Here is a 144,179-nt window from a genome sequence, read left to right as displayed (position 1 = left end):
AGACATTTTTAGCATGAAATATCACCTTTGAGCTAGGGAAATGACTCAGTCTCTAAAGTGCCTACTGTATTAAGTGCGAAGACCTGACTGTCGATTCCTAGCACTCGTGTAAAAATGTGGCATGGTTGCATGTGTATTTATAGCCCTAGCAAGGGAATCTGCCGACTACAGGTGGATTCACAATGTCCACTGGCCAGCCAATCTAGTCAGTTGTCAGTCCTGGATTCAAGGAGAGATCTTGCCTCGAGATAAGATGAAGGGGACTTAAGGAAGACAGCCGATATCAACTTCAGGTCTCCATACAAGTGTACACATGTACATATGACTCTGAATACATACGCACACACATGAACACACAGAGAGAAAACACTAGTAATGTTTTAGTGAAAAAAAAACATGTCAACTTAATCAAGAGCTGGAAGCACATACCACGTGTCTGAAAACACGTTGATTGGCAGATTCGGGAGCAGTGCTCTGTAAAGGGTCCAGCTTCATTTCCATAGCATTCTGGATGCAAATGAACAACCTTCACCTAACTGTGAGGAATCAACTCACAAACCCAAACCGAGGGGATTTCCACAAAAGATGTGATGGGCAATATGACAAAGAAAGAATTAGGAGCCTTCCCAAACTTAGCAACCATGTCCCTGCACGCAATGAGTAGAATCTTGAGTTAAAAAGGTGAGAAATTCTAACATTAGTTAGTGGCATTATTACAACAATATTGATTTTTTTTTTAAATTTTGATATTATATGGAGGTTATGACAATGTCAAAGTTAAGGAAAGCTAAGTAAACACTGTAGGGAATAGTATAGTATTTTTGCACCTTGTCTGTAATTCTAAAATGATATGAAAATAAGAGTTGAGTAAGTCCCATTTCAGTTTTCAACAGCACTAGGGAATCTTGATAGCTATCGTTTTCCAACACAAGCAGGTGTGCTCAACTTCCATGATCCGTAGTGGTTATGACCTGCATGCTTGCTGCAGAGACTGAACTGGTAAATGCTGGAGAATTATTGCTCTTCAAAAACACGGAGCCTTAGTTTTCTTAAAGCCTCTGATCAGACAGTTTTCAGTCAACCACCACATATCTGTTTTACAAAGATTTTTTGAAGACATGCTACTTGACATATTCCTTAACGTGAAGCCCACAGCCAATAGTACCACAATTCATACATGAGGACGGTTTACCTGACATTCTTATTTTCCCCACTAGACACATCACAGCCTTCCTGAACACAGACACACCAGAGGGTATTTTAGTATTGCACTTGGAAGCTACGTTAAGCAGCAAAACCACCAATAAAAAGCTTGTATACAATAAAAAAATAGCCAAGAAATGCAGCATCAGGTGACAATTTGTTTTCCTTTTTCTGTTCTTCATGAAATGTCCACAAAAGCTTTTGCAGTTTGTCAGTGGCAAATAAATTTTAACAAGTGAGCCCATTGACTAACGTGGAATCTACGGGAAAGAACCATTGTATATTTAAACACATCCAGGGACTGTGAATTTATAGACCTCTGCCCTTGGCGAATAAGGAAATAAGAATAATACTTCACTTACAACGATAAACGAAATTCTTGAAAATTGAGTTCAGAGCCAAGAATTCTTCAACTATTAGAACACAGTCGAGAGTGAGGGTTAGTCACTGACATCAAGACATATCAAGAAAAACTCCAGATTTTTCAGCTTGGGAGCATGTTCCTTTTGAAGCTTAGGACTGGGGTATATCTTAGTGTAAAGCACCTGCCTAAGCATGCACAAGGCCCTAGGTTCAATCATTTTTACCACTAAAGAATAAAAACTGTAGCTTCTATTCTAGTTCTCAGACTTGTTCCCCACACTGGCTACCCCAAGGCCATTTGAAATCCCCTTGTTTCATCAACTTTAACTCTACCTATCTCTTTCCTATTTCAGTACCAGCACACACGGCCACAATTTGAGCTCTCTCAGTGACAGGAAATGCCTTCCTAATGACCACACATCCCACTCTCTATTTCTCTTACATATATTTATTTTCAGCTTCTGATATAGGAATTCTAACATTCCAATCTCCTCTTGTCCCTGGCCCTCTACCAATCTCTGTCTCCCAGTGACACCTAAGAATCCCATCTAGTTGGTCAGTAGCCCTTGGGAAGTCATGCTGGTGATATTTTCACGGTGCCTCTGGGATCTAGCTATCTTTTGGCTCCCCCCACACATATTTTAATCGTTCTCAAGTGATGGTCTTGACTCATTGCTGCTTCTATTGCTAGTTTGTCGGTTACTTTCGCAAATATTCACAGAAGGATCCCGTTTAAAGATACACAAATTAACTTCCCTAATCACCCTTGATCGCAGCTTGCCCATTCTCCTTCCTACCCATGGCTGTCAAGATCCACTCGCCCAGACAGGAGCTGTCAGGCGCTCCCTCTGCTCTGCACAGTGCCAGAGCTGTAGTTTAGACTGGCATATAGATCACCTGAGTCTATGGTAATAAGTTCTTAGCTCGTCTTCCCACATCTTGTCCTGTCCACTTTATAAGGTAATTAATCATATAAAACAGACAGTTAATCAGCCTAGATGCTCCCCATTGCTGCCTGGCAAAACTCCAAACACCTTCACACGGTATGCAAAGTCCCTCTATGGATATTATTTATAAAGACTTTCTCTTTTAAACCTATTTACAAACTGTGACTAAGCCCGACAGATGACTCGCGTTCTTGAATACGTCCTATTCCTCTCTAATTAAGTCCTTTGTTCACATTTTCCCTTTCTTCAGGAATATTTTGCCCCCTAAATTAGTCCATCAAAAACTTATCCCTTCTCCACGCCGAGAACTCATCTCTTGCATTGAGACGTCTCTGACCCTGTAACTGGGAATGGCCTGCATCAGACGCATCCCAGCGCTTCAGAACCATAGCCCACAGATGTGTACTGATATGAAATTATTTTATGCTTTCCCTAGATTTAGAGACCTTTATGGGAAGGAAATATCACCTCTACTTTGCATTCACTACAACACCTCACATAAATGCTCAGTAAAGTACTATTTGACAAACTGAATAATGACAAGTCTCACATACCTAATATGTACATACATAGGATATAATTTGCATATAATTGATGTAGAACAGAAGAATAACCAAGTACAATACACTGTTAATGAGTCATATTATCAGCTTAAAATTATAAATATGCACCAAAGAATAGCATAATTGTATACTAATAATATATATTAATACAATTATCAGCAATTAATAAATAAATTATTATCAGCAAGTAAATTTTATTATTAGCAATACTGTTAGTGGTATTATACTGATTGGTAAAATTAATTAGTAAAAATAAGCAATTAATAAATAAATTAATAACTACATTATAAAAATCAATTTAAGGGGTAATGCCTGAGTAGCTAACTATGGTAACATTAACTCTTTGAACACAGTGGTCATGAATTATTCCTAGAGACGGATATATATATATATATATATATATATATATATTTCCAGAGATCTCAAAATAGCACATTAGAAAAAGGTATCCAATCTGGACAGTGGTGGCATACACCTTTAAACCCATTACTCATGAGGCAGAGGCAAAGGGATCTCTGTGAGTTCGAGGCCGGCCTGGTCTACAGAGTGAGTTCCAGGACAGGCTTCAAAGCAACACAGAGAAACCCTGTCTTGAAAAACAAAAGCAAAAGCAAAAAGAGAAGAAAAGAAAAATGTATTCAATAAATGTATAAGTTGTATGGGTATTGCTATCCACAACACTATAATGCCACTTTACCTAATTTGAAAGACTGTTGACTAGGTAAAAAATAAATAAAAAGTAACTCAGTGTTTGTTCTCTGTTCCATTGACACAATGAATAAGGAAATAAATCACCTTCATTACCATCGCTAGCACCATTGTCATAAAAACATATTCCTTAGTTAAAAAAAGAAGTTCAAAAAAATGACACCGAGAAACATGGCTCAGTGGGAAGCCGCAACAACTGTGGAAGCTCACTGACATCAAAGGAAAGCCATTCATCACCATGGCCATGATGGGTTTTCTTTACAAGCTACAAACAATACAGAAAAGGGTCCTGGGCACTTAGCTAGGGTATTTCTCCTCAAATGTGTTCTATCTTGTTTTAGAGTAAGTACTATACTGATAAGCACTAAACACCATTTTCCTCCTCCTTCTTTCTACAAGTCATATTTTAACTGATCTCTAATTTTTTTTTGCAATATTCAAAAAGCTCTGACCCTCAGCTGCACCTGCTCTTCTTCACTTGACTGCTGAACTTGAGATGTGATCCTGTACACGGCACTACAGGACAAAAGGAAAGACATCAGTCATGGCTATGCAGACTGAACAACTCACACACGTGCAAAGGCTGCCTGAGTTTCCGTCCTCTAGATTAGAGGCCTTTTGAAAGGTGCTCACTGAAAAGAGTGTAAGGGTCAAAGGACCCGGATGACGGCTACAAGAGAATATCTTCTTGACTTGACAGGGAAGCTGCACACAGGAAATCTCAGCAGTGTGGATGCCTAAAAAAACAAGGCCTGCATGTTGGCAACACCAGGCTCCATGCCAGCCAGGACAGACGGAATTTCCCAAGGCCTCGAGCCTAGATGAAGAGCTACATGAAATCAATGGCTGCTGAGGAAGGGAATATTGCTGTTTTCCAGGGTCAAGTTCACTCATAGGTTAGCCAAACACCAATAGTCAGCCCTAATCACATGTATATATGAGCAATACTAAATGGCTCAGTAGAATAAATGTGTGTATATGTGTACACACTATAGATTAGATAGATAGATAGATAGATAGATAGATAGATAGATAGATAGATAGATAGATAGAGAAAATAGACAGATGATAAAGATATATTGACATATTCACATCAATCATAATTTAAGAATAGGTCATGAATTTGAGATGGAGTTAGGGAGGCATGAGAAAAGTAAGGGAGACAGAGGGAAGGACAGGCCGGACTGATGTAAATACAGTATTATTGTATAACATTCTCAAAAAAAATTAAGTTAAAAATAAATTTCAGATGCTCTCATTTCAAAAGAAGAAAATTACTTACTGAGCAAATATTTGGTATAATAGAGCACCTACTACATGTCATCCTGAGATCCGACAAATGATTGTGATGGTGTCCATATTGTAGAAGCCACAAAACCCAGCAGGGGCCAGTCACACTGAGCATCATGTACTATAATATGCTATTGTGTGAAGAACACTGAGAGTGACAGAGAGGGCGGCCTAAGAGGTTATAAGTAATAATGGCTTGAAAGCTAGTATTGGGAAGACAAAAATATTAAAAACAAACACATTTTCAATCACAAAAATACCTCTCAGCTGATGTAGTTTTAGGATAATTTCAAAGCCTGATCTATAGGAGTGATTGACAGTCACAGGCAGACTATGCACTGACTCTAAACTGAGATGTGCCCAGCTCATGAGAGTGGTATGTTCCTTAATAAACCATACCAGTACAGGAACATATACTACATTCCGCATTGAATGCATTATTGGAAGGGATCTTGAAAGATCTCTGCCCTTGACAAAGAGCAGGGTAGAAGAGACTTGAGGATACTTTTTAACATAAAATACACAGAGCCTGGGAGAACAAATTATTCCTCTAAAGATTTGCTCTTGTTATTTTTATTTGTGTGTAGCTGTGTCTGAATGTGGGTATGTTTATGTAAGTCCAGATATCCTAAGAGACCATGGGCACTGGGTGTCCAGGAACTGGAGTTATAGACGGTTATGAACCACTAACCACTGAGTCACCTCTCCAGTCCCAAATTACATTTTAAGAGGTACACTTTGAATTAATGATAAACAACAAAATCAATTGGGTGTATATATATGTACACACACACACACACACACATATATATATATATACACATATATATATTCAGGTCTCCGAATAAGAGCACATATGGTGGAGATCAATCACAAAGCTCTTCAACAGAATCCCTCGCAATCATTATTTTCACCTGAAATAACCAGCTTGCAATCCCGCAACCCCCACTGCTAGTCTTCTACTTAACATCATTATTTTCACCCGAGACAATTAGCATTCAATACAGCAAGACTCATTGTTAGTCTTCTGCTTACCCATTTGTTTATCCTGACTCATAATTGTTAACCTATTCCCCCTCATATTATGTGACATTTATGAATTAACAAAAAAATCACTTAACCACAAACTGGTGAGCAGTTCTAAAAGATCAACATTAAGCCTCCACCTCTAAATCAAAGACTGATCCATAACCAAGAGATACTATACACATGTATGAAAATATCATAATGAAGCCCCTTATTTTGTACAATTGATATATATATATATATATGAAAAATAGATCTAAACAATTTTAAACATTATATTTATCAATTGAGATTATATGTTTGTTAGATATAATAAACATAAATTTATATGATTATATAACACACAGTCTCTCTCTCTCTCTCTCTCTCTCTCACACACACACACACCTATCAAAATGCATGACGAAACAAAGAATGGCTTACGGTTTTATCCAATAGTCTTAGTAGCAGGACCTAGAGGTGATGCTAGGACTTGTTTTCATTTATCTTCTTGAGGATCTATCTGACTCCATTTTCCTCACCACTCCATCCCAGAGTGAAGCCATCAAAGCAATCCTACGCCTTCCTGAAGCAAGATGTCTTGATTTTGCCTATCCTCATTTGTAAGGGGCCTAATGTCAGCTTTGAGTATATTTGATTTTAAAAACACAGCATATCAACAGTATAAATAGCTGTGATTTTTTTTAAGTACCAGAGAGATCATTCAAAATATTAGCTGAGAGACAAATCATATAATGTTTCTAGAACACGGAGGAAAGAGAGTTCTGAGAAATGTTTATGCCAACCTAGTTGAAGGGAATCAATCTTTTACTAAAAATGTTGTTAATTTTCCTGAAGTTACATTTGTCTAGATAAATGTGGCCCACAGCACAAAAACAAATTTTTAATGAGGTTGAAATGTATGGTGGTTATGTTTTATTTATAGTAGGCCCCAGTTTCTCTAGCAATTTTTATTTTTTTCTCTCATTCCCAACATTTTACATATCCAAGTGGCTGGGATACAACTTGAAAGTAAAACAACCAAACCAAATCACCATCAAAGAGGGGTCGTAACAAGGGACAGCACATGTTTAGTTGTTTTACAGGACAAATATTTACCATTTGCTTGTGGTAGAAAGCAAATTCACTACTAAAGCATTCTAGTCCCCTAGATCTTCAACTCGAGATGCTGGCGAGAAGCTACAGGGAATGGCCATGCTTTTAATTTACTTATCCTATTTAGAAAGAAGGCCACTTGAGTCACCCTGGCTCTCTTTCCTTAGGATTCGTCATATTGCATTTCCTTCAGCCTCTCAGTGTGTTTCTATGTAAACAAACTACGAAGTTCACTTGGGGATAGAAAGTCACAGTCTTTGAGATTACAAAGACCTATTAGATCATCCAGTCTGGCCCACAGGAGATAGTCTCAAGATAGAGAACACGATCGCTGGTCTCTGCCAAGAGGTCAAGAAGAAAGAGTTGGCAAGAAACAATTTCCATGCTGTTTTGGTTTTTAACTTATCTAATGGTGCTTTGGTCACTGCCCAAGTGGGCTAGTAAAGTGACCATCAGCAGCTGTGCTTATCTGGGTTGATAACCTTCCACACACTCCCGTTTGTTGAAGAAATGATCTTGTTTGCAAAATATGAAGCGTGAGGATTCTGCCCTATGAACTTCCATAGCACTTTGCTTTCAGTGAAGAAAGTTGAAGGGTAAGTTCTTGTCTGTTGCTTCCCCTCAGCTCTTTTCACTAATGTCAGAGAAACTTGACATCTCACCATTAACTTTAACGAAGTGGGAGTGGAGATAACAGAACACAGTGTGGTTGTGGCTTAGAGCTTTACGAATCCAAGTAGTACCCATTCCCATTTTCCATTCTTCGTGGAATCAAGAAGAAAGGAATCTGGCATTGTGGTAAATGGCAAGGCGAAACAGTAAAGGAACCCTAAGTAACTAAAGGCAGCACTCCTCCAGATAACTATCTTCTTTGTTCTGAGTTCTTCTGCCTTATTTTATGTATGATTGACATGTTCCACTTATCTAGATTATATCCAGAACATTATGAATATTACTGAAAAAGGAAGAGCTGCATATGAGCTAAACATATATACAGTCACATGTACACACAGGCATACATGTACACACAGGCGTACATGTGCACACAGGCATACATGTGCACACAGGCACACAGGCATACATGTACACACAGGCATACATGTACACACGGGCATACATGAACACACAGTCATACATGTACACACGGGCATACATGCACACACAGGCATACATGCACACACAGGCATACATGTACAGAGGAACTGCTAACATGGAGTAGGGAATGATCTGGCATAAAAGATAAATTAGAAAAAAAAGCAGAACCAAGCATTTTACACATAATTATTCTCCGTTTGCTGCACACAAACCAACCTAGCCCTGGAAGGAAATGTGTTTTTATTGAGTTAGAACTTCCAGTGTCAGCAGGGAGTGAGATTATTTTGTTAGATTTGCTATGGGAAAAAAATTACGGTCCTTGACTTCCATGAGTTTACATCCCACAACTGAAGCTTACATTCCATTTTAGCATGTAACCAGTCTGAGGATTTGGTGGGGGCACAGTAAGACTGTCCACTGGTACCGAGTTTGTGCTGTGAACTAAGCCCTTGCCAGGTTTTCTGTAGAATGAGAAAGAAGGCAACAGGCATGGTCTCCACCCTTTCTAGACCCATAGTTTTATGGAAAAGACGATTGTCTACTCCCACACTCTTCATCTACAGGATGGAAAGTTGTGACCTTTCCACAATGACACTCTTCTGTTAACTTGCCTATGTTGACTTGAGAAAGTGAACTGAAGTTTGAAGGAAAACTAACTTCCCCCAGTTTGCCCTATCTGAATGATTGACATAAAAATTACTTCATGAAAATTGGGTAGAAATAAGAGAAACCTAGAAGTATGGTGAAGGATCCTCAGACTAGGACAAGCAGGAAATCCTCATACCCTAGGGCCTGAGAGAGTAAGGAGAGGAACCCATAGCTTGAAGTTGAAGAAGCCAAAGTTGGAGCTATCAGGAATAACTATCGTGAGTGAGGTCCTGATCCATCCCATGGCCTTCCAGAAGACAGCCAGGGGGATTTGGAGCCCTAACTTTATTCTACAGTTCCTTTCCAGTTTCTTTCTTGAGATGTCTGTGGTTAAATACATTGAGGAGCCATAGGCAAAGGTACTGTCGAGGCTCTACATGAAGGAACCTCTGAGGCACAGGACTGCAAAGGAGAGAACTGGCAAAGAAATACAGAGCCCACAGAGCCAGCTAAACTTAGAACCAGGCAAAGTCACAGGACAATGTGTGTGCTGTATTCAGAGCTAAACATGTTGGTAGATGGGTTAAGAGTAATGCTCCATTTGTAGCATAACGTTCTGGCACTTTGCCATTAAAAGACATCAAAGCCATATCCCTGTGCGTTTCCAACTCAAGCCATAGAACATAAATGGTAAAGTTGAGCTGAGCCAGTATTCTGCCAAGCTGAGGTCTGTAATTGGCACTTTTACATGTCAAACAATTCCACAGGATAAATTTAGCTTTATAATGCTGACCTCAGAACACACAAGGTTCAGAATAGCTTGCAAACCTTAAGAAATGTTAAGCTGGGTTCAGCATGGCTTTATCTTTAGTCAGAATATATTCTTTATTTTAATAAGTATTGTCTTAGCTAGGGATATTGCTGTTGTGATGAAGCATTGGGACCAAAAGCAAGAAGAGGAGGAATGAGTTTAATTGGCTTACACGTCTACATCATCTTCTATCACTGAAGGTTGTCAGGACAGGAATTGAAACAGGGCAGAAACCTGGAGGCAGCAACTGATGCAGAGGCCACAGAAGAATGCTGCTTATTGTCTTGCTCTTTAGCGCTTGCTCAACCTGCTTTCTTATAGGATGCAGGAGACCACCAGCCCAGGGATGGCACCACCCACAATAGACTAGTCCCTCCCCATCAGTCACTAATTAAGAAAATGCCATACAGGCTTGCCCATAGCCTGATCTTACAGAGGCATTTTTTTCAGTTGAGGCTCTCTCCTCACAGATGACGCTAGCTTTTGTCAAGTTGACATGAAACTAGCCATCTAGCTCATATAGGGACATTCTAGTAAAACAATGAGCTAAACTACTGTGGTTCTTAGGCATAGCAGGCGAGAAAAGTTTATTTCCCAGGAAGTCATGTTTTACCTTTCTGTACAGTGTTTAGGGATATGATTCCTATAAATTTGTGTTTGTGCATGTATGTGGTGTGTGTGTGTGTGAGAGAGAGAGAGAGAGACAGAGACAGGGAGACAGAGAATGGGACAGAGACACACAGAGTAAGACAGAGCATATGTCCCATGGTGGTCAGAAGAATGCTTTCGGGTCACAGCTCTGTCCTTCCATTGTGAGATCAGGGGATTAGACTCATTAGACTTAGGCTGTTTGATTTGTGCAAAACTAGCTTTGACCCACTGAGCCACCTCGCCGTCTCTGAGTTCTTTTAATTATGCTTGATTCAATGCATATAGACTTCACCATATCGGTGGCATCTAATTATATAGTAATAAAGAGCTACAGACAGGCTAATATTCCCCACCTCTTAGAGTCTGTAGAACATGCCTTTGAGAACACCACCATCATGGCTCCGCGGGGCTTGTTCTCACTGGACAGAAGCAGCACATGACCGTAGCTGTTTAGCCTCAACCACTGATCATGAGTCACCCCAGTGCGGAATTCCAGTTATGATCTGAATTCTATACATTTTATTCAAATTTACAGTGGCAACCACAGAACACTCGGGGCCTTATTCATCAAACAATGAGACATTCTAGAGGTTTTGGACCTGATGAACATGTGGTCTGACTGCCCTGGATGCAAAGGAATCAACGTTTAGTGTGGTGTTGCAGTGTATCGGTCTGCTGTGGAAACATCTCTCTAGGTTTCCAATACAAAGACAAAGCCTCATCTCCAGCCACTGTCTTCTGCTCCCGCTTTCGCCAAAGCCAGCGGTACAGTTAATTCGCGTGTACCACCAGCAGGAGCTAATCTCCAACGTTTCAATGACCAACGTGGCACAGAAATTTGAGAATTTTTTCATAAATCTAAACTGCGTAGATAAACCTAGAGACAGATTCTTGATCTAGAATTTACCACTGAACAAAACTTCTTTAGCTCCTAAGGAAAAGAATGTCTTAATTTTAATTTTTTCTATCACAACCCATAAACGATAAATCAGAATTTTTTTTAAAGTCCTCTGGGAACAAGACAAGATCTTGACTAAGATTTCTTCCCCCAGGGCCGACTGACAAGTGAACAAATAGTAAAAGCACAGAATATGTCATCATGTGATCTTTCTGCCATCGTGCAGATTTCAGAGCCACTTGCAAGTAATTCTAAGAGTGAAACATCTCAGCAGAACCATAATTTATTGGTTCTCTTTTTTCTGCCTTAGTTTCTTTCTGTAAGCATATCGATTTGTGATCCTTCTGCCTAAAGCAGACAGCGGAGAAAAACTAGATGCGCCTATGCGGGATAAGAAGGGAAGAACCAGCCACGCATCTGATACCTGTTCAGGTCACATTTAAGAAAAACAACACACAGAGCTTTTCACTGTGTTTGCTCATAATCCTCTTTCCCCGAGTTACAATTGTAAAGGTTGCATCTCCTCCCCCTGCTAGAATCACAGCGTTTATTAAAGCAATACGGAGAAAATAAAGAAGACTGAATCCTCCCCGTAGACAATCCCCAAGCCTTATCAGACACCATAGTAGGTGAACTTCTCCCCTTCTCTGCCCTGCCTTAATGCACCATATAGAGAGGGCTCTCTTGTTGTAAAGATGTCACATATATTTTCCCTTCACTCAGAGCTTCCTGAGTAAAGAGAGATCATTTGTCTCCATGGTGTTTTGCCATTAACAGTATCAGAGCTGTTGGAACACAATGGGAGATGTGTTTTCCCTTAACCTCTTGACTCAGACATGTCCCGATGCTAAACGTTATTGCATTTTGCATTAGCCCAGAACAGTGGGAGATCAGCAATGGATGGAAAAGGGCCGGCCGAGAAGAGCCAAGGCAGCTCTCATGTGCTTCACACTGCAGTTGGTGGCAGAGCACTAAATGCCTAATACGTTTTCAGAAGAGGTGCGAGTGGGAATGGAGAAAGGAGGTTGTGAGTTGCGCCTTTCTCGTCCTTTCCATCACTGAGATAATTTGCCCTGAAAGTGGTACGCAGTGCTTGATTATATGTGTTACCTTGGCAGAAGCCAATTTACTTTTCTCTGTTACCCTAGTGATTCACAAACCATGGAAGGAGCAACGGGATTCACACTTACTGCCTCTCTGCCACATCTCTTCTGTTGCTGTAATGTTACCCTTGGGGTCCGAAGCCTGATGTGATAGCCGTTACTGTAAACCCCTCCTTACCATCTTGCCCTTGTCTTTTGACAGTATGGGAATCAAGTTGGGAAAACATCTTCCCGTGTGATAGGACGGTTGTATGGCAGAGGCTCAGAAGTAAGGTTCTACTGTATGCAAGCAGTGATTGCTCAGTGAGCATCTCAGATTGCACATTTCTCAACACGGCAGGCATCTCTGAAATTATCTAGCTCTATTCACAGATGCTTGCTTTTAAGATGATGAAGTTCGAGAATTCCAGTGACTTGACTGTGGACAAGTGGATCAACGTGGGTGACAGCATTTATACTCCCCGATAGAGTCCCTTCCCATGGGCCGTGGAAGGGTGTTCTGTTGAACGAGTGATTAGTGTAGAATGATTAGGAGCATGCCTGAAGCCACGAACTCTATTTCTAAAACACAGCTCCTTCCATGATGTGCCGCGGAGTTCTCTATTAGTGAAGAGAACAAAGGTGTACTTTGTGGGGAAAACCTTGTTTTTCTTTTAACTTATATTAAATTGTATATTTAATAAGTCATATTATAAATATATAAATATATCTAATAAATTATATTAAATTATAATTTATATAAAATAACATTTCACATATAAAATATTTATGTAAAATAATTATGTTTTATATTACATATTTATATAAAACATAACATTAAATATGTTATGTATTACATAATATACAATATATTTAAATTATTATATATAAGTATATATATTTACATAAGTGCAAGTATCTAGGTGGACTGCAAAGGATGCTCCTCTGAGCTGGAGTTAGAGCTCAGAATGGAATGAGAGCTCAGTATGGGTGCTGGAATTGAACTTGAGTCCTCTACTTGAGTGGTGTGCACGCTACACTGCCGAGCCATCTCTCTACATTTTTTAGGATAAGATTTATATGCACATTAGAGGGGCAGTTGAACATATACATCTAAAGACAATAAAAAAAATCCCCACATTTCTTACCCCCGGTTTGTGTACTCAGAAAATTGAGATTAAGTTGCATAAAAATAAAATTCCATATGACCCTGGTCTACCACTCCTAGGCACATAACCAGAGGAATCTGAGTCAGCATAGCACAAAGGTAATTGTGCACTCTTATTTATCACAGCAAGTTCATGATCACCAAGGAATGCGGCAGCCTAGAACAGCATCAACACATAAAAGGATACAGAAAATTCACCACCTATAGACAACAGGGTTATTCAACCAAAGAGAATGAAATCATGGAGCTGGGTATTTACTCAGACAGAAGGGCACTTGCCTAGCTTGCATGAATCCCTCAGTTTAATGCCAAATAAGGCAAGGCAGTACATTCCCATAAGCCCCACTCTGGGATGCGAAGGCCAAGGGATCAAAAATTCTAGGTCATCTTTAGTTACATAGAGAGCTGAAGGCCAGCCTTGGGTGCATTGAATTCTGTCTCAGAAAGAAAAAAAAAATGAAGGGAGGGAGGGAAGGAGGGAGGGAGGGAGGGAAGGAGGGAGGGAGGGAAGGAGGGAGGAAAGGTAGAAAGAAAGAAAAAAGAAAGGAGGGGAAGGAAGGGAGAGGGAGAGGAGGGAGGGGAATGAAGGGAGAGGAAGGGGAGAAAGAGAGAGGAAGAAAGTCATACAATTTTCTGGGGAAATGAATGGAATGAGAGCGTATCATGCTAAGCAAAATAAGCCAGACTTGGGAAAACAAGTGTTATTTGTTTTCTTGAATATGTGGAATCTAGAAGAAGGGAAAAAAGGTAAAATTGGAAGGGGGAGTATTTGGGAAGAGGAAGGGAAATGTTAAGGGAGTATATAAGGGGTGAATATGTGGTAATAAAATATCTGAAAAAAATAAGTGTTTTCTTATGTAAAATCCTTGCTGCTCAAGAGTATGTGCCACGTACTGATGCCATCAAACCCACTTAAGAGTTGACTGGATATTGAGGATTTAGAAAACTCATAGTGGTTGAACTGAGTTTCTCACTTCTCCTTGAAACTCCAGAAAGTCAAGAGAGGGGGCTGAGCTAAGGCTGACTTTGAGAGGACAGTGCCGTGTCTTTAAGCGCATGCTCAGCACAAATGCTCAGTGAGACTAAGGGCATTAACATCTCTAGCAATGACCCAAGGAAAAGAGTAACCTCATGTCTAAAAATCAAACTTTGTGAACACACTATCACCAAGAAAACTTACAAACTTCTAAAGTCCAATTTCCTTAAACTGCTTTGGTGAACATCCCTTACATGACAAAGATCAAGACACCAGCCACACTGTGATGTTTGGAAGATTGCCAGTATATTAGAACATAGCTAGGTTGAATAAATGAATTATAAAATATAATGACATTTTTATTACCAATACATAGGTCTTTTTTTTTACATTCTTTTAATTTATTCTTTGTGTCTTTCACGGGGAGGGGGGGTATCACGGGTGAAGGAAAAATCTCATTGTGGAAGCTGTCACACAGTAAACCCCTTTATCCATACATATCTACACGCAGGCGTTCATCGCAAAGCATCACAGGTCTGGCTCAAGGCCCCTGGTCTCTGCTGTACCTTAGATGCTGGGCCCTCACTGTGACTTTTCTTGGGCATCTTGATACTGCCCTATGTCTTGGAGATTCTGCAACCCTGGGTCTGCAGGACAGACCCCCCATCCCCCTGCTCCAGTAGATCACAGATGGGGTGAATGTTGGGGTGAGACAACACATAAGCCTGGCTCAGGGCCTGAGTGGTTGCGGGGTTGGTCAGACCTCCAGCTCTCTCCTGTCTTTACCACCAGGGTGAGTTCTCCATCGTTTCCCTGGCTAGTTCACCCCTTGCAGTGATGAACAGGGAGCAAAACCTGTTCTCCCATTTCCATGTCCTCAGGGTTGGGTCTCCCACACCTTCAGGGCCTGCTCTACTGTGCTGCCAGGAGGTGTAGGGGCCACTCTCTGGAATGCTGCAGCGGGTGAGGGACAGGACAGCTCTCCTGCTCTTATATATGGCCTCAGGGCCAGCTCTCCTACCTGTCTCAGGGGTAAATGGGGGTGAGGAAGGGGTGGAAGCCAATATAGGTCTTATAATTTTTATCTTTCAAGTCTTTTTTTTTATTTTTTGTTTTGTTCAGACTAGGTCTTCCTCTCCAGCCCGAGGTGAGCTAGAATTCACTATATAACATGGACTGCTCTCAAACTCATGGCAATCCTCCTGTCTCACTCTGCCTTTCCAATTGTTAAAATTGCAAGTAAGACCACCAAATATATCCAACTTGATATTTAGATGTTATCCTGCTGAAGCACTCTTTTTCCTTTCCAAGTCCCCGGATCAATTCCCAGAAGATATTATGGACATTTGTATATTGGTATATTTGAGAGTTTTAAGAATAATTTTTAGCTCAACTGCAGTGAAGAGTCTTCCAGAAAGCAGGGAACATGTTTATCCAAAAGGAGAATAAGGCATCTTTGAAAACACACTTTAAAACCCCAATGAAATGGATACTAAGATGTGGTTTCAATATAATGAATGTGTTCACCATGCTCTTCCAACCTCTGTTCTACCATAGGCCGCTGGGCAAAAAATAAAAAAATAAAAATAAAATAAAAAAAAAAGCCACTTCACTGGAAGTTCCTGGACACTAATGCTGTAGAAAACAATGGGTATCACTAGAACTCGGGTGGATACACTTATTATCTAAGTCAGTCAATGACCAATCACGTCAGCATGACTTTATCTTTAGAGCGGGGATCGTCCCAACACTCGCCTGCTTGTGGGAACCACGGGTATGTGAATCCACCCAGGCTTATATTGTCGAAAGGAGGGGACTTTATTGTCTTACACAGGGGGATAATGACATATAAAGCTTTGTAGATGCATAAGCAGAACCATGTCAAATGCAAAAACCCTTATTCAACACATACAGGTAATCAACGTGTTTCAGGTCAAACTTGCAATAAATGTAGCAAAATCAAGTCAGTGTTTTCTCTAGTCAGGCTACAGTCTCTACTAAACATGAGGCCCTGAGATAATAGATGGGTGGTTACAATACAGGTGAATCTTCATCTGACCTCTGTTGTGGAGTTCCATTGTCACCTTTAAAAAGCCCACCAAAACATCAACTGGGCTTTATCCTTAAACTAGGCCATCCCCTGTGATTCTCCATGAGATATTTGAGCATGGAATCAAAATGCCAAAGGGACCTAACCTTTAAGGTGATTGAAAGAGAGAGAGAGAAGATCATAACTACTGAGTGTTTATGCTAGCTGCCAGAAAATAATAGTGAATTAAATTACTTTCGCAAGTACCCTCTGGCTAGCTACCTGGATTTTCTTCTGAGAAGTGTCTGGGCTTATCACAACTCTGTCCCAAGCAACAGATTTTGTGCTCAATGCAGATTGAGAGGTTAAAACGAGTGGCATGTCCATCATTCATGGAACTGACCACCACCATAAAACAACCCAGCCTCTATTTTGATATAATCAGTATCTGAATGAGCATCATCCCAGTCGCCTTGATTTGCTCTGTAAAAGGGTGGGGCATATCTCATCAATAAAGTTATAATACTGCAGTCAGAGACCAGCTTAGCTTAAAATCTAACCATGAACTCAAAACACTGCTATGTATCCTGAAAGGTTCCTCTCGCGGAGGGAGCATTATTATTTTCAATTTGATGATACTCAAGAAAATGTGAAGCAGTGGCAAAAAGAGAGCCCCAATCTGTACCCCCTTTCTGAATTCACATTTGTCATGACCTTGAAAGTATCACTCCCTGACCTCATCCCTGCCCCACGCTTCAAGATTGGCTCTGTGTTTTCCTTTGACCAACCAAATACTAGCAGACACACACAAGAGAAGCAGAAGCTTTAAAAAATCCTCAAGACTCTTGGCATTTCTCGCCATTATTTATCAAACTTTACCTTGACGATACATGGGTCTAGCATGTTGGGGAATGTGATTTGGCCAAGAAGGACTGAGTTACCCCAGTGGCTCCATCCCACACCCGATGGCTGCAATCCATCAGTCCATCCAAGGCCACAATGACTGCCCCATTAAAACAAACTCATAGGCTAAGGCGGTTGTTCATCATTGGTTATCTGGGCTGCTCATTATGAAGTATTGTTGTAATGATGGATAAATGTTAGACAGTTTGTGAAAATAAAATCCATCCCAAAGAAACTGAACATGAAAGGGATAGAAGCAAGGATGCAGGGATGAAACGAACGTGACGTCTAAATACCAGCAAAACAACTGCAACCCAGTCTTACCTTTCAAAGGCTTTCCTAGGAATAAAATGTCTGGAGAAATCAGGGTGCCTTCTCGCCATGTTGCTTTGTGCAAGTCCCAAGGAAAGCTAGGAGGCTGTACAGTTATCTCCCTTCATGTATCTCTAAACTATACAACCTACTACCTCAACCTGGGAACATGCCGTCACAATGGCTGGAAAGCTACCATGTCTTAGGCTCTGCAGTTTCAAGTTAGTCTTACAAAGGTCCTTCATGCTGTTGCCTACTTGGGCCACTCATAAGAAACAACACATTAGAGGGTCTGAGCAAGCAGAAAGGTAGAGAAAACACCACAGGAACCCTGGCTTGGGACTGCTCTATGGTAGGAAGGAGACAGATATTGGGACTGGTACCCTTGAAACTTTATATTGATAGAAATTACAGTAGTATTATCTACTGGCTGTTCTGATCCAATACAGCAGACTCTGATATCCATTGAAGCAATAGAAAAATTGATTGGTATCTAAACGTGGATAATTGGGAAAAGAAGTTTTCGGAAATCATAAGTTTCTTGTAAAGCTAAAAATCTGAAATTTCTTAAGGGTCAGTAAAAGAGGAGACATGGATGAAGTCAAAACAGTGAAACAATTGAACACTACTCTGAGCAAAGCAGAGAGAACATAGAAGCCATGTCAAATCTGTAAACATCTATAACACAACATTCTCCTATTGATAAAATGTCCAATTTCCCAGAGTTATTTCAGTATTTTATAATATCTCTTTCCCTCATGATTTATTTAGCAGCCTGTGAAAATGTACCTCTGTCCTTCTCTTTAAAAAGAGAATGAAATAAACTTCCCTGATGGAATTTTGAAATTTTAAAGCAAGCCTTTCCTTCCTCCTCAGTCAGAGTGCAATGCCAGTATGGGAGAAAGAGTCGCTCAGGATAGGTGATTCCCTAACTCCAAGTCTGCTTGCCTGTGGCCTGATGTTTGTTTGGCCTCTCGCCACCTTTCCTCACTGCCTAGCTGAACTCTCATTTCGACTTGTCATGAATGTGCTGATGTGTCCGAACACACTGGGAGCCTAACTCTGTCACACTGGGAGCCTAGCTCCGCCACATGGGGAGCCTAGCTCCGCCACACCGGAAGCCTAGCTCCACCACACCGGAAGCCTAGCTCCACCATACCGGGAACCTAGCTCCACCACACTGGTTCTGTTCAAAGAACTAATCTATCCCAAGGACCAAGTGGTGTTTGTAATGCTCCTCTCCTCCCCTTGACTGGGATGGGTCTTCCAATTTTTCTAACTCTATACTTTTGTAGAGTGTTCTAGTACAAAGCTTATTTTGGAGGGGCCACCTTAGTGGGATCAAAGCTTTCTAGTTTCCTGTCTGGTGGGGGAGACTGGGAGGTTATTATTTTTTAACCAAAGAAAATTTCATGCATCCTTTAGAACTCAATTCAAATAACTATTTGTCTGATTACCTCATGATTTTTTAATCTAATCTTCTTATCATTGCCTTGAAATTTCTCCTTTGTGTCATTCACTAGACCCTGAGCTATACTGGAAACATCTAATACTACAACATGGGTACTACCTGGTACATGGAAGAAGATCGACAGAAATATAGACAATAGATTATATATATATATATATATATATATATAAAATCTTTTCTATAGGACATATGTATCTTTTATCTATTTAAATCAAAGCAAGAATATACACATGAATGGATAAATGGGAATATAAAAAGTCAAAAGAGAAGGGCTGAGTGATTTTTATATCCAGCCCCTTGTTTTCCTAATGCTGAAACATCATTCCTGGTAAGATAGGTCTGCTATCAAGACTCCAAATGGGAGAAAAATCACAGTGAGTGAACTCATCCTGACCAGGACACTCGAATTCCTGGATCACATATGAAAATTCACAAAGGATGTCTGAGGTTTCTGCCTCTAGTCAATCACTTATATAAAAGATTGAAAAGTGGCTGTACCCAAAAAGAGAAAATATAATTTTCTTTTTACTTGCAGCTTTTTTTTTAATTTACTCTGCATGGACAATTAAGCTGATGGCATAAACACAAGAGAGATACAGGCAGGGAAAGGGAAGAATTATTGGAAGAGGATGCAACAGGAAAGGAAATGCTCTGAATGTTCTGATGGACCAGAATGTTGGCAGATCAATCATGCAACGCATCGGACAGCTAGACAGTTCTATAAATACCTGCAGATCCAAACACGGTTTCCTCCAGCTTTGTTCTGGAGTCAAAGGTTCCAAGCAGCTGGTCTGAAAACACTAATGGTTTCCAATATTCTGCTCTTTGGGTAGTGTGGATTTTTCATGTTTATTTGCACTGATTTTAGCCCATTATCATGTATTAGTGCAATTATAGTTCATTACGTAATTAGTGTAAATATTTACAGGCATGCAATAACAACATGCAATTAGGATAGGGGATGATGTCATAAAAATTCTTATTTAAAAGTGACAGCAAAACTCTTAAACATATTCACAGCAGTTAGGCCTCTTTAGCTTTAGCTTTTATAGCCTTGCAGCTTTAAAAAAGTATCTCCCATAGGTACTTTGAGACGTGGAACATTGATCCCAACAGACTAAATATTAAAGTTTTCATGACTGACAGCATCTCAAGCAATGCAGACACTCTCTATTAGTGAGTACACGCTTTATCTGATTAGATATTGGGAAGCTGAGCACAGGCTTTGATTAAAATGTGATTCATTAAGGGTTGCGTCTCTACAACACCCATACAATCCTGTGAGGGGTTAGGGAACTAGAGTCATGGAAAAGAAGGTCGAGGCATGTATTTGTCATTTAGCAAAGTGATAAACACAATGTATGAATCTATAATGTTTGTTGAATGAATGAATGAGTGGATTAATGAACCTGAGTTTTTTCTAACTTGTGGTTATACCAAAAATAAAATGTAGCCTTTTCTTCAATTACGTTTTATTAGCTCTCGTGCTAGATACAAAGATGTCCATGAAGAACCACTCCTGTTGACTCTGTGCAAGATCCCAGTGCCATCTACAGTTATTGTCAGGGGTGAGGGGCTTCTAAACAAGAGAAACCAGGTGCTAGCTGAAGAAATGAGGTATCGTCATAAGACAGGGATTCAGAAGACTCAACAATAGGAGGAATGACAGGGAAACAAATTGAAAAGAGAAATCACGTTAACTTAAGATGTAAAGTGAACCATGCGAGTTTCTCCCCCTGTTAAAACGCACAGGGCAATATTTTGAAATGGAAATGAGAAAAAAAAATAACGTTTCATTTGTTTTTCATCATAGCCTTGAAGGAAGTAAATTATTTACCATGCTTACTGAAGACTCAAGGTAGAGATCATTGCATTGTGGTTTCTATTTTGAAACATTTGAGATAGACACTAAAGTGTGCTACATGTGTGGCAAATCCATTTAGTGAAGTTTATGTTGTGGTCCTTGTATTTATTTTGTGACTTTTGTTCATCTTCTAGTGGGCTCTTATTTAGTGATAGGTATTTTTCTGCTGTGGTGCACAGGATGGTATCTCCATCATCTAAGTGGCTGCTGTTTATTCACTTCTCAGGCAGTGTGTGATCAGACTTTTCAAATAAGGGCACCTAGGAAATGGTGGTGGGTTGTTGTTCCTGGTCATATTTCCTCAAGTTCCCAAATTCCCTTGAGATTTTCTTGTTTGTATTTCAACTCGGCTTAGATGTCAGGAATGATTCAGGGATACATTCGAACTCATGATCCTCATGTGAGTCCCTCCTGAGTACAAGTCTAAGGGTAGATGATGCACCCCCAACATTTGCTGTTTTCTCAATACAGTTTAACAATGCTAATGTTAAAATGCTTAATAGAAGAGAATATAAGAAACATTAATAAAAAAAACAAATGCTTTCAAAGCCAGCTGACCTCCCACAAGCCTGATGGCACAGACCGAGCTGTTGGGTCAGATGTAATTTTTAGAATAACAATGTTTTTTTTCCTCCAAGTTTAAAAATGTTAGACTATACTCAAGTATGAAGTCTTCATGGATATATATTTAGCAGTGAAGAGTTGGGGATTTTTTGCTGAGTTTGTTTTCTGCTCAATTTCCTCATGCCAAAGTGGCTGCTGAATTTTTTTTCAGAGCCTTTTTGGGAGATGTTTGACATCTCTTTCTGCTTCTTCCTGTAGAATACTTGGTGCACTTGGGGGGAATCCCAGAGGAACAATTAGCATTGAGGAAAGACCATTCATTCACGAGCATGGAAGAAGGGAAAAATACTGAATTTCATCATCGTGTAAAATATTTAATATCTTGTTTCTTGTGGCCAGTAGCCAGAGGCTTTGGGCCTCCTCCTACAATATGTTCTAACCAGATGAATCAAATGTCTGAGACTTTTAGAGATTTTGAAAGAGTAATGTGCCCCCTACCCCATTGGGCTAGTTGATTTACAAAACCTCCTTCAAAGAAGAAAAAGAAATCTAGCGATCCACTTATAGTTGGGTATTGTTCCTATATAAGCATCTCTGAGAGCTCAGGGTCCCTGTGGTTCCAACTCCCCCATCCATGGCACACGTCACTGCAGCAGGCTAAGGGAATGAAGGACACCAAGTGATGCTGCTCCCTGTCTCAAACACACAGAGGTGCCAGTTTAACCCTGTGGCCAGTTCACTCATTCCAACCTCTTCAAAGAGGTCTCATAAGCCAGGTCAAGTAGATTGTTTGCAGAGTGGGCGCATAAATGCCTGGGGCAGACGGTCTACAGGACAGACATCAGTAAGGACAGCCCTTCTCTTTCGGGCTAATGTTCCACCATGCTGTAGGGAACCTTTCTTGACTTGAGTCCTACAGACCACAGACAACACTCCTCCATGCAAAGCAACAGCCAAAGCAGGCATGGAAAGCGCACCATCTGCGTCAGTACGTTTCTCTGTACGCAATCTAGTCATTCCTGGTTTAGAGACACAAAAAATATTCTCCTCATACATATTACAGAAGAAAGACTTCCAGCTGCCCTTGAACAGTGTGACTCTCAAGAGGTGAGAAAATGTATCCATAAGGGGTTCATAGTGACTCTTTCTGTTGGTATTGCTGAGAGCGCTGCACGGAGAAACAGAGTTCTTAAGGGAACTCTTGGTACCACGCTTGAGCAAAAGTGAATATGAAAGTTCCAGAGCCGTCAAGAATCCCATCAACTTTTCACCCTGGCTTCTGTTTAGACTCTTCAGCTCACATTGCTGGAAGGAGACAAATATAGCCAGTTTTGCTTTGATCTGTGGTCAGCTTGGCTTTCCAATCCTGGCACAATGGTGACATTTAAGAGGGGAAGGGATAAAATTATTTTCATTCCAGTCTTTTAAGCATGATAAAGACTTCAAAAACTGCTCTGGGCAAAATACGAATTTGGATGCAAACAGAATATCTTTTGTTATTGTTTTGTGTTTTGTGGTTTTTCTGTTTTGTTTTGTTATCCTTCCTTAAACTAAAAAGTCCTTCTTGCTTTCTTGTTGGGTATTTACACAAGTATAAATAGGCAGGTCAACATGTCCATCCTCCTCAATGATCTTGTTTATTAAATAAAAGCCCCAGGCCTGCACTTGCTGCATGATGGGGGCGGGGACTGCTGCAAGGTGCAACCCACACCACAGCCAGCAGCAGATCGGCACTGTCAGCCAATCTTTATCACTTTCTGAAAAAGATCATCATAACTTTGAGAACAATTGGGCTCCCAGAAAACAAAACAAACCCTTGTGTGTGTCTATTTACTCAGCACTCAGCAGTCAGCTGTCTGAATCCCTGGAATTCTTGTTGCCTCATTGCCAACCCCGTCTCTAATCTGACAGCCTAGAGCAGTTAGAGGCAACATGGGGATGGGGTGAGCCTCTTCATTAACCTCATCCCTCGTGGCGCAAGAGGTCTGCTTCCTCCTCTTCAGCCCCACTTTCCATTTCTACCACTCTGAAAGGCAAACCACGGGGAGACAAGGAGAGCAGGAGAGGGTGAGGGGTACTAGTGGCAAACAGGCAGAGCCCGTGGACTGTGAGATTGCCTACCAGACACATACCTATAGACACAAGCTTGTGTGGACAATCAGCACAAGTTCGGATCTACGGGTTTGTGGCAACAGGCTTCAGCTTCTTCTCTTGTGTGGGGGTTGGCTTGTCTTGAAGATAAAATGTTAAAACCATTAGTCCAACAAAAGAGTTTGTCATTGGGTCATTTAGTTCAACGACAGATTATGCTGTTGGGTCAATTCATGTCAAAGATAAAAAGGGTTTCTTTTAACCCACTCTCAAAGGGTGACCTTAGAAAGGTCTCCTGTTCCTTCTGGCGGACCTCCTGGCTTTTCATGCACTTGATGCAGTGGCTTTGGGTGAACCTCATTTTATTAGACTCCTCATCTGTTTAGTCTCAATGACTGTTAGTATAGCCAATAAGCAGAATGAGACAGATCCTAAAAGAGAGAACAAGTACCCGGTACAAGTAAGGTAACTCTTTTAACTTCCGCAATTCTGTGGTAAAGGATACTGAGGTCACCCCTTTTAATTTACATGTTAGAAAAAAAAAAGCAAGTGGAATTAACCAGCAAGCACTGCTAAAGAACGTGGAAGAGAGCTTTCCCAACACTCCCTAGCAGAGATTTCACTATACCAAACTGGAAGATTCGTCTTCAAGGAAAGTTGTGGCTTTGCGTCATCGCGTCTGCAACCCATTATTGGCCCAAATATGAACAACAAACAAGTTTGGGTGTATGTTGAAAATTAAACTGTAAGAGGACATGCAACACTGCTACCCCTAAAACTACGGAAGGGCATAAAGTTGGTTTCATTTCCTTATCATAGGAAGATTTCATTTGTCAACGTGCAATCAGTATTTCTGCAAAGCTGAAGCTCCATAGGATGGAAAGCCATTCAAGACGATGGACTTTGATGAATGGGCCCCTCTGTCAACCGTGCATCAGACATGGTCATGACAAAAACTGCTTCAGGGAAACTCAGTGGACATGTAGACAGTCCCTTCTTTAGATGTCAATCAGGAAGAACACATACCTTGTGCTTTTGAACAACCTGACCAGAGGCATTTTTAATTTCTGTTCATTGGAAACTATGGAGTTTGGCCCTCAAAAGGATTCCCTTTGCCTTGTCAGACAGACATTCATCACTGAGAGCCCAGAAGATAAACAGAGGCTTCACTAACAATAAAAGCTGAATTGGGAAGCAATTTGTAGAGCAGGTCAGGCCTCATGCATGCATCCTAACAGGTAAACTCGAAACCTTGGAAAACAAGAGGGCCTGAGATGCTACCATGGTGTTCTTCGTCAGCCCATTTCACTCCAGAGCCATGCCCACCAGTGTGCAGAAGTGGGTGATGATTCACAGAACCATGCCAAGCAATACCCCAAACCATGAAGTCCACCAAATAGTCTTTACATCACTTATTTTAAAACATTCATTCCCTTTATAAAAACAGGTGTTTTACATCATTCTTAAGCTTCTGACTGTCCTTTGATGCTTCTGACAAAGGAATGGGGACAGGGCCATTTAAAAATGGGCACTGAACATGTGGAGGATTGCTGAGATATGGGAATTGTAGCTCCTATTGAAAAACTTACAGGGATGATGGACTCCAACTCTCCAATTAGTGAGAACTACTTTTACAGGCTAGGTCATCCTCATCCAAATAATTAAAAAATCTAGCCTCCCACCCCCGTTAAGACAAAATTTCATTGTGTTGCCCAGACTGACCTGGAACTCCTGAAGAACAGGTTGGCTTCAACCTCACAGAGATCCACCTGCCTCTGCCTCCTAAATGCAGCCATCAAAGGGGTGTGCCACCAGGCCCAGTTAAAACTCAAAACATTTTGAGCACTGACCTGATGGTGCAAGAAAAAAAAAACCCACACCTGCTGCTAGGGCACATACCATAGTGATAGTGTAGATGCCCAGAGACCCTTGCATGAAATACCTCCAGGTCACGGGCACATGGTGTACCTGAACATTAATAACTTTGTGTTTAGACTTCGGTCCCAAGGCACCTCAAAATACTTGAAAACAGTCTAATTTTTTAAAGTCACAAATATGAAACACCTCCTACCTATTTCAGATAAAGAATATTCAGATTACACTGTGGCCAGTGTGACAATGTGTGCACTAATTGTCACCACTGCCCTAAGATCTATCAAATGGCACACAGGCTCCTTCACACAACGTCGCCTCCACATGCCCAAGACACCATGAGACCTCAGAAAGGAACTCAACCCTGCGTTTCCTTCAGGACCATCTCTCTTCTTTTCAAACACAGGATAGAAGGTTATGCATTCAAATATACTAAGATCAACTTCCGAAAACCTAACATGTTAAATTCAGTAATCAAAATAACGACCATAAGATTTAAAAAAAAAGATTTAATATTTACGTTGGGAGAGGATAAGTTTGTTTACCTTCCCTGAAGTAGCCACTGAAGGCCTTCTTTGAGAAATTTCTTTGTGCCAGAGAAGAACACGGGGTTCATTTTTTTTTTCCAAATTTGGGTCATTCCATGAGACAAGATTCCATCCTATGGAATCTCTATCAGCTAGCAAACAAATGGGAAGACATGAGGCTGGCATTTACAAACAAAGGGGAAGGTAATTTGTCAGATGCCAGATCATTGATGCCTGTAAACCTTTTTGGGTGGCACGAAGTGGTTCAAAGACACCAAAAGAAAGTTGCCCGAATGATGAGAGCTGGGCTCAGTACCTATCCACATGGTGGATATTGGAGAGTTCCAGAAAGTATTAATTTGTCACCAAATTGAATGGAACTTAAAAATATCAATACCAACCTTCTGAGATTTACATAAAGCCTGTATTCTGAAATCTAGAATATATATATACATTTGTATATGTATAGCCATATATATATATATATATATATATATATATATATATTTGTATATGTATATCCAAATAGTCAAAGAGTTCAAAGACAGGTACCTGCTGTCTTCAAATGAATTCTGCCTAATTGCTTTCAAAAGAAGCAAACACTATTATGAAATTAAAACTCCCAAACGCCATAGAATCAAGGACCAGTACAGATAGGCTGATTGGTTGTAAAATTAAAAAATTAGTGACACTTAAAAAAAATAAGTTTTCAAAGCCCTAAAAGTTGCAGTATTTGAGGAAATGGAAGGTTTGAAGGTAAGTAGAGAAAAATGCCGTTACCTGGGAAAGCCAACTTCTTATGAATATTTAAATGTGGCCTCCATGTTGCCAGGTTCTTCAAATCAGCCACTCACACCTGGAAAACAAGACATTTAAAATATTTTGATTTCTAAGAACCAACTTACAGAACTTAGTTTTTCAGTTGGTTTCGAATTGTCGCTCAATGTTTTTGTAAAGTTAATGCGTAAGTGGCATCAGAGCAAGGGCACAAAGAAATATTTTAAAAACTAAATTTATTCCTAGAAGAAAAGAAAGCAACACTGGGGCACTCTATGTTTATTTCTAGAGTGAGCCATAATAAAATGCTCTACAAATAAGGAACTTGCACATCCCCCACCCCCTGGAAATTCCCTGGCTATCAATGCGCTCTAAAAAGAATTTTTTTTTAAAACCAGGAATAATAATAAATAAAAAGTCATCAAATAGGAATGTGAAATCTCAGAATAGTCCCAAATTCCAGTGTTTTCTACCAGACTACTTGCTTAAGAAATGTGTCAGAGAGGCCACCGACAATCAAGAATGGGAAGGCGTAATGGGCACACAGGGGAATGATCCCTTGGCATGAGGTAGCACCCCCAAGAGAACACTCTAACTTTCTGATTGCTCATCAGTTTGGGAGACATCTAGTCTCCACCAACAGGACTGTGCCAAAGGAGCAGATATCTCACAGTGATTGGTTGCCAAGTCTGCACCTCTTCTCCCCAACAGGGCTCTTGACTTGAGTTCCACTGCCCTCTCACCTTCCCACTGAGCCACAGTTTAGACAGCAGTTTTGCCTTGTTTCATTGTTCCTACACTAAGGGAAGGTGGACTCCCTGCTGACAAGGACTCTTAACTTCTGCAGGCCTTTGGTTGTAAGCATCAAGTCTGTGGTGACGTCAGCAGCACTGCTACAGAAGGAGGTGCCGCCTTTCACTTCTGAAGATGCCTGTCCCACTGACATCCTTTATTCCAAAATGACAGGGCCAGCATACCAGGCGGGTTTCGATGAAGAAAAGAAGGAAGAGACAGCGAGAGTGAGAGAAAGGGAAAGTGAGACTTAAGAAAGAAAGAGGGAGGGAAGGAAGGAGGGAGGGGGAAAGCAAGATAAAGAAAAAGAAAATAGTCAAAGAGAGAAAGGAAAGGAGGGGAGGAGCTTGTTCACATACGCGCTTCAGCGTTCACCTTGGCAGCCAGCATCATGAAGCAGGGAGGCCAGAAAGGCCACCGACAGCCTGTCTGCTTTCTAATGCCTTGTCTTTTACTCTCTGAAGTCTCTCTTTTGTGTGTTTGTCTGTGTGTCTCCATGTGTGTCTCTGTGTGTGTCTGTATGTGTGGTGTGTGTGTGTGTGTGTGTGTGTGTGTGTGTGTGTGTGAAGATCCAACTGCTTCCACAGAAGAAGCACATCCAGCCAGGAGGCGATGGTACACACATTTAATCCCAGTACTTAGAAGGCAGAGGCAGGTGGATCTCTGTGAGTTCAAGGCCAGCCTGGTCTACAAAGTGAATTCCAGGACAGCCAGGGCTGTTACACAGAGAAAACCTGCCTTGGAAAAAAAATTTTAAAAAGCACAGCCAGAAGTTCCTCTTCCTAGGGCAATTCACTGTGCCCTTACACCATGCGACACTACAATTTCCACCTTTGATATTGCCACAAGGTCCCTAGACTGCAGTGTGAAAAAATCTCCTACATCTACAATATGGTACTGAAGTCATACAGGCTGAATTAAGTCTTTTTCCCAGGAAACTCTGAATTGAAGGGAGAAAAAGAGGGGAGAGTCATCCCACAGCAGGGCATGGTTCTCCTGGTCTTCAAGCCAAGCTAGCTCAGACACTCCGTGTATAATCTCCCGACTATACACTCCTGGACTTAAAAAAGAAATCAATAATTTAAGAAAAATGACAAATGGCAGCATGTGTGGGTCAACCAAGGAACAGGTACGTGAAAATGGTCTGGTGGAATGAAGTCGGACGAAAAGTAAGCGTTCAGGTTGTTGAGTGGTGCGGCTCTGTTTCCTGCAATTAAGGAAATGTCTGGCCCTACTTAATGTTCCCTGGAAACAGAGGTAGAGCTGAGAGCGAGAACCCGAGAGCGAGGACTAGGACCAGGTTTGCTTTCGGCACACTTGGTGAAACAAAGGAGCTAGAGGCTTTGCCAGTCCCAAGCTGCTTCGCATGCAGCTGGCTACGAAAGACGGCTTTCACTGCGGGAAGGACCAAGTTTGCTCCCAATCACCATCTTCCTTCCTCCTTAAGACACCCAGGTGCCAACCCACAACTTCTAATCCAGCTGCATTGTCAATAAAGCAAGGGAGGGGGGGGTTCAAATGAAAGCTAGCGCGAGGCTGACTCGACACGGAAACGTGAGGCGTCTGTCATTTCCTTAATACAAGTGAACCGCACACTGCACAAGTGTTCCCAGGAGGCTGGCCAACCTTAACACTTCCTAGTCAAAGCCAAGATTTGTTCCTGGGAAGGCGTGTCACAATGAGATTAGAATGTAGGGGTGTTGAAGAAAAGACGAAGTCTCTTGCACCCTGTAAGGAAGAGAATATGCAATCTGTAAATGGCCAGTACATCCTCAGAGCTCTGACTGTTACGTTCAGATCCCTGGCCTGGGGAAGGTATAGAAAAGCCTGAGGCCTGCATGGTGATGCTTGCGAGAAGAAGCAACCACCTAACCCTAACCTAAGTGACTAGATTCTTATAAAGCGGAAGGCCCTGTGCTTACATAACGGTACAGCGCCACTTCCAGGCAGACATAGTTACCCCTACACATCTGCATTTCACCCTGTCACCACACCACATCGGGGTTTCCTGATTTCCACATTTCCTTATTTAGAGCAGCAACCAGATAGACAGGTCACAAATTTAGACAGTCTCTGACAAAAGGCTTTAGAAAGGCAAGACCCTGGTGTTACCCATGTTATTACGTCTACTTTCTAGTCATAATCTCTTTCCCTGCCTCCCTTCCTCTCTCTCTCTCTCTCTCTCTCTCTCTCTCTCTCTCTCTCTCTCTCTCACGCACGAACGCACGCATGCACGCACGCACACAATCTGTTGCCTGCTTAACCGTATCAGGATGACAAGCAACATCTGTTTGTAAAAGAGCCAAAATCAAACCTTAATTTTTTCGGCTATGCTTCTCTTCTCCACCCTCCCCCACTCTAAAATCGAGGGGAAAGTAACAGACAACATTAAGATTTCCTTAGGTGTGGGCCCTCGAACAGTGTTCCTGTGCTCCTCTAGGCTGGAAGGCAAAGTGGCTCCATTCAGTCCAGCAGCATTTAAGGGTGTCTTCTCTGAGCATGCCCAGCCACACCGAAACCAGTCTAGCTAAGTCCCAGAAATCAGGCCCGACTTGTAGCTTTCTAGTCATCTTCTAATCAAAACTGCAGGGCCTTTGGCATCGGGCGATGGGTGAATAGAGAAAGGAAAGCAAAACGGGAAGGAGGGGCAGAGAAGATGGGAGTTCGTTTGTGTCTCCCCTCTTTTGTCACACAGGACCATTTCACACACGTCACACACGGGAACATGCAAGAAACTGGCCATCAGCAACGGGCTCTGTCTACCGCCCCCCACCACCACCCCGCCTGCACCACAGAGCCCTAGATTTCTGGAAAGTCCCCGATGATCCACAGACGCACAGTGCAAAGAATCAGAGCTATGTCAGTGGGGTGGGGGAAGGAAGGAGCTAGTGATGAAAGCCTTGCTCTTCAACATAAAAGATTTTGCCCTAGCAGAAGGGAAAGAGGAGCCGGCTAAGGCTCTCGATTCCCATTTCACTTGGGATTTGGAAGAAACCCACATACACCAAGGGAGAAATAAATCCAGACAAGTTGCTAAGGAGACTTGTGTAAACTCCAAGCACAGACATATTTCTTGGCCTTTCCCCTGCACGGCATCTCGTATTCCAAGCACGCAGCTTTGCAGCAGCCTTGCACCAACCTTCTGCATTAATCTTGGCCTTAGCCGAGCAGACTGTCAGAGCTCGCTGGTTGGAGATACCATGCTCTTCAATTCAAACTTAACAAGTTAAAGGTGTGTGTGTGTGTGTGTGTGTGTGAGAGAGAGAGAGAGAGAGAGAGAGAGAGACAGAGACAGAGAGACAGAGAGACAGAAAGAGAGAGAGAGACAGAGAAAGAGACTTACAGAGAGAGAGGCGCAGAGACAGAGACAGGGAGTATGTGTATGTGTGTGGGAGAGAGTGTGTGAGACAGTGTGTGTGTAAGAGAGACAGAGAGATAGACAGTGTGTGTATGTGTATGTGAGAGTGCAAGTTGTGTGTGAATGTGTGAGAGAGTGTTTGTGTGTGTGTGTGTGTGAGAGAGAGAGAGAGAGAGAGAGAGAGAGAGAGAGAGAGAGAGAGAGAGAGTATGTGTGTAGTCATGGGGAGAAAGTAGAGGAATTTTAATTTGGAATTTTAAAGTATCAGTGTTGAATAAAGAGTATTCACACTGTGCATCTCAGGAGCAGAGAGGAAATGGGTAGGTAAAGTGTGTGATTCTGGAAAATTCCCTCTGCCTAGGTATTCGGCTTTTCTCTTTGCTCCTAGACTTTCTCCTCGCACATGTCCACTTAAGATGCTGCCCCACGGCACATATAAGAAGAGCTTCTATCCCATTGCACAGCTGTGTAGGGACCCAGGCTTCTAGACACAGCACATTCTATCAACTGGGAATCTGCCCCTCTGCCTTCCTGCTCTACAGAGTCCCGGGAATCTCAGCTCTTGCAAACACACTGGGACAGTCCTGAAGGTCTAGAGCTCCACCCTACTATAATGTGACACCAGCTAACCTTTAGAAAGAGTGCTTTCAGACTGCGCACATTCTCTGAAGCAGAGAACTCCTCCCAGAGAGACAGGTCTCCAGTCACAGCTGATATCTGTCAACATTGATTTAGGGGGAAATTAACATTTTCTTGTCAGACAGAGATGTTTGTGCTGTCGAAGTCAATATTTTCCTTTCTCAGCTTCCTCTATTAGAATTTCTGTGATTTTTTTCCCCAGGACAGAGAAGAAAGGAGAAAAATATAGTCCGGATTATTGTTCAGGGTGCAGAGGTAAACATATGTGTCCTAAAGTCTGGCCTGGATATGTCTGTGTTTTATTCTATATTTGCATGCATTTTCATATGCTTTTGGATGTATGTGTGCAAGTGTGCACACACGCTCATGTGTGTGTCTATGTGTGCAGCTTGTGCATGAATTTGCATATATGCATGTGAGTCTTTTATGTGTTTGTTTTGTAGGTTTGTGTCTGTTTAATATGTTTATATATAATTGATTACGTGTGTGTTTTTTGTGTGTATATTTGTGGATACCCCTCTGGGGTGTGTGTGTGTGTGTTTTACTGCCTTACCATGAATGATGATGCCAGTAAAACACACACAAAGATAGTTGGGGTATGGACATCTGCTCAGGGCCTCTCAAAACAGGAAGGCTTAGGTTCACCAATAACTGTAATCGATAAACCAGAGTGAGGGGCTACTAACCAAACACACTCATGTCCTGGTTTTGGGATGGGTAGCCATGGATGAGAGATTGCTGAAAGATGAGACAACGTCTCTGCATTTGGGCAGAGGACTGGGCGTGTCTCTTTGCGCTCCACGAAGGCCATGCTGCTTCCACCCCTTTCCTCCCTCTCAGCCAACTTATTCGGCTTCATCCTTCAAGAATAAGGTAAGTCAGAGAGCCAGAAGACTCTGAAGCAGACTCGGGCTAGCTACATGGAGATTTTGCTTCTGCCATCCCAGAGACAGGAGAGGACAGGGTAACCAGCCCTGCCTACTCACCTTTCTCCAGCAAGACTCTATGTGACCCCACCTCTGTTCTACGGAAGGTGTCGTTTGTGCGTTTCTCCCTAAAAAGTCTTTCTCCCTCAGATGTCACCTGGCACTATGCCATCAAGACTCAATCAAAGTGAAAAATGAACCAGGGGATTTGATGAGGGTGGGCAGGCCCCAGCAGGTGATGGGACAGTTGCCCAGCGCCCTGGTTAGCCTGGAGGCAGGAGGGGAATACTGGCAATTTTTAAAATATTTTTTGAGATTATAAGATAATACATCATTTCCCCTTCTCTTCCCTCCTTCTAACACCCCTTACTCTCCACCTTATTCTCTGTCAAATTCAGAACGTGTTTGTCTTCAACTCTTGTTATAAACACACATTTATAAATACATAAATACAGCCTGCTCAGTCCATATACTATCACTTGTCTGTATGTTTTCAGGGCTGATCGTCTGATATTGGATAACTAATTGGTGTGCTTCTCCCGGGGGAGAAGTACGATTCTCACTGTCAGCATTCCTTAGTTGCCTGCAGCTCTTTGTCTAGGACTGAGGCCTTGTGGGCTTTCCACTGTCCATGTTAGCATGTCTGCTGGTATTCACCCTTGTGCAGGCTATGCCTAGGCAACCACGCACTTGTTCCCTTTTTATTTGTCCTTGAAGCTGCAGGGGCCAGAACCCCAGGAAATCCTGCCTAGCAGTAGGTTAGCTTGTTGGTCCCTCCTGTGGGCTGAGTGGATTGCTCCCCATAATGCACAGTGATATTTGTCAGGAGTGTTTCACAGACCTGCATCACTGAAGAGAGGAGGAATTGATTTACATAAACAGTACAATCCCTATTTCTGAAGTGAGGTTTCTTTCCCACATATCGCCCCAAAATGTTTTCCTTGATAGCTTAGCTTAACACTTTCTAAAATACCCAAAACAACAGAAAACATGTGGGATACCTTTCATTCTGCTACTACCTGCCCGCCCTCCATCTCTGTCAAACCTTTGTGGGAAAGATATTAGTAAACAAAAGAACAACATGGCCGGGATGGCCTGAAGGGGATCCGACTAGGTGTAAAACTGTGGATTCAGACAGCTTCCAAATTCCAAAGAAGGCAGTTTTCATGTTACACTGGGAAATTCTTTAAGGAAACCTTTGAAATGTGGGAAGAAACAAGAGACATATTAGCAGTGGCTGGCAAACTAAACTGCCATTCAGATGTATCTCAACAAAGAAAGTAACTCAACTTCTACTTTGAACATGGGTATAGGTGTATGTCCACATATATGTGCTATGATAGCTAATGTTAATTGGCAACCTGATAGAATCTAGAAACCCTGGGAGATGGGCCCGTCTGTAGGGGAATCATCATTTTTGAAAGATTTGTTTTTATTTTTTATTTTGTGTATGCACGTATTCTGCATCTGGGTGTCTGCAGGTGACTGTAAGTATCTGCAGAGCCGGAAGTCATCAGACTCCCTGGAACTGCAGTTACAGGCAATTGGGAGTCACCCAACATGGGTACTGGCAATTGAACTTGGGTGCTTTGTATGAGTGGTGAGAGCTCTTAACCACCAAGTCACCTCTAGCCCCAGGAGCAGCTTCTGTTAACTGAGACAGAAAGACTAGCCACCTGTGGGTGGTGCCTTTCCCTGCCTGAGATATGTGTGCATGGAAAAAGAGAACTAAGCCGCTGCAAACACTCTTGGCTTTTTGCTTCTTGACTGTAGATGCAACATGCCCAGCTTCATCAAGTAGCTGCTGCTGTGACTCCCCTGCTACGATGGACTACCCTGGGTACTGCCAGGCAAACCACCGTTTTCCTCAAGTTGTTTTCGTTGGGGTATTTTATAATAGCAACAGAAAAGAGACTGAAACCTCTGCAGATGTGCAAACAGGCCTAAGTGCTTACCGTCAAACCTGTCACACTATTAACCTTGTGGTTAAAGACCACACCTTTTTCACATTGTATGTACTGACCTTTTTTTAGACCGCTCTGAGATTTAATCTCATGGGCTGCATACAGGGGAAGAAATGAAATGGCCTACTTTTCCATCATGTATGAACTAATGTCTCATGGCATCCAGCAATTCTCTCCTAAACCCAATAACTCTATATTGGACAGAAATCCACACAAAGAAAAACTGAGTCTTTCCAAAGCTTGGGCATTATTATAATGGCAAGAGTAGGGTTCAGATTCCTGGTTGTGGCTGAAGGAATCTGGGCATGTTTCTCTGTCCATTCTGCTTCCCTTGTTGGTCAGCCATGAGAGGTCACCTGGAATCCCAGGGTCCAGGACACACCACCCACATGTACTCCTGTAGCCATCATGTCAGGCAATGTCAAAGATGATGACGTACCCAAATGGTTCTACTGAGAACTGACGTCAGAGATCAGTTAAGGATGAAAGTGGCCTCTAGCAGTGTATTCCACTTATGCAATTGTGCATTCCTCTAGTGCTAACCGTGAGTGACAGAGAGCAGGTCAGAGGTCACCAATATGAAAAGGGGAATGTGCATGTCTGTTACACGAGGTGATCATCAATGCTAATTGGGCGTCTACTTCTTTTTGCACCCAGGACAGGACTGAGAGCAAACTCAAGATGAAAAGAAAGGAGTACTCCAAGTTCAGTGTCCCCAGAACAGGCTTACTTGTTTTCCATACATACTTCAACAAAGTGGTGATTAACATATAATTTATAAATGACTAACTACCCCAGGAAGAGTTCAAGTGTTATTCTTAGGCCAAGCTAAGCCCTACTGTAATCACATCTACATTTTCATCTGACATAAATAATGTATTGGTGACATTTAATATGGACGAGACATCACCTCATGGATGGCTTATGAAAGCAGGTCATATTTCTAGTTCCTGTGGTGTAGTATTTTGGGGTTGGTAGACAAGAATGGCTGGGCTATGTGGGCAGTCCCAACCCCCATATAAAGGGCATATAGCTGTAAACTCCTTTCGAAACTTTTTCAGTATAACTTGAAGAACTCTGATGCCAACCACTCCTTTTTTAATTTATTTTCTTTTTTTAAGTAAGTCATTTTTATCAGTTTGGACTGACTTGAAGAAAAATTCTGAACTTGAGTGCAATCTCAATAGGAGTTTTATTGAAACTCTCAGTGTGTTATCTTACAACGGAGGAAGAAGGTTGACAACAATGAGATTTTGCCATTTCCAATTAACCCGAAACTTCTTATGTCACCATGTCTTTGCCTTTCTCATGACAACGAGGGAAAGGTAGTCATGAGCTTCTAATGGCAGACACTTTGAGAGGCCTGAAATTTTTGTTTGTTTGATTTTTGGGTTTTTGTTGTTGTTGTTTGGTTGTTTGGTTGTTTTTTTTTTTTTTCATTTGATGTTTGTTTGCTACTTTATCATCTCTGGACATTCTACCTATCAGAGAAGTACAATTTTATCTTAAAAGAAATAAATCTTAGAAATGTTATTCACACAACCCTTAAGTACACAGCACATTATATAGGAGCAAGTCAGTAAAAGAAGAGCCAGACAATTCCATCATTACTGTGAAAAGAATAACTACTGATGGCTAAGTCTGTGTCGAAGACAGAAAAAAAAAAAAACCAAAATCAAGAATCAGAGATTTTGAATGGCTTAAGTCTCCAAATCTACTAATTTTATCCCTGGTTCCTTTAAAAACAGCTATGTGAGAAAATGCATTTTTACAACAAAGACCTCCCCCAGGATAAGGCAACCAGAGAGACCAACTGGACATGGCCACTTCTCTTGCAAAGTCTAGAGGGGACCTGGCAATGGTGAGGGACAGCAAAACAGTAACACTGCTGTGTCCCAACTCCTTCCTGCTAGAAGGGTCAACTGTAATGAGAGGACAGAATCCAAGGATGGCAGGTTTGTCCTTTACTGAAGACACAGTTGCAGCAGAGGATCCAGAGACCTTTGGGCCCTAAGAAGTGTTAGCTCTGGTACAGAGTTATCGCAGAAAATGCATGAGTTCATTGATGGATTAGTGCCCTTGAGAGGAGGGAAAGCTGCTGCCAATGATCAGTGGGAAACATCACTTTTCAAACGTTAAGCTCTAAAACTGACCACATCAGACACTTCGTCATTGTCTAAAGTTCCCCTTGTGAGCTCATATGAGAGGCTGTGAAATGTATCTTCTAAAGAATAAAGGTGGGCAGGCTTCACAGGAAAGTCAGGTCTGGATACCTACCTGTGGGGCAAACAATCCTATTTCTACATTTCAAAATGAAAAAGAAGCCTCTTTCCTGCCATTGTCCCTAATGACCAGCATCCTGTCTATAAAGATGGAGGCCTTCTAGCCGATGAACGCTAGCCACCCATTCTTCTTTGAGCAGGCTCACAGGACCTTCTGAAGTTAGACCATCATAGAGCTTATCTCTTAGTTACCTGGGCAGGCTTCAAAGTATTCCCCAGATCTACTCCATTTTTGGTGTATGCGGCAAGTGGACATGAAGAGTTGGGTCTACCAGATGTTTCTCAGTGACCTGTGTGTACACACATCAAGTCACTGATGAGTTTTCCTCGTGCACCCAGAGCCCTGGGTAGAAGTGATAACCACAGCAGACAGGAGGTGCTGCCTCCACCACTAAAGTAGGGCTTTTCAGACAGCCTTATAGGCTTGACCTCCAGGGGGTAAACCTGAACAGACATTGGAAATAATATACAATAAAAACTCTGTCTGGAACAGGTTTACACAAGATCCCTTGAGTAAGAGAAATTATGAGAAATTCTATCCAGAGTTCAGCTGGGCATCAGGACCTTCCTCACTTTCTGCACATCTGTAAATCCTATTAGTGCTTATGAAATGGGATTGCCTGCTGATGGATTTGGGAGCTGCCCTCCCACTGAAGGGGCCATGAAGACATGAATGCTAACATATGGCTGTCTTCACTCCCTGCTCACAGCTTCCTTTGTGTGTGTGAGTGAGGGGTGATATAAGAAAGTGGATAACAAAACTTCAAGATGCCCCCAGCCTAAATGATTCTCTATGTATGTGCAGGAGCAAGAGTCCGTGTGTCTACAGCAACTGCCATTGACTTGTAGTTGTTGCTATGGGACTTCTCAAACCCAGAGCTTAATCTTCCTCTTAGCAGTTCTTGGCCTTTCTACACCCATGACTGACAGACAAAGGTATCACCAAATGCTCACCAAGCTAGCATAAAAGCCATGAGAGAGAGACTTCCCCATAACTGCTTTTCTTGCGGCATATGAGTACAACAACATCCTTGTTTCAGCACCTTAGTAGAGGGTGCTGGAAGGATGCTGTCTGCACTGCGCATCCCCCCTTCCTTTCTATTAGACTTCCAGCAGGCTAGACTCCTCCTTCCCTGTGCACACACACTCGTAAATGGGCTGTGCCAGATGGGCCTCTAACCACAGCAATCATCCGGGAAATTAAATGTTAGAATACCCACTTTCCCACTTGAGACTGGGGCCTAGGTTGTCACCATGTCCTATACAAGACCCAAGCTGCCTCTTGAAGAAAGGCCAATGCCGGGGATCCATCACGGGCTTCATGCTTTGTGGTGTCTGTATTCCTTTCCCAGAAAATGACTGCAATTCAATTCAGTTTTGTTTCTGTTCTGATGACTGCTATTAATACCTCCTATTTACAGAACACATACCTCAGAGGAGTTCAAAACATTTACAGAAATGAGCCAAGCCTTGTAACATCCTGTCAAGTGGGCAGGCTCTAGATATTACTTTCTTTATTTAAAAGGAAGAAACTGAGCTATTAAAAGGGCAAATATCTTTGCTTGCCACAGACACAGGACCCCATCGCCCACTCACTTCCAGGTTCTACTGAAGCTGCTGAATGGGGTAAGTGTTTATTTACATGGTGCGCATTAGCTTAGGACTCTAGTGGTTTCAGACACACGTATAATGTTGTAAGAATCCTCACATGCAGTATCATGCCAGCTTTCCAGGAGTATCATACACGGACACAAACATACACAGACACACACAGACACACACATACACACACACACACACAAACACACTACAAGCTTCCTCTAGCAATGATTGGCGTGTGATTGATGTGTTTGCAATCAGCCAACACCTCCTTCTGGAGCAGTTTCCTTCCCCTATTCCCAGACAATTCCTAGATTCTGTTCAAATGGCACTCTTCAAATGACCTTGGGGTTCCAAGAGAAGTCAGATTGTGGGGGTTTGTAGTTCTTACAGAGTGTGGCACTCAGCCTGTTATAATCACTAGAAGGTAGTGATATATACGGGACTGCTGGGTTTGAGGTAGGTGGGACTATGCTGGCATCCTAGTCCTGCCCAAGGAAGACCTTGGGCAAGGTCATTAACTTTTCTCAATCTCATTGACTATAAGAAGAGAATCCTATTTGCTCTGAATTCATAAGGGGGCTATTTGTGACAGTTGACATGCAAATCCATCAATGTGACAGTGAGGAAAGACACAGCAGTACCTCTACGTTGGGATACTCCACAGCCGGTATGACGAAAGATTGGGATAAGCATAGTAGTTCATGCTGTAATCTAATAACTTTAGAGGCGGAGGCAGGAGGATTCCCATGAGTTTGAGGCCAACCAAGGCAAAGAAGTGAGTTCTGAGATAGCCTGGAATTCATGAACACTATTGTGATAAAAAAAAAAAAAAGAAAGAAAAGAATTGACTAAGAGAGAAAAGATAGACACAAAGAACTGAGCTGATAAAGAAATATCTAGAAGATACATAAAGTGTAAAAAATGAGATTTTATAATTCTCTCTGCAGAGAAGCCCCTCAGGTTATGTTCTTGTTCAGGTCAGATTCCTGGAAGGTAGAGCACGCAACAGGACAATGAGGTAAAGAACATGAACCATGCAATAGAACATGTTGGAAGAACCACCCTTGCTCTTACTGCTGTGGGGTGGGTTCAGTGGAGAGGGCTGGTATGCCTGTCTCTCCAGCTCCAGGCACACAAAAGAAAGAGGCCAACTGACTGAGCGAAAGAACATTGCCCAATGGATGACCTAATCAGGAATTAATTGTTGAGTCAGAAAATAAGGACACAAGTATGAATCACAAAGAATCTTATGTATTGTTTGGACATTTGAATGGAGTGAGGCCACATCATCCTTTGGGAAGAAAAAAGGCTAGAAAGTTCCGAGGCTTAGATTCCAGAGGAGTGTTTCTTCAAGGGCAGCCTCAGGACCACCCAGTCATGTCCCCTGGGAAGCTGAGTAATCATGAAGATTCCTGGGACCCACCCAGATTTGAACCAGATTCTTTGGGATGGTGATCCAGAAATATGGATTGCCTATTAACTCTCTCTCTCTCTCTCTCTCTCTCTCTCTCTCTCTCTCTCTCTCTCGCTCTCTCTCGCTCTCTCTCGCTCTCTCTCGCTCTCTCTCTCGCTCTCTCTCTCGCTCTCTCTCTTTCTCTCTCCTTGCCATTGATTTTATGAACTGTCTATATTTAGAGCATATAACCTGATGTTCTGTTTTGTATATATACATTGTAAAATAATCAACACAAGCTAACAGATCTATAGCAAGTTGCCATCTGCCCCCTTCCTTCCTACCTCTCTTTCCCTTTCTTTTTCTTCCTTTCCCTTCCTTCTCTCTCCTTGCTTCCTTCCCTCTCTCTCTTTCTGCCCTTCCCTCCCTGCAACTTGCCTCTCCCCCTTCTTTCCTTTCTTTCTCTCTTTCTCCTTTTTAAAAGAAAAGAACACAAAATTTTACCTATTTAGCAAATGAAAAATACACAGAAAAGTGGACTAAAACGCTAAAACGTCCATACCACCTAAAGAGTTCTACAAATCAACGGAATCCCTGTCAGAACACCAACGGCATTCATCACAGAAAAAGATAAAGGAAACCCTGAAATTCATAAAGTAGCAGAAAGACCCCAAATGTTCAAAGTAGTGCTGAAAAAGAACAAAGTCAGAGGTATTATACTTCGTTATTTCAAAGCATGCTACAAAGCTACCATAATCCAAACCTCGTGGTTCCACATTAAAAAAAATAGATAAAATAGACAAATGGATGACGATGGAAAGTACAGAAATTCGTGTCTTATGATAGACTTATTTCCATGAGGTACAAAGAACTTACCGTGAAAAAAGACACGATTTTGTCTCCCAAACAACAGTGTTAGGAAATTTGTTTACATACACGCAGAAGAGTTATTTGGATCCTTATCACAAACTCTATACAAAATTAACCCAAAACATAATACCTAAGTATAATGTCTGGAACTATAAGCTACTAGGAAAAAATAAAGCAAACTTTCAATCACTTCTTGAGGCCTGTATGGGTCAGCTGGTCACCCACTGAGGGAATTCAAAATCTGGCCAGCTTTTGAAAAGGATGTGCATTGCTCGTTTTTAGCAAACTTCAGTCTGCCACAGAGTCTGCGTTCTAAGTTGTCATTGTGCCAAAGAGAGGCAGGCCTTGGGCAGCTCCATGTCTCAGCTCCTGGTGATTAACCCTGAGACGACCCTGAGTGTGGGTGTACTCCCTTCCTCAAGGTCGGGAGGTGTCTGGAAGGGTCACACACTTGCATCATCAGTGCGTTGATTCGCCCTGTTGACGTTAGAGGGAATCAAGGGCCAGGTGCTGTGTGTCTTAACTGACCCAGAGAAGCTCTCAGGACATTCACATTTTATGAAGGTCCTGCGCTTAGATGGTTTTGGACCAAATAGAGAATAATAAGGCCATAGAAGGTGAATTTGGGTTTGGAATTCCTGATCTAGAAGCAGAGATATTATTATGCCCACAAGAAATTATAGATTGCACTGCAGAAGAGAAGAATGTGTCAGAGCCTTCTTCCCCTCTGAGGGGACTCAGAGAACAAGTCAAGGGTCTGAAAGAGAGGACACATGGGGACATTATCGCTGACTGGCAACAGCCATGTTGGACTTGTATTTAAATTGTCTGTTTTGTCCTTTGAAAAGAAGTAATTATAAAACAAAAACAGGTTACTGATACAGGTCTCGTCAATCAGTTTTGGTTGTCAATCAAAATATTAAGCAATAAAAAGAAAAATAAACAAGTGGTTTGAGTTGAAGTGAAAATCTTCACCAAAAGAACATGGCCCAAAGAGTAAATAGGCAGATGAAGAGGGTATTTTCAGACTGTATGTCTTGTGTCTGCTATGGGGTTAATTCCTTTCCTGCTGGAGGTACTAAGTCTGAGAATGATGGCGTTAGCCCTTTCCCTGTGTCTGCTATGACAAATCCTAACCTTTCTGGAAGTTTTCTCCTTTGCTATAATACAAGGACTGCTTTCAAGTGACACTTTCCATGACAGAATTCACCAGCTATGGCTGCTCCTGTTCCCTGACTTGAGGTACCAGGTAGACTATTCAAGTTCTGGCCTGAGCTGTCCTGAAGTTGCTGGGTGACATCTGTGCCTCTTCAAAGGCAGAGCCTGCCTGACATTTGGCTTTGCTGCTCTGTTGTTTTGCTGTGAAAATCAGTGAGTAGGGATTCTCTGATTCTAAATGGTTACTTACACATGTGGATTTTATGTTTAATGCATTGATAGTTTAATTATAATTCATGTCATAACATAATAACTAGAACCAATAAGCTCCCTACCCCCCTCTCTCCACACACACACACACACACTAAGAAAACATTTCTCTCCAGCCTTGAGGAGGGATAGAATAACAAGAATTATTCAGCCATGTTCACATGACTAACAGTCAAGGGATTATGGCAAGTCTGAGGATGACTGGACCCAGAAGTGGCAAGTGACAGTATCCTCAACAAATCCAAGTTTAAAAGGCAAAATCCCTCTGGTCTTCTGATGGAGAAGAGCTTGAAGAAATGGAGAAGAGTCATAAGTAGAAGGCTGTGAGTCTGCACTCAAAACTTCAGGAGCTCAGCCAAGGGACAGGACTTTGGAACTCCTGTATCTGGAACTGTCACCCTTACCTGATTTATTAAGGAAATGGGTTAATCACCATTAGTCACCCAGAGCCCCGATTTCCTTGAGTATAAAGTTGGAAAAGTAATAAAGGTGGTCTCCTAAGGTTAAGGAGACAACTGAATGAAATGGCCAGGAGTAACTAGGTGTGTGACTGGGACACATGAAGAGTAAACTTTAAAAGCTATCTTTCACACAGCGTAGTGGGCTGTCATCGGTGACCTCTTGTCTTGCCTGGAGACTCAAGAGTGTGGAGTGGTGATGGGGGATTTAGGACTACTCAATGCACTGTGCTTTTGGAGTCCTCAAACTGTCTTAATTCCAGAGTCCCTGTGTTATTTGTGTGCTCTATATTACTCTTCGTAACTAAAACCAAACTCTGAACATGGACAGTGAGTCCTTTGGACACAGAATATAAAGATTGTTTCAAAGATGCCTGAAATCTACCCTATTGTTTAAAAGGCCAAAATTGTTGACAGTTCAGTGGTTCAGAGCTGTTGAATTCCCAGGGTCTAGGTCACTACATACTAAGGTCCATGTAAGTACACACTGCCTGAACACATGGCTGCTGCATCTACCCACTCAACATGGGAGGAGATCTTCTACCAAAGGATCTGACAGCATATGAATGCCACGGGTGTTATTGGTCACAGTGGTCTGAGTTAAGAAGGGAAACTGGACATGAGTTACCCTTCCCACAGTAACTTAGATGGGAAGCTGATGGTTATCATCATTTTAAAAAGCACATTGCTAGTGTTTATAGTGGTGCCTCTATTGAGAGGTGGGGGAAGGGCACTTTAGGAGACGAGTAAGTCCCGAGGTTTCCTTGGCCTGAACAGGACCAAGGCCCATAGAATAGGTTTCATAAAGTGCATGGTCTCTTGGCTTCCTGCTTTTTGTCACACAAGGACACTCTGCTCCTCTGTATAATCCATTCTTCCCTGGACACTGCAATTGTGGCCTCCCTGAGCTCCAAAGCAGTGAGAGATAATTTCTGATTTTTATTGATAACTCAGACCAGGGTTGGAGAGGTGGCTCAGTAGTTAAGAACATTTGCAGCTCCTGCAGAGCACCTGACTTTGGTTCCCAGCACCCATGCTGGGTGACTTAACTCCAGTTCCAGTGGATCAGATGCCCTCTCCTGGCCTCTTTGGGCAGCTGTACTCACATGCACAAGCGTGTGTGTGTGTGTGTGTGTGTGTGTGTGCATGCACGCACATGCGCGCGCACACGCGCGCGCGCACACACACACAAATAAATAAAAATTAAAAATAACTCCTAAAAATATAAATAAGTAAATAACCCTGAGGGTGCTACTGTGTTGTAGAAGCCCAACACAGAAAAAGACACATCCGTCACTCTAACAATCTCTAGATTTTTCTTTTAAAAGTATCGAAAAGAGAAAGTTAAAATTTCTTAAATTGTAACTATCATCTTTGGCATCTTGGACTTAGAAGCAGAGGACCAATGTGATTCTCCTGGATATCATCTCCCATTCATTGTCCCTACCTCTTCCCTTCCACGATCCACTTTACTTCCGCTCACCCCCCGCTCACCCCGCTTTGCACCCATGTACTAGTGGCTTACGCAGGCATCAGGAGTTTACTGCCATGGGTTCAGCCCTGGTATAATATTGGGCATAGGGATATAGAGAAAAATAAATAAGTTTAAGCATTAGCTAAATCAGGGGTATTTCACAGAAGAAAGAAAATTCTGTTGCCTCATCTCTGTAAGAATTCCTATCTATTTCTGGTCTACATCATTATTTCCTGGCATTTTTATTGATTTGTATTGTATTTTTATGGATTTGTGCATTTAGTTCTTTGCTTCCCTATGAGCTGCAAAGACCTCAACAATGAGGAGACTCTATTTCTCCCTCATATCCTCCAATAAAGAGCCATCCAAAGGTTCTGCCCACAATGATTGTGATCACCAAGCATAGCTGACGGTTGGTCTCAAGACCATTTCAATGAGTGAAACCCTCTCTGAACTTTGGGGCACAACCACGGCTCAACCATCCTGGCATCTAGAGCAGTGTCCATGACTTTATAGATGCTCAGTAAATCTGAAGGTAAAGAGGACAGAAGCAGAACGAATGGATGCTCTCAAACACGCCCCAAAGCGAGCAAATGAGCTCTTTCAGTGGATCCGCGCTGCAGCGTTCACTGAATACACATTGAATAAAAGTGTGCATGCAATCCCCCTGCAGATGGAAGTGGATGGCGCACATACCGACAGACACTGCCGATGGGCAAGGAGAGAATGACACCATCACGTAGGTGTTAACGAGGCACAATGCGACAGTGAACGAGTAGGAAAAGACGAGCAAGAAGAAGACTAATGACCACTCAACAAACCCATCCATTCTTTCAACAAGGAACTGCTTACAAAGACAAATCGACTTCCATATTGGTCATTTTTTATGCTGGTGGCTTACCGTGTTGCCAAATTTTGCTATAGCAAACAGACATCTTTCATGTACAGTGATATTGACACTGCCAACCCCAAAGCCTCAACATTCCCATTTGACTGACTCACTGGACAGACTCAAATGCCTGCGCTCAAATGTGGGCTGACCTCCTTGACGTTGGCACCAGCACAAGCAGTGTTCCAGTATGTTCTAGAGAGTATGAAGCAGCAGCAAGTTTTTGTGTCACGTTCTTTTCCGGTGGAGCCAGCTCTTGTCATGCATCTGCTACTCGATGTAGTATTTCACACCAGGCAGTGAGGCTCCATCAGGAAGCGTAGAGAGGATAATGAGGCAGGGCTTGAGAAGTTATCAAGAAAAGCACAGGAACTTGAAATGCCAAGTAAAAACGACTTGGAAATGGAATAGAAATGAGTTCCCATGTTGACATAAAACAAAAATTTGAACTCAAGTATAAAGACCTTGAAAGCCAAGGTGGGTAAGCAGAAAAGCAAGGCATCTCAACTCACAACTCTTTGGTCAGACAGTGTCTGCACTGTAACATGCCATGCCCACCCTGGTCCGCCTGTGGCAGAGTGTTGCCACAGAGCATAACCTTCTCACTTAGGAGACAGCTTTGTGGTGGTTTTCTTAAAGGGCAGACAGGAAATTTCAAGAGCTCTCCTACATGAACACAGCTTGAGGACCTCTCCATGTTGCTCTGTTCATAGGAGGAGTGTGAGGGAGCAAGAAGGGAAGCCTTCAAACGGAGTCAACAGCAAGTGCGTTCTGTCGATGAGCCTCCCAGGATGAGCTCTTTCCAGAGGTGCGAGAAGCACACAGGCATGTCCATGGGGTTGGGTCCAATCCTACCCCAGGGCATTAGTCTTGTATGACTTACTCCACTTCATCGTGTTTACTCTTTCTTATCCAGATGTGCTGGGTTACAGAGCAAGTACAGTCACCCTGTACCTCAGAGAAGCAAGTGCCTCTGCCTTGACTGGACCTCAAGGTCTTGAGTCAGTCAGGCAGATACCATTCTGCCTTTGCTTCTTCTTTTGACGATGGAAGATAAAATTCTGATGTAGTGAAAGGACAAAAGGAAACAACCGGTTGCAGGCTGAGCTTTTAGGGGATCGGTCTATGTCGATGGATAGTTGCAAAAGCTAACTGCTAATCAAAGGGCAAGTCACACACATTCACAAAGGTCCACTTAAAATCTCACACCTGTTTCCTCTGATATATTTTACAATATTTTATTTTTATTTTCCATTATGTGTACATGTGTATGTCAGTGTCTGGGTATGTACATGTAAATACAGTTTTCTATGGTGGCCAGAAAATGTATGGGACCTCTTTGCACTGGAATAACAAGAAGTCACTAGCTACCCAGGGTTAGGTGCTGGGAAATGAACCTGGTTCCTCTGAAAGAGAAGCATGTGCTCTTAATCTCGAGCCATCTCCACAGCCCCTGTTCTAAAATTTCTCTTACATACACAGACACACACACACACACACACGATATAGAAGGTACTTTCTTTCCGTGATCTATCAATTAGCTGAGCTCAGAAATATGTTAAACACATGTTTACATGATGTGGCATAGGGTTGCATTTCCATTATCTGTATAATATAAGTGACTTTATTTTAATGTAATATAAATGTTATAGGCATCCATCTAATACACATTTATCTGCTATGTTTTGTAGTTCTGGCAGTGAGCTAGACCACACATACACGGAAAGACTTTTTATAAACAGTATTTACTGATGAAATTAAGATACAGATTTTGTGAACATACAGTTAAGTTTGAACAGCATATCATATTGAGTTTTCATAACTTAACATTTTTATTATTAATATGCTTTATTAATTGTTTCTTAACTTGAAAAATGGGATTCCCTGTTACAATTTTGCACTTACTATGAAAATATCAGTTCAAAAAGAACGTGTAGCATAAACCGGTGGATTAGATGATGCCTCTATGTGACTCCCTTCAAGAAAAGAGCCAATACAAAGAGAGATGAGGTGCTTGGGGAATTCCCAACCCCAGTAATAGAACGGCTGAAATTTACCAAGGAAAACATGCAAAGCACACCAGAAAGAAGTGAGTCAAGGGACCACAGCCTAGCTCAGCAGGTACAGAGTTCCTCTAGGTTTTGAGATTGATCCCAAGTACCACACAAAGTAGTTGCCATGGGCCATGGCCGCAATCACACCACTTGAGAGCTGGAGGCAGGAAGATCAGAAGTTCAAGGTCATTCTTAGATTTGTACTGAAACTGAGGTCAGCTTGAGTCACATGAGGCCCCATCTCGGGGAAAGAAAAAAAGAGAAGCCAATATAGACATGGCTCTAGACACGTGATTCCCCAGAGGGGTGAGGAGGCACAGACGTCTTTGGAAAGGTAAGGCAAGGGTGAGAGCACTGGCAAATCTCTCCTCAGAACAGGTTCAGTGCCCTCACAAGCCCCAAATACAACTGTAGATTTGGGTGAGAAAGTCATTCCTTCTGCACGTTGATGAACAACTGAGAGAAATCTCATTTTTGAGGACCAGAAAAGCTTAACTCATGCCCTGATATCTGAACCCCCAAAGCTTTGAGGACAAGAAAAACTCAGCTCATCTCCAACTCCTGCACCCCAAGATTCGAAGACTCAGAAAGCTGCTACTCCAACACCTTTTCTCTCTGTGCTTTCTCCTTTTTCTTCTTTCTATACGCAAGTCAAGATTTCTACTTTATCATTTAAAAACTATGTTTTCATGCCTCTTCGTAGTTTCATCAAAGTTTATTTGCCTGTTTGTCTTCATTACACTGTAATTTTTGTTCCTTTTCTTTCTTTTAGTCTTTTTTTATTTTTTTATCCTGTGTTCCTGTTTTTGTTCTTTTCATATACTTTTTCTCGTTTTGACCTTATCTATTTTTTTTACTACAGTTTTTATTTTTATTGTCCTTCCTTCATGTATCAATTGTTATTTTTGAAACTCCTCATTATTATGATTTTTTTTCATTTTTTAAAGTTTCTTCTAATGTCTTGACCTTTTCTCTTCCCTTCCATAATACTCCTCTCTACTCTTCTACTTCTTATTTTCCTCTATTTAACCTGATTTCCCTACTATTTCTCTACTTACTCTGTCTCCTTCTTTTACCTCATTCATTTACTATTTCTATATTTGTCCTAAGTAATTGCTAAAGCTTTTTCAATTGCATATGTAATAATGATGTTTTGTCTGCATGGGTAGATGTGCACCAAATGTATGCAGTGCCTTCAGAGGCCAGAAGAGGGCATTAGATCCCATAGAGTTAGAGTTAGATGTGAACTGCCATGCTGGTGTTTAGAACTAAACCTAGGTCCTTGGCATATAGAGAATGTCTTCTTAATGGCTGAGCCAACACTGTGGCTCATACATATTTTTTAACTTTGTAGCATATTCTGTGTTGGGTTTGCTGTATTCTGGTCATTGGCTCTGGTCTCTGGTCTTTAACCAATTTTGTTTATTTTGGTATTTGCTATGGTTTGATGTTGCTTTGAAGTAGTTTGCTTCCTCCTCTGTAAGTGGTGTAGGAGATTGAGCCCCCAAGGAAAACAGGGAAGTATAGAATGATATTGAGCTCTGAAGGTAAATAACAGCTAACCACGATTCCTATACCCAGCAAAACTATCTTTTAAAGTTGACAGAGAAATAAGGATATCTCAAAAAAAAATTATGAGACAATTCATGACCACCCAGTGAACACAGCAGAAAATATTTAAGGAAATATTAAACATAGAGGATGGAGGGCAGTGTCTTGACCATGAAAACACAGGGAACAAGTTTTTTTTTTTTAAATGAGAAGCCTAAATTAATAAACAAAACAAACAAACAAGAAAGCTCACCATGTCTAGCACAGTAGCAACCACAAAACTCCTAATACTAACAAGGGAGAAGGGAACAATAAACAAACAGTAAACAAACAACAAAATAACAGGAACTGGAAACACCTTTTAATAGCCTTAAATGTAAACAGCTTCAACCTAACATCATGAAAAGATACAGAGGAGCTGCCAGGATCTACAACAAATCCGCCTATCTGCTGTCTCCAGCAAAGGAAGCTCACTGGCAGAGCCACCCACAGTCGAGATGGGAGGTCATCTACTGATAAATGGATGGCTAGTGCAGGCACACTGATGCCTGAGAAAACAGACTTCAAATGAAAATTAGTCAGAAGAGAAAAAAAAGGTCATTGTATGTTAGCAAAGAGAACAACTCATCAAGAGCTATAACAACTGTGAACCTGTAAAGCAAACGTTGGGACTCCTGATTTTATAAAACAAACACTAATGAGCATAACAAAAAAACATATGAGTTCGAGACCAGCCTGGTCTACAAGAGCTAGTTCCAGGACAGGCTCCAAAACCACAGAGAAACCCTGTCTCGAAACCCCCCCCCCCAAAAAAAACATATGTCCTGATATAATAAAACATGGTGACTTCAACAGCCCATTCCCTTCTTTACATAGGTCTTTAAAACTAAACACAGAAGCTTCAGAGTTGAGTAGATCAAATGGACTGAACAGGCTTCTACCTCTCTTCCATCTAACAGATAGAAGGTGCACATTTTTCTCGATATCCCATGGAACCTTCTCTAAATACAACACATTTCAAGTCACAGAGTGACGACTCATAAAAACAAAAGAATCTGAAAGATTTATTGCATGCTATCAAATTGGGAGGATTAAATCTAGAAATCCACAGCAAGAAAAGCACAAAACTAAACAAACGCAAAGAGATGGAGCAAGATGATCTTGAGTAATCAGTGTGTCAAAAAAAAAAAAGCAGGGAAGAAATTTAAAGGTTCTCAGAATCAAGTGAAAATGGAAGCAAAGCCTACCAGAGCCTCTGGGACAGAGCTAAGGCAGTTCACAGAGGACCATTTTGGCTATGGAGAGCTCACATTTAAAAAACAGCAGGAACTCAAATTAACCTAACAGTGCATCTCAAGGCCTGAGAAAAACATGACAAAGCCAAACCCAAAAGCAATAGGAGGCAAGAAGTTGTAAAGACTAAGAAGAAATTAAAAGAATAAAGTCTAACCTCTCAAGATATAGAATCAATCAAATATAAAGTTGGGTTTTTTTTTTTTAAAAAAAAAAAAAAGCACAAACAAGATTGACAAACCTTTAGCTAAACTAACCAAAAGAGAGAAAAGACTTAAATTATTGGAGTTACAGATGAAGGAGAAAGTTACTAGAGATTCTAATGAACTCCAGAGGATCGTTATGGAATATCTGGAAAATGTATAGTTAAAAAAATAACCTAAAAAATCCAGAAAAAAATTCCTCGACACATAAGATTTATCAGAACTATATCAAGAAGACAGAAACTATCTAAACAGATTTATAGTAAAAGTGAGATCAAAGTGGCAGTCAAAAGTCTCCTCAAAAAAATGAATAAAAATAAAAAAATAGAAAAAGCTTGAGAGAGAATAAAATCTTGCTGAATTCTACCAAACTATCCAGAAAAGGCTACCATCAATGCTCCTTAGACTGCTACATGAAATAGAAAGGAAGGCTTTACTACTATCTTTATATACAGACAGTGTCACCTTGTTATCAAAACTGGATCAGGACACAAGAAAAAGCTACAGACCAGTTTCCCTGATGAACCTGGACACAAATAAACATAATAAAACAGCTGCAAATCAAAGTCACGATCAGATTAAGAAAGCTGTACACTATGACCAAGTTGTTTTTATCCCGGGGATGCAAGGATGAATCAACACGTGCAAACCAATAAATACAATACAACAAGCAAACAAACATAAAGGCAGAAATCCCACCATCATCTCTACAGTTGCAGCACACAACTTTTGAGAAAGTTCAACATTGCTTCATGATAAATAACCCTGAGGGAAGGAGGACAGGAAGGAAGAGCTCTCTATATAATAAAGTTTACAGATGATAAACCTATAGCTAACAGTGTATTTACCACGGAAATCTTGAGAGTATCAGGAATGAGATAAGGGCACCTAGAAAAGGAAGAAGTTAAAGTTTTCCTATTTGTGGCTAATGTGTGGATATGTGATGCGAGGCAGAGAGGAAGAGTGTGGGGGATGGATAGGAAGGAGACGGGCAAAGGGTAGGCAAGGGAGATGGTGAGATGGGCGGGGGTGGTAGATCAGAGTAGTGACATATATGTACATGTACACACGAACACACACACATGTTAAAAAGAAAAATGAAGTCATGTCTCCATGGCCAATTCAACCCAGCTGTAGAAATTCTCTGTGATAAACAATTCACACGTAGAATTGGTCCTTCCCAGGGGTCATCATAAGACCATGACCTGAATTACAAAGGTCCACCTCTTTAGGATCCTCAGTAAGCCAGTAGCAGTGACTAAAGGAACAGCAGACAAAACTGTCAACCCTGAAGTGTCCTAGGTCATGACCTTGAGGCTCTGGAAAATTGGTACAAACAGTTCTGAACTGAGTAGCCATTTTATGCACAGTCCATAGCCCAGCAGGTTGCCACTGTCTAACTCTGTCACCCTGACAGGCCATCTGCAGCATCTGAGATCAAATTTATTACACTTAAGATTCCATCCTTATATAAGAATCACTCATCATTGGTCCATAAATCCCAGCTCCTCACAGAGCCAATGGTAATCAAGACTTAAAAGGAAGGGGTCTGGATGAATATGAATATTGCCTACGGCTCTGTGAGACCGAGTTCTGAACAATCTTTGGCCCTCATATGTCCCTCCGAAGACACTGTCATTTCTCTACTTTCTATCTGTGTCACTGCTATCAAGGGGACGATGTTCTAGGAGCCGTAGGCAATCTGTCTTCCAGAAGGTCCTGTTGGAGCTATGATCTCAGTTCATTGCAGTTTACGTGTCTCCTCATGAATTTCAGCTTGCTTGCCTCGCCAGCTAAATTAACCATAAAGCAAAGCCTTGGCTCACGCTACTGAAGCCCAATAGAGATCAGTGCAAGGCTGGAGTCATGCATCTCTGCAATGAAGGCTGGAGAGCTGCCCCTTCGATCTTCATATTCATGCAGCACTTTGGACCATCTGAAAGATTCCCTTGACTTACAGTCTTAGACTGGAATGGCTGGAGCCTTAGCCAAGAGCAAAGAAAATCCCATTGGTAGGTAATAGAAGAAAGCAGATTTGTCTGAGGAATGGTTGGATGAGGATGAACATGGCAGGAGAGGCTATGGGAAGGATGTCATCCCCTAACCTAAAACCAAGGCCAGAGAAATTAGCTACAGTTTTGCTCTGGCAAGGGTTGGGAAAATTCAATCGGGGTTAACAAATATCTGAGAAGGTTTAACTCTGTGACCTTGGGCAAACAGTCCCCTCCTCTGGGTTTCCATCTGTAAGATTCAGGAACAGAATACAACCTTCTTCCTGCACAGCCTGGCCGAGATGGAAGGTAGAAGAAAAGGCCTTTGAAGCCAATATAATTACTCCTCTGTCCAGGGAAATATAAACAACAATAACTCCAACAGCCTTCAGCTCTGCTTCTGAATGAGGTCTTTGCTGCAGCCTGAGAGGTAGTGTAGCTGGGTCCTTGGGGAAAAGTTGAACGTGAAATGGTGAGCCATGCTCCACTCGCTTGGCTTTCATTCTGTTACATGGAATCACGATTAATACAAAGGACATTCAATATAATTTCAGAGTTTACTAAATGGCCACCATGTGCCCAGGGCTGCAGCAGGCCCTGCGGGGGTAAAGAATGAGTGTGTGATATATTCAGAGAGTTTCCAAGGGTCAGAAGTTTGTGTACTCTGGGCACAAAATAAGCCATTATATTTTAAAAGTCTTTAGATGAACATTACTTTGCCTCACTAGTATAAGAAGCTTAGTCTGAACCACATTTTCTGCTGTTTCTGTCCATGCCAATATATACTACATACATTTGATTTATCTTTGCTTCACCCATCTGTAGGAAGCCTCATGTTGGTGGTTAAAGGACGTACATTGATTTGAATTCTGGTTGATTGCCGCCTCTAGATGAATAACCAAGAAACACGTGAATTCTCCTGCAAATGCGCACTTGTATCTTTCAAAGTTCTGCTATGTATGATAGGAATGCACACTACATGAAGTGGGTTCTGGACACCGCCCTAGTTCCTGAGTGGCCCCTTAAGGATCACCAATTCTACCTCAAGTTAAATCCCAGCAATGTGTTATTACATTTTGGTACACATTTATCTATTTTATTTTTCTCTTTTGTGTTACTGTATGTCTGCATGTATTTGTGTGTGTGTGTGTGTGTGTGTGTGTGTGTGTGTGTGTGTTTATGAGGGACCCATCTCATTTTTTTGAAGCAGGGTCTCTCATTGGAAACTAGGGTTCACTAATTAGCCTGGGATGTTTGGCCAGTGAGCCATGGGGATCCGCTTGGCTCTGCCTCCCCAGTATTTCAATTACAAGTGCACACCACCATGTTCAGATTTCCACATGGATGCTGGGGATCAAACTGAGGTCCTCAGAGTTGTAAGGCAAGCATTTTACCAACTGAGCTCTCTCTCCATCCCATTTTTTATATTAAGGTACCAAGAAGATGATCAGTTACATTGTCTTCCTCAGACTACTTTATTTTTATTTCATGTTTTCTAAGACTAATGTGTAATCAATGCATTCTAAATGGTGATAACTTCTGAAATATGTCTTGGCTGTAAAATGAAACCTTTAAAGAAATACAAGAAGCTGGGCGGTGGTGGCACACGCCTTTAATCCCAGCACTCGGGAGGCAGAGGCAGCCGGATCTCTATGAGTTCGAGGCCAGCCTGGTCTACAAGAGCTAGTTCCAGGACAAGCTCCAAAACCACAGAGAAACCCTGTCTCAAAAAACAAAAAACAAACAAACAAAAAAAACAAAAAACAAAAAGAAAGAAAGAAAGAAAGAAAGAAAGAAAGAAAGAAAGAAAGAAAGAAAGAAAGAAAGAAAGGAAGGAAGAAAAAAGAAATACAAGAGATCCATATGATGCCTGGCACCTGTCCTCTATATTCTGGATGGTTATGTTTGTATGTACTTTCGGCCATATTTACACGAAAGCACTAGCATGACATTAAGCACGGAAGCCCATCAATAGGATTGTACAGTCACATTACTTCTTTCGTTAGGCATCTCTTCTCCAATAACCTCAAGTACTATTTGGCCCTTATATGTTCAGAAGTGACCAAACTCTTTAGCCCGTGAACAGTGATGGTACCTCCATGTCTAGTGCTCCAATGACTATAATAAGATGAAAGCAGCGTGTATTTAGGATGACTGACAACCTTGGACTTTTCTGAGACTGTATTGGTTCCTAGAATATACTTCTTGCCATAGGAATGTTCTTGGAAAATAGAGAACAAATTGGTCTCTCTAGGGAGTTATGATTTCCATTTGAAGGAACCACCTCACTTTGATACATACATCTCAGCACCCAGAAGAGCCTAGTGTGATTGACACACACTGGGTAAACAAGCTGTGCTGATTAACATCATTGTCAACCTGGAAGACTCTAGAATCACCTGGGAGACTGGCCTCTAGACATGCCTATGGGGAATTACCTTGATCACGTTAACTGAGTTAGGAGGACATGCCCCCTGGGGGTGGTGTCATTCCCTATCAGGGACCTTTGACTGTGTAAGTGGAGAACGAACACTGAACAGCAGCCTGCATTCTGTTCCTTACTTTCCTCGCTCGCTCTCTGCTTCTCTCCTGTGGATACACTGTGACCAGCTGCTCTAAGTCCCTGCTGCCTCGACTCCCCTGTCATGATGCACTATAGCTTGAACTGTGAGCCACAAGAAACTCAGACTCACTGAAGTTGCTTTTTTCAGAAAATCTAATCAAAGCAGTAGGAGAAGAAGCTAAGACACTGGGCAAGGCATTTTCTTCTTCTGTGCTCTGTTTCCTCACAAAGAAATCAGAGACATGGCACTCAGTCCTCCATGTTCCAGAAATGCACCAGATCTCTCTTCCTCTATACCCCATGTTCATAATGAACTTTGAGAAATCTATGCCATCTTTTTGCCTTATTTGTGTGCTATTCATTCCCAAAGAGTTGCCTTGAAATACCAGGCCATCAGTGAGCAGGTCCTTGTCTATACTGTATTATTCAGAAATGAAGACATCATGCCTTGTGCTTTGAAAGAGCAGAATGACTAAGAAGTGGTCATTATTACAGATCTCTAAACCCGACCAGTTACCCCGAAGATTAATAACCAGCCCCAATCTTGACTACAAACAAACTTGAATAAAGCTCAGGAAAAATGGCCAGTTGGTCACCTTTCATATACAATGCAGGAGGGGCTAACATTTACTGAGAGCCTCCTGGAAGCAACGCCCTATGCTTGGTGCTTTAGATGGATTAGGTCAAGTCAATCTCACAATAAGCTTCTGTAAGGTAGCAACTACTGCTTCCGTTTCATAGATGGGGTCCCAAAGAAAAGTTAAGAGGGGGTGGATTTAAGTGCACACAATTTGATTCTAAAACTAGTACTTTGAACTGCCCACCATACCAACTTATAAGAAAACCAGCTACACGACATCCCTTTCTAACTATGCACCCAATGCCTAAGAATACAGCAAACTCTAAGAGGTTAGACATAAGACTAACCAGGCTGTGTGCCTGTGAGGCCCAGAACACGTCTGTCTACCTATTTAGGTCAAAAGGAATGAGGCATAGGTATTAAAGGATCCGAAGAAGAGATTTTATCTGTTGATTAATTCAGAAGTGAGATAAAGTGCCCTGCCAAGCTGATGTGTTATTTCTTCAGCACTTCCGTTTCCCGTTCTGAAAACAAGTAAAAATAAAACATCTTGGATATCTATGAAAAATGACTGCATGAAATAATAGGAGAGCACCATGCAAACTGTAAAGTACTTTAAAACAATTATACCATATGCTAAGCAGTTTCCAAAATAGCAATGCCTTCAGATGTCCTTGCAAAGCAAATGAGACCCAGCTGCTAGAATGTTCTGCCAAGGAGGAAACCCAGCTCTTGTTCAAGGGGAAGGGCACACGTCAGATTACCCCAAAGATGTGTTGCACAAGATGCAAGGAAGTCTCATCAAAATTTTTGGTGGTTAATTCTCAAAAATTGTCAGTGTCTTAAAGATCAAACAAAGCAGAATTTCCAAATTCTTTCACATGAATTTGAAAACTACCCTTGATTGATGCTTGCATAACAGAAATACAAATTTTTCTCACCTATGGAGACTTGAGGTAGCCAAGGCTAGCAAAACTTCTTAGTATCTCTCCAAAAAAAGAAGTCTGTTGGTAAAAAAAATAAAGGAAGACTTCTAAAGAATATTTATTTATTTGTGTGTGGGGATATGTGTGTGTGTGTGTGTGTGTGTGTGTGTAGAGGGGTGTTTCCATGTGTCCATGTGTTTATGGATACACATATGCATAAGGACACCCTTGGGTGCCATCCTAAGGAATGGCTGATCTCTCATTGGCATGGAGCTCACCCATCAGGTGCAGCTAGCTGCCTAGAGTCCCAGGGCTCCCCCAGTGCTAGGATTACAAACCTATGCTAACATGTCATGCATTTTTACAGGCATACTGGGGTTTTAATTCAGGTCCTAGTGTTCTTAGTGTTTACAAAGGAAACACTTCATCAACCTCAAGAGGATTTTTTTTGCTGTTGTTTGGGTTCTGTTTTTTTTTTTTTTTATTTTTTTTTGTTTTTTTTTTTTGGTTGTTGTTGCTTTGTTTGTTTGTTTGAGTTTTTTCTTTTTAAGAATGAAAGTAAAGAGAATGAGGTGTCTCTGGAGCCATGAGGCTTTATGAATGACTCAGCTCTTGACAGGGGAGTGAGAACTAAATGCAAATGTTGACAGAATGCTGAGGAGACTGAGCACTCCCCTAACTTCAGAACAAGGCTGAGCCACCCACCACAGGCAGCAAACACCAACCTTGTCGGAGGGACTGTGGGGTGGAAGCTGCCTGAGAACAGGGGAGGTTGAGAGTGAACCACAGTTCCTTGGTATGACTTAAGATGACGGCCTAAAGACGAAACAAGCCAGTCTGGGTCCTGAGCCTCTTCACCTTCCTTCATTCCCTCACTCTCTCGGACCTTGGCCACTGGGCAATGAGATGTTAGGGGACAAATAAATCCTCACACCCACTCACTCATAGCACAAGAATAAAATGCATGCATTTTATAAACAAATCTTGAGATGTGGAGGAGGGACGACCTTCGTTCCATCTGGAACCATGAGAATCCTTACTGAAGAGACCTGTTTCTGGATGCAAGAGCAGGAGGTTGTCCATAATGGATGAGAAGCGGATTTTAAGGTCTTTTAGGATAAAGAGCATCCCAGCCCCTAAGTCGCTGGTCTCTATCTTCTACTACTCTTAGCCATTAAGCTCTGTACTAAGACCATCTTTAGCATTTCCTGCTGTGACTTGGCCTCCATAGATGGTTGGGCTTGTTTATTTCCCAGCTGAAGACCTGAGGAAGGAGAGTCTTCACATATCTGAGTTGTCCTCCCGGTTCCCCACTGAGCAGTCATAAAAAGAGTAAACCACTTTGATGCTTGCCACGGCTTCTCCCATGTGAGGTGGCCAGTTTCAGACTCGGTGTAAGGTTTCTTTTGCACATCTTGAAAAAATTGACTCAAAAAGGGTAAAATATGGAGGCTCACCATTTCCCCATTATGTTTTCAAAGTTAAACCAGCCTTGGTCTGTTTTGTGTGCCACAATACAAGCAGGTATGAAATACCATTTGTAAAAGGTCCTGTCAGCCAATGTGTTCTTCATTCATAAATGAACCTCTTCAATGTTCAACAACTTATTACCATTAATAAATGAGCTGTGACATCCTTCAAATTCTCCAAAAAGCTACCAGAACCCACAGCAATTGGGTTTTGCTTTGAAGAAAAACATTCTTACTGATCTACTTAATATCCTCTTGTTCTAAATATTATAACAAATCAAAACAAACAAACAAAAACAAGTTCCCCATACCTTTTTGTTTTGGGCATTGTTAAGCAAGAGGGAGGGGATGTTCTGTGTTCTAGCAGCCAGCACAATACTAATTTGATGTTGAAAGAAGTTCTGAAGAAAACACCATGAGGTTTTCTGGGACACAAGGGGTTTCCCACCCGATTTTCCTTTGTCCTCAAACTTGATAAGTACCAGAGCCAGAGCACTCTGCACACTTGTTCAGAAATAGGGACTGAACGCTGTGACCAAAAGTGAAGTTGCTACTGTCTCCAACAAGCTGACTTCCTGGACCCGACTGAACCAGTACCAGTTGTTTGAGTCAGGGCTGGATTGAGATGAGCAATTCAATAACTCAGTGGAGTGAAAAGAGGCCAGGAGCTTAGGAATCAAATCCCTCGATGACCTTGGTCAGGATTTTGCTCTTTTTATGGGCCGCTTAGTAGATAGGGTCAGCCTTTTAATTTACTTAACAATTTGCAGAGAGCTTTCCCATAGTAGTACTTGATCGTGTCTCCCCAACTCAATTTCCTCGTCCATACACCTGGGTTAAAGCTACCTATTGTATAGGCTATCACAAGAACCAAAACAGACGAGCATTTAAGATGCTTCCTCTAGGGTCTGCCACGTGAAAGCAAGTGATGTGTTTGTACATGAGTGGCTCGCGAATAGTTCTGTGGCTAAATCTTGGTTCTCAACAAAATAATGTTGGCTGCAGGAAACCTCCATGCCCACCTCTTGGCAACAAAAAAGAAAAATATCTAATGAAGGGCAGTTCTATAATTTTAACAGTTCTACTGAATATTTTTTTAAAGAACTCAGGCTCCTTATAATGTTATCATAGTTCATTTAATGTTACTATGGGCCATGTACTATAATGTAAATATTTTAATACAATAATCTCATTTCTACTACAACCCAGAGAGTTCAGTGCTGACATGAGTCCACACCATTTTGCTGTAAACATCAATGTAAAAACTTCTAACATCAACAACAAAAATTAGAGGGAGTGCATGCAGGGGGACTGAGACTGTTTATTTTATGTAGCTGCCTTAGGATCACAGAGATTTGCCTGCCTCTGCCTCCCAAATGCTGGAATCAAAGGTGTATACCACCATGCCTGGTCTCCAACAATATTCTTAAAGAATCATCTTTATGTATGGATGTTTTATTATTGCAGTGTATAGAATACTTGAGTCCCTCCAGAACTCATATGCTGACATCCTAAAAACCTACAGTGAGGAGGCAGAGCCTTTGGAGAAGGAATAGAGCATGAGGACAGAAGCCTCTTGAGTTGAGTAACTTTCCCTTTTAAAGGGACCCCACAGAGTACTCTCATCCCCTTCCCACCATATTAAAATACAAAGGAAAGCTGGTCATTGTGACTTAGATGAGGGCAAAGTGCAGTAACCATACTGGCAACCTGATCTTGGGCATCTAGACTCTAGAACCATGCAAAATAAATTCCTGTTCTCATAAATTATGAATGATTATGATATATGATTATAGACATCAAACTAAAATAATTACTAAACTTGTGCCGTCCCTTGCTAGGTTGTACTTTACATATTTTTTCAAGCAATTCTTGGATATAGTTTCTGTTCCACAGAAAGCGACATGACTTTTTCTCTCATCCCCTGCTTCTCTTTCTTTCCAGAAAAGCAATGTTTAGGTTTAGGTTAAAAGCTGTCTGTCTATCTGTTTTTTACTCTCTCTCTCTCTTCCTCTCTCTCTCTCTCTCTCTCTCTCTCTCTCTCTCTCTCTCTTCCTCCTTCCCTCTCCCCCTTTCTCTTATTTTGGAGATAATGTTTTACTATATTGACTTAGATTTCCTGGGATGTGCTGGTCAACCAGGCTGCCCCCAATCTCGTGATGGTCCTCCTTCCTTAGCCTCCCTAGTGCCACCAAGCTCATCTCTCTCTCTCTCTCTCTCTCTTAAGTCATATAGGTGTCTCTATCTTTAATGTAAGTATATGAACTTATCATGGATACAAATACCTCAAGCTCTTAGCTTCTCATTTTTCTTTAAGACATACAATCATATCAACAAAATGACTATACTTGAAATGATGACAAGATGGCAGACAGATTGTTGAGGAAAAGGAATCTCATGCAGCTTACTCACACATGACATGATACAGATTACTTACACGCGATTGACATGTAAATAACACTGTCCATATTCGTGCACACAAATACCAGACTTGAAAACTCTTTATGTAGAGATCCCTAGTTATTAATAGCTGTGAAGATTAGCAAAGCATGCTAGACTATGTCGGCCACAGAAACGTGTGCCAGAGAAGAAGAAGCCTTAGCTGAAAAGACATGGACTCTCTTCTGAGAAACCCTAGTCCACTGGTCCACTCAGAAAAACGCCTTAAAAAGGAACATTTGCGGCATACTTTCTGTGTTATGCTTGGCTTTGCTCTATTTTTTGAACAAATATTTGTAAAGCCTTATGCTTTGGCCATATTTTCTTTTGAACAGTTACTGAGATTTTAAGAGATAATGGTCCCTACTTTGTGGGGAAACTGAAGGAACAGAAAGAAATTGTACACAGGGCCTCCGCCCTCCATCACCTCCCCTACTGGTGGTATTCCTGACGCGACTGAAGGAAATATACAGCTTCTCGGATGCAGCCAGATCTGCATGGACACTAAATACCATCACTATTTGCCAACCCAACAAAATTGCTTGAGGGATTCTTCCTGTCTGCACTAGAACATGAATCCATCTTTGTCTGCTAGAACACCTGTATCACCGCAAGCCCTACAATTTCTCGTATCTACACTCAAACAAGAAAAACCTTGGGCTTGACATGGTTTCTTGCCTCCTTGTTTTCACCTCACTTCTTTATCTCCTTTTGTAGGCAGCTCAAAAACTGGCTTTTCTTGAGGGTTCCAAGTCTTACAGCATTCTTTCAGAATCTACTTGAGCCAGGCTTTTACCATCACCACTCCATCCAATCATATTCTTCTTGAGATGATTGACATGTCCAGCTGTGAAGGCTCACCAATAATGTTCACGCCCCCTATCACTGGCTACATCTCCAGTGTTTGATGCTATCACTTCTAGCCCTCTACTTCAGACACGTCCTCTCTTTTGTATTAATATATTGATTTTTGTGTGTATGTGTGGTGGGAGGACAGTATATGCATGTGTGCATGAGGTTCATGCATGTGTGTGCGTATGCACAGCCATGTGTGCACCAGTGTGTGCACACTGGAGACAAGAAGACATAAGGTGTCCTACTCTATCATTCTTCACCTTAAACCCCTGGGACTGGGTCTCTCATAGAACTGGAAGCTTCTAACTTTGTCCGGGCCAGTTAAGCAGTAAGCTTCCAAGATTTGCTTGTCTCCAATTCACAGTTCTAGCGTTACAGACACATGCAGCTATGCCCAGTTTTCTTGGTTTTCTTTTCCATGGATGCTGGGGATTCAGACTTAGGTCCTCATGCAAGCAAGGGTTTTTTACCCATTGAGCCATCTCCCTAGCCCCCTTGACTATCAGAATAGTGTACCTCCTTAGTGCAAGTGGTCACTTCTCAGTGTCTAATGGTGTCTTCCTTTTCTGCTTTATTTCCTTCTTTTCTCTTTCCTTCCTCCTTTCTTCCTTTTCCTTTCCTTCCTTCTCTCCTCCTTCCTTTCTTCTCCCATCCTTCCTTTCCTTCCTCTTTGCTTCCTTCTATCACGTTTTCTTGACTTCTTAATGTTGAAGAGACACAGTACTGAGAGTCCCTGTCTTCTCTGTTTAACTACATTCACTCACTTAGTACCCTCATTCCATCTCACAAGTTTTAATGTGTAGCAACCCCTGTGCCTCCTCTTTTTATTTATTTTATTATCTTTTATTGGTTGATTTTGTATGTGTGTATGAGCACATGCAAGAGCAGGTACACGTGTGCATATGTGTAGGTCAGAGAACAACTTGCATGAATTAGTTCATGCCTTCTAACTTGTAGGCCCTGAGGACCACATGGAGGATGTCAGCCCAGGCAGCAAGTGTCTCTACTTATTGAACCAGTCTTGCGTATCTGACTCCCCATTTTCAATGCAGAAATACTCAACATTGATTCACATACACACAATCTGCAGCATAACAGCTTCAATCGGCTCTCTGACAGTCATAGGAAATTTTATGTGTCCAAACCCAGAATCCCAGTATTCCCACAGCCACCTTAATCAATATTGATTTCATACCTTCAGGTGATGACACTAAAGCCTGCCTTCTTTTTGTAATCTTACACTCTACATCCAGCCTATCAAGAAATCCTGTTAAATTGTACTTTCAAAATGAAATGGAAATCAGGCAACAGCTTGTCACCTCCAATGGCCAGCCCAAGACCAGAATTACTCTTGTTCTAGCTAATCACATAATCTCCTAGCTTCTATCCTTGTCCTACTGGTTCTAATTCCACCAGATTTCCTTCGGGCAAAGATAGCTCTTCCTTAGCACATTACAGTGACTCTGGCTGTACTCATGTTAAAACCAAAGCTTTATTAATGAATTACAAAGCTACTGATTTCACTTTGCAGACATTACTTCAGCCATGCTGGCCTCCTTGCTGTACTCTAATGTACCAAGTTCAGCCCTGTCTTTGGGCCTTGGCACCTGATTTTGTGTGTGTGTGTGTGTGTGTGTCCATGACGCTCTGCACCAAGCAAAAAAAGTTTTGGCCTTGATTTCCTCAGGTCTTTGCACAGGAACACCTGTGAAAAATTGAGACCAGGCTCTCAACTCCCCCTGCTGCCTCCATAGTCTTGAACCTCATTTCTCACATTGCCTTTTTTTCTTTCAATTCAACATCCATCCGCTGGTTAATCCTTCTTGTAAACTTTACACAACTTAGGAGCTTTACACAATGCAATAGCCTAAGAAGAGAAAGTCTCAACTGAGGGATTGCACAGACTGTAGTGACTTACAGATGTGTCTACAAGGAATTGTCTTGGTTGTTGGTTAACATTATAGGCAATGCCACCCATGAGCAGGCTATCCTGGGTTGTATGAAAAAGCTGGCCAAGCATGAACCAGAGGAAATAAACCAATAAGTGCATTTCCTCTATGAGCTCTGTTTCGGTTCCTGCCTCAGGTCCCTGCCCTGACTTCCCTCAATGATGGACTGCCACCTGGAAGCATAAACCAAACAAACCCTTTCCTACCCAAGCTATTTTTGGTCAGAATGTTTTATTATAGTTACAGAGAAGCAAATTAGAGCAACCCACAACCAGAAAGAGAATATAGTGATTTATGTGTTTGGGGTGTGTTTACCATCTGTCTCCCTCTGCTAGGATGCAGATTCAGCAAGAGCAAGGGTTGGTGTCTACCTGGATCACATCTTATCCTTTTAAGTCAGATTCTTATTTTACATAGGCACATACTATTAAATGCAGCATTGGGTATAGGACTGAACTCAATCAATGAAATGGGTTTTCAGGGAAAGACCCTGATTTAACAGCATGTGCCCAGGTGAAATAAGAATCTGACTCAAAAAGGCTTGATAGGGAATTATAGTCCATTGTCTACTTCATGTAAAGTAAGATGAATAGATATCCGAATATATGCCCATTTGTTGGGAAAGAAATTATAAGATAAGTCATTAGTACCACAAATCATTGGCAGCACGCAGGGGCATACCTTCCCTCTGCTGTTGTCAAGATTCAGGTGACACCATATATTGTGACATTATGCATTTGTACCATCAGGTTGTAGAGAGCAACCAATAGCATTTTGTGTATAGGCATTTTCCATTGTGGCCCTTTGGCATCTAACAAGTAAATGTGACTCATTCCAGGCACTAAGGTTTCTCTACAAATAAAGACCTATTGCTAAAGTCAACAACTATATATCTCATTGAACATGTAGAATGGAGCTGATACCTAATTAGAGCCTTTACACCAACTGACCATATTCATGCTACTAGAAGGTACTACTAGAGGAGGAAAATGAACACCAACTAAACTCTAAACCCTATGTCTACAATGGTACATGATACTCTGGTGCAATAGTGGCACAGGACTTGTGGGAGTAACCAACCATTATCTAATTGGTTTTAAGGTCTACTCCATGAGATGGATTCCATGCCTGACACTGTTCGAGTGACCAAGAAACTGGAACTACATAGGCCATGGAACTAAGGGCAAATCAAACACTATTGTTCTGCTAAAACACGTAGGAATACAACGACTCTTAACAATGTCCTATTATAGCTGCAGATCTGGGTCTTGCACAGCCATCACCAGAAAAGCTTCCTCCTACCATCGCAGGAAACAAATACAGAGGTCCACAACCAGTCAATGTACAGAGGTAGAGAGACTCTGTAACATTCAGTACTAAATGGGATGTTTCCATCAAACTCCTCTACTCATTTGTGAAATGCAGAGGGACAATTGTAAGAGTCTGTGATGCTGGAAAACAATGAGGAAGAAATGTCTTCCGGAGACAACAGGACTGATGCACATATAAACTCCCAGAGACTGGTTGCACACATAGGACCTTTACAAGTCCAGGCTGGGCTCCCAGCACTGAGAAGGGGAAGTAGACATGATCTCCCAGCCCTAACCCAGGAGCTACCTCTAATTGACCAATCACAAAGGAAAAACTCATTTTCTCCAATAGTATCTCACTGGGTATACAAACCACACTTAAGGGCAGGCCCCATGCCCAGCAGTAGAAAGTCAACTCAAACTCAATGATACTGTTTTCAGATATTTCCTTTTGTCTCATAATGCTTTGTCTGGGAATTTTTTACCTTATTGGTCTTTTGCTCCTATATTATGGTTTCTGGTTATGTGTTTTTATGTATTTTATGTATATGTGTATATGCATGCTGTACTTTTTCTTTTTTTGATTTTCTTTTTCAAACTTCCTTTTTTGTTTTCTAAAGAGAAAAAATGTGTGGAGATGAACAGATGAGGACAATCTGGAAGGAGAGGGAAGGGAAGTCACAATCAGGATAGAGTGTATGAAAAACTATTTTCAATAAAGAGAAACCATTACAATATGAAAATCAAAAAGGGAAAGAAAGAAGGAAAGAAAGAAAGAGAGAGAAGGAAAGAAAGAGAAAGAGAGAAAGGAAAGAAAGAAAGAAAGAAAGAAAGAAAGAAAGAAAGAAAGAAAGAAAGAAAGAAAAGATTATGGGTTCTGGTGCCAATTTTCAGTTGAGTCAAGGACGAGTTTGGACAAGATGTGCTGGCTGACTTGTGGAATCCCAGCACTGAGAATGAGGCAGGATCATGCGTTTGAGGTCATCTCAATCTGTGTGGTGAGTTCCACGACAGTTTAAGTTCAAAATGAGGCCCTGTCTCACAAAATAACGTACAAAAGACAGACAAACAAACAAAAGAATGAGCTTGGAACAGACCACATTAATGAGTTCTACAAAGTCAGAAGAAGCTGAAAGCTTTATTTAGGACAAAATAAAGTCACCTCAGGAAAAAAAAATCACAGCTTATGGGGCATTGCTCTTACTATCATTGGCATCCATGTGCGTGTGTGTGTGTATATATATGTGAGTGAGAGAGATATGTGTGCAATTGTTCATGTGGATGTGAACATGTATTTGTGTGGTTGTGAATGTACATGTGTATCCATCCACGTGGAGGATGGAATTCAATGCTGACTGTCTTCGTCAGCTGTTCTCTATGTTTTGAGGCAGGGTCTTTTCCTGAGCCAACATGTCACTGATTCTGCTAGGGTATATGGCCATTGAGCTCTAGCAATCCACTTGTCTCCCCCTCTCCTGGGCAGAAACTACCAGTTTTTCATATAGGTGCTGAGAATCTGAACTCAGATCCTCAAGCTTGTATGGTAAGCAGCCTCCAGCATCGGCATCTTAAAGAAAATCAAGGAGCACTATTCTCTCAATGAGTGACCCTATTCATGGTTTAGCATCACCAGGAAGCTTGTTCTTTTATTGAAACTGTATTTTTTTTTATTATCAGTATCGTGTGTGTGTGTGTGTGTGTATTCATTACGTGTGTGCACATATACACACTCATGTTGGGGCACATAGACATGCATGTGGAGGTCAGAGGACAACTTTCAGAAGTTGATTCTTTCCTTCCACTGTGGGTTTCATCAAATTCAGGTCCCCAGGCTTATGCAATAAGCACTTTTATCCACTGAGCCATCTCACTAGCAATGGTGATCTTGTTCTAGTGGCCATTTCTTAGTATCCAACCTGCCTTGTAAGTAATCAGTGATGGTGGGGATAGCACTCAAATTGTACTACGCCTTCTAGGCGATTCTGACATCTGATCATGCTTGTGAACTCTTAGAACACGACTGGTCCTTTGTACATCTGCGATGACTCTTGGTCAGGCCACATTAAGTTGCAGGCTTCTTTCACAGATAAGGGCGATAGCTTTGCTATGCCATCCAGCACCCAACAGTGACTCAGTGAAACTTCTCTCCTGCACTTACTTTAGTGGATACTCCATCTGGGTGTTGCTACCTCATGTTAATGAGAGTGGTAGACAGCTCACATATTCCAGAAACCTAATTTAACTGATTTCACAACACTTTTGCCTTGCTTGGCTCCAGGCTCTTCCTGTTAAGATTTATGAACCTGAATTTTAAGAAGCCATTTCTCAACCTATCTTCAAGTTGACAATTTCATTGCACCAGTGAATATGACCGCACTGGAATGTGGAGCGGGGAGATCAACCCTAGAAATTGAGGGTTGTAAGAATTTGTCAAATAACCACTTACTAATTAAAAATGCTGACCGACAAGTGAGTCACCAAGAGCCTCTTTGCTTTGATTATTCACAGGAACCCCATCCGTTGGAGAGTTATTTATTTAAGGAGCAGAGATTTATTCTGTCTACAATAATTATTCTCAAAGGCCTTGCTTCCTGGGACTCTCAGATTCCCCTTAGTCCTTTAAAGGAAGCCAAAGGCCTCATCTTACAAATGACAAAGATCAACCTACTGAAGGCTCCATTGCTGTGGACAGAGTCCCAATGCTGTCTCAGAGGCCTTTGATTGCTTTTCAGATGTCTATTCTACATAATAAACATATATTAAATATCTGCTCATGGCCAGCTCCTAGATTTGGAGATGCAGATTTATAAATGTCCAATATAGCCTTTGCCTTGAAGGGGTTTAATGACTGAGACCCTGTCTCCTTGATCTGTAATATCTATCTTTGACTGATCTTGAACTCCAAAGAAGCAATGGAAAGAAAGATAAACATTATTGATTTCTGAAATTAAAAAAAAAAACACTATTATAAAGGCAAAAATTTCATCACAAGGTGCCCAGCATCCTCACTCTGACCACTAGTAACTTGATCAAGGACATCTTGATGAAAAAGAGTTTAAGAATTATAAACCATGTTGGTGGTAGAGAGCTTTACTGGCATGTGTGACACCCTGGGTTCAATCCCCAGGGCTATGCTGTAAAATATAAAAATAAATAAAGAAAAGTATTATGTCATATTCATATTTTATATTCATATATATACACATGTATATAATGTATAGATGCTAAGTTTGTAGAAAGGCAACTGAAATTTGAACTAAAAGTCAGAAAAGAATGAAAGTGAACTTTGGATAAATTATATTTTGAATACACACACACACACACACACGTACATTTAAATAGATTTCAAACAGAAAGACATGCTAGAGGTGGTGTCCACTCTCTTCTTCATTATTTGAGTATGATGTTGAGTTCAGAGGTCAGTGTTCCTAAAACACCAGTATGTCATCTTTGTAAATGCTCACATGAAGTCAATAAAATCTGAGGAGAAGGGCAGGTCTCCACTCAGATATATACTGGCTTTAGAAAAAAAGAAAAGAAAAAAAAAAAACAAAACAAAACAAAAAAAAAAACGGCAAGACATTGGTAGTGACAGGGAGTAGGTAATTATCAGACCATACGAGATAGGGTCTCTGCGAAAATGAAGGACCACCAAAGAATATTAAATGCTATGTAGATAAGAAGCCCTATTTATTCATCCACCTAACATTTTAAGTAGTTGTAATGCACCATGAAGGACACTACATTCTGAACACATCGCAGTGAAGATAAAAAATGTTAGTGTTTTTTATTCTGTCATTAGGATAGCTAGGAAACAAGTTTGGGATAGGAGCCCCCAGTACCCTGTTCTCTGGATAAAGTGGGCATAAGAGATATTTTAAAATTAGTTGGGATTCTTTATATTTAAAAAAAACAGGCTTTTATAATTTTTAAAAAGTGTACAGTGTCCCTATAAGAGAAACGGGTCAGTCAACATCATGTCAATGAAAAGAAAATGGATGTCAGCATTAAGTCACAGCTAAAAAATACATAAAGACTGGTGGAGAGATCTGCCTGGGTTTTTTTTTTTTTTTCTGGATTGCTAAAACTGGCAATTGAAAAACCGTAATTTTGAACATGATTAGCTAATTCTCCTCTTAATGAGTTTGAAGTATGACTAAAGCGGGGCTGGAGGATGTGCATTTTTATCAGGCTCCCTGCGAGCGCTCGAAATGGCAGCTAGGTGGGCTGTAATAATCTCTTCCCCTCTCCTTTATCTGGCTGGAGTGCCGAGCTCCAGATTTGGAAACTCCTAGACATTGCTGTGAAATGTATCATAGGCCGTGACTCAGTACGAAAAGGACAAGTGTGTAAACTGCCTTACCAGAGAAAAAAATTCTTCTGCCAATCGTTCCCTTTCTTCCGCGACAAGAGTTCACTTCTTTCTCTCTGATTCATATCCTGAGGAAATCAACATGACACAAAATGGCTGCTGTGTTCAATTAAAAGCAAAAAGCCTCCAACCCACACTTAGAGCACATAAGCTTTTGGAAATCCCGAGAATTTGTCTCCCCTCCCGGAGGCCTTGGTGCCATGTAAGAGAACAGAATGTTAACCGTTGAATGAGTGCTCTACGTGCTAGCCCTTTGGAAAACAGCCCTGCGCCCACATAGTGGATCTGCCTCACTGCAGGTCTAAAGATGGAAATCAGCCACAGGAAGAGCGGTACCTGCAGGAAGGCCTGCTGCCATCGAATATGCTGGCTTCCCATTCTAAAGCAATAGTTGGCATTATTTGGGACCTTACCAGAATCCGGGTTCCACTTTACATTCCCCATGTATCATTTCACTGAATCTAAATAAGTCGATAAGTCCCTTTGTGGGCCCTAACCACAGTTGGGGGGGAAAGGGACCCCGAGTGGTGAATGAGGTTCTCAAAATGATGTATTAAGTAAGACACACATTGGGATTCAAACCTCCAGCTGCTGAATACCAGCATATCAACTTTCTGATTCCTCATTTAGTCCTTGGAAAGGCAGAAACACGGTTATCTCCATTATGCACATGAGAAAGAGGAAAACCTGGTTGAGACTATAAGAATTATCGACAGGTTTGATCGGAAATCCGAACTCAGCTGAGGCAGGGCTCCAGCGTTCACATTCTGGTCACGGATATAAAACTCAGATGAATCTGCCTCCTCAGGTTCACTTCATGTGGATGGTTCCCAAATCAACTCAGAGAAAAACATACACTCTTCACACTGTATGCTTTCAAAGTCTCGGGACACAACAGCAGTGACAGTACGCTGTGATTTGAATATGTTCTGAAGAGGTTCTAGGAAAAGGGGCGACTCGAGAAAGCTTGTCAAGCGGCGCGCCTTACGGAAGAGGTAACATGATCCGATGACGACTAGAGCTGACTCTGTTTCCTGATACCTCCCCAGCTATTTTGCGGGAAGAAAAAGATATTCTGAAGAGCCATGGAAAGAAAGCATAATTTAGCACTTATTGGAAAGGCTCTATTACAGCTATGGCTCATGCTCAAAGCAGCGAAAGGGCTAAAGGAGAGGAAGGAATTTTTTTCTGAGTTTACAGTAAAAGCTACTAGTGATGACTCTTTCCAAAGGGTCCCATCAAACACAAACTAGAAAAGTTATACATCAACCCCACACTCCTTTACAAGGAAATGCGAAAGGGCAGACAGGAGGAGGGTGAAGTCGCAACTTCAACATTTTCTAGGAATTTTCCACACAATGTATCCAGTTGAATAGGAAAGAAGACCATTTAAAGGTTAATTTTGTCAACAGAGCTTTGCTGGATAAATGGAGTCAATTTTGATTGTCTACTTCAGACCTGCTCACGGGCAAACCTCCAATTTAATAAAGACAGGGTTGCTTTAAAGAACCCCTGGGAGGGTAAACACGTCTTCTTATTGACAGTTTACGTCCAAGCCATGTGCCACTTTCGTTTCTCCTAGAGCATGGGGCTCAGCCTGAGGTAAGAGGATGATTTGCTAAGACTTCGGTAAGAACAGTGTTTTCAAAAGCCTATAATGTCTGGGGAGGTCTATGGGGTCTCACTGGTCAACAGCTCCAAAAGAGGCGACTTAGTCTTGCCATTGGGCTTTTTATTTGTTAGCCTGTGGTATGTAGTAGAATCTCCATTACTCCGCCAAATGGATATATTAAATTGACTCCTAATGACTTATTGTTATATTCATCAATTAATATATCTCTCAACCTTCATTAGAGAAGCTTTTTTATTTTGCAGTGTGTAGAAATCAACATGGAGAACTTGTCACCATGCAGACTAGAGACTATGGAATACTGGGCGCTAAGAAAGACACCTATACATGCTCCTCCTAAGGCTTGGGAAATCATTGAAGAAGGGAGCACAGAAAGATGGTAAGAGCCAATAGTGGTGGATCGTCACAAGAAAAGTGTTTTCTGGACGTGGCAGAACAGGTGCAAATTTTAACCCACAGCAGTTGAGACAACATGAATATAACCGGCACACGCTCACGACATGCAAAATGCCAGCACGGGGAGGGAAAGTGGCACAAAGTCACACCCTTAGTTAAGAAGAAATTGGCAACTGATAGTCATGGAGAGAAGGACTCCATGGGTTTGGCATCTGGTGGGTTGACCACACACTAGCAGAAGTTCTCACACACAATGGGCAGTGCAAATTATACCTAATGGGATTTAAATTTTTTTAAGAGAACATAAAGTTAAGTGGGAAGGAGCAGAGGTGAAACTCAGAGTTGGGGGAAGGGAATGAATATGATCAAAATGCATTAGAAAATCTCAGAGAACTAATTAAAAATGAGAATAAAATAGCATTTTCCTAGTAGCTAGGAATTGGGAGGATTTCAAGTTGTTCCCCAGTACTCTGAAATAAACGTCCTAATGTTATTCATGAATGAATTAACGTGATTCACTAATAATTTGGGGGGAACTCTGTAAATATTTCGCTTTGCATCCTTAGCTGTGCTTCTCTATGTCTCTTCTACGACAGGGACATACTCGGCATTTCTCAAGCTTGTCTGATTAGAGAGTACCTTCTGATTTAGTGGCACTTATACCAAAATGTCATTGACCTTGATTCCGAAAAAGGAAGCGTGCTCTCCACCGCCATACAGTCTAGAGAGACAATTCTTAGCAGCATTCGAGCTAGAAGCATGGGAAGTATGTAGGCGATAAGAACTACCAACTGGCTATGCCTTTGACTGGGATACCTGGGCCTCTACTTAGGCTCCTTCAGCATAGTCAATGGATAGGAACTCCCCAGTATCCCATGGCACCCTTTTCAGCGCCACCTTCACGGTAGTGAAAACAGTGGAGCCCTGCTGGTGCCAGATGGTAAGGAGGGACAAGGCAGGCCCTCTTCTCACGAGGACTCTCCAGCACTAAGAAGCACAAGGACGGAAAGGTTATTTTACTGTGTCCCTGAACACACAGGTTGATTACTCTTAACAAGTGCCATGGCAGCCTTTGACACACACTGAAAAGAGCCCCAGTTCCTTTAGCAGGTCATTCTGGATCTGCTGGATGAAACTCCTTGGGTCTCTCCCTCACCTAAGACTCACCTACTATAATGGAATCATACTTCCCTGTAAGATCACCTGTAGGGATGACTTTATAATGTCACTATGCCATTTATCCTGGACTACAGAGGAGGAAACAGATGCCCGAGGGAATGGTGCATCTGTTAGAGTTTTATGAGAGAGGAAGTCTGTGGGTGAAACTTCTGTCTACAGCACACTTTCTTCACAGGAAGAACACCTTCTACCCAACACCCAGACCACTTGAAAAATTCCTAATGCATCATACGGGTATCAGAGTCAGGCCCCCCTGACTTCAAGGCTCAAATATATATAAAACACATAGCTAACTCATTGATCTGCTCTGCATTTTAAAATAACTTTAGCCAAGATTTTAGCCAATTGAACACAAATTAGCACAAATATGGAGTCCTTTTTATCCTTAATCTAACTGTGAGTGACATGTTTTAGTGTCTTCAAATCATGACGTAGAGATTAAGGAGGGAAAAATTGTCACTGTTGTAAGGCCTGGCAGAGTGAGATTGAAATCCACACTCAGATTTCCGATTCAGTTTGCCATTAAGTGAGTCAAAGTCTTTGAGAGATTTTCAGTGGAAGTTCATGACCAGCTTAATGTTTTTCTAATTTCCTAACCCTTAGTATGTTGTGCTATAAACCAGTACCTTATTGAAAACTTAGTATAATTATTTTGTGAATTTCTGGTTTATTTTTCCTATTTGAACACAGAGCTCTGGCCTTGTGTATCCCACAGCCTTCTCGTCTACTATTCTCCAGGCCCTATGTGCATTCAGCACTCAGCACAGATCAAGGGTGGCTCCCCTCCACCCCTGGAAACTCTCCAGCCTTTAACAACATTGACCAGGAAGGAAGGATGCTCAGCCGCGTATTCCTATAGCACCTAGTGCACATCCTATTGGACACACTCTACACATCTATTGTCGTGCATCTCCCTGCTTGACCTCCGCCGGCCTGAGAAGAGAAATCTTAGACTATTTCTCTTGCAGCTCCAGAGGCTAGCTAGCAATTGAGAAAAGCGTGCATAGTCCGGTGAAGGAACACGAAACCGAGCAAGGTATCCAGCGGTTTTAGGGAGTTCCTAGTCTTTTGCAGGGAGAACAACATGTAAAGAGAGCAACAGAAGGTGTACTTCCCACACACCAGTGGGTTCAGGGTACTTTGGAAGTGGAGATAAGAAGAGACTACTGTCCCCACAGTGAGGCCTCAGAGAGCCGAACTGAACAAAGTCTTGAAAGAAGAGCAGAGAGTCAGCAGATAGCGTTCACAGAGGAGTATGTGGGCAGGAGAGGGCGAAGGCAGACTCCTGCAGGGCTGTATTGTGTGCTGTACAGTACGCCGACTTTCCTGGAAGAACCAGCCCTCTGCCCCCACCCAGCCTGCTGGTTCTAATAGCACTGCCTGTAGTGTGCATTCTCTGCTTTTCCTGGGGGCACCAGACTTCCCAGAGGTTTTGAAAAATGATCCAGCCTCTTGAAGAAAGTAGACCTGAGGGCGGAGGCAGTGGCGGGGTTGGCGAAAAGTGAGTGGGTCTTGAGGGTTCGGTAGAGAGATCATGGATAAGGTGGAAGGAAGGGTCACGGTCTTTTGTTCAGGTAATTTCTGGAATCAAGGGTACTCTATATCTTTCTGGAGTTTGAATTTTTAATCTGACTTATACATGCAAACACAAGATCCTAGCCAACAACAGCAAGACGTTCAAAAAACCATCACCTACCACATATACACAGAAAGAGGCAAAGGGTTGCTTAGGATTGTATCACTCAAATGGGTCCTTCCTCGTTGTACTATTTAGCTTGTGTTAACTTGAAACAAGCTGGAGTCACTTGGGAAGAGGGAAGCTCAACTGAGAAAATCCCTCATGAGAATGGCCTGTGGTGGTATGTTTTCTTTTTTTTTTAAATTGATAATTGATGTGGGGGGACCCAGCCCACTGTAGAAGGTACCCCTCTCCTGGGACTGGTGGTCCTGAGTGCTGTGAGAGAGTGGGCTGAGCAAGTCATAAGGAGTAAGCCAGGAAGGCGCACTTCTCCATGGCCTCTGCTTCAATTCCTGCCTCCAGGGCCTGCCTTGATTTCCTTGAGTGACAGACTTTCTTCCTTCAGTTGCTTTTGGCCATGGTATTTATCATAGCAATAGAAAACCCTAACCAAGACACCTATCATTGGACTCAATCTCTTCACTTAAATATGGAGACACAGGCTCGCTCACTCGTCTATTCCATTGCCTCCCATCCTACTCCCAACCGCCTGTGGAGATCCAAACTCCTCCCAAAACAACTGTTCTGTGTCTAAACTGCTTTCTCTATTTCCTGCTGGCTAGTTAGTTTCAAGGTCATCCTGGGGTTTGAATTTGGTAAAATAAAATAAAAATAGAAATTTCATGACATGGCCACAAAGTGATGACTTCATTGTTTTTTAATTTACCCAACAACTTCGTCCCAGCATGCACCTGTTCTGGAGTAGGCTATCTGGAGACAAATGAAGCATTCTTCTTGGCCTTAAGCAACTTACCAAGTGGGGGAAGAAATAGCACAGTTTCCCAGCATTCCTGGACCTCAAGTTAGCCATCTGGGAGGATATGAACTTAATATTTTTATAATTTCTGGTAAGTCTTTTTTAAAGCAGTCATGATGCAAATGAAAACATCCGCTCACCATTTTATAGCTATATTTAAATTTATTTTTAATAAATAAAAAAATGGCCTCATTAGCTGGGCCAATTGGACCTAGCACTTTGACTAGCTTTTAAAATGGTGACATATACTCCAAAGACAATTATTTTTATCTCACAAGTATCTGAAAGAAATGTATTATAGGGTCTGAGTCCTCCCACCGACAGGAGGTACAAAGCCTTTTCGCCCAAGGCTGAACAGCGTTATTACCCTAGAGGGATTTAGAGTATTCAGAATAGATATGTTTTAAAGCATCTTTTAAAATAATGAGCTCTGGAATTTTTATTAACTTTTCAGACAGTCTTCTATCTGCCCAGAGGCAGGTACCAGGATCACCTTAGGTCACATGGAATGTCTCCCCACTTTGTGATTCTGCAGTTGTTCAAACTGGATTTTGCCAAGCCTGTGACAAGCTGAAGAACTAGCTCTTCCTGTCCTGGTTCTCTTCCTATGTAGGTCAAATCCCATCGCAGTGAGGACCCTGCCAATCACCACCTCATGACCCGGTTATTTTAGATAGCCTGAGAAAATGAGAATCAAACTCAACCTCTAAGTCAGAGTTGCCTGTTACAGAATTTGACCTGAATACTATTTAAGCAAAGTGTGTCTGTGGCGTAGTTTTCTCTTTTCAATCTTCAAGATACAAAGTGAGTACAGAGCTGTCACAGAAAAATTATCAATGAGTACACCAAGTCCTGATCGCTGACTCCAGTTGCCTGATGGAGACTGTGGAGTCACAGTGTTTGGGGCTCAGAACTATGCATCTTCAGATAAGAATGATTTCCATCTTTGGTAGGCTGACAGAGCATAGGCATACTCACAGCAATCACCAGGCAAAGACAGGAGAATCATAAGGTCCAGGCTAGCCTGATACATGTAATAGGTCTTGTTTTCAACACACAATAACACAGAAACAAAAACAAGTGTTACAGCTGTACAGCATAGTTTACCTAATATGCATATAGCTAGAATTTGATCCTCAGTGCTACACATACATGCATACAAACATACATGTATATGCATGCATGTACAAGTAAACAAATGGTATCCATCTTACGTCTGTCATGCATTCAAGTCAAATAGAGACAAGGAAATTTGCCCAAAATATGTCAGGCATATTAATAAGCTTTGTTGGCCAGCAAGTTAGCTCAGCAGGCAAAGACACTGCTGCCAAACCTGACAATCTGTGTTCAACCCCACATAGTGGAGAGCGAGAACCAACTCCCCAAGTTGTCCTCTGACCGCCACAGGCATGCCATAGCAAATGCACATACCCCCATAAATAAGTAAGCATCAAAGTTAAAAGAAGCCCTCTTATCATACTGGGTAGCCCAAACCTGAGGCTTCTTTGCACACACATTCCCAAGGGGCTAATTTTTGGCACACATTCTTCTGTCTTGGCATGAGGGGCGAGTTCCTATTCTCTGAAATGTCCTTTTATGAGAATGGAAATGCCCTGAGAGGAGGTTGCTTGGTTGGTTCTTGCTATATTTATTGAGTCCCATTAGTTAGAATGGAAGTTCTACCAAAGTATGGAGTCTCATGCCGAGAACCACACCCAGGCCATAAAAAGTGCTTGACATTGGTTTGCTGAGCTGTCCAACAAAGAATGATATCTGTTAAGACGCAACTTCATTCCCCTTCTATAGCTGCCGTAAATATTTTCTCTGACCCTTTCAAACAGCTTGGAGTTCTCTAGAATACTTGTGGGACATTCTCTTTGCTGTCATTATTATATGCATTTTACCAACTAAACCGAGGAGCACTTTATGACAGGAACCATGTTTCATAGGATCACAGTCTTTGTGTTAAAATAGTAAGCGTTCAATAAATGCCTACTGCCTGAGCAACTGAGAGACTGGGGAGAAATTCTTCTCTTGCAATTACTAATGATACAGATTTTATGACCGAGCATCATATCTCAAATTCTGCCTGGACTCCAGAGCCTTCTGTAGACCAAACTGAAGAAGCCATGAGTCACTATGCTCGGAGGGGAGGGTGTGTGTTTGTGCGGGATTTGTTTCCCGACCTCCATGACTCATGTGTATAATCACCCAAACTGCATCCTGTCTGGGGAAGTAACCAAAACCCTTATTTCTGGCCCCAATGGCTTCTTGGTTTTATGAGTAAATGCCACTGGCATGCCATTAAATAAATGCCCTCAGAAAGCCCTCAGCTAATGCCATCACCTACAACAGTCTGGGTTGTAACCCATCAGTCTTGCTTGGAGAACATGAGCTGACGGCCTCTCTTTCTCAACTTGTCTCTATCTGGTGGTCTGCCTCCAGGTTCTGACTGTGATGCTCTCTTCCAAAGCAAAGGTCAAGTCACTCTCCTGCACACAGTCAGTGGGCCTTCCCATCTACAGCAGTGGTTCTCAACCTCCCTAATGCTGCAACCTTTTAAAGCAGTTCTTGATGTTGTGCCGACCGCCAACCATAAAATCATTTTCATTGATACTTCACAACTGTAATTTTACTACTGCTTTAATAATCTTAATGTAAATATCTGTGCAGGATGGTCTTAGGTGACCCCTGTAAAAGGTTGACAACCACTGATCTACAGAAAAAAAAATTAATTGTATGTGTGTGCATTTCTGTGGAGGCCAGAGGTCAACACTGGGTGCCATCCCCAATTGCTCTTTACTCTTATTTTTTTTTTATTTATTGTTTTGCACAGGGTCTTTCACTGAAGCTGGAGCACACCAATCCAGCTTGACTGGCTGGTCAATGAGCCTCAGAGATCTCTCGTCTCTACCTCCCTTGTGCTAGAATCACAGCTATGCACTGCTGTACTCAGAATTTTTCTGCGGGTGCTGAGGATTGAACCCCATTACTCATGCTTGCACAGCAAGAAATTTATCATCTGAGCCATCTCTCTAGTGTAATATCTAGCTTCCTCTAATTCTTAAAATTTTTTATACGTATAAACGTTTGCCTACAAGTGTGTATGTGTTCCATTGTATGCCTGGTACCCAAGAGACAAGAAGGGGGCATTGAATCTTCTGGGACTGGAGTTATAGATGACTATGAGTCACTCTGTGGGTGCTAGGAACTGAACCCAGGTCTTTAGCAATAGCAGAAAATGCTCCTAAGCACTAAGCCATCTCCCCAGCCCCAAGACCTAACTTTTTAACCTAATTTCCAAGGTCTTCTAGAATCTGGCCTCGGTCTACTTCACTTACTTTCTCTTCCTCCAATACCATAAGCTTCCATTTACCACCACCATGGGCGACATTTCTCAGTGTATACGAAGTTTCCTCTTCACTTTTTGTCTCTGTTCTCTCTGTGCCTCTGGCATTGCTTTCTCCTCCAATTTCTAGATGTCCAAAATCTGAACTTTTTCAAATCTCACCAAATAGTACTTCCTCTACCCTGTCTGCTGTGCTTGTCCCACTGGGAAAAGTAACTTCTGATTGGCAGATGCTCCCATCTGAGCTTTTGAAAGTGTATGACAGACACACGATCTCTACTGTGTTTGGCTCTCTAGTAAGGCTTTGTTTGGCGATGTTAGAATCTTGGTCGGTGAAATCATCTTTCAACTAGCTGTGTGAAGTAAAATGAAGAGTCAATATAAAATTTAGTTGAACGGAAAATTGAATTTATTCCCTCAAAATCATCAAGAAAGGCTCAATGTGGAGGTTTCTCCTTTCATTCTTTACCTCCTTTCCTGAAATTACAAGATTAAGAAAAACTCTGGTCTCTGAAAACAGCCATTGTCTTGTTTTATCATCCTGGGCTTCCTTCCTCCCAGGGCCCGCCTCCTTGTGGCCTACTTTGCTAGCAGATGTCATAAACTCAGTGGGGAAAGATATAATTTTGATATTAACTTGAATTAAGAAAAAAGAAATGTAATTAAAAGTGGATCTTCTGTTTTAAAAAGAAAACTTTTTAAAAGATAGTATGCGCTGCAAACAAAGACTTCCTTGTTACTTTCTGTTGCGGGGTATCTGAGCTACCAGGCCCATCTCTGGGCAGATGGAGACACAAGAATTGATGCAATAAAGCCCTGCTTTGTTTGATTACAAAGCACGATGCTTTCTTTCCATTCTGCTTAGTCGCTCAGCACTGGTCCTGCGAATGGGGACAGAGAAGATAAGCCGAGGTTCACCCAAGCCAAGGACAGATATGGCAGGAACAGAGCGTCAAGAATTCTCTCCGTCCAGTGTCTTTTGGCAGTGACAGCCTCTGGGGGAAGCCTTGGTGGCCCTCTTTCCCTGTCTCTCTGGTGGCTGCCAGCCCCCACCTGTGCCACCTAATGACCGCACAGCCATAGACAGATTTGCCATTTCTGTCTCAGCTAAGAGAGCCACAGAATACCTGCTATAATAGGACCATGTAGACTTAGTAAATTCTAAACTGCTGCCCAGATAGGAGTTGTAGCTAGCTACACATTCAAAAATGCCCATTTTTCCCTCATTCCTCTACCTTGGGCCTTGCGTGCATCTTTAGGGACCCGGTAATAAGTATTTTCAGTTCTTCAGGATACATTGACTCTGTCACAACTTCTCAAAGCCACCTCTCTAGTAGAAAATGTAGTTTTAGACAACATGTCCGCAGATGGGATTTTACTCCAGGGATACTTTGTGAAAACCATGGTTGACCAGCTTTGGCCTGTGGGTCATCCACGCACATGCCCGACATGTTTGGTAAGAACAAAACACCAGAGGTAGAAAGAACTATCTAAGCTTGTTTCCTGGCATAAAGAATGAAACTGGTGAACTTTGTAAGACTTCCAGATGTCTCCTTAAGGTACCATTTGAAATGAGGCTTTCAGCTGTATCGAGTACCCTCACCACCATCAGGAGAGGCATAAAACAATCCAAATTTTCCATACCTTACTCTGGACCACACTCTTCTCTAGGAAAGGCAGCTCTAGTACTGTTAAAGAAAATATCAATCACACTTGTGGTAAAAAGGTCACTACATTTTTTAAACAAATTGGTCCTTTGAGCAAGATGAATTTTAATGGATTGGTTTATTAACCTAAAGGTTGAACTAGACTGAGAGTAACTAAATGATTTGTTCATAATTAGAATTATTTATAATTATTTTACTTGGGAAAAAAAATATCACCTTAAATGTCAGGATGTTTTTTAATTGCCTCAGATGAGATTCAAAATAATTGACTTTGCAAATGTATTTTTTTTAAAAAAAAAAAAAAGAACTCATTTAAAAATATCCAAAACTGCTGACTGGTGACAGTTTGTCTAGAAGATGCAACGTATCGATAGTCATTGCTATGGACAGAGCAGAAATTGGTCCAGAATTTTTTGAGCCATGTGAATTGTGGTCACTTCTATATTCTAAAACAGCTGAAATCCTGAGAGAGACACCAATATTCTTGCTCTCCATTAAACCTGCACTTTAAGTGTACTCTGTGAACATTTATATATAGTTTTGATTAAAATGCAGAATGAATATGTTTGAAAGGGGAAGGAAAGTATGCACACACATACACATACAAATGCATGCACATGTGAGTGCATATTCATGTGTGTGTGCAAGTGTCTGTGCTTGGTAATTTTAGAAAAATACAGCCTTGTACCTCTTGTCGATGTGGCTAAGATTTTGACTTTCTGCATGCAGGTGAGTAGCGTGTGACTTAAACTTGGCATCTTTGTGAATATTCACTTCATCGTCTGATTGGCGGAGAAGAGGAGGAGCAGGAGAAAGCTTCCTTTTGTTAGCAGCTGGAACAAAAGTTTAAAATAATTTCAAGGTTTGGGACAAGCACTAGAAGAGCCCAGTGGAGTCACGACAATAGTACGGAGCTAGCCACGTCACAAACTGCTGATGTCTGCAGGTCGATGGCGCTCTTCAAACGTACATTTAGATGCAACAAGGGAGATCTGTGAGCACTCCAAGTGACAAATGAAGGAGAGATGTCAAGCACCTTACAAATGGCCTACACCACTGTCCCCACAGGTCACACTGCCACTTAAAACCGAAGGTGCTCTCATAGGTGACCTTCACCAGCCTGGCCCAGGCCAAAGACCCAACTTTATGTCTAACACATTTCATTTTGGTGGAAAAAGAAAAAAAAAATCACAAGTGACCTGGAACATTCTAGAAAGGGGAGAGAGTGACGGGACTATTATGATCACAGACTGTCATTGCTTCCTCCAAATAGTCTGACCATATGCCCAAGACATGACATTGACTCGTGTGTCCAGGACACAGAAAACCCCCAGGCACTGTGTGGATGCCATCAATCACTCATCTGCATGAGAAATAGAAAATGGGACTAAGGCTGGCAAAAGAATACCCGATTCTGTCACACACACACGCACACACACACAAAGAGTGTGAAATGTCTCGTTTATCAAAGAGATTAGTTCTAAAAGTCTGGGGAGTTACATGTACAAATTGTCCACAAATAGCAGAGTAAGATATGAGCGCAGATTTGCATGTATGCTGTCCTCTCCAGGACTCAGCAAACTCCCTGCTGAGAGGAGCGAGGCTCTATTAGCTGATTAATTATTATTAATGCCAACTTTTATTTAGCTAGCAATTATAATCTATTAAGAGCATTTCTTCACATCCCCTTCCTTATTCAGTCCTGGGAACAATCTGTAGCGCTCGTCGGTAATATATTATTATCTCCTTTTTTTACACAAAGGAAAGGGAAACTCCAGGGTTTCCTTGCTTAGGCTAATCCTGACAATAAGTGGCAAGTTCTAGACTAGAACACAGACTTGCTGATGGCTGCTCCGCTTCCTAGAACGGCTGTGGAAGATCCAAGGGAAGAAAGGGAAAGTGGGAAACATTGGTTCAGAGTGGAAAGAACCTGGAAAAGCCGACAGGCCAGAATTCCTTTTCGTTTAGGTCAAAGAGGGAGTAGGTGTGGCTATATGACACACAGCTAGATCAGATCGGCTCACTCCAAACTTCCTTATGCAACTGGACATCCCGTGCCGGTCTCCCACCCACCCGTTTTCATGTCAAGCTTCTTAAGGAGCTGAGTTGAAGCCAACTTCAGACTGATAGCTATTCTCAAGCCCTCCCTCTCTCAGCCAGCCACCTTTTTTTCTTTCTTTAGTCCTCTTTTGAGCACCCCCCCACGTTACCCTCCTCCCTGCCTTAATATCCTCAATCAATGGCCCTCTGCGCTCCCCCCCCCCAATAGCCCTCTGCGCTCCCCCCCAACCCCCCAATCTCTGCTAACCACTCTCATTTTGGTCTATCCATTTTCCCAGGTCAGGGGCTCTGTGCCTCTTTACCCATAAGCCCCCTGGTCATCCTCTCTCTGGCTCTCACCTGTACTCCGCAGTCACAGGCACCTCCTGGTCGCCCCTCAGATGTCTTCCTTCTGTCCGCCTGAGGACTCCAGCCTCTCTCCAGGGCCTACCAGCTGGGGCTGTGCAGTCTTCGGGCCCTTTGTCATTCCACTTCCTTGGTTCACAGCGCTAGTAAATAACAACACACAATACAAGATGGTCTCAGCTATGTTTCTCGCCTGCAGCCTCCAGCAGTGCTATCTCAGACCCCAACATTGCAACAAAGAAATCTCACAGTTGGGTTAGTGAAAACCAGTACAGGACAGGAGCAGAAAACTTCAGCACTTCCCAAATTGCTCAGCCCCAGCTGCCCTCCAGGGGCTCCCCCTAGTGGGAGATGCTGAGCACTGCAGGCCCGTACTAGGTTTGGAATCCTGTCTTCGGGTGGGAGGAGGGGAGTGAAGCAAAGGAGAGAGCACACACTGTGTTCTGTGAGCAACAGCATCTGTGTGAATAGCAGGGCGGAGGTCCTCTGAAATCAATCGGGGAAATCCTTTGGAAATCTGGACTTCTTGGGACCCGATGTCTCGGAGTACAGGTGGAAATGGTCTAAGGAGTCAACAAACTTGCAGGGCTTATACTGTACAAGGGACAAGATGATTTGCAATCATTTGTTGTTGCTGCTGCTGCTGCTGCTGCTGTGTGTACAGCTCTTACTGGCAAAAATGCATTCCTAAGTCACGCTGTCTCTCACCCACAGCTGTCCTGGAGGAACAGGCATAGCTTCTGAAGCCTGAGAAAATAATGCCAGTTCAGTCTCCTGGGCTCTCTTGGCCTTTTGGTGTCATGGGAACCCGGGTTACTTTCTGCTGTCCACTGTGATGAATACAGACTGCATATCCAAATAGCATCTTTCTCCGCAGAGATGCAATCTCATCCATTCTAACCTACCCAGCAGGCAGGTAGGAAATAAGAAATCGATTATTCTCTTCTGCAAGGAGGCAAGCAAGTGATGTTTCCAGTGCTACTAGACAAACCATAAGGGGCGGGGGGACATTGGGACAGGGTTTCCTGGCCTCCTCCCATGCAGGACATCCAGACTGTGTTCCACCTCAGGAGATGAGGGGACTAAGGGCTGAGTTCAACCTCAGGACAGGGCAGTGAGCTAGACCCCTCAGCAACAGGGATTGCCCCCCCCCATGTGAGGACAGTGTGTTGAGTGTGATGGAGAGAAAGAGAGAGAGAGAGAGAGAGAGAGAGAGAGAGAGAGAGAGAGAGACCCAGCCTGATGCTGCAGGCAAGAGTTCAATTCATCATTGTGTCAAATCGGGAAGGGAACCAATAGGACAAATGGGAAGCTTTTTATTTACCGCTAACAGTGAAGGGTAAACAAATAAGGAGACCTTACAGGATGGTGACAGTAATTTGGTGCTGACCAGATAACCACACGCTTTGTGATCTAATCGTTTCACCATCAGACCAGCTGGGGGGGGGGGACCTAGGCTGTGGGATTAGAAGAGTCCCGTTTCACTGATAAAGAAACTGAGGTCAGAGTGGTTAATGGACCAGCCCGTGATCAAATCGAAATCTCCGAAAGCTCAGAGTCCATTTCACATGTCGTAGTGCTGTAGGTGCCCTTCTACCTATCCCGGGGGGGGGGGGTGTCAAGAAATCAGAAATCAATCTAAAACACTTCCTATTTACTCAGCAAGCCAAATCACAACCAAGTCACACCCATCTTTATTAAATCCCGCTATTTCTCTCATGTTGGGAGCAGCACTGGACTGAACCATGTGGGAAGTTCAAACTCCATATAAGTTATGCTTTTTAAAAATCATTGCTGATTTATGGGTTCTTTATCCAATGGCAACATGGACACTATCGGAATAAAGTTTCAAATAGCAACAATAATCCATGAGAAAGAAGCATAACAGAATTAAGATGGTGGTGGTGATGGTAAACATGAAGAAGTCAGTTAATGATATGGTTATTGACCGAAGAGTCATTATTGCTTAGATCTGTCCTGGCTCCTTGGGTTGAGCAAGTGTTCAGTGACTCTGGCAAAACAGAGAGAGGTTTAAAGGTGGGCATGGTGGTGCAGGCTTGTAGTTCGAGAACACAGGTGATGAAGGCAGGAGAATTAGAAGTTCAAGCCCATCTTCAGCCACATCGCAAGCTGGAGAGCAGCCAATGCTGCCTAGGACTCCCCATCCAGGAAAGAGGAAAAGTCAAAGAACTGGAAGGAAGCTTCGGAAGCAAGACTGTTACCTTCCACGCAATTGTGTCTTCAGTTAAAGCTGAGTCTCACTCTGCCGTCCAGTTGACATCCAAGTCCAAACCATTGCTCAGGGTGTTGGGGTCAGGTGTATTGAGCTTGTAGGAAATGGCAGATCAGTGGTAGAGAGTCAAGGATGCAGATGAAGAAGCAGGATGGATAATGTTCCCTCGGAGCTACTTGGAGCAACCATTCTGCTTTAGCCTCCACCAAGCCAAGTGGGGTGAACTGAGGATTCGGTAGCCAGTGTCTCCAAAAACTGTAAAACCAGGTCATGGGACGTTTTGAAAGTGGGGTTACTTAGACAAGGACCCAACCCTATCATTAATATTTTCAAATGTAAAAGGAGCTCTCAAGTGGGAGACAGATGATATTTGCTCTGTCAACTAGGAAATAGAATGGAGCCATCAGAAAGAAAGTCCAAACAGAAAGACTTCTGACTTGCTTACTCAAAGAACAACGTTCTAAGAGGCATGGTCTTACATGCTTATAATCCCTGCCCTTGGAAAGTAGAGAAAGCAGGCTTGCAAAAGACCCCATCTAGAAAACCAAAAGAAAACCTAAGAATAAATATAAAAATAAAAATGTATTTTTCCAGTTCAGTAGAAGTTAGAAATCACTTCTTGTCTAGAAAAAGCTAGGAGGGCTCTGCCTTCAAAGAGAAGACCCAACCGTTGAGGCCAGTTGAGATGAAATAACATTTGAGAATCTTTCTGACTCAGAATCTTTGGGTTGATAAATAACTGTGCCCTATAGGAGAAGTCAAAAAAAAAAAAACCAAAACAAACAAACAAAACATGTGAACTGTCTACACAACATTTCGATACTTGCTAAGGAGCCTCATGGTTTAATCTGACAGCCACCTAACTCCAAAGTGTGCTTCGTTTCTTTTCCTGTCTCTCACTAAAACAAAATAGTTTACCCTCGGAGGTAATTCCACAAGGCTATAGGACTTCTTAAATGAGGCAATTGCCCTTCAGTGTGGTAAAAAATACAAAAAGGCATGCATTTGCTCTCTTAATAACCTGTGGTTTAAAGAGATGGCGATGGGAAGAAACCACTGCAATAGCAAGCTACCACCGCCACCCATGCCTGAACCCCTTCCACACTTTCCTCAACTAAGAGGCTGTCATAGCTCTGTAGACAGCCTCAGAGATGCATCTGGTTATAGAGCATGCTACTGGGGCTAAAGAATAGCCACTTGTGTGTAATATGTACCAGCAAGGCACAGAAATGAGGGAGAAGAAAAGGGTACCCCCAGAATGGTTCCACACTGGCATTTTTTAAAAGTTCAGGGTTGAATGGCCCCACTGGTGACATTGTCAGTTTGCCCTGCTCTGCCCCATCTTTACTGCCCCTTCATTATTGATATGCTTTATAATGCAAACAGGGGAGATAGAGAAATAGAAGCAAGATAAAGAAGGGTGAAGATCCACTAGCGAGGAAGGCAGGAATGATGAGGAACTTTGGGGCCCCTTGCATGAGGTGTGCTGCGAAAGAGCTGAAGAGATTTGGAGAAGTGCAAAGCGCATGAAGTGAGGAACAAGAAAAGAACATTTAAAAAATAATCTCTGACCAAGGAAAGGCGGGAAAAGCTGGAACTGTGGCATGGAGGAAAAGAAAGGAAGCAGGGAGGCGAGAGGGAAGCTAGAGGGAAGGCAACAGGAAGTGACGTCCTACAGGAGGTGCCAGATGGATTAGACTTTTCCAAGGTCCCCTGGGGGTACCAAGAGATGATGGAAGTGGATGTTCAGATTCACATTGCAAAAGAGGAGGCAAGAAAGACCAGAGCAGAGAGATGGAAGGAAGTTAGAGCCATCTCATGACTGGGTTTCTCCATTTCTCTGACTTCCTTGCTTCTCAGGGAAACACACCTCAGGACACCCTCCTGTAGTCAAGGACTGTAAATACATCCCGCCAACAGGAGTCCATCAGGTGCAGATAGGACACCTCCTATGTACTCAAATATGCACCAATAATAGAATAAAACCAAGCTATAATGTGCCTCGTAGTACTCAGTGGCCCAGGCAGCTGTTGCTCAACAGACTGATCTAGGGTCGAGGTATACACTAGGAACCCAATGGGACCCACCAGGCCTACTACCCTTACAGTACTAACAGAAGACCAAGAGAAAGAAGAGGAAATAATGCTAAGTGTCAGACTGGAAGACTTGTGAGGCTCCCTGGGCACCAACAACAATCAGTCCACAGGAAGTTGGCTTTCAGCCTGAGACTGGCAGAGAGGACCCCAATCTCTGATGTTCAGAGAAAGGGCCCTTATGAATCCTATAGGAAGTCAGACTAGACAAGAAGGTGGCTTAGTCTTCGGGGAAGTAGGAGCAGGCTGCCCAAGATATTTTTCTAAATCTGCCTACCCTGCCTGGCGTGGCCAGATCCGCTGATGTGTCGAGAGAAAATGGTCCTTGTGCGCTCTCTCTGCCCCCCTTACCCCGCCCAGCTTCCTGTCCACTTTGCTCGTCTGTTTGTCTAGTTTGCAGATGAGCCCTTTCTTATGCCTCTGTTTCAGGGAAGCCTTTGCATTTTCCTTGGCCTAGGTACAGCCCGAAGAATTCTTTTAGGCTAGGCCAATTACAACAAGCTAGAAAATTGCTGAGCCAAGTGGTTTCTCCAGAGATCTGTTTACATTTTCCCACTCTCTGCACAGATCACGGGGGGCCCCTTCATGCTAGGGCTGCATACAGAAAGTGCACGTTTTGCTTTTAAGGTGGAGCAGGCCTAAGAGGCACTTCCTCTACACACACACACACACACACACATACACACACATACACCGTAGGTGATAAGGCACAACCAATTTTCATACTGTATTTTCATACATTGTTTGATTGGGTTTTACTCAGTGGAGCGGGGAGGACAAGATGACTCCAGTGTGACTTCCTTGATGACGGTCTTGGGCAAGAGCTAGAGACGTTTTGCAGATTAAGTCCCAAGGGATCGCAAGTTGGCAGAACTGTAAGCGTCAATTCCCTCTCACCCTTAAACTTCCACTGGGTTTAGGGTTCACTGTGGCGATTATATCCTTGCAAATTTCGGCACTGAGAAGAGTGTGGAGTAGGTATATAGAGAGAGGATTGCTTTGTCATTTTTGTTTTCATAATCACAGAGAGCTGGATGGGCAGTAATGATGCAATTTCAAGCAGGATTACTCCGAAGTCATTCTTTCTGATTTATGAATTGCTACACCATGGCAGCTTAGTAAATTTAGCTCTGCCTATTTCCTTCCATGTTAACTTTGGCAAGCAAACTGTGCCTTGCTTAAGGGAAGATATTGAGGGATAGCTTCATAAGAGCATGCCAAACAATAGTATAGCCAGATTGGAATTAAAAATTATCCATGGCTAATTCACAGAGCATGTGATCCAGTCCATGTGGGGGTCACTGAGAACTGACCACTCCTGCAAGGCATTTGCCAAGGAAGCCAAATTCTGTCTTTCCAACCACAGAACAAGTAGCATAGACACGCTGCTGCAGCTGCAGCTGCAGCTCCTGCATTCATGGCTAACTAAGGCAACAGCATTGCAGGGCGACACTTCAAGTCTGAAAGCCTTAAATTTGAACGCAGGATGTCTTAAATAGAAACCTCTGAACTCAGTCTCATAGGCACCGTGGTCTTCAGGTGTCCAGGGACTCTAAGAGCCATCAATCGGAACCAGACTTTCTCAGACAGAAACCAAAGGGTTCCTGAGCTCTAACTGTCATGGTCAACCAAGAAGCTGAAGAAATCAGGGCATCTCTGATTTCCAAGTGAGGGAATAACTCCTAGGGACCCATGCTGATCTCAACATGCTCATCAGAGAGTGGACGGTGCGAGTTCCCTAGGACTGGGTTCTGCCAAGAACCCTCAGCAACACAGGACTGTTTCGCTCACTAGAAACACCACAGCTAACATTCAGACGTTACCGTATATTCATATTTTTGAGGGACATTTAGAAATTAGTGTGAGGATGAGGATGAGGATGTTTCATTCTTGATGGACAAGAGACATTTGCATTTTCATACCAGGAAAGGAAAAAAGCACCAGGAGCTAACAGTAGCCCTCGGCGTGGGAAAGCAATAGGGTTATGAAAGGAGGCTAATTTCGTCTTTGATGAAAATTACAATTGAACTTTGAAGAGCTGCTCCTCTTTAGAGGACCTCAAGGGTCCTTGGCCAGAGACCAGCCCGGGTCATAAAACTCCCTTGGGACTGGGTAGGTCTCTAAAGAATGGACTTTAGTTACCTTACCTCCATGTATCAAAGCAATGTTCTTCTTTCTTCCCTTTTTGATTCTGGAGTCAGCATAAAAGAACATGCTGTTAGGTAATCTGAGCAGCACATTGGGAGGGGCCAGGGCATCAAGCTCATGACTTCATAACCAGCCTTTTATCTTAGAGCCAATGAGATGCTGTCTTTATCAGAGTCCTAACGCCCATTGTTGGATGCCATGGCAGAAAACTAATAGACAGCCATTTTCCATTTCACTGTGAAAGCTGAGGAAATTGGGTACCAGCGCCTTAGATGTATGAGTAAAGAAATGTTGACAAAAGAGAGAATGGGACTCAAACCATAGAGAGTCATGTGGGATCACACAAAAGACAGACGATCACCATGGCATTTAGATTGTCCTACTCCAAAATTTTTGCACAATTCTTCTTACATTTGTGTAGATTATCTCACTAAACTTAAGCCTGGCATTCCCCAGCACCAGCGCAAAGAATGGTAGAGCTGTGGCAATGGCATCTATGAAGTGGCCTCATTCCTCAGGGGAGCATAAACTTGCATCTTTCACCTCATCTCTGACTTTGACTCAGCCTTCAACAGGGTCATGTGACTTCCATGACACCAGATTTCGGGGTAAGTTTGTGCAGCTGATAGGCACTAGCCACGTGTTCCTTGCCTGTTTTCTGGAAGGAAACAGCAGAGAGTTGGGTTGCTTGTACTGGCCAGTGCACAGATGCCCAATCACTTTCTTGGGAAATCTGGCGGTGACTGTGCGTCACATCGACTTCCTCCCTGATTCATCCCTTCCACTACTGCTCTTTAGTTGCTCTGTTCATTCTTTTCCTCCACTGAGTTTCCTGAATTGGCCCATTTCTTTTATTCCTTGTGCAGCTATCCTTGGTTAAGCCTTGCTCTCTCATTGTCTCGGTTTCTCTCTCTCTCCCTCTCTCCTTTCTTCCCTCCCTCCTCTCTCTCCTTTCCTCCTTCTGTCTCTGTCTTCCTCCATCTCTCTCCTCTCCCCACTCCGCCCCCACTGGACTTCTGTTACACCACCTAGTTTGGTTTCCTAACACTACCCACTATAATCCAGCTTATGTATGACTCCTGCTTGGCCTTCCTAATAGCTACCTTTGATTGTATCTCTCGTTGAAAACCTCAGGCAATCCCTGTTGCCAAATCATCACAGTCCTGACAGGTGATGCTGCAGCGCCTGCCAGCTACCGCTAAGAAGTAAATTGACAGTTCTACTGACAAAGGCTGGATTCTCCTATGACTCACATGCTGCCCTATGAATAAAATATTTAAATGTAAGAAGTTACTCAAACTCTGTATAGCCCATGTATCAGAAGTAAGTCTCACTCATCTTAACCTCATGGGTTTGCTTCCTATATATTCTCATTGTCATGCACACACATAAAACAAACAAACTTTTATACTATCTGTCACAAATTGTCCCTTAATCTCTTGGGCTTATTGTTTGTTTTTAATAGAGAGGTCTACTTTCTCTGAAATTCATCTTTATTGAAAGGTAGTCTAACGGGTATGTCTTGTTCATTCTCATTGCTCAGCCTCCTCCACCCTCAGGATCTGAATCATCTACAGACTAGTCATCACAACCTTCTTGATTCTGCTTGGTGTTTCTCTGCTGGGCTTACGTTTCAGTTACACAAAAATATGTGTTTATCATCTACGATGTCAATCATATTGCATTTCTACTTCATAGAGACAACAGTGGTATAATGGACAGATATACTTAGGTAAAGACTCTTAGAGATCAGAGAGAACTGTGGACTAACAGGAGCACCCTGGAGAATGATACACAGGATGATCTTCTTACTGGCACATCAACACTGCTATTTTTGGCTTTGCATGACATAATAGCTATGTATGCAAGTTGATTCTTCACATTGAAGGGTCCAGTGCATTAAACCACATGCAACTAGGAATTCAATTCTACTGAGTTTCTTTTTCATTGTGTATTAAAGATGGATGTTAAAGGCCTCCCACAACTGAAAATGTAGCTCAGGAATAAAGCACTTGCTTAACACACAAAGTACCACCAACTCCATCTTAATTTTTTTAAAGCTGAATATCCCTCTGAGAGGCAATGCCATTCGTCTGCTTCCAGAAAATATGACTATATGGCCAGTAGTCAAGGAGGTGAGGAGGTCAATTTTCTTCTAAGGGAAAGACAAGAGCTGGATGTGGAGGCTTGTGTCTATTGTCCAATCTACTAGGGGAGGAGGACACTGAACCCAAGAGGTCAAGACAAGCATCAGCAACATAAAAGGACTGTGTCTCAAAGAAAGACAAGAAAAGGGCAAGAAAGAGAAGGGAAGAGAAAGATGGGGAGTGGAAAGGAAAGTCAAAGAACTGTAAACGGCAGACAGCACCTTACCAAAGCACAGAACACAGAGCTAGGAGCGTCTGTGTTCACTTTCATTTCTGATGCTGCCTTTGTTTCCCGTGAGTTTTTAAAAATCTCTGTGCAAACAGATGTAGGCTTTTCCAGCCGGCCGGATGGCTCAGCCATAGTCAACCATTTGTCCTTCTAAAAGGTCATGCTTGGAGCTTTGTATGCTCCAGCTTTGGGCCTGTCACACACAAGAGAAGACAGGCAGGGGAAAGTTGATGTCACCAACACTACCACTTTTATCTACTAAGAAGAAAAATAAACAAAAGCAATATCCCTGCCTTGCCAAGGACAGCCCAGTGAAGGGACTGTCACTGCCTGAGTGGCAAGAGAGGACAATAAATTGTGTAGGCAGTGACAGGGCTGTGGCCACCATTGGGAATAAGGAAAGAGCCTTGTGCTGTGGCCTTTGGTGCCATTTGTTTCCTGGTTTCTTTGATGTGGAAATAAGATTCATTAGCCAAAGTCTAAAGATGAAGTTGTCCACAACAGGTTTTTTTTTCTATATCTGTATTTCCTTCCATCACATAAAGTAAAATGTTGTTTGCAACACGACAAAGCACAAGAGGAATAAGCGGGATGGGATCTAAGTGTGCAGAAGCCTGCCTGAATTTTCCCACGCTCAGCCTCTGCTTTCCTCAGCTCCCCGGAGTACAGAGATCTCTCAGTCATGAATCTCTGGACCTACAAGTGGCCTGAAGGTCTCAGTGTCTTGCAATAGACACCTTGAAGCCTGAAATGGGAGAGAGACGCATATACAACTAATCCTGTTTATATGCTCCTGCTCAGAATTCCCTGGCTGCAGAGAGATTGCCACCTCTAAACCTTGGGTTTTCGACCCATAGAGTGGAAACTGTGAAATGTGTCTCAGAGCAAGACTGAGAACGTTGGATGGAATGATGCTGAGCTGTCAACCCAGGACCAGGCTTTAAGGAACGGCCAGGTATTGCACCTCTTATGAATATCACCATGGTCACGTATGGGGACCAGAAAGTACAAAGAATAGGGAGAGGGGATAGGGGAGGAGGGAGAGAATATGCCATGCCCACAACCTGTCCATGATAACCCCTCACAGGAGTGCAGAATGTGTCTCCCGTTCATCTAAACAGCACCAGAAAGGCCCAGCCTCGCAAGATGGGCACCATGCCGGGTTACGCCTGGTCCTGAGGAGACATCACTAAAGCATTTCAACAGGGCTCCTCTGAGCCAGCTCCTGGGGCACACACAAAGACCCATTCAGGGTGGTTGCAGTTCTGAAAGCCAGCAGATGCTCTGAGGGGCGTGGGAAGGGGTGGAGAAGCCACACAGCGCCTGGCACCAACCCTCTGGGCCCCACCCTGGGCAAGTGGGCCTGGAGGGCTTGGGTCTGTAGCCACTCCACAATTTTTGTTTCTCCCTGTTTTCTTTTTCTTTCTTTCTTCCTTCCTTTCTTCCTTCCTTCCTTCCTTCCTTCCTTTCTTTCTTTCTTTCTTTCTTTCTTTCTTTCTTTCTTTCTTTCTTTCTTTCTGACCATGGATCCAGGGCAATAAGGACACCAGCTGCCATAGTATAGATTGAATAACTCCCCTGAGGAGGCAGGGAGAACCACCCTTCTAATGCCAATCCAGTTGGCAGGGTATTCAGTTGAAACAGGTCAATTCTAACCAGTCTACTATTTCCAAGTGTCTCTTTTTTAAATGCATGTGTGTGAGAGTGTGTGTGCGCGCGTGCGTGCACACATGTGTATATGTGTGTGTGCTCATCTGTCTGTGTAAGGATGCGTGTGCACATGAAGATGCCGTGTAGATAATGACCAAAGTATAGCCACAGAAGTCATCTTTGTGAATTTAGTCTACTCCCTTTGAGACAGAATCTCTCGTTAGGCTAAACTGAACAGTGAACTTTAGGGATCCTCCTGCCCCTGCCTCCACGGAGTTGGGATGACAAGCATCCTTTACCATGCCCAACATTTTTACATGGATATCAGGAAGCAAGACAAACATTTTACTGACTGAGCCACCACCACCATGCTACCCAGTCTTCAAAGTGCCTTTTTCTGCAAAACACACCTCCCAGAGGTTCCCAGCCTGGTCAGATACAGGCCAGAGCACAGATGTGAATTACGCCCCAAGATGACAGGTGGCTCCATACATTTTAGCCTCACCCTTCCTAACGATCAGGTGATCTGTTAGAACTCTGATTGGCTACCATATATTTCTCCTGAGTCTTGAGCCTCTCTTTCCTCTCCACGCCTCAGCTTGCATGGAGAGTTCCTGGTCTAGGTCCCCAGCTGTACGACATCTGTTTCAAGGACCACATTCCTCAGATGCAGAGAAAAGGAGGATTCCCTGCCTTGCCTGTTTCCTTCTAATACACAAGGCGCTATTGTGTCAATGTCATAAGCCAACAGCGAAGAGAAAACTGAGCCTTTTGGAGCCATCAAGGTGGCAGGACATTGTTTATGAGTCAACATCTCCTTCTAGAAAAGAACTGAAAGGCCTTCCCAGGATCTGAAGATATTTGTAGGTCAACCAACCATTGCAATTCCCTGGCTGTGTGTGCTCATAAAAACATCACCCTCCCTAGCCAGACAGCCTGAATTAGGGATCTCCCGCAGCATCTAGGGCATGCCCTCTTTCAGCCATCAGAAAACTATGCTGAGACTGTCCATTTATTTGTCTCTGTGTTCTCAGTGGTCAAATGCTATTCTTAACAGCGCATCTCCCAGTGCTACCAGAGGGCAAGAGTAGTGTAAGTGCTTACTGAGCAGAATGAGCGCGTGCCCTCTTTGACGGGAGTTGTTGGCATAGAATCTCCTGTTTCTCATGACTTTCATGTAACCTTTGCTCTCAGGAAGTTCTGACTTGTGTTTATCTCAATACTCAGCCATATGAATATATTTCTGGGTTTTTCCCCCCCTCTAATTTTGAGAAACAATTGCTGGCCACGTGTTTCGCTCTTATCAGACTAACAGCAGAAGTCACTTTTCCTACAAAGTCAGCTTTATTTGAGGAATTAAACCAGGATTGAGTTTTCAAGATCTCAAGGCCGGCTTTTCCTTTTGATGAGCAAATAAGGAAAGAGTTTTGAGGTGGGTTTTGAAACAGACACAGTGGTGCACACCAGTAATCTCCGTGCTCTTCAGGCTGAGGAGAGAGGATCGTGAGTTGCAGATCAGCCTGGGCTACAGTTTGAGACTTGTCTCAAGAAAATAAGACAGAAAGGATGTTGATCAATCAGACTCTCCATATTGCTATAAACTTTTGAGATGGGCCTCCAACATGCCAGGCTGCACACATACATATAAAAACATATATAAAGGACAAATGTGTAAGAACCTGCTGTCAAGAGGTGGTCAGTCTGCAACAGGGAACCATGGGAAGGCAACAAAAACAGACGTTCTCTCTATGGTCCCTTGGTTAAAATCACTAACTCATTGGCGAGCACACAGGAAAGTCCCAAGTCCTAAACAAAACAATGAACCAAAAACCAAACTTGGGAGAACTTGGGGGGGGGGGGGGGACTCATTTGGGATAAGTTGAAGACATGATGGAAGGCCGCGAAAGGACAAATGCCATATTCCTGTTGCCATTTCAAAAGAAATGTGTGTGTTTTCACTGCTAAGGAGACACGGTCTTCGCTGACCACACATTCAGAGAGCCAGCAAGATCTACACCTCAGCGGCCCTCAAACTGGCAGAGCCCTTCCTTCTGGCCAGTAAGCCCAGGGCCTGCGTGACTGCAGGCAAGTCATTTGGGGACACTGGAATTCTGAGCTAGGAGCCAGCCGAGGCAACACAGATAAGGTCTGGACAGAAACCTGGCAGCCTAAGCAACATCTGCTGGGACTAAGGGCTTGGCTCTGGCTTCCTCTACAAGCCTGGGGCTTGGAGACTGGGAGGGAAGTCGGCCTGTGGTGCTACTTACAGCAGGTGGCGCAGGAGAGCAGAAACCAACCCTCAGAGGACCCAAGAGGAAGCAGGAAGCCCATGCGTTCATCCGGCCTTTGCAAGCAAGCCCCATTGTCAAGGGACGCCAAGGAAACTATGCTCTCCTCGTAGTCCCGAGAAAGACACATTTCCTGGGAGGAGTACAGAGTCAGATATGCGTTCTTCTCAGGGAAAGAGAAACCAAGATAGGTCCGGAGATAAAAAACTTTCAAGAAATGCACCAAGAAAATCAAAGGATCAACGTAGACCGTTGATTTCGGGAGCAGGGTAGAAGAAGCTCGTGGAGCGGAAAGGCGCAAACCACTCTGAACTCTGAGACAGGGCATGAACAAAGTTGGCTTTCCCAATTCTAACCCCGGCTGCAAAACAGAATCAGAGCAGTGACAAGAAAAACACTCACCTATTACGACTGGCAACAGTCTGGGAGCCGCAGCAACAAAGAAAACATGGATACGTCTTAAAGGAACTAAAAGAAGCCACGTTGGTGTTTTCGGGTCTTCTGAAGCTTGTCTCAGATCACAGTTTGTGGGAGAGGGCAGTGCGAAGGCTCCCTTCCCACACAAATACCCTGAATTCTTCATATTCTGCATTCCACGGGAAAGACAGAACGGTCCTTCTCGTGTGCTTACACGGACAGCATCATAAGTTTAAGAACCTGAAGCAGAGGAGGGTTCTAAACGCTGGCAGTGGGGGGTACACCTGACATACAGGGTATAAAGGGGAGGTGCACCTGACATAGAGTGTAAAGGGGTTACACCAGACATACAGGATATAAAGGGAGTATACCTGAAATACAGGATATAAAGGGGTACACCTGACGTACAAAATATAAAGGGGGTACACCTGACATATATTTCTCAAAAATGTAACATCTCCAAAGCCCGAAGCCGCAGGGAGTTAAGAGGAGCTTCAGCTGTGTGGGTTGACTTGGGGATAAACCATGGGGAAATGCAAGGAATTTTCCTTATTTTGCCATTTGGTTTCCCTCTGTGTTGGGACTTCTCTCGCAGGCAAGGACTCTCTGAGCGCCGTGTTACATAAAACAGTGCTCAGAGGTTATGTAAGCACAGAGAACAAGCACTGCGAGGCTCAGAGAAACTGTGGAAACATTTAGTGCATTTGCTTCCCATTGTCAGCCAGAAGCATCTGGAGTCTTTGCTCGAGTAGTAGATGTGTTCTGGGCCTACCCCAAAACCCACCTGCCACCTTGGGGGACCCCCCCGCCACAACACAGGTGTTTCAATGATGGAATGTGTGAACTCACCAAACACAATGGCAGTACGAAGAAAGATCTGCTCCTTGTGGGTCCGCTCAGAAAAGCTTCTCCATGGAGGGAGTTATTTTACGCTCTATGCCTTTGAATATGCTGTTGTCCGTGTTTGAAATCCTTCCTGCTCCCATGATTTTCCTTTGGTGCATCTGGTCTTCTAGAATTGGTCCACACTGTAACTTGCAGCCCTCGGTAACTAGCACCCTGACCCTTAGGGATCCCGAGTCAGTCTCCCGCGGGAACGATACTCACATCTTTATCTTTCTGTTACATGCTTCATGAGCCACCTGGGAGACTATTAGGCTTGTTTCTCTTAACACTTTTCTAGAACCTTCTCCTCTAACCTTTCCCTAAGCTAGAGTTGCTAGATAAAAAGAGAATGACCAAGCCGGGCGATGGTGGCGCATGCCTTTAATCCCAGCACTCGGGAGGCAGAGGCAGGCGGATCTCTGTGAGTTCGAGACCAGCCTGGTCTACAGAGCTAGTTCCAGGACAGGCTCCAAAGCCACAGAGAAACCCTGTCTCAAAAAACCAAAAAAAAAAAAAAAAAAAAAAAAAAAAAAAAAAAAAAAAGAGAGAGAGAGAGAGAGAATGACCAAATTTGCCTTTCCAGGAGACAACAGTGCTTTGGGGTGTTACCAATACGGTATGCTTTGCATTTCATTTATTTTATTTATTGTAGCAGTCTTACTCCTGAGAGGTTCTGCCCAGGCTTCCCTTGCCCTGTAATTAGTCATTCAAATCTGCAGGTTCATCTCCTCTACACTGGGTCTCCTCAACCTAGCCAAAGAGAAGGAGTTGCCCTTCAACTCATTCCCAGCAGCCCGAAAGAGCAGACGAAGGTCAGTTTGAAACCCATTCTGTGTGGCTGCTGCCCCGCCTACCTTTAGGATGTTTATTCAATAGAAATGAGGGATGAGTGCTGCAGTTCTACATAATAGCGCTTGTCCATTTATTTTTAAAATGAATAAGGTCGTCATTTGCTTTTCATTTAAGCGTGGTTTAATGAGTTGTATGACTATGACACTTAGCAATCCTGCTAAATTCATGTTAAATTTCAAAGGTTGCTAATGCTGGATGCAGTGGCATTTACCTTTTGGAGATCTGCTAGTTCTTTCTACCCATATTCTTCTGAAGGAAGCGGGGACATCCAGGTGGCAAAGAAGGACTCTGCAAGACATATCCGGTCCCATCAGAATGTGCCCATTGGTACAAACATCTTTCCCTTTATTTTCCTATGTAGCAAATGTAGACTTAATACATGAACTCCAGCTGGATTTGCAAACACCAGTGAACTGTGGGCAGCCCAGTTCCCAGGGCATGCATTGCTCTTGCATCTATGGCTTAGGGAACATCAAGGAAAGGGGGTGGTGGATGGAAAGATTGCAAAAACCAGACCACCAGGAAGTCTGCTACAAGATTGCATCTCTCAGAAGTGGCTACAAGATTGCATCTCTCAGAAGTGGCTACCTAAACAAGACGATTATCAATAGACATGCAGCACAGAAGGGGAAAATCTTATGATGGTCTCACACCTAGACAAAGAACGATAGGCAGCTAATGACTGCTGGGAGAAGAATGAACCTCTCCCAGAAAAGAGCCTCTGATTGGTTATCCAGCGCAAAATGGTCAACCCTGAAACTGTGTAGACACAAACATATAGACTCAGCAGGTTGTACTTATATTTGTGCATATATATGTAACAATGGCAACCAAAGGAAAAGAGATTGTCAATTTGAGAATGGGGAAGACGAGAAGGGTTGAAGGGAGGGGGCATGGGAGGAACTGGAGGGAGGAAAGGGAAGGGGAAGTGATGTAACAATATTTTAATCAAAATGAAAACCTTTAAAAGTAAGTGATGTAAAAGTAATGTATGAGAAATAAACTTAATATTTTCAGGTAGCTATAAAGTCTTAGGTGTTGGTATTTGGTTCAGATGCAGCTGACTCTAGTGTAGAGATTAATGTATGGCGCTTTGGATGAGAAGTGTCCTCCCATAGGGTCCAGCGTTTGAACACTTGGTTCTCAGGTGGTTCTGCTGCAGGGGAAGGTTATGGAACCTTTAAGAGGTGGAGCCTGCCTGAAGGAATTATGCCACGTGAAGCTGGCTTTGATGTTGTATAGGCTGCTTCACTTCCTGTCCTCTTTCTCTCCGCTTCCTGTGTGGGGATAAGGTGTGATCACCATCTTTCTGCTGCCGCCACCAGGTTCTCTGCCTTTCATCACGTCTTCCCCTCTCCTGAAGCTACCAGCCAAAACAAACCCCTTTCTTCTCCAAAAGTGTGAAACTAGGAGTATCTTGGATTCCTTTAAGACGTTTCCACCAAAATGAATACTTTTTCTATTTGTATCTATTCCCCAAGGGAAAGCTGCAGCAAGATGACGGCAGCATTGTTTCTCACCGTTTCAGGAGACACAAGAGATTGTGATCATTTCATGATTGGGACGAATTGAAAAGGATTGGAAAGATGTTTTATTAATTAATTAATTAATTATGTGTGTATTTGTACACATATGGATTTACGTGTATCACATGTATGCAGTACCCAAGGAGGTCAGTCACAGGGCAGCAGAACCCCTGAGATTGGAGTTTCAGTTGACTGCCAGCTGACTAGTGTGTATGCTGGAAACTGAGCCCAGTGCCTCTGTAAAGAGTGGTCAGCAGTTTTATCTACTGGACTGTCTCTCCAGGTCCCAAGGATTGGAGGTATTTTATATGAGGCTTCCTGACAACATTAATTATAATTAGCACAGATATTTTTTAGTGAAAATGTTCCAGAAGATAGTAAATGTGAAGTCTATATAAAGTCTCCCCGATAATCATTTTCTATTTAGCAGTACCTACTACCTGGCTTCAAATACTACAGGAAAAGTATAAGATGTTAGGGGGTAAAAGAGGAAAATTGCAAGAATGAATAAAAAGCTTTAAAAATTAATGCTTTATACAACGAACAAAGAGTTGCACTGCTGTTAAAGAAATCATGATAAAAAACAACTTAAAAAATTTGGAGATGTGACATGAAGCACAGTATAGTGCACCTGCCCTAGCACAGCCCCTTGGTGTCACAGACCTAAGCAGTCTTTACAGGCAGAGTCATACAATGGACTGAACATTTCTAAGTAGTTTCCAAACTTACGTCATTCACCACTACAAGAAATCTGCAATCATCAGGATCTCAAGACTTGGAAGTTGCTCCCAATATCCCTCAAACCACCCAAAAGTCCTGCTTCTTCTATCTTACAGCAAGATATCCCGGAGTGCTTACGTCCTGGTTTTGTGCTATGAATACTTCCATGATGAATGTACCAAATAAGAGAAATCCTGGACCAAAAGAACATCTTCATCACAATGCTGGCTGCTTGTCACCAACCACCTGGCTGTGTGGACAGAGGCAGGCAGTCATTGCATTGTAGCATCTGTACCGAGAGACCATGGAGTGCCAGGCACTGGGTAAGCCCTGGAGGGGCAAGAGGTTCAAACCCTTGGTGGTCTCTAGGAGAAGCTCACAGCTCACAGTGAGCGATGGGAAGTTTTGTGTGCATCGAGTCCATCACCAAGTTTCACAATTCAGAGAGGGTCTCAATTTGTAGCCCAGGATGATCAGAATGAACTAGGTAGCCCAGGCTGGACGTGAACTGAGGCACTCTTCCTACTTGAGTTTCCCAAGTGCCAGGCCTACAGGCAGAAACCACCATATCCAGCAAGTTCAATGAGAATTAAGATCCATGATTCTTAGCCCATCCCTGGTTTGCTCCAGCCAGGCACACATCATTTAATACAACATCTGGCTGCCTTTCTCCTCAGTAACCCTCTTTCCCAGAGAACCTCCACTGCACCTGACTCCGAGAGGTGTTTTTCTCCAGGAGAAAGCCGGCTACTTTCTGTTCCTTCTCACTTTCGGTTAGCCCAGATGGCTTCTAAGTTGGAAGGGAAGTGGGACAGCACCATCAGGCCCCATTCTCTGAGGACAGTTTATTCTTAGTGTGCCTGAATCGCAGACCGAGGCAACAGAGAGAAGGCTTGAGAAGAAACCCAACAGTCCACATACTCTGCTTCTAGGTCTCTGAAGGGTTTTGTGAGCAGGCATCCCTGAAACTGTCCCCCAGACCTATGCCTCTCATAATCCTGTCAGAAACGATCACAGTTACTGAGCCATGTGTTTCTTGGCTGTCGGGGATGGCACATCCATCAGGGGGTCCCATCTGATTGCCCAGCAAACGAACCTAACTAATGCACATAAATTAACACATTTAATCTGGAGAAGTGCCCAAACACTCATTGATTTTTTTTTTTCAAATACTTGATCATCCCCCAGGTTTTCATCAGCCTGTTTCCAACCAGGACCCCTGAGCTTGTTTTGAGTAGATAGTTGCAGTTTACCAAATGACCTTACACTTGACTCTGACACTTGGGGATCAGACAAAGTAGAGACTTTATTGCCATTAGGTGAGGTGAGGAAAATAGAGTTCAGAGTTTAATGGGGGGCCCAAGCCGCATAGCTCAATCTTGAAGGGCCAGAGATGGAGCCATGATCTTCTGTTTCAGTTTTCTTTGCCTTGACCCTCTTATACCTGGCCGGGGCTGAGAGAGGGGCTCGAGAAGACTAGCACTGAGGGGTCTGCCATGTTTCCCTTTGCATTTTGAATCTCCAATGTCTGACAAATGACCCCCAAGTATCCGAGTCACCTTTGGTGTGGGACGAGTCTGAGAAAAGCTCTACCCCAATTATGACAGCGGTGTGCGTGTGCGTGCCTTCATTCATGTACAAAGCCTGTCATCCCACTACCGAAAACTCCTTGCCACACTCCACGCTGCTCTCTTCAAAGCAGATAACTATATTAATTTATCCATTCGTCAGCAGTTGTTGGTCCGGGAATAAGCGAATTGTTCTCTTGCCTGTGATTTCATTACACGCTGGAATTGCTCTTCTGTTTCGGTCAGTCCCACCTCACAGCTGCCCTGGGTAATTTTGCTGATTCACCAGCAATAATTGGGCAACACATCCATCAGAAGAGAGAAACAAATCAGCAGGCTCTCCTGCTCGCTCTGACGAAACACAGCCGACAAAGTCCAACCTCAGAGTCACCTGGGACTGGTAGATGTTTCCATCCTTAGGGACAGCTATCTTTTGAAACAGAGATTCAAGGCCCATTTTGGAGTTTATAAAGAGACATGAAACGGCTGGGCCAGCACGGCGTAACAGGCAGGCGATAGCAACAGGGCTACCGTTCATTTCTCATTGCTCTACCGACTGTTCCACCGGGGTCTGGGCTGGTGGCCACCTCCCTAGTGTTCCTTGAACCTGTGTAGAACATTCTAGAAGATCCCGAGTCCTAAGCTGTGCCTCGGGCATCTGCTAGACGGTGCTTTTCTTTCACTCATTGCTCAGAAGTCCCTTCCTCTGCAGCCTGTCAGCATCCCACCCTCTCCTCACCCCCACAACTCCAGAGGCCTCCTTTCTTACTTGATACCTTTTCCACGGGACATATAACTGTAACATCATATAAAATTCAATTGTTTATTGTTGGCAGTTTTTGCTCAGCTGCTCTGCTATGGCATAGCTTTGTTGTTTTATGCAGGTGCTCATGGAATATTTGCTGAATTGAAGGAATGGCAGGCAATCAGACAATACCTATGGGGGGGGAGGAGTCAGGACTTAAGCCATCCTCTGAATAGATCCCATTCGTTAAGTATCTTCTGTATACACTGTATACACTGACATCTATGAGATCTCATTTACTCAGCCTCTCAACGAGGCGGAGACTCGTCCTGTTAGCATCGGCAAAGACATTAAACTAAATCATCCTAGATTCAGAAGTCAAACTTGGTTCTCTTTTCACCCAAAGCAGAGTCAGCCTACCCTGTACCAGAACTTCTTAACCCAGAAAGATGCTGCCCCATCACAGAAATTTTGTCCAACGTGAAAGGTGAGTTCCGGGCCATCATAGCAAGGATTCCTTTCTCCTTCGACTCAGATGAACTTGAGAACTTCTTGTTCCTTAAGAAGACGTCCTTGCTGCCTCGTGATTCTGGTGCCGGCAACAAGGCCTGTTGCCGAGGCTTCTGACAGTTTGCATTTCTAATCATTCAGGAGTTTAATTGGTATCGTGGCCTCCATCAGGTGTGCTGAAAATGAAGCTGATGTCAGAGCTTCCTTAATTAGTTTGAAAGGAAGAAAGGTTTTTTACATTCTGAATCTGCCTCCACTGGTATAAAGGTGAAGGCCCTTGGGGCTCCAAGAAGAAGCCAACTTAAATTCTGGAATCTGTGATTAAAGACCTTTCTTTTACATTACCTGGGAAGGATTCATAAAATTAAAATATCACTGAAATGAGACGATGAAATTACCAGGTGGCAATTTCAACCCCACTCCACAGCTTAACTGATGCATGATTTTCCTGGCATCACATTTGCCTATCGTGAGGGCGCCAGGCAACAACGAGCCATAAGTTTGTAGAGCCGAGTGAACCACAGCCTAGTTTCAGACATGATCTTTAAGCCCAGAATTCCTATTTGCAGTCACTTCTAGCTTCTGTCTTATTTTCAACCCCTTCCAAGTCCAAGCTTTCTCTGTCTTGACATTTGTCCTTTGGCGAATTTTATGGAAATCTAATAGCACTGTGTGTACCCATCTGGGCCTAGCTTCTTTCATTTAGCTCGCCTTGTTTTCTAAGAGATTCACATACATCCACATACATTAAAACACAACAAATCTCTTGTGTATTTAAGTATGTGTATGTATGTGAGAGAGAGCATTGTTAGGAATGTGAACATGTGAGGGTCTGTATGGATAGACTCTATTTCATCTAAGTAGATAAAGATTTGAGTGTTCCTACTTTGAGGGCCATGATGAATCCAGCCACTATGGGCGTTGCTCAACACATGTTTGTGGACTCCTATTTTCATTTCCATTTAGCAGATTCCTGAGAATGAAAACAATAATGCGTATTCTATATTTCAGTTTGAAGAAACCGCTAATCTATTATCCCAACGTGGCTCCTCCGTTTCACATTTACACCAGCAATCTGTGAACGCTCCTGCTAATTCATAAACTGCTCTGGTTGGTAGTGGTTTTGTACTTAGAAAGGAAGAGTAAGTGTGAAGTACCCACATTACACTGGGTGCCGTTAAGAGAAGAAACGGTGGGAAATTAATTTAAGCAAATGAGGTTTAGCCAAGAGAAGGATTTGTAGCAAACGAGTGTTCTCGGGGATATGTTCAATGTCCCTTTGCTAGGAAATTAAATCAACCAATTAAGTAAGAACACGTTCAGGAAGGATCCTTCAATTTGGCGTACGGTTTGTTCACTTACCCACATTCTCTCTGAGGTTGAAACAACAAAGACACTAGTTTCATTGCTTCAGTCCTGCTTTTTGTTATCTCTACATCTTGGCATCAGGGAAGGGGCAGATTTTATGGACTTCCTCTGCTTTCAAACATTGTTTAGTAAAGCTGGGAAGAGCCTGCTCACATATGGGACGCTACAGCTAAGTCAGTTTGTCTGTGGTCTTCATTTTCTTTGTACTTTGTTCTCTCTCTCTCCCTTCCTCCCTCCTCTCTCTCTCTCTCTCTCTCTCTCTCTCTCTCTCTCTCTCCCACACACACACACACACACACAGAGATATAAAAGAATAGAAAGTCTTTTCCCATATCTACCTGTAGGAGAGATTACATATTGTCCTTTTATGCCATAAAGTCCAGAAAGATACAAACTGTGTTTAATCAAGAAGTATTTTCTTTTGGTTTGCCTGTGGATAATAAGTGCAAAATAAATGATATATGATTGTGAATCTGCAAATATGTTGATTTTTATTTGCATATTACTATCTATGCTGAATATATAATTTGCATTATGTCAATTTAAGAGAGTGGGGACTGTGTTGTTTTGTTTTGCATAATGTTTTTAAATGTAAAAATACCAGAGTAATAAATTATGCATTTTAATTAAGCGTCCTGGAACATATTAGCATATTTCACTATTTCACTGTGTCGTAGCTCAGATAACTGTGTGTCAAATAATGCCTTTATTGAATATCTACAGTCATCACAGGACTGATAGATTATAACTAGTTGTACCCAATGAATTTTTATAGCCTAAATTAGTCAGGGTTCTCTAGAGGAACAGAACTTACAGAATGGATAGATAGATAGATAGATAGATAGATAGATAGATAGATAGATAGATAGATAGATAGATAGATAGATAGATGATAGATGATAGATGATGATAGATAGATAGATAGATAGATAGATAGATAGATAGATAGATAGATAGATAGGGGATTTATTAGAATGACTTATAGGTTGTGGTCTATCTAGTCTAACAATGACTGTCTATAAACAGAAAGTCCAAGAATGCAGTCACTGTTCAATCCACAAGGCTGGATATCTCTGTTGGTCTTCAGTATATTCCGGAATCTGAAGAAGCAGGCTACTGCCAGTGAAGGAATGGATTTGCTGGCGAGAGTGAGAGCAAGCAGGCAGAGAGAAAGCTAACTTCTTTCCTCCGTGTCCTTCCTATAAACCGCCAGCAGGAGGTGTGGGCCAGAAGAAAGGTGGATTTCCCACCATAAAGATGGGTATTAGAAGTGGGTCTTCCCACTTCAAATGGTTTAATTAAGAAAAAAAAATTCGTCACAGGTGTGCCCAGTCATTTGGATTTTAGTTAATTCCAGATATAATCAAGTTGACAACCAAGAATAGCCATCATACACCCTCTAGCCAGTCTAACACTGACTAATGAAATTGCCTGTGTTTGCTGCATGATTATTTCACATAATTGTGTGAAATACAAAGTGCTTTACATGGAAGATTCATTGGACATTCCTATTCCCGGTGATCTTAAGTCGCTGATGTTGCTATTGTGCCCACACTACACATGAGAAAATCAAGGTTTAGAGCAGCTAAGTAGAAGACATGGCCAAAGTCATGTGAAGAGTTAAAGACAAAGATTTTAACTTAGGCCAAGCTAGGTCGGTTTTTTCCATGATCCCATGTCGTTTCTCATCGCCCAGTCTTTCTAAGCAAAGTAGAAAAGGAAGAAGGCGATCTGGAGTCTGGAAATTCAATTTTACAGTGGTTATGTTTAGGGCTAACCAGCTGGGAATTTATCCCACCCCTCTTTCAATGGTGTTATCGTCAATGTCTAACATGCTGATGCCAGAAAAGGAGGAGGAGAAAGAGAAGAAGAAGAAGGATAAGGAGAAGAAGAAGAAGACATATACAGTTCCCTGGTGACCATAGCCCCATTAACTACCAGTCTTAAAGGTGGAAAAAGGTGCTGTACACAGGTTAGCTGCTCAGTGCTGGCCCCAGGCTACCAATGTGTACCTGTCCCTACCTTGGAGGTCGAGTTTCTCAGGGTTTTTGGACAGGCCCCAGAGAACTTGGGCCAGGGAGAAGGTACCCTCTTCTGGGGCAGAAAACTGTGACTAGGAAAAGGACGATACTTACCCATCAGCAGCAGAGTGCTGGAATGCATGTGTGTCGCCAAGCTATTTTTAATTAAAAAGTGATGACAGCTGAATATATTCCCTGAGTCTGCAGCTAATAACTTCCTGACCTAGACCTCACTCGTGAGACCCACTCCTGAAACCAGAACACGTTAGCCCCGTGGGGCTTCTATTATTGGCTAGCCGTCTCAACAGATGCAGGTCTAACCAAATCCATGTCTAATATAAGCATGCAAGTGGGAAGATGAAAGGGAAAAATTATGTCCTAAATCACTATTGCAGACAGAGACGTCAACACAGGCAGCTGTCTGGGAGAGAGAACACCAAAGGTCACTGTCATAGGGGTCCTACAGGCACCAGCACTAACTGCCCAGCCATCATTTACAGCTGGACCTTTTATCTATTTATTTTTCACACTAAAAATATTTGTCTGACTCTCCCATAGTCTCTCTCTCTCTGTCTTTCTCTCTGTGGGGTGTATATGTGCGTGTGCGTGTGTGTGTGTGTGTTGGCTAAAGCATGGCTTTGGTTTTTTTGTTGAATTTTCTGACATGAAATCATCTCACTGAAAAATGGTTTTATACATTCTTTTCTCCTATTCCAATATCACTTAACAAAGTGAAACCCATTTTAGAGCTAAGGAAACTGAGTCAAAGAGCTATAAAGAGCAGTTCTGAATTGAAAGCAAGACATGGCTGAGTCTAGGGCCTGAGGTTTTTTACAGTCTATTCCTCAAGTCAGTAACTCTCTTCCTAGATGACAACTCTCCTCCCTATGCATTTCAATGGCCACACTCATTTCTTCTAATGAGTCTATTGGTGTTTATACTTCAGCCTAGAAGGCTGCATCTTTCTTCCTGGTCAATCCCATCAACTTATCCAAGCTCTACTGTTAGTTCTAACGAAGGTAGATGTTTTACCCACCTATCAGTCCTTTCTTCCTCTCTCTCTCTCTCTCTCTCTCTCTCTCTCTCTCTCTCTCTTTCTCTCTCGCTCTCCTCTCAAGCTCTCATGTATCCCAGTCTTGAACTTCTGATCTTCCTATCTCCTCAGATTACCAGTGTGACCCACCATGTCTGGTTTGCGAGGGGCTATGTATGGAACCCAGGACTTCTTCATGCTAGACAAGCACCCTCCCAACCTAGCTACATCCCTAGCCTCACAATTGCCCTGAACTTTTGCCTTGCCTCAGCTGACTCCTATTTTATTATTTGTTTGCCTTCTCTCCTCAAGTACGAAGTAGAATGTCTAGCTTTTGTAGATGTTCCGAATGTTTTCAATTAAATAGCACGACTCTGCCCATACGTCTAGTGACTGAATGAAGCTGAGAGAATTCTAGAATTGGAAGATTTAACAAGATTGTCTGTTGTTTGATTGCCTCAACTTCTTTCTCTCTCTTTATTTCTTCTTTCTTTCCTTTCTTCTTTCGCATAGGGTTTCGTGTGTATGGACCAGGCTGATGTGGACCTCCTGATCCTCTAGCATAAGCCCCCGGAGTGCTAGGATTACAGGCTTGCACCACAACATCCAGCAAGATTCAACATTTTTTTAAAATGTAAAGCATGTATGCTAAGCCCTCAGCTGAGCATTTTACACATATGATGTTACTTAAAACGACACGATGATGTGACTTCCAGAATCCAGACGGTTTTCAGAGGCCTAGGGAAGCTAAGAGTTTGCTTACATCCCCTCATTGGATGGCTTCAAGGCTAGGACTTAAATCTAGACCAGTCTGACTCCATAATCCACGATGCTGTCACAGCACGCCCAAGCTCATTGTGCATCTATTTTCTGTAGTGTCGGGATTGAAATTCAGGACTTCATACAAGTTCTGCACCAGGCAAGTTAGGTCCCAGCCTCTCATCACATCCACCCTGCTGGACGGATGAGAACGCAGGTCATCAAAACCCTGGTGAGTGAGTATCGCAGCTACCTCAAAGGAAACCCCAGATGACCACTTGCAAAAGGAATCTAGGCTCTCTTAACCTGATATAAAAACAGAACAAAACAAAACAAAACTGGTCTTCGTGTCTAGCTTTCTTCCTTTCTGTTTCCATTTCACGCTGTTCCCCTCTGCTTTGTAGTCAGGAAGATGGAAAACAGCTGGTACCGTTTCCTAGCAGATAATCCTTCTTGGACTGGAAAAAATGCCTATGACATCGTCTCAACTTCCTTCCCTCTGGCATCAGACATGGCTGCATGCCTCCTAGAATGAAGGCTATCCCCTCTGATCGGCTCTTCCACCCAGACAGAATTACCGCTGTCAGCAGGGAGCACCGGTAAGTGCGCCAACAGGACTGGATAATCTATGGGCAGATGCTCCTGGACCAAGGATGCTTACTGAAATCAGGCACCGGAGCAAAGAAACCAAGAGTGTGGAGGAATAAATGATGTTGGAAATAATGTGCCCTCCAGTCACCTGCCCTTCCCACTGTCCTCCAAATAGCCCCTGGGTTCTCCATAGAGGCTGGGGGGAAAAATGAGGCAAGAGGTCATGGCAGCTGCTAGTTGTAGGGGAACCAGGGATTGGCAAGCAGCCTCCTTGTCCTGGCATCTGGGGAACAAGGGGGATGCTGGGGGAAACATAAAAACACAGAGGCAGGGAGCCTTTCAAAGGAGATTGTTAAAGGCTTGGAGCCTGGTAGCTGCGAAAGATCTTGCCAAATGTTACAGGGAAAACAGGAAAGCTTTTGAGGCTCTGCATTCGGAGGTCACGGAACAATGGAAAAGGAAGCTTAGGAGGAAAATAACAAGCACTCTGGAGCCTGCTCCAGCCTCGCAAAATCCTTCTGCCGTTCTTACAGAAAGCAGGGAAAAAGAAAAATGAAAAAACAAACCCACCTCCAGGCAGTGGGCTCCATCCCACACCACAGTCCCTTCCCCACGGCATGCTGGGCAGGAAGGGCAAGGATGTGGCCTGCTCCCTGGAGACCAGAACATTTCCAGAACAAAGCCTGTGCAGTTACCTGCAGATCAAAGTTCATTCTTAATAAGGGGACTGTTGGAGGGGGCTGAGAGCTCAATCAATGTTGCCCTGCATTCCATTAAAAAGGGATTACGGGCTGTCTGACCAGGTAGGCAGTGTGCTGTGTGAACTGAAATTTGTCCTTTGGAGGGGGGTGTGGCAAGACAAAAGCCTGAGGAGACACAAGCAGCCACTGTTCACCGCAGCAGGGTGGTGGCACGCTGTCTGTGTTTGTGCGGGTGTGCAGGGCGTGTGCAATATTTTCTGCTGTTGCTAAGATGGTTTCCCCCTCCACTGGCCTCTCGCCCAATCAGAAGGTAGCTGCTCCTTATTGGTTGCCTGGCTTTATCGAATGACCATGACGAGCTGGAGTCAAGCCCGCCTCATTGGTTTATTCCGATGGCCCATTGTCAGGGGACAGCAAATCAGACACCTAATCAATATTTTGTGAAGTGGCACTAGACTCCTGATGAAATTTGCATTAAATTTCTCCCTGTCTGCGCCTTTGCTCTCAGATAAGCATCATATTAACTTCAGGGACAGAGAGAGAGGCAAGCGATCAAACCCTGTCATTCTGCAGCCATTTTGGATTTATTCCTGAGTCTAGGCAGACATTGTAGAATGCTGAATATGTAACAGAAGAGTTAGTTACAAACAAGATGCAAATCTTCTGAGCAGAAACATATTTAATCAGTCTGGAGTGGTGGTGATCTTTCTAGATTAAAGAAAAGAGAATCCTTCCCTCCATCCTTCTGTCCCTCCCCTTGTTCATTCCTTTTATCTAAAAATCTGAGCCAGGTTATGTAGTTACCCTGGATAGACACCACTGTGCCAGGTGAGAAATGTTTCCTTCCTGAGTGTTTCATAGCAAAGTGGTGACATGAGGGTCAGGGTTCAGCACATTTTAAGCTATCTACCTCTGAGCAAGTCCCTGGGATGAGACAGAACTTCAGCTCCCAAAATGGGTGTCTTCTCATGAGAGAAGCAGATTCTGAGCCAAAATTTGGTCTAGTGACCAGTGTTCCCCAGAGTCCTACATAAATCACAGTTAAAACTTGGAGTAGGTAGAGTGCGCAGGAGTCTTGAGGGATAGATGGGGATGGGTCAATGCCCTGTGTTGCATAAAGAACAGATGCAAGCATGAAAAATTCCTATGTGCTCTCCACCTATTACTGAGAAACTAAAATGTTTGCATCTCTGGCCTCAGTCCTCTATGCCTCCTGCCTGTTGTAAGCAGCAGAGGTTATATGCCAATCAAATTTCCCCTTCCTTCACCTATGTGATTCCTCCATTTCTCCCACTCAAAGACTTCTTGAAATCTATGCCTTACTCTATGACATCATCAAACGTCAACTCTCTTCTGTTTTCTAATCCTTTCCAACATTATTAAAATACGTTGCAAATTTTTCACAACACACACACACACACACCCCACAAAGTTAAAAGAATCCCCCATACCAGTACCACGATGTTGATTATTAAAGCAGAAAGCATTCTGGATTTGTCACTCTGAGTTTCTTGCTTTCACATTCCTCAATCCAGCTTCTCATTTGGAATCACCGGGGTAGCCCACAATCAAGCATCACAAAGGCCACTGTAGGGTCACCACAACACTTGTCAGACCGAAGACCAGCAAGTCTCTTGTATCCCAGCATTATTTTTGCTATCCCTGTGTAAGTTCTACATCATCTTTGAGCTTCTCTGCTCTGCAGCGCTTCTCCTACACCATACATCAAAACTCTGGGAAGAGCTGTGTTCTAGATTTATTTCCAAAGATACGATAAACGAATGCACTGGCCAAAGCAGCTTAAAGGAGGAAGGCGTTTTATTTCATCTTACAGTTCTAGGTTTCAATCCATCATTTTAGGGGATGTCATGGTAGAAACTCAAGCAATGAGTTATGTTCATCGACAGTCAAGAGTAGAGAGCAAAGAATGTACCCAAGGCATCTAGATGTCTTCTTTCCTATTGTTCAGTGTAGCTTATCCGTAGACTGGTGCTGCCCACAGTGATTGCCTATGTGCCAAGCTGATCTAGATCTGTCTCCTCCTAGGGAGTTCTAGCTTGTGGCAAGCTGATATTTAAAGGCGATGACAAAGGTAGTCTACTGTTACCATGTTCACTCCTCATCTGATGCTCTTCGGAGCCCAATCCAGTCTGCTTAGCAGCACACCTTCTGCCAAGGTTATCATCAGTGGACCTCCGCTTTGGCCCAGGACAAGTCCCAACCCCTGTTTTGTTTGGTATATTAGTAGCACTTGACAAACTTGGTCATTTCTTACTTTCTCTCCTCTACTCAGTGGCACCATTCTCCCTCTCTCTGTCTGTCTGCCCTTAGTCCTCCCTTGCTGACCCAAACCTGTCATTGTCATCCTGACTTCTTCTGCCCAAGTGTTCTGAGACTCCATCTCAGGACCTTGTCTTCTTCTTCTCCTCTGTATGACCTAAGTCTATTGACTTTGAAATCTAACTGTATGGCAATGGCCAAGTTGTTTTTGTTTTTGTTTTTGTTTTTGTTTGGTTTTTCGAGACAGGGTTTCTCTGTGGTTTTGGAGCCTGTCCTGGAACTAGCTCTTGTAGACCAGGCTGGTCTGGAACTCACAGAGATCTGCCTGCCTCTGCCTCCCGAGCGCTGGGATTAAAGGCGTGCACCATCACCGCCCGGCAATGGCCAAGTTTTTGAAAATATTTATTTATTTATTTGTTTGTTTGTTTGTTTGTTTATTATGTATACAATATTCTGTCTGTGTGTATGCCTGCAGGCCAGAAGAGGGCAGTAGACCCCATTACAGATGGCTGTGAGCCACCGTGTGGTTGCTGGGAATTGGACTCAGGACCTTTGGAAGAGCAGGCAATGCTCTTAACCTCTGAGCCATCTCTCCACCCTGCAATGGCCAAATTTCTCTTTCCTGCTCTAATATTGCCCTGGAGAGTTTGGTTGACATGCCCAACTTTCACCCTGCCTACACTCGGACAGCTAACACACATCCAAAACCTAACTGTGCATGAATGGGAAGCTCCTTACCCCAGTCTTCCTCACCTTAACAAGTACCAACTTCAGTCTTCCTGGGGCTGAAATCCAAATGCTTGACATTAGCCTTGACTCCAATATTTCCCTCACACCACACTGCAACCTACCAGCAAATACATCCAAAACTCAATCATTTTTTGCCACCTTCCACCCCAACCCAAAACACCTTTGCAATTTTTCATTGATAGCATTGCAATGATCAGCAGGTGATCTCCACTTCTTCTTCCTGTCCCATCAACCATGTCTTCTTCACATGGCAGTCACACAGACTTCAGATATAGTCACTTCATGACATTCTACTCATATTTTCAAACAGCTTCCACATCATCAAGAAGGAAACCAAATCTGCTGTGTCTAGGCAATGGTGCCACATGCTTCGCTTTTCATTTGTTTTAGATTCAGATTTACAAAATGAAATACTACCACCCAATGGCTTTAGATTTACAAATAAAATACTACCATCCAATGTTTCTTGCGCACCACAGCATAACGTTGTCCCTTAGTATATACACTGAGACCTCATTCCAGAAACCCCAAAGACGGCACAACTCATGGAGGCTCAACTCCTTATATGAACTGGTATAGCATTTGTCTGATGACAGATTAATCTGGACCCTAACTAATAAGCTCATTTCATTTGTGTGTAGCTCTTGTACATTCCCCTCCATACACGGAATCATCTCTGTATCACACATGAGTCCCAGTGGAATGTGTGTGTTATACACACAGTAGCTGCTACACTGATTTACTTAGGAAGCTGTGACCAACAGAACTCTATACCTTGTCAGTAGCGATTCATATCCACACCGAACTTTCATCCCATACTTGGCTGAATTCATAGGTTCTGTTTCAGGGAGAGCAGCAGCTGCATTTGTAAGATTGGATCTCCTGGAACCAGAGTTACAGACCATTGTTAACTACCATATGGGTGTTGGGAACAAACCCTGTTTCTCTGTAAGAGCAGCAAGTACTCTTAAGCACAGAGCCATCTCTCCAGCTGGAGTTTTAGATCCCAACAATAGCCTGATGGTCTCCACGCTAAACTTTCATCCTAGCAATCTGATAGTGAGCCATCAGATATCTATGACACTTTCATCCTGATGACAGTGACAAACACCAAAGAGCACACAGAAGTGAGAGGACAGTGCTATAGTCCTTCTGAGGGTGGGCATGAAAACCCAAAAGAGACTCAAGATCAAATCCTGGCTTCTCTTCTCTCAACCAGTTTCTCCTGCGACCTTACCTGTAGCTTGCTTAGCTAGACAGACAGGGCCTCTTTACACTTGAAATACCAGAAAAGGTGTCTTAAAATCTATAGCCTTGGGTTCAGATTCTAAGTTTACAAAGCACTTTTCTCTCCTGTTATGCTTCAAAATGCCAGTCCCCTCATATCCTAATATCCTAGAAGATAAAAACATATGGCACATTCTGGAAATGCTTTAAGGCCCATAGGATGCTGAATCCAATTTGATAATCATTTCCCATATCAGTTTGTGTTTGTGTGTGTGTGTGTGTCTGTGTGTCACATACTTCTGTGTGATGCACATTCAGATAGTTGTAGCTGCCTATGTGCCATGACGCATATGCAGAGGTCAGAGGAAAAGCTCAGCCGTCTGTCCTTCCCTTCTGCCTTGATTGGGGCATGGTCTCTCTGCTATTTTTTCTACCATGCACACCAAGATAGTTGGCAAACTTGCAACGATTCTCCTGCCTCCACCTCCCATCTTCCCATCAGAGATTGGGAGTTAGAGATGATTTTGTAAGCACTGTGTTTTTTAAGTGGCTTCTTGGCATCTGAACAGAGTTTTCACACTTAGGCAGTGAATGATTTACCCACTGAGCCATCTCTCCGGCACATCAACATTATTAATAGTGAATGCCAAACTTCAATAATAGATATACGTGTAGTATAAAATACCTAAACAAACTCAAACTGTGAGCATGTATTTTTTTATTTTGAAGTAGTTCGATAATGAATAATTTTTGGTGCATGGAAAAAACCCTCTATACTTCCTAGTATCTTTGAGAATCATACTCATAATAACTAGTCATACTTTATGTTTATTTTCAAAGAATGTGCCTTTTTGTCAGAAACAACCAGGCGTCATCATTTTTCTTTGGTAAGAAGTGAGTTCTATAAAAACAATGGACCAATGAGAGTAGCCTCATCCAAAAAAATATGGAAATGATAGATCTTCCATGCCAGCTCATAATGCAGCACCAAATTGCCAAATGAATCAAGATAAGAGCAAAGCTATTAAGAAAATGTATAGTTTCACCTCCGTTGTCCAAAGGAAACAAACGAGTCATTCATGAGCTCTGCAGTGGGGTCAGAGAATAAATGAATGAAGACATCGTCAGCCAGTCATTCAGCAAGTCTGCCTGCCGCTTTCTGTTCACTGCTGGCAGTAGGGCGAAGGCACATGCTTTGTGGAAACTCCCCACTGCTTGTGCAGGTGTGTGCAAAGAGCCATTCAGCTGACTTTGCTCTCAGGCATTTCAGCCCTTGTGAACCCATACACTGCAGGGACAGTCCCTCACGAAGCCATCAGCAATGCAAAGCGATAACACCGTGGCTGTTAGGGTAGGACAATAATGCAGTGACTGTTCTACTAACGCAGTCCTCAGAGAGGAATGCATAATGCAGAAATATGCAGTGATGACTAATGAAGCCAGGTGAACTTACTTGGATGCGTTGCTAAGGTTGCAGGCTACCCAGAGGAAACACTTTGCCATATTGGATAAGCCTCATAGTTTCGTAAGTTAAGTATCCTCAGGTCACGAACAGGAAGTCACATCAATGTACTTTTCTTAAAATGAAAAGTATATTACATACATCTGGTTCCAATTACTGAAATTAATCTTGTAGTTGATTTTTCAGAAATCAATTTTTGAAATTTTTTATTTTTGAGAAAATGATTTTTTTATATGTGTGTTTGAGTGTGGATTTATATGGTGAATGTAGTGGCCACAGAAGCGAGAGAGGGCATTAGATCTCCTAACGGTGAAATCATAGGCACTTGGAGCTACCCCACGTAGGTTCTGAGAACTAACTGGGGTCCTCTGTAACAGCAGTATGTGCCCTAGAGCCATCCCTCTGGCCCCAGGAAACATTTTTCCTTAAGATGACTTAAAGCCTAGAGACATAATAACTATACACTTTCGTGTTTCCATAATTTACAAACTTTCCTCTGTTTTTTGTATGTATGAGCTACAAGTCACATGGTTCCCAGGCATAACTTTGGAGTTACTCTTTTGGTAGGACCTTATCCTGGAGCATTCTGAGAGTCTTGAACATAAAAGGGACCCAAGGAGAAATCATAAATCTTATTATTAGTAGGACTACTTCCCATCTTATGAAGCTGGTGTTCCTTAAGAGAACTGCTTGAGGACAAGGGACACAGCTCAGCTTTCCAGTTCTCGAGTGGAAACAGAGACCAAAAGAAGACAAAATAGGCTGTGATCCAGAATCCATAGCAGTGGGTATCACCAAGTTGCATCGAGTTTCTTGATTTCCAAGAGAGCATTTTCCCTCCTGCCAGACTTCTCTCAGCTCCAGAGCCCAGTGCTATCTCCCTAAAGCAAACGTTTCTGTCTATTTCAGGGCCCAGAGAAGGCCAAACTGGGTCTGAGCCACCCAGAGCCATTTGTCAGTGGTACTCTCCCACTACGCAGTGCCAAGCTGGCATCTGGGCCTGGGCCCTAACACTTATGCTCTCGTAATTAAAGAGCTGACGTATCCAAACAGCCATAACTTAAATGCTTCATGGTCAGGGAGTAGAGGCCAAATGTGGAAGAGAGTGTTGACTCATAAGGTTCGACGGAGCCAGGTTATAAATGTCCAGCCTTGTTTGTCTCTGGTGACAAGTACATAAATACTAAAATTGGTACAGATGGTTTCTTATAAAACTGAGCTCCAAAGAGTCTTCAACCTTAGGCAAAGTGAACAAAACCCACTCTATTCCACTCTGGCTAGATGGTAGTGTTTGCAGGCCAATGAGCCGGAGTTAGTTTCAGACTTGAGTCTGGGCTTGCTTACTCAGTGGGGTGTGCCAGGGCCAGTGTGGTGAGAGAAACCCTTTGTGGTTCATCATGGGACGCCATAGCAACCTTACTGGTGTTACAGAATATAGACGGCTCTCTGAACTCTCTTCTCGGAATGGCCACCCATCCCAAGGGGCCACACTCAGGCCACAGCTACAAGCAAAAGCTGCAAGATTCCTTTTAGCTTCAGCTAAGACTGGCTGGTTTTCTCCACTGCACAGTCTGGTTGTGGTAATTGTCTTGGACTAACAAATTTTACTTCTCCCTGCAAAACAGTGTAGAGTCTTACTGTTTAAAGTATAGCCAAGTGTATTTACAACTCCTGGAAATGCCTTTGACATACATAATCCCTCCCTGCATATAGTCAGACTCACTTAATGAGAACATGCATTTTGAGCAGATCCTCAGATGGTTCTGAAAGTACATTAAACTTGAAAAGCGCTGATCTAAACATTCAGATTGTTGTGTTGTGCATTTATCTATGGTTATGTCTATATGTACCACCCCAGTCTGAGATATGTAAATAGAGCAAGAACAGAGTCCAATGCAACAGAGCTCCCTTCAAGTGAATTTCAGTTTTACCCTTGCAGGTTTATTCCCTCTAATATCTTTTGTAGCAGAATTTGGTTTTGATCATTAGTGGAGACCTCAAGGCAGAATGTAAAGATTTTGGACTATGATAACTGCTAGTCACTATGTTGGGCACGCAGGAACTCCTCCTTCACTTGGACATGTGATTGGTCACCAAGTCCCTCTGGAATTACTTCCTGAATTTTCTAATACTAGTTCATATTCTTGTTATCTACAGCATGAACATTGAAATGTTCTTTCATCTTTATTAATAGACATTCTGTGTGTCATTTTGCTCCTGTCCAATCCATCGTTCAAGCTGTCTTCAGGAAGAACATTCTGAAAAGCAAATCAGATCTTAATGCCATGCTTCTTCAGCCATTAATATTCTACAACATCAGTCCTTTAAGGATGCTCTGAAAGCTTTTAACTCACGGCACACTTTCCTACCTGATGAATCTAATTTCCGCCACTTTCCTACTTTTTCTCCGGCCCCTTAACACATGTCCCATGCCTCCCCTTTAACTTGGGTCTCCTCTATAATGAATAATCATTTTTAACCTTTCCCTCTCTCTGGCAACTTTTGTTTTCTAAGATCATGTGACTCTACCACTCTTGTGAACCTTTCCTTTGTCATCATTCTCCACCACAGAGATAGAGTGATCATCTTTAATGCCTAACAGCACCTCATCTTTGCTCTGTTTTTGCTTTTCACACACATGAACATGGTGTCTTGAACATACCTCTGTCCGTGTTACAGGAAACCTGCTATCATGTATCTTGAAAATCAAGAACTGCCATTGTTAACATGCAGATAAATACTGATTGGATTATATCACTAAATAAATGCAGTTATCATGCAAAATAGCTACCACATTACCCCCTGGAAACTGAAAAATATAAACAGAACCTCAGATTGAGTGAATAGCTTCAAAAGATTCATCTTTGAGCTTTGAGTCAGGTATATTGGTTGGTCCACACCTGTCATCTAAGCACTTGGGGGGTCTAAGGCAGATGGGCTACCATAAATTTGAGGCCACTCTAAAGATAGTGAATTTCAAGCTAGCCTAAGCAACAATGTGAGACCCTGTCTCAAAACAAAATTATTTTAATTTCTTGAATGATGAATATTCAGGAGTTATAACAATGGAAGTGTGTGTGTGTGCGTGCGCGCACATGCACTATATATGTATGTGTATGTAGTAAAAGTACATGTGCACATGTATGAACATGTATCTAGTGGCCAGAGATTTATGTCAGATATATTTCTCAATCACTCTCTACTTGGGGGTATATGGGAACTAGGTCTCCTACTGAACCAAGAGCTCACTGATTGGCTAGATTGGATAGCCAGAGAGTCCCAGGGATCCTTCATCTCTGCTTCCCCAGGGCTAGGATCTTAGGTGCACACCATCACTTTCAGCTTGTGTATGTTAGGGATCTGAGCTCAGATCTTCATGACTTCTGCAGCAAGAACTTGACTGAGTCATCTCCATAGCCTCAGGACAATGATTAGTTATAGAAGCTTCCTGTATGAACTATGTTTCTAGTCTAAAGGGAGATGTTCTCCTACCCTTTATCAAATATCTTGTCACTGGTGACATAAATGAACATTAATGTTAGCATCAGTAATACAACAAATTGTATTTTCTAGGGGCTTTAAATCTGAAACCATAAATACCAGTCCCACAAATGCATTTCTTGAACTTTTGTCATTGGGATTTGATAGTGTTATCCTAAGAGACTAAAGACAACGGGTCAATGGGAGGAAAAAGGTCCAGAAACTGAATCTTGATCTCAAATTTTTTTTGCCACACTTAGGTAACCAAATGCTCTGCTACAAATTCAGTTCAATAGGTCTCCCAAATCCCTTGGGGCCTTAGACAGAAAGAATTCAAGAGCTTCCAACAGTTACATTACTCCTGAGATAAGACATTCCACCCAAGAGGGAAATTCCTGGAGACATGGGATGTTCTAAAGGAAAGTGAAACATTCTATCCTGCAGGGAAGGGTTTAAGCTCAATGGCTCCAGGAAGTTCCTGAAACTGACCAGGTTCATTAGCTCCCTCCCTGCCCAAGCATATGTAAGCACTAAGAACCCCTGAGAGTCACTCTCAGGGCAGCTGTGCTGCTTGGAAAAGGCTCAGATCAACAGACACCTGGCAAGGACACTACAATCTGCTAAGATGCCGCAGGTAAGTGAGTGTGCTCCGGGTCTCCCGCTTTCACGAGCAATCACCCATGGTAGGGTAGGCTTTTGGTGACTCAGCTGCCATTGAGTCCCTTGTGCTCTTTAAGTAATCCCCCACCCAGATTCCTGTAAATTACCCCCATGAAGTCATTGTTTGACTAATTGACCTTGGTGATATCTGTATCTTAGTCTCTCGTTGGTTTCCTGTCTGTTGTATATGCATTTACACAGGCACAGTGGCACACAATAAAGCCCAGCTTTGTCCTTAGAAATCAAGCTACATTCACATTCCCATCTCCATTCATCATTTGTGAGGTCTAAAATCCACCTAAAACTCATTTGTATTGGAAATAATAATCGTGACTTTGTTTTACATAAACACAGCTTTATCGTATAGCAGATGACATTTGGGAAACTGGGCACGTACTTCCAATCTTAAACATCGCAATGACTCTCATAGGTACTGGATGTGGTTCATAGATGAGGGAAAACAGCAGCACAGAAAGCTTCTGCAGGTTGTCCTGCTTTCTGTCATTGAAACTATTGGCTCCAAAATCCATACTTGGATGTATTAGTTGCCTTGTCCTTCAGATGTTACACCCCTACCTTTTTTCAGCTAGTTCTGAACCTCTGAACCCAAATTCCCCTGTCCCTCGTCTTGCGCTGCTTGCTTGTTTAGCCATAGACTCATCTGACCACCTTGCCTTTGCAGATTAACTTTCCATTTGCAGCCCTATTCTAAATGGGAGAGAGAAAAGTAACCATAAGACCATTTACTCTTTTCTCATTGGGTATGAATATTTAATTAATGCTGATATAAAGAATTACACTAGAGGATGTATAAAACGCCTTGTGGTGACAACCACTCATAACATATAAATGTGAATTAAAGTCTGAAGACCAGGAGTAATTTTTAAATGATTGATTATTGGCTTATCCTAGATATGCAGGCTCCTAAATACTCTGTGAAATATGATACAAGACACCCATTAATAAACCGAAGCAACTTACAGAGCAAGAACCATCACTGCTGCATTACCTAGGAGAAGGAATTCCTGGAAACACCAGATTTTCTTTTCTTTTCTCCTAAAGGCTCTTTCCCACCAACAGCTTACTCTCTCAGATTCCCCAAGGTCAGATATTAACCCTCTAAATGTCAGTGTTGGCTCTGAGATCACTGATCACAAGGAGATCATTCCCTGGAAAGATGGTTCAGCAACTAAGAGCACTTCCTGCTTGCAGGAAGACTGAAGCTCAGTTCCCAGCTCCAGGGGACTCCACAGCCTCTTCCAGCCTCCTCAGGAACACACAGACACACACACAGTTCTCCCCAGCTATGATGCCTATGAACCACAGTAACCACCAACAGGGTATGATAACCCCAAGAATGCAGCAGCAGCCAGCCAGCAAGCATGCCTTGGTAGTGAGCAATGGCTCTCTAATTGGACTTAAAAGCCACTCAACAAAAGAAAATCATGCCTGACACTGGAAAGGTAGCCAACTGTCCATGGCTAGTAAAACTGGATTTTAGAAGAAAACCTATAACTACCACTTTATTAAACCGGCGTAATTCTAACTACATCATAAACATTCATCCTTAAATTCACAAATAAGTGTAGTCCTCAATCCCCACCAAAGAGACTTTTCTTGACAACAGAAACCATTATGGAAAATCACAACCAATCAAAAGACAGAATTCTGGAGCTCAGTTCCAGTGGCCACATCTCCAAAACAACTTCAGCCCCTAAGGCTCAGGGAACATTGCCGAAGAGAAGGGCAAAAGACTGTAAGAGCCAGAGGACCAGAGAGTTTTCTGTGAGATTGTGTCTCCTAGGAATACCAGGAACTATACGATTAAAGTCTCTTCAACATGGCTACCTAGACAGGAGCTGAAGAAGGACAACAGCAGACCTGCCAAAGCAACTAGGGAGTGCTGGAAATGAGCGAAATAGTCTTCCCCAGCAAGAACACACCAAGTGGTTATCTGCTATGAAATGGTCATCCCTGAAAACATACATACAAATAACAAGATACAGACTAAGCAGGTTGTATTTAGGAATATATACATCTGGACACATGCAGAGATGCATATAATAATTAATGAAAAAAGAAGCCATGAATCTGAAAGAGGTCTGCTGTTGTCCTTCAGCTCCTGTCTAGGCAGCCATGTTGAAGAGACTTTAATCGTATAGTTCCTGGTATTCCTAGGAGACACAATCTCACAGAAAACTCTCTGATCCTCTGGCTCTTACAGTCTTTTGCCCTTCTCTTCGGCAATGTTCCCTGAGCCTTAGGAGCTGAAGTTGTTTTGTCCAAGGCCTCCCTTGCTCCAGAATGGGTTGGGACCAGATTGATTAAGTTCCTTGGTGGGATTCTTTCTCAAAATGTAAAGAAAATGAACAAAGAAGTGGATGTGTAGTTTAGTGGTAGCGCAGTTACCTGTAGCTCAGTGTAGCACAGTTGCCTGGGGCCGGGTTCAAATTTGCAATAACAGCAAAGGAGGAAGAAGAAAGAGAAGATGAAGATGAAGAAGGAGGAGGAGGAGGAGAGGAAAAGGAAGAGGAGGAGAAGGAGAATTGATCTCTAGACTGCTTAAAATCAACCTAGGTAAATTTTCATTGAGCTGCTTTCTTTCTTCCCCTTGTCTGCCAAATTCTATGTCGTTGTTGGGGACCGCATGTGCCTGACTTCAGAGCATTGTCTCAGGCAGAGCTGTGGTCTCACGGCAGCAAGGCCTACACAGAGCGGCAGGTGCTGAGGGTCTTTCTTAACCAAGACAGGTCATTAAGAGAAATGAAAACATGTCTTCTGGAGGGTTAATTAAGGAAGTTAATTTGAGGCCCCATCACAGCCCGTTAACCTTTCTCTGTTCCTAAAATATCTTCTACGGTGTGAGAAAGAAGCAAGGATGGGAGAAGGAGCCGTGTAATTAAACCCACTTAACCTTAAATGGCAAAGTGTCAGGGGGCAGGGGTGACGGGGTGAAGGTTCTAACCTGTATTTACAACCCTAGAACCCCAAAGCCCTCAGCCTCACTTGGTTCTGCTCCACTCAGCTGCACTGTGTTCTGGGGTTGCACAGTGTGTCTAGATAGATGACTTCACACGTCTAACCTGAAACATGAGGAGCTGGTTCTATGTGGAAAAGCATTCACAGGTGTTCACATGGGTGCTTGTAAGGGGTAGGGAGAGTTTTGTGTATGAGGGCATATATGTGCACGTCTCACACACACACACAGAGAGAGAGAGAGAGAGAGAGAGAGAGAGAGAGAGAGAGAGAGAGAGAACCTTGGATGTCAGTCCTCACCTTCCACCTTGTTTGTTGCAGGGTTGTTGTTGCCCAGCTCTGAGTATGCCAGGCTAGCTGGCCTTGGTACTCTCCACATTCTCCTGCCCCCCCCAGCCCCCGCGTTGTAATAAGCTTGGGATTGCAGGCACCCTACCACAACTTACACATGTGTTCTGGGTCCTCAGACTCAAGTCCCCACACTTCTGCAGCAAGCACTTGGCCTACTGAGCCACGTCCCCAGCAAGCCAGACACCTGTGGTTTTACTTGCTAACTCTGGAAGTCCTATCTATTGTCCAACTAGTAAAAAAATCACTGTAAAATATAACTTGGAACCCTTAATTCATCCCTTTCTATACAAGGAACCAAGGTCCAGGGATTTCTTTTTCTTTTTTCCTAAAAGGGAAGCAACCGCTTATGAGTCTCAAAAGTATTTGGAGACACCACTGAGTCAAGAATCCAGCCAGGTTTGCACCACACCCTCATTGTCCATGTTACTTCCCTGGTAATATGTGGCATTTTGTGGGCCAATGAGATGACTCAGCGGGCACAGGCATGTGTCATCAGGGTTGATGACCTGAGTATTTTTCCCCAGGACCCACATGGTGGAAAGAACCAACTCCTGAAAATCATCCTCTGACGACTAAATGTAGCACAACACTAAATGTTACACACACAAACACACACACACACAAATAATAAATAGTGATAAATTCTTTAAATATGAAATATTTCCTGTGCTTTTCTGTTTTTAGGCTTTCCAAATATCTTCTCAGAAACCTGTCGTTTCCTGAGCACTACTCTGTCTGAGCCCCTATTCCAAATGTTGTACATAAATAAGAAGAAATCCTTGTCCTGACCTTTCTTATAGCAGCATCTCTAATCTCACCTTAATTGGTTTTAAACATGCTAAAGAAAAATATAGCCGGGCGGTAGTGGCGCACGCCTTTAATCCCAGCACTCGGGAGGCAGAGGCAGGCGGATCTCTGTGAGTTCGAGGCCAGCATGGTCTACAAGAGCTAGTTCCAGGACAGGAACCAAAAAGCTACGGAGAAACCCTGTCTCAAAAATCCAAAAAAAAAAAAAAAGAAAAGAAAAGAAAAGAAAAATATAAATTAATTTTCTTTGCATCATACTGGCAAAGGGCCAAACAGTGATTTTTTTTTTTTTTTTTTAGACCTGGTTTTCAATTTCTGGGACCCACATAGTGAAAGCGAGAACTAACTCCCATAAGTTGTCTTTTGATTTATATCTGATACATACACACATGTATACATATACACATACACAGAAGTGTACACACATACACTTAGACACACTGTGACATGCATGCACACACATCTAAAAATTAATTAGTTAATTAATTGAAGTATATTCACTGAAAAGTATTTAGGCCCTTGCATTACCCCCATCCGTGTTCATAATCCGTGCCGCTACCCCACACAAAGAATCACAGATCAGCACAGCCATTGGCAGCGTAAGATCCAGCTGTGAAAGACGGTTCAGCCTTTCCATCTGAGTTCATCTAGACTAGGCCTCATGCCCACAGTTACCATCAATGCTTTCATTGCTTCTAAGCATTGCACTTAACATTGCTGAGATTTACATGCGACAGTTGACAGGCTCAGACTTTTCCATCAGATTCCTACTCTAGAATTGTGTGTGTGTGTGTGTGTATTTATTTTGAGGTAATTCTTCAATATAACTATAGTATCTAGCCTCACTATGAAGATGAAACACCAGTATAAAGGCAACTCCTAAGATATGAGGATGGGGGAGTACCCAATGGCCAATATTCAGAGAGTCTGTTCCTTAAAAGGATCTTATTTTTTGTTATTATTTTTTGGCTGTCTGTACTTTATTCCACCTTCTACTTGTCCCCTCTTTCCCATCTCCTTTATCCCAGGTCTATGACTGCTATTGGCTACCTTTAACAAGTGTGATACTGAGAATTGTGACCAACATCACTGTTAAGTTTCAATGTACTTAAATACCATGGGCTAAAGCCAGGGCTCACAACAGCTTGTAGATAATGGAGAGGAGAGAGAGGGAGGGAAGGAGGAAGGGAAGAAAGAAAAAAAGGAAAGAAGGTAGGAAGGAAGGAAGGAAGGAAGGAAGGAAGGAAGGAAGGAAGGAAGGAAGGAAGGAAGGAAGATAAAACTGAAATCCAGAATACTTCATTCCCAACAAATTCTGTTGTTCAGCCTGGGAAAATCATTCAATTTGTCTGACCCCAAATCATCTCAGTTTATATCTCCCCTACAATGCCACAGTCCTGAGATGCTACTCTTGAATCCAAGGACATTCAACTTTTCAAAACTAGTGAGTCACTTGTTTGACTGAATGGAAATTATGAAAATCTATTAAGATGATACCCAAGATCTAAGGCATATTAAGGGCTAAACAAACCCCAACAACAACAAAAGAATTCATTCATTTTATTTTGAACCTCTAGAACTGAAAGATAATGACATTTTTTTTTTCCAGAGGTAATGATGTGAAAAATCTAGTCCTCTGTCTGGTTAAATTGATACTGCCCTGTTGATGTTCAGACACGAAATAATTTTATAGAATAAATGCCAAGGGAAATATGACAGACCTGAGGAAGTCAGGACAGCCCCAGGGGGCAGGGGAAGCCACAGTCCAAGCCCACTATGACCATAGCACCCTAACATCTCTGACAAGGAGCCCACATAACCTAGAACTCACAGCAGCCGTGTGGCCAAACAAGAGATGGAAGCAGAATGTCTTTTCTCCTGACTTGTCTGGTTCGCAGCATCAGGTGGGACTCTTGAGTTCCCCTCTCCTGATCTAATGTGATTAGGCCTCAACTCTCCACGTGGGGAATGATGCTTCCTCCCCCATCCTTCAGCAGCAATGATTAAGTTCCATCCGAAATGGCTGACAGAAAAGCCCTGTCGTGGCTTCAGTCTACATTGTTGAAGCATCAGAATGATATGGTGCCTTTGTTATCTTGTGGAATGCATGTCCCTGGGGTACTCCTTTGAGTTCAACTAAAATGACAGTTTAATTCTCAGTAAATGAGTTCTAATTAAAATGCTGGGGGAAAGACTGTCATAATTGAATAATGAGAATAATGCAGCATGCATTTGTTTAAAAGTTCCTGTAAGCTGAATTTAGGGATCAAAAAAAAAAATGGTCTCTAGGAGCTCACAGGCAAAAGCCAGCTCTCTGAAAAAGCCTTTAATACCCAGCATGCGTGCACGCTCAGCTAAGTCTGCATCCTGAGCAGGAATCGTTTGGAAACTAGCCTGAGAGTCTAATTCTCACCTCCTCGTTGACTGCTTGCATGATGCTTGTGAATGCATCCTTCATCCCTAGATTTGAGGGATATGTGATTGGAGTCGAACATGCGGTAGTGAAATCCATTTCTGACTGAGTCTTGAACAGGGTAGCTGGGATAGTCTCTGTGGGCTCACATTTCTAGAATGCAAGAGTCTCTGCCATAACAATATGTTTAGAAAACAGAGTCAGACAATGCCAAGATTAGAAGTCTCTGAGGGAAGTCGCGTGACTGTGGAAAGAGTTTGGAAGCCCTGCTACTTATTCTAAGACTGGGTGTAAGTAATCCACCCTATATTCTCATCACTCTGTTAGATTTGTTTGGAGGATAAAATTCGACAAGACACTTCACTTCAAAGGGAAAAATATTAGACAAACGAAGCAACCCGCAGCCTAGAACAATGGCTGACTCTGAGTGGCACAAACCTTGGCTTTACTTCCTAATGCCCACAATGGTGGCCACAGATTTTAAACTAGGTAGGCCTGCAGTGGGCAAACCGACAGTACTGGGAAATCTATATTATCCTAAAATGCAAAAACCAGTTAACCATCACCCCAGAAGGCCCAGTTAACCATCACCCCAGAAGGCCCAGTTTCTACACGGGGACTCCTCCTCAGCTGCTGAATAATTGGATTGACTTTCATGCTTCTCTCTCTCTGCGTTTCCTTTATGTCTTCCATCCTGGTTATAGTTCAATTCAAAGACTTCACAACTGTATTGAATTCAACCCATTCAGCGAGTTTCTGTCCTGTCCTTACAGATCTATGGGAAAAAAATAAATTCTACAACCGCCTTCTCCGCCTAACAACTTTTACAGTGAGTAAATTCTGTGCGATCTGAATTCGTTGATTGTGGAAAAAAAATGTCCCCCAGGGCCACCCATTGGGAGGCCTCCCATACACTCCCTAATCCAACCCAGTTTAGAGCCCTGACAGCTCCAGCAGAGACGCTTAGACCACCCCCTTATGAATATGCAAAGACAATCTTCCACTTACAAAAGAAACTGATATAGCCATTATGGCCTGTGGTTAATCAAACCTCCATTCACTTCCCTCTGCTTTGAGAACCTTCATCAAGAAAATGTGTTGCTAAGCAAACTTAGCACTAAGGACCTGGTTCCCTTACAAAATGATTGCCTAGGGGCCAGCTTGCTTAAAAGTAAAGATCCAAGCTGGGGTTCTTTTTGTTGGTAGTGGTGGTGCTTTTTTGTTTTTTGGGTTTTTTTTTTCTTTTTTTGGTTGTTGTTGTTTTTGTTTCTTATTTGATTTCCTATAAAATCTAAGCTCAACTTTCAGTTGAAGGATGATTGGAAAGTTGTTCACACGTTGCCCATTTAAATAAGTTGGAGTTTACACACCACACACACACACACACACACACACACACACACACTAGATCCTACTTGCTTCGGCAACTGCTTCTTGGAAAACATCCAAGCTTGGGCCAAGGAAATGCGTAATAGAGCGGCTGACTTCCCAAGCATCTGGTGAATTCACAACCTTCATTGAGCCTTACATAATGTGTCATCAATATTCATTCTTTATAGACATCTATCTTAGTCATTGCCACCTCCCCCAGGGAAACATGATCAAGGACCAAGAGAAAACACAAAGCACATTATATTGCAAATGTTTATTGAGAAACACGGGACGAGAAAAGGCCCTCCTAACTTTGCAACTCATTTCCAATGGTACCTTATGGATTCCATGATTCCCAAAGAGGGAAAGGCAATCCTGTGGCACAACAGTGAGGTCTTTAGCCTATGCACACAAATACAGTGTTCTCATAAAGTACCTAGACCATCAGATACGATCTACTTTAATCAAACTATCTCCTTGCAGGTTTTAGGTACCACTTTCCTCCAGGGAGTGGGAGGTCAGTGACTTCCATCTCCAGTTCCCATCAACAACTTCTTGTTTTGCTCAGGAAGATCTTAAAGAGATGGGAAGCACCCAGGCATTTGGAGACCAGACTTTGGCATAAATAATTAAATACATTAACCTCTGAACTGCCAGATTTAGTTCTGGAGAAACACCATTCTAAGTGAAAGATGTACCTCTTCCCAGCTACATCACACACAGCTCTCGGTCAGTGATGTCCACGTAATGTTGCCTTACTTCTCCTCGGCTCTTCTCATGTAATTCACTTGATCAGAGGGTGGTGACTCTTAGATTCTGTACTTTCTCTTTACCTGTTAATCACGGGGACATTTATATTTATTGTGTTTCCCATTTTCCTCAATCTTTGTGTTTGTGCATTTGAGCACATATTTCAGCTTTCGGGTGATACTAACCCCTCCCAGGCCTGGCTAATTCCTAAAGCACTAAATTGATGTGGGAGTGTCATATATCAATCTGTTGATTTCATTGGTTAAGTAATAAAGAAACTGCTTGGCCCTCATAGGTTAAAACATAGGTGGGTGGAGTAAACAGAACAGAATGCTGGGAAGAAGAGGAAGTGAGCTCAGACTGGACAGCTCTGCTCTCTGGAGCAGACGCCATGCTCTCCTCTCCAGAGCAGATGCAATGAAGCTCTGACCCAGGATGGACGTAGGCTAGAATCTTCCCCGTAAGCGCACCTTGGGGTGCTACACACATGAATAGAAATGGGCCAAGCAGTGTTTAAAAGAATACAATTTGTGTGTTTTTATTTCGGGGCATAAGCTAGCTAGGGAGCCATGAGCCGGGCTGTGGGAAGAGGCCCACAGCTCCTACTACACTAAATGGCTTAGTTGAAAGCATGCCTGTCTCAGGCAAGCCAACGAATGCCTCATCTAAGTCATATACTGTGCCATTCTTGTGCTACTTACAGTCACTCCAGGGACGAGAGCCAGGGACCTGGAGACCATCCTCTTAGCCTAAAGGATTCCAAGATTATCCAAACAAACCAATCCTAAACTGTTACTGTACCATCTTGCTTCTCCTACACCCTGGTCTAAATCCTTCCTTACCGCTGTGTACCTCCTAACCAACGTGGATGTTCCCCCATCTGGTCCTGTGTGGCATGGCACACCTGTATGAATTACAGAGGATACAGACCATCTTTCCATGATGTTGATCTCTCCCTGTAATTATCCAGTCATCTCCAAGACATCTCGCTGGGACAGATCAAATCTGTTTCTGCCCTGCATTCATTTTGTATAGCTTTGATATTATCTGAGATAGGATCCGAAATTGCAACAATGAAATTGCCTCTGAGATCCTCAGGGCCCTCTCAGCTCTAAACTTCGTGTGGGTAGGGACAGGGCAGAATTTGGTTGTGGGGGCAGGAGTTAGGGGTGGGGGAAATGATTGAATATTCCTAAAGCGGTGTTTCCATTAATGTGATAGTAGCTATAGGCCAGTCAGGGGTCCTCGGAATTTGGTCCAGCATCATCTTAGGCCTTGAGAGGCTTACGGAAGCCTAGTCCCTCTGGGGGAAGGTTCTGGAAACTGCAGTAAGTTCCAGGTTGTTGTTGGAGAGCCTGTGCCTTGCTTTTGTTTTAAAAGCACTGTTCTCTGGTGGACTTCTAGTCAACAAAGGGCACAGGAGGGCTCTCAGCTGTGAGGAAATTGCACCCCAAGTGTTTTATATTTATACTGATTAAGAACCTACAGTTTTTGTTTCCTCCCCAAACCTGTACACAATGCTGGAATCTGACTGATTGTTTGGTACTCAGTTCTCTTTGTCAAGTGGCTGAGGTAAATTTCTCCTTGAGCTGTTTTGCCACTGACACATGTGATGGTCAGTTTGAATTGTCCACATGACACAGTCTAGAGAAGAATATCAACTATTGCCTGGATCAGGTGGGCCTGTAGTCATGAATATGGGGGAGTTTCTCAATTGCTTTAACTGATATGGAAAGACACAGCCTGAAAGTGTGTGGCCCTAGACCCTCATTTAGGAGGCGTGGACTGTGTAAGCATAAAAAGCTATCTGAGCACTGAGCATGCATGCATTTCTTTTTCTCTATTCTTGGATGTGTCTATGAAGTGACTACCTCTTTCAAGCCCCATCCCGTACCTATAGCTTCCCCATAATGATGGACTGTGGCCTAGAACTGTGAGCTACAAATCAATACTTTCTTTCTTGTGTTGTGTTTCCCCTTTGGTTTTGTTGGGGTTTGCTATTATAACAACATAAATAAAACTAGGACTATGTAGATAAGATTTTCTATATAGGAGATAAGCAAAATCTTTGAATCGAATAGAATATGTGTGTATTTGTATATTCTCATGAGTGCCCATGTTTAAATCCCTTCTTTATGCTGCCCACTCCCCGGTGTGCACCTAGTCAAATATGACTCCTCAGTGTGGGTTACGTGCACTCCTTCCATAAAGCCTGGTGCTTCTGCCCTCGTCTTCTTCTCGGAACACTTGTCTGTGACCCCCACCTGCTCTGTATGCACAGTACAGAAAGAATTGATTGGGAGCGCTTGTGGATTTTCATATCCACCCAGGAAAATATACTCTAATGAATATTCAGCACTAGGCTCCTGAAAGATATGCTCCTTGGGGCACCAGGAAGTAGCTTTATGAATGAGCCCTTCTCTAATAACAGTTGATATGAGCTAAGGTCTTATCCAAAAGCTTTCAATGGAGTTTCCATCTAATTTTTCCCCCTAGAGCTGACATCTCTGGCACTTCTGACAACATTGTCCCTACAGTGTCTTTGACAGGACTAACAACTCTCTAGGGAAATGAGTGATGGCAGGTTCCTTTTTTCTTTCCCTTTCATCTCCCCCACTGTTTTTCCTAAAGGCGTCAGAAAAATTTCAAGATAGATACTTCTGTGCAGGTGGTAAGACAGTCCATGAATAAATAATTAAGTTTAACTTTATTTCTCTGAACCCCCAAATCCAGAGAGTTAGCTGAGAACTCCTGACAAATTCCAGGCAACTCTAGCTTCTTTGGGGCTATCTCTAGGTTGCTGGGGAAAGTGGTCTCCTTGAAGAGATGGTAGACCCTCGGTTTGTGCTAATTATATCTCTCCTCTACATTATGGCTTGAATTCTGTCTACTTTGGTTTCCATGATCTCAATAGATGATCACCATTGTCAAGAACCTGATCACTTCTGTGAGCCCCCTGATCTGACATACATGCTCATGGGCTAAAGGACTTAGTGCCCAACTGGTGGTAATGTTGAGAGGTGATTCAGTCATGAAGGCACTAACTCCATTCAAGAATTAATCCATTGATGAGTTCACAGATGAATGAGTTATTAGGAGATTGGAAGCTTGCCCTTAAAGGGTATGTCTAGCCCTGGTTCCTTCTATGAACTCTCGGCTTCTTGGCTGACAGTGGGTAAATCTCTTTCCTCTATTGTGTCTTTCTCTGCTCTTGTTCTGCCTCACCAAAACTCAGAAACGACAGAGTCAGCCAACCACAGACCAAAGTCTCTAAATTAGGAATCCAAATGTGTCTTTCCTTCTGTCAATCAATTGTCTCGGGTATATTGTCACAGCAACAAAGGCTAAACATCATGCATCTGTCTTGCTTCAAAATTTGTTAGGTACAAGACTTAAGAAGTAGAAGGATTTTCCCATCTAGAATTAACATGCTTTCATGAAGTGCCAGCAACTTCACTATTCTTTGGACGTTATGCCCTGATGTGAACAGTATTTCATTTAATATATATTTTTTCAATTGCTGTCATGAAATTATGTACCTCAAAGAAAAATATAAATAAAAACTCTCACTAGTAGATCTGATTCTGGGTCAAACAACAAGGTGACTGAGACAGCATCCAAACCCAGACAGTCTGCTTTCCTTAGGAACCCAACAACTGCCACTTTTCTGGTTGTTACAGGGCAAAGGCCAGCCATTAATGCTAAGATCCTACTTGTTCCTTTATTGCTGCTCCTGACACTCCAAGGAAATAAGAGTCCAGCAGGCTGTCAGCTAAGCCCAGCGATACAAGGCAACTGCATATTTGACCTTGGCTATGTTAAACTTAGCCAGACTTTGCCCTAAAAATGAAGGTGAGTTCTCTCTCCAGCTCCCCAGAAAAAATGCCAATTAGATAAGAGAAATCAAATTAGATCTAGCTGATGTCTGCAATTCAGCTAACCCTGGGGCAACAGCAATTGCCAGCAGGTGGTTCTAAGCAACACTTTGTGGTAGTCATGTCATGTTGCTTAAGGATGTGAGAAGCCCAAGTCTACCAGCTCCCAGTGTTTGACAAACCATATTGCTGTTGGGTTATATTCAAACAGACAGCTCCATCTGAGTGTTTCAGAGAAAAGCCTTCTCAAGCAATCAGGTATGGTCAGAAAAAAATTCCCCAGACTAGCTAAAAACTGGTGTATACCCACTTCTGAAAGAAAGTCGGAGTGAGGAACTTTGCATGCTTGCGCATTCACCCTTCATTCATTTGACAGATATCCAGCAATTATTTATGAAGCCATAATCTGTGTCATTGCCTGTGCTTGGGGGCTGAGTGTGCACTGCCCTGTCTAACACACAGCCTCCAGGCAGGCAGTCAATAGTGGCCATGCTAGAAAGTTCTTATGTGTCATCTCAAACCTTTCCTGGAATGCCATTCTTATTAAAATTCGAGACTTCCAACAGTAAATTATTTGTTAATGTTAACCAAAAACACCAAAATGACAGATTGAATGAAGTCTTGAGATCTACCAAAGCAAAGAATAACATAAGGTCGCCTAAAGTCTCAACTGTGTTTCTCACTCAACATCGCTTCGTATTTTCATAGGAAGGAGTCTGTCAAGTATTCCACTTGAGTTAGAACCCACTAAGTGGCTAACAAATATCTCAAAAATGTTCTAATCATCCCTGGAAATTAAGGAATTGAAAATAAAAAGAATTTTGAGATTTCCTCTTACCCTTTCTACCCGGAATGGAAAGGGAGCACTCATTCGCTACTGTGAGGTTGAAAACTCATCCAGTCACGCTGGAAATCAGCATAGAAAATTCTTAAAATGCTAAAAGTGAATCTACCATATGCACCAGAGATACCAAGCCTCAGCGTATACCCAAAGGACTCAGCATCCCACTCCAAAGATGCTTGCAGTGTTCATTGTTGCTCTAGTCACATCCATCTATGCACAAAAGCTAGAAAATCAAACCTACAAGATCAACCAACTAAAGGTTAGTTAAAATTTGGTAGATATACACTATGCAATACTATCCAGCTGTAAAAAAATGGAATTTTCAAGTAAATGGATAAACTAAAAAAGATATTATTGAATGAGGTTACCCACACTCAAATAACAAACCACAATTTCTTTCTCATCTGACTCTCCTAGTTTCAAATCCTCAGATATGAATATTTAACATTGAGTCACTGTATATAGCAGAATATGAGTGATTTGAAGGGAGAGATGGAAAAATGGAAGGTTTTTTACTTAGGTGAGGTAAGAGATAAAGACAGAAGGAAGGTAAAATAAAAAAGTCATAAGAAATAATATTATTGTCTATTTACCTAAAATTACATATAGCACAGATAAGTATATTGTTGAAATGTTATTTTCCCATCTGGGTTGACAATGCTCCACACTCCAAGAGCCATAAACTACCCAATAAAAACCCCAACATCAGTCAAGGGAAGCCTCCTTTTGAGTTGTTGATCAATTGTTGTTGTCTAAGAGATTCTCAAAATAGCATAGGCTATTGCTGTTATTCTTGGTTACCTCACAGAGGTTGAAGGTAAGTCCATATAGTCCATATATATTAAGACATAACACCCAGAGGTGTTAACCGGAATATCTCCTTCCTGTAAATCAGCTCTCAGAAGGGAGAGAAGCAGCAAGTATTACCCAGCTGTGCTACCTCTGAACAACTCAACCACCATGACACAATATCCCTAAGGTTGAAACAGTGACACACACACACACCTTTGTGATAACCAACAGCTCTCAAATTGGACTCAAGGCTCACTCAACAAGAGGGAAATCGTGTCTGGTACCGGAAACCTAGCCGACTATCAGGGGCTGGTAAAGCCTTGGATCTAGGAGGAGAATCTATAACCACCATTTTACTAAAGCAACCTAATTCTCAGCTGCATTATAAGCATGTGTCCTTCTACCCACAGATGAGTGTATGGCTCACTCCTCATTTTCCCTTTGCAACAGACAGAGGGCATTACAGAAAGCCACAATGGGTCAAAATGCAGAGAACAAGTGACTGTGTGCCACCCATCCTCAACTAGTGACATCTAGAACACTACTCAAGCATCTGCAGTTCATGAATCATAATGGAAGACACAGAAAGACTGCAAAATCCTGAGAAGCAGGGAGTTTCCTGTGGAATTGATTGCCTAGAAATGTCAAAGAAGCTATACCCGTGAAGTCTCGTCAACATGTGAGTTTTCAAACTGTACCTTGGTTCCCAGTAGCATATGAATCTTGAATGGCAGTTGTCAGCTGGCTCAGGTCTATGTTAGGTTCATGATCCTCATAGCATTCCTATGAGGAAAGAGGTAACTAACCATGCAATTACTACTTTATTTCCTTGTTCTTGTCATTGGTTTGGTTTTGTTGTTGTTATTGTTTGTTTGGTTTGGTTTGGTTTGGTTTGGTATTTTACTTTGTTTTGTTTTGGTGTCAGGTGGGACTTAGGAGCTCAGGCTGACCTCAAGCTCACTATATAGTTGAGGCTATCCCTGATATCCTAATCCTCCTGCCTCAGCCTCCCAAACTCTGGGCTTATACATAACACCAGGAGGCCTGGCTTGCTTCGTTTTGTCTTTGGTCATCTGCCGTGGCATTTTGTTCCATCAGTCAATGAACAATTTTCAGTCTCCTCCCTGTTTAAAATACTGCACTATACTGTTAACTTGTATAATCCAAAATGGTAGCCCCTAGCTATGCATATTAAAATTAATTAAAATGGAATAAAATTTAGAATTCAATGGCTCCATTGCAATAGCCACATGTAACTACTCATCACATTCATTGAAGAGGGCTACCTTAGTTAGCAGGGTTTGGGTTTTAAAATGTTCATTTTTGTAAAAACAAAACTCTATGGTCAGCAATGTGCGTCATCTTCATTGTTGAGCAATGGTGTCACTGCAAGTTGCCAAACGATGAAAGCATGTTTCTAATGTCCTCAAGACTTTCTACCCTTCACTCCTGAGTCACTCTTCTACTTCCTTATCCTCAGAAAGTGTGCTGCCAAGTCTTTTCATACTGGATACAGGACAAGAAAGATGTGAGTGGATGAGGGTGTCTGTTTACCTTGGTCCAGAGGATGCTCAGTGCGGCTACTGATCCGAGTCCACATGAGTTTCCATACAGTTTCCCTCCTCCTGTTAGGCGCTTTTATCCTAGCTTTAGTGAAGCCCATCCAGCTGTGCTGCTGGCACCAGCTAGTCAGGTGACCCTCTTTCCTGTCTCACAGTAATGGCCAAGAAGGCCACTTCTGTAACTTACAACCTTCACCAAGGTCCCACTGCTGCTTTCCAGTTTCTGTGTTCATTATGGACAGCTGAAAAGCTTCCTGTCTTGCCCTTCTTTGTCTCTGCTTCCATTTGATTAGAAAAGAGAGCCAAGGTTGGAGCCTTCTTCCCTCAAGGCAATGAAGCCTTCCATTTTCTCTGATGCGCTATCCCCTCTCACCTTTTACTATTCCCAACTGGACGTGGGACTCCATGACAACAGAATGCCTCTTGAAGGACATCCAGCACACCTTCCCAAGGAATGCTCGTGTCTTTCTCTGCAGTAGAAAATAAAGTATTGAAGAGCAATCATCTTTGATCCTTTACAGGGCTTTTGTTCGTTGGTTGGTTTGTCTGACAGTTTAATTTCTTTCTAAACCAAAAGCAGGGAATCAAAATGTAGAGGAAGCTTGTCTATATCCCAGACCAAAGAAAGAGAGAAAAAATAATAAAGAATCTAGATTTGATCTAAAAGGGTGCAAAAGTCAAATTCTAAAGACAACTAGGAAATCATTGTTACTTCTGAAAGAGAAAAGAGAAGGGATAAATGTAAAGAGGGGAATTGTACAGGGGAGCAAAGGGAGTTCAGAGAAGCAATGGGGACAGGGACACTCTAAGTTCATGTAAATGCTGATCCTTAGCCCAAAAGAAAATTAGATGCCATAAAAGAACGAAAACAAAATTAAAGATCTTCCCCAACACAAACGAGTGAACAACGACATAGCTGTGATTAGACATGGCATTTTATTTTTAAGAAATCTTAACGGGTGGGTTGCACTGTTGGTACTGGCTGAAACCCTGGCGACACAGTCTAAAGTAAAGAGGACATGAGAAGTGATTGGGTTCCCATTAGAGAAAACAAGGACAGGTGACCCGAGCTTCCAAACAGACCTTGGATCCTGGAGGCCCCCAACTGTCCAGCCTCTCCCCAGTAGAGTGGCCAAAAATCAAGTACAAGGTTTTGCTGAACCCATCCCTTAGTGTATGTGGGCCAAAAACTTACATGGAGCCAGTATCCTGGGGAGTACTCTTGCTAGTTAACAATCTTATGTAACTCCTCCCATTTGATCATCTGAGGACACTGACAAGGCATTGGATGCAATTTGCCATACCTTCTTGATGCTGAGATTTGACCCTATTCCCACATTGATTTTATTGACCTCTGCCTAGCCCATTCTCTTTGTGCCATCTGATCACTGAGATTCCACCAAGTTTCCAAGTGTGTTAGGTGGGTCTTAGGAGACCCGCGATGGTGGCTGTCATCAAACTACGAGTGCTGTGCACTTTTGGGGACCAAAAGAACTCACGCCTTATCCTCAATATGAAGAAGAGTTTTTAGCAGAACACTGACAGGATTTAATAATCCTTGAGAAATTTAGCTTTGGCCATGATGTGAAAAATGGCAAGTAAAGATGCCAGTTAGCAAGTCAGGAGGTCACCTAGTAGAAAAGTTCACCTCTAGTGCCCACAAAGTAGATTGGGTGAAGGTTAGTGATGATATAAACCAGGGATTGGGTGGGTATCATTACAGCAAGAGAGAATGGAAGGACTGGAGATATGTTTTGATGGCAGAGTTGGTTAAAATTCGCATTTTTGTGAATGGACACAGATCCCCCTTGTCGATCTCAGGAATAGGACAATTTAAAGTACAGCACCCAAAGAGGATTGTAGTAAGTCATAAGTAGGAACTTCATGTTAATTTGAAACTAATTAATACCTACATAAATACTCATATAGATGTTGGGTATTTTCAAGGGGGAGATCCTTTAGATTATAAGTAATATCCCATCGTCTAGATTAATTTAAATGAAGTTAATTTTAACAATATTTCTTGCAAGAATCTAGTAATCTTTTTACATTAATCACTATTATGTTGTCAATAGCAGAACAATTGAAAGATAACACACTGCCTCAATGCTGTGCCCTTTTAAAAATCAAAATAAAAACCAATGTAATCAATGGATTTCTATCAATGAGAAATAGATTTGTTTATCCTGTAGCATAAGAATCCATGTGTCAGGATTTGATGCACTTTTGGAAAGCATTTTCTACATCCTTGTGGAAGCATTTACCTACAAAGTACTGTGAAAAATGCCTGAGCAGTAGTCGGTTGGTGAGAGAATTGTGAATGAGGCCAAACTTCATTACTTAGCTTGTTCCACTTTGACTTTTTTTTAGCTGCCTAGTGCCTTTGCAATTTATTTTTTCTTACTTTGAAATTGATTAACTTTCATATTTAAAAACTCATACATGTATACAATATATGGGTTCTTTGTTCTTTTTTCCTCATATTCGCTGTCCCTCTCATCCCTGTCAAGCTCTGTGTCATCCCTGCTTGTCCTTTTCCCAGGCTTATGACTTGGGGTTTATGTTTGTAACACACTTAGGTTACCTGGGGCCATCTGCATGACCACTGGCCTGGGAATGTCACTGGAGCCTGGAAGGGACATCAGAGGACACAGAGATGAAGGTGATGATTTCCCTGATCCCTGGATATATTAGTAGCAAATAGTTGGGTGCTGTTAGTTTTCCGTAGGATTCTGGCATAGAATTAAGCATCTAAAAATGCTTTGACAGACTAGTAAAGTTGGGTCTGGAAGATACCTTGAGTGTCTCTTATGAATGTATTTTATTTAATCGAATTATGTATTGCACACGTGTACAAATGAACGTTTGCAAATACGTGTGTGTGGAAGCCAGACAACAACTGTAGGATGTCATTCTTCTAGTGCCACCCATGAATAAGGCACAGCCACGGTAGAAGTTGCTTCTGATATAACAGTGCAATTTCTCCTCCAAGCTTTGTGCACAGAAAAGTCATTCTCACTGCCTGCTTAAATTGTCCTCTGATCTATCCTTCTCTCTGAGACCCTGATTTCATTTTAATCCATAAACTCACCCCACAGGCTTTAAGGCACATTATACAAATTTAGGAACATTAAAAGATAGTCAGAATGTCCAAGGATAGCAAACTTTATAGTGTTCCACCAAACAAATGCATTCCCTGTATTCTCTAAAGACAATCCAATAAGGTCTGGGAGTACTGCCTGGTGACCCAGAGCCTTAGGACTGGATCAAGATCCCCCAGATACAACAGCAAGTATGTAAACAGATGCATCATCAGCCTCGAAATATGAAGATGACCACTTGGAAGCATCATCACATGAGATCCCCAAAGAATGCTAAATGGGAACGAACTGTGCAGTCACAGTGTGAGAGTGGTATTTCTTAAACCCAAGGGCCTGGACCCATTTGGACACTGATTCTGTACCTTTCTTCTTTAGCAGGAAGCTACCACATCGTCAGACTCTCCATCCTGTGTGGTCCTTTCCAGTTCTAACATTCTGTTGTTTTGTCACCTTGGACCACGTGTTATGAAGAGATATATCAAAAAATCCAAGAAAGTCAGTGTCATCCTCACAATACAATGGAACAGGAATTCTCAGATTTGTAGTTTGAGATCAATAGAGCGAGCAGTCATAATATAAGCAGGAAGGTTCTTGCTATAAACTGTAGATTTCAAATCATTTCTGAAAATTTTTTCTGAACAATAGCTGCCGTTTTGGAGTTTTACTAAAGTAACTTTGATAATCCTCCTAGTGTTAAGGATTATAAACATCTTGGGCCCAGATAAAGCGAACACAATGGCAGGTGCGCTTCTCACGCGTTTCCATACCTCAGAGACCATCGGGGGCTAAGCATGCTTGAGCTTTTGATCTTTTGCTGCATTTGCTTCAAGACAGAGTTAAAATACATCACTGCCTGAATTCCAAAAGCGAGACTGAAAAGTTCCCAAAGTAACTTCAAATGGGGGCGCTACTCAGTCCCATGTCGGAAGCAGTACTTTTTTTTTTTTTTTTTTTTTTTTTTTTTACAAGGAATGACTATTGCCACCAGGCTTGGTCCTTCAAAGGCTTGCAGGAAGGTTTCTTGCTCAAGTCGGTGGGCAGACAAGGTTTTGGTTAGAATCACTCAGTGGAGCAGAGTAATCTGAACTAGAAGCTTCTTTGTAAAGGCCTCAACTCTCTGAGGAAAAAAACCAAAAAAAACAAAAACAAAAACAAAAACAACCAAAAACTCTGCGATGAGCCATAATATGTCTTGTATGTAGCATGTCCTTGCCCCAAATCTAAAGTCCCTTCTTCCCTGTCTACATGGAACAACAGAGGTTTGATACTTTTGAGACATGTACCCAGCACATTGATTGCTTTCCCACATTCTTCTTACGTTATCCTTTGGACACAGTGATGACTTGGGGTGTCTTTTGCATCCTTTATTTCCTGAGTTCTCATATGACAATGATTTGAAACATATTGAAACATGCTCCAAAAAGACTGGGCAGGGTTGGGGAAGAGGACTTTGGTGTCCTGGGTAGTGAACATCTTTGTCTATTTGTAAAGAAGGGGAAATACTAAGCACATAGTGGTATCCACACCCATTAACTTCATAACATTGAAGAAGTTTTCTCCATGACTCAATTGACACACCTGAAGAATGGGTATAACCACACCTACACAGCCTACCTCACCTAACTGAGGAATTAACAAAGTACAATAATCCTTTGTTGCAATTCTAAGCTGCAGTTCATGCAAATACCTAGCCTATCAGTTAAAAATTTGAATATTGTAGAGGTCTCGGGAGGCTCAGTGGGTAAGAATGATTTCTATGGAAAAAAGAGGACTTGAATTTGACTGTCCAGCACCCAAATTAAAAGCAATTCATCGCTTTGTAGCCCCAGTGCTGTAAGGAGGAAGACAGGAGGATCACTGGGGCTGACTGCTAGACTAGCTCTAGGTTCAGCGAACCCCTGTCTTAAAGGAAGAGAGTGCTCTGGATCTCCCTGTAGCCACTGAGCATGCACTTACACGGGTGTGCACGCGCGCATGTACACACACATACACTTTAAAAATTGAGTATCATTAGCAAAAGGAATAGGTTAAAATCTCTTACACGATTTTGGAAATAACATGCATTTATTATCTTTCAGAGCCAGGAAAACAAAAACTGCATTTCCAAGGAGGGTCTGTTTGGTAACCGAGCAAACAGTAGCCATGCTTGCTAGTTGCTGGCTTTGGCTGCACTCCGGCATGGATACCTTAGGTTATCCCAGGAACCTTGTGAAGGAGTCACTGTTACAGAGATGATCACGGAAGACTGAACCTAGCAAGGTGTAGATTTTGGCCCATGGTTGCTGGCTCCACTACACAGATGAGTTAGCAATCAAATCTGGTAGAAAAACCTGTCTGTCATCCTTTCTCCTCCAGAGCAGCTAATTCATCAACCAGCAACTCTGTCCTCATCATCTGGCCCTAAGTCAATGCACACCTCCAGGTTAGGACTTAACTTTTGTTCTCCCGCTGTCTCCTTGGTTTTGGTATGTTCTTTGACCCCTACATGGCTTGCTAATAATATTGTGTTTGGCTCATGATCTTCTAGTAGCACTGCACTTCATACCAGTCAGACTCCATTGTTGCCTTGATTAGATCATCATGTCTTCCATGTGTCCTCTTGTTTGTTTCTCCACCAGGCTCTCTCTCTCTCTCTCTCGCTCTCTCTCTCTCTCTGCCTAAGATAACTTTAACAATGATTTTACTTGTCCCACTCCAATGCTGGCTTTCCCACTTCTATTCCTGTCTCGAGATGAATGTCCCACACAGATGGCGTGTTCTTTGTTCTTTAGCATCAAGAGACCCTCCAGGAACCTCCCTAGATTTTTTAAACAGACAAACAAAAAAATCCATTGTATTAGACTACGGGAGATACTGAGCCTCGGAGACACAATGGAGTGGCATCTACTGGAGTCTGGGAGATCTCAGGAAGATGGTTTGTCAAGTTTTCTTAGGCTGTAGACTTCAGGATTGCCTAATGATAAACATGAATCAGTGAAATCACTGAGTACGTCTGTTCTCTAGGCGCCTAAGGTGTGTCACCCCAGGTGTCCCCACCACTCTGAGCAGATGCTGCAATTCCTCCAGTCTGTTGAAAGAAACAGCGTGGCAGAAATACATTAATCTGCTCAAAGTACCTAAGGATATGAGAGAAATGAAATTCAAGCCCAGGGGGACTGGCTTTGAGAGACCATACTTTTAAATAGTATATCATCTCTCGTCTGGGGTGAGTTACTGGAGCGAGTCTGGGCTGGGGAGGGGATTGGTTGGGAGAGGACACCTGGTTTCCAGAAAGGTCACAAGAAGAATTCAAGTGGGGAAATCAAGTTCTAGCAGTTGTAGATGAGTCTGCTGACCATGTGACCGGTTAGCTATTGCCCTACTAGGAAGTAGGGTAGTGACTAAGCACTGCCCCTGGAGGGAGGCTGGGGGATTACAAAGAGGCCTTTGCTATTTGAGGTTCCCAGAAATCATAATTTACTGGTCCTATAGATCAATAGAGTTTAGTTCACATAGCATCCCCCAGTGGGCTCTGGGTCTTGGGAAACTGTCTCTTCCTAGAAGAGAGCAGGACAAAGTAGTGTATCCCTTTGCTTTCCAAAACTGTTTCCTTTTATAGCCAGATCTCTAAAGGATCCCACTGAGCCCTCCTAGCCTCTCATCACAGGGCCAGGAGAATCTCAGGATAACCTTAAGCAGGGTTTGAAGTGAACGCCTCATGCTGAAATACTAGGTCAAGTCTTGGCTCTGTTTAAATCCGTAGTAGGAGAGAAGAAAGTCATCTTTAGTGATGGGGTCTCTCCAAATATCTGAGATAGCCCAGAGTCTGGAGTCAGAATGTAGATGCTGGTCCCATCACCTGTGACTGCGGCAACAAGAGACGGACTCCTCTGCACCTGAGTGGGTGCAGTTCTCATGCGTAAAATGACACAGCGGGGCCTGCGCGTGAAGCCACCGAGGCTTAAACACAGACCAGACTGGTTCAGATAGCACCTAGTAGATTTGAGCTGAATAAAGAAAAGAAAGGGTCTGGCTTGGTTTGTATCTTGGAAAATCTGAATGACTTAGAAACGAGTGAAGAAATCTACTCAACTTTTTTTTCTGGAGAAGAAAAGAAATCCAAATGCCTAAAACTAAGTAATTATATTTTAAATCACTCCCCCCACACACACACACCTTTGGACAGAATAGACCATCCATTTGTAGCTGAAAGTTACACCAACAGCTAAGAAAGTGTTAAATAAATCTGGGAAGGCCAAGCAAAAAAGAGAGGCATGAGCTGTCTTCTCGTTGCCATGACAACAAGGCATGTTACCTGGACAAAGAGTTTGGTAGTCTTTTAAAAAGCATAGCCAGAGATCTTTCCATCTAGTTCCCCAGAAAAGATGCATACTTGTCTGCAGACTGTTCCTCAGTGGACGAGATCTGAGAGGAACGAGGATGACCTAGGGGATAGAGATGGTCTTGACTGGGCGCTTTAAGGGAGAGGCAAATTCCGCAGAAAACACAGGATCTCACTGTTCAATGTCTCTGCTGCTGCATCTATGGCCGAACGGAAAGGTCACTGATTGAAAAGCTTCCTCACACGTGAAGACCCCCAACTGCTACAGATTAAGCCTACCAGAGACAAATCCTAAACTAACAACGCTTCCGTTTTGATTAACGGCAGTAAGACTAAGCACCCGACTTGAAAATGCATCAGGGTGACATTTCCTCAAAGTCACTTCTCTAAATAAAGGAACTGAGCATTGAGGTTTAGAAAATGTGTCCTTTGCTCCATCTCTGGGTTATTGCGCTGAGGGGTGGTCCCTCTTCCAATCTATATTCTATACGTCCCACAGCAATCCTGCACACCTCTTGGTTTTCTGTTTATTGACAAGTGTCTTCAAAGCAAAAACGTAGACACTGCTTGTAATAGTATTCCCTCTAACTGAGTATTTTCCAAACACGAGACCTTTAGCACAAGTGGCCGTGAAAGAAAGCGGTCACTTTGTTCTGCTCTGAGCTCCTCCTCACTCTAAAAGGGTCTCCTTCCTCCTGTTCAATAACATCTCTTGGCTTGAGAACAAACACTGGAGGAGAGAGAGAGAGAGAGAGAGAGAGAGAGAGAGAGAGAGAGAGAGAGAGAGAGAGAGAGAGAGAGAGAGAGAAGAGAGAGAGAGAGAGAGAGAGAGGAGGGGGGGAGACTATTTTTCAGATCAAAGTAATTCATCATCCATTGCCATGGCTGCAGACGTCTTTTTCTGTTGCTCTTTTCATTGACCAGACAAGATGTTTCTCAGCTCCCTGCTTCTTTTTTACCCTCTGAATTTGTTTTCTCATTGAGAAAAGTGGTCATTAAAGTATTAGTTTAGGTTGATTGGCTCTTCAGCAATAGGAGAGGCTCTGAGGTTTTATTGTGTTTGACATGGTCTCAGAGACAGTGGCTGGATTGTTATACAATGTGAAAATCATACCTTAAGGCGGTAGGCCTCTTCCTGGGGACCTACCCAAGCTGTGAGGTCGATGACTTCACACCAAGCCTATCAGGATTCTCCTGGGTGCTTTCAGGGCCTGGGTGTCTGGCTTTGTCCTTGGCTGCTGCACGGGAGTCAGCTCCCTGCCTTGGTCATGGAGTCAGCCCCCTCCAATAGACCTACATTCCTCCCAAACGGCTGAAGCTGCCCACCATTCTCTTCCATTTATATCAATCAGTGGCGCATTCACTAGAAAAAGCGGGGAGGGAGAAGGGGGCGCTTTGATGTTTCCGAGGGACAGAAATCACTTGGATGTTCTTCCAGGGCCACTCGGCAGCAGGTAGAGGGTAGGACAGCTGGTGGGGAGGTTGGCATCTGGGATGTGCCTGATCAACCGTAGCGAGTAACTGCTCTGCCCTTACGAACTGAAAAGTTTGCTCCTATAGTCCAGTGGGGAGGATAAGAATAAGGAAGAAAGATCAGAGGGCCAGGCACGCACCACCTGGGACAAAGGCCTCAAGCTGTACCAAACACCTTGCCAGAAGATTTCATTATGTTTCAAGTCCAATTGACTGAAGTCTTTATGTCTAATCCAATACAAATGCATGACTTCCAATACCCGGGCAATGTTGCGAAGAGTGGCCAGCTGCATGCACACAGATGTTAAGTCTCTCTTTGCCCATCTGTTAAAATAGATTTAGTAACAGGCTTACTTTAAAGATTCATAATACCACAGAGATGCTGTTTGCTAATACGCACTCTGTGCCAGGCACTGTGCTTAGCATTTATACGCGTTATATCTAACTGCGGGTACACACACAACCACCCCTTGCAATAGGTGCTGTTGCAAGGTCTCTATCTCTGACAAAGGGGAAATGCATCAGGAGTTGGAATGCGTTATTCAGACTCAGACCAGTCAACTGATATGTACGGTCGAGATTCAAGTGCAATCAGCTCAATAGTGCCTGTCCTATTAGGCAGTACTTGGGAATGAAATAAAATAATGTATTAATGTATTGACTCTGGGAGCAGACATACAGCAACACGGCCAGTCATTAATTTTGCAGTGTTAACATTATTATGACACTCCTTCTATTGCTTTGGCCAAATGAATCAGAGTCTGTGACAGTGTCTCTAAAGGGGAAGGACTTCAGGAAAGCAAACACATCAAATGTGGAGATTGGCCAGAGCCGATGCACAGAAAAAAAATTGTATTTTTTTATCTACACATTCCATAAACATAAACACACTGAACAAGATTTGCTGGAAGAAACGGTGAAGGGAAAAGGAATGAGAAGTCGGGGGCCAAGAAAGAGCTGCTCATTTCTAGAGGTTGCCTAACCTTGCCTAGACAAAAGGGGGGTCTGGGTGGAGGCAGAGATAGATGAATGTCTTGGAGTTAGACAAAGAGTAGGGGGAGGTACAGATGATAGTGAAACCCAGTAAAGCACGCCTGGGCTGGGGGCGGAGATCCTTAGCAGTTAATGTGCTGTGTTCTTGCAGAGGATGGAGTTTGGCTCTAAGAACCCACATTAGGTGGCTCACAGTCTCCTACAGTTCTAGCTGCAGGGCATCTGACAGCCTGTTCTGGACTCGTGGGGTATCCACATTCACATGTGTGCATATACACACACACACATACACACACATATAACTAAAAGAAATAAAAATCAATTGTTTATATTTATCTATTTCCATGTGTGTATGTGTGTGTGTGCATGTGCTCACATAGGGTTTTTTTTTTGGGGGGGGGGGTTCACATGCATGCAGATTCTCTGTCACTGAAGTTACAGACAGCTTGAAGGCACCATGGGAACAGAATCCAGGCCTTCTGCAGGGAACAGTAAATGCTCTTGACCAACAAACCATCTCTCCAGCCCCACACTGTTGAAGGAGCTGCGGGCTGCGTTCCTGCCACCCATCTCCCGGCTGC

The 144,179-nt window shown here is 42.6% G+C and overlaps 1 long non-coding RNA gene across 1 annotated transcript; it reads right to left on the bottom strand.

Annotated features, from left to right (window-relative positions):
- Positions 1-26,894: 26,894 nt before the first annotated feature.
- LOC130872409 (uncharacterized) lies at positions 26,895-81,871 on the bottom strand. Its single transcript, XR_009056963.1, has 3 exons — positions 81,621-81,871; positions 68,496-68,572; positions 26,895-26,953 (listed from the first exon to the last, which is right to left on the bottom strand). It is a non-coding gene; the product is annotated as an uncharacterized LOC130872409 (long non-coding RNA).
- Between the last annotated feature and the right edge of the window lie 62,308 nt (positions 81,872-144,179).

Source organism: Chionomys nivalis, chromosome 4 (genome assembly GCF_950005125.1).
Source record: "Chionomys nivalis chromosome 4, mChiNiv1.1, whole genome shotgun sequence".
NCBI lineage: Eukaryota > Metazoa > Chordata > Mammalia > Rodentia > Cricetidae > Chionomys > Chionomys nivalis.
This window is presented reverse-complemented; position numbering and strand designations above follow the sequence as displayed.